This window comes from Bufo gargarizans, chromosome 6 (assembly GCF_014858855.1).
Source record: "Bufo gargarizans isolate SCDJY-AF-19 chromosome 6, ASM1485885v1, whole genome shotgun sequence".
NCBI lineage: Eukaryota > Metazoa > Chordata > Amphibia > Anura > Bufonidae > Bufo > Bufo gargarizans.
This window is the reverse complement of record NC_058085.1, coordinates 46,789,578-46,933,756: the sequence shown is the minus strand read 5'-3', so window position 1 is coordinate 46,933,756 and position 144,179 is coordinate 46,789,578. Positions and strand designations below refer to the sequence as shown.

The following is a 144,179-nucleotide window of genomic DNA, read 5'->3' as shown; positions in this document are numbered from 1 at the left end:
ATGACATAAAGTCCCACGTATCACTGAAATAAGATGTAAAAATTATTTGAATAACAAAATGGAAAAAAATGTAATGAGATCCATTCAGGGCTCTCAGAAGCGGTCCAGAACGGATCAGTTTTGCCCTAATGCATTCTGAATGGAAAAGGATCCGCTCAGAATGCATCAGTTTGCCTCCGTTCCGTCTTCATTCCACTTTGGAGGCGGACACCAAAACGCTGTCTGCAGTATTTTGGTGCTCGTGTGACGAAACTGAGCCAAACTGATCCGTCCTGACACACAATGTAAGTCAATGGGGACGGATCCGTTTTCTATTACACAAACTGGCACAATAGAAAATGGATCCACCCTCCATTGACTTTCAATGGTGTTCAAGACGATCCGTCTAATACAAACGGATCCGTTCTGAACAGATGCAGACGGTTGTATTATCTGAACGGATCCATCTGTGCAGATCCATAACGGATCCGCACCAAACGCGAGTGTGAAGGTAGCCTAACCCACATGTACTAAAAAAAAATTGTGTCTGGTCATTAACAGGGAAAAACGGTGCGATTGTGAACTGGTTAAAGGAATTCCTAAATCAAACATACCCCCATACACTTCAGTTTGTAAAAATGGTAGCACTTCATAAGTTGTATAGCATGATATATAAATTTCATATTTCCACCGTATAGCCGCCATGTTTCTGAGCCATATGTGTCATATGAGCCAAGATCCATATTTTATGGAATGCTCATGTCTTAGTTTTTTTAACCCCAATAATCACTAGCAGGTTCTTCTCCTTAAGGTGGAAACAAGCCTTCACTACATTTTGAGAGGGTCAATTTCCATCATCAGCTCTTTCGGAAAGACTGTAACCAATTCACGTTGGTCAAATATACAGAAGGACAGCGATAATTAACCGATACGAGAAGCACAGTCTGCAGACAGGAGAGTTCAGTTCGCTGCCCATAGTCCCAGTAGGAGTGTGTGCCTATATGACAAGGTGGGGAAATGGGCTTTCACACGTTCTCTCCGTGATATAAAGAAAGACAGACCTTCCAGCGCATGTTAAATTAACAAAATAAATCTCACGCTAGGTAAAGAAAAAAAAAGGTTAACCAGTGTTTTCCGAGGGTTATTTATTTTTGTTTTTAATTGGACAAAATGGTTCCCAGCTGTTCATAGGTATCATTATGTTCATTATTTTTAATTCACCTTAAAATTAGATGATTAATTCCTTGGAAAGTTTTCTGATTAGGCTCCTTAATATGGTAAGAGTTTGTTTTCACTGCGACCGGACAATGGGCTTGCTGAATTTTATGTGAATCGGGGAATATTATTTGGTGTCGTTTTAGACTGAGCCCCCTTTAATAAATTCCATGGTGGGTTTCATTGGAAAACTGTTTGGAAAATATGGAGAGCAGGGATGGTCATTAGTGTTTCTGTTACCTAAAGTCTAATGGTGGCTATTAGAACCCCAATTTTTCAAATGACTCCAACTTATGGGTCCAAAGTTAAGGGCTTGTGGATTGGGAGGGGGGCGTCAGAAGCACTTAGCATTGCATATACAGCTGGCCTTAGACATTTTATGGCTGCTGGTCAAACATTCGTTCAGCCTAAAGCTATGTCTTCTGACTTCTCAAAACACACTCACCTCGGCCAGAGGAGTCTTCCTGAGAAGGAAAAGATCCAACTGCCCTGTCGTCATCTAGGAGAGGAGACAGTCTGTCGAAGTCTGCAGATAGGCCCACATTTAGCTCATGAGCATGACGAGCTTAAGATATTCTTCCACTTTCTGGAACATCTAAGTACAGTATGGTATATAGCTGATCTTTTCTTTTACACCTACAGTTGCAAGAAAAAGTAAGTGAACCCAAATAGATGACCTCAATATCTGAATTGATAACTAATAAAATGTAGTCTGATTGTTATCAAAATAACAATTATATTCACACACTATGTAACTACACTGTTAACACATAAACAGTTGTATCTTTCAGAATTTCTATTGAACATCTTGCGGGAACATCCACGGTGCAGGGAGAAAGAGCAAGGTAACTGTTATAGAATAACCAGGAGATTGCCATTTATCAGCAATCACCTCCACTCATTTTTTCTGTAGCTGCAAATAAGATTTACACAATATTTAGGAGAAATTTTTGACCTTTCCTCCTTACAAATATGGTTCAGTTTATCAACATTTCTTTAATACCTTAGGCACACATCACTTTTCAGGTCATTCCTAAGCATCTCTATAGGGTTAAGGTTAGGACTGTGACTTGGCCTTTCTAAAAACACAAATCTTGATTTCCAACCATTCATTAGATTATTTACTTTTGTACTTTACCCAATGTATCTTCAGCATAAGGTCATGGGTGGCCAGTTTTCGCCACACTTAAATTTTCTTGTGGAATTCAGTGTTCCTTCAGTGACTTCAAGGAGTCCATGCCCTGAGGCAGCAAAGCAGGCCAAAGCAGGACATCTTCTCCACCAGGCACAAACCATAATGCTTCCTCTACCAGCCCATAACAATAATGTCCCCTCCACTAGATAGAAATTAATAGGCTGCTTCCACTAGCCCCAAATCATGTCACTCTTCCACCAACCTCAAACCATGAAACCCTCCCACCAGCCCCAAGCCATGATGTCAGCACCACCAGGCCTAAATCATTAGAATCTTCTACCAGCCCCAAACCATGATGCCCCATGCACAAGCCTCAAATCATGATGTCCCCTCCACCACCCTCAAACTATGACACCCTTCCACCAGCCTTAAACCATGATGCTCCCTCCACCAGCCCTAAACCATGATGTCTGCACCACCAGGCCTAAACCATATGACCCTTCTACCAGCCTCTAACCATAATCCCACCTTCACCAGCCCCAAACCATGATAGCCTCTCCACAGCCCCAAATCATGATGCTTCCTCCACAGCCCCAAACTCCACAGCCCCAAACCATGATGCTCACTCCACCAGCCTGACATCCACCCACCAGCCCAAAACCATGATGCCCCTCCACCAATCTTCACAATTGGAATGAACATTTGGTGTTTTTTCATCATAAATAGCATTTTGCATTTGTGCCAAAAAGTTCCACTTTTATCTCATCTCTTCATAGAACATTCTCAGAAGTATTGTGGAACATTCAGGTGATCTCAAGCAAACTTGAGATGGGCCACAATATTTCTTTTGGGCAACAATTCCATCCTTCGATAACGTCATGTTTGGACATAAATGAACACTGCACAACAAATCTATAATTTGTTCAGATAAAATATAATCATTCAGCAGTCCTGCATCTGTGACTACAACCTATGATTCCCCCTCGAACAGTTGACTCGCCATGTAGAGAAAGAAACTTGAATTTTCCCATCGTTCCCCTAGTTATTGCAGTGCCAACAAGAACACCCAGAATGTGTGTCCACAAACATGGCATACTTTAAAGAAATCAGCGGCGCTTTTTATATTTGTCCAGATAGAAAACAAATAGAGGACAGGAAAAAAACCTTTTTCAAACAAGAAGGGGCTGATGTTTGGTGAACCAAGCTTTTTAGTCCTTGGCTTTACTTAAAGCTGCGGGCAGCACATGGAACATTCCCACATTTTCTAGGCACATCCATTATTCATGGCATAGGTGCCAATGTTCCTGGAGATGAGGGCCAGTTACTCCTCCGTGTTGACTGTTTAGTCTATAAAGGTAGAGTTCAGTAGAAAGCTCACTCTGCTCCTTATATTTCTGGCAACCAGCTCGGCTTGTAATCTTATTCCTCCAGGTTTTCGGTAGCGCCTGCCCTCTGTACACAGACTCCCATCCTTTAATTGGCAGATTACAAGAGCCAGTGCTTCAGAGCTAATTAAATAAACAAAACCCTTAGAGTCTACGGCACGTTCTGTCATCTGCCACCAGTCACGAAGAGTGAGTCTAGCCATCGCTAGGAAATGGATGGGCTTTAGAGTCTCAATTTCATCTGAAAAATAGATGGTGACAGAAAAGAACACACAACATGTACTGGTGGCATCTGTAGTGTTCATACAATGATGTGTACCACGGAATATGGACTCATCAGAGTTATTGCATTATCTGTCTATCTATCCATCTATTATATAGCTGTCTTTCTATAATCAATGTATCTATCTTTCTATCATTTCATGTTGATCTCATATCCATCAATCTCCTTTGCGATTTCTTTCTTTCTTTTTCTCTCTTTCTTCCTTGTCCTCTTTTTTCTTTCCCTTTTCTCTTTTTTCTCTCTTTCTTTCTTTCTTTCTTTCTTTCTTCTATAGACATTATGATCATCAATATATCACAGCACAGAGAAGGGAGGATTAGAGAGGAAAATGCACAGCAGCCATGGAGTGTACCCAAAATCCTCTCTACTTTCAATATGGGCATAATCACAATGATTCTACTTATCAGTCTCACATATTCAGGTCTATACTGCGGTATTATATATGAACTGTAGGATCTATAATGGTGCTTTATTTTGATGCCACATATCATTTGGGCACTACATGACGGTATTACTGTAAATGGGTCTAAAAATGTCAAATAGGAGGCTGCATTTTCTACTAAAGCCAAAAAGTCAGCAAAAAGTGCTGAGACCAAAGTACTAGTGACTTTTTCGATCCAGCCGCTATAATGGGAATGGGACTCCAAAAGGGGCCAAGCCGTATCACATAAGACGAGGGATTGTTCAGGAAGCTGGAGAGACAAAGAGTGCTCCGCAGCTAGGTAAATGGAGCCTCCAATAACACTCCTACTTCCTATGTTAATTCCTAAAAATGTCATTGTCCTTCCCGGCATTTGTTTTTCTAAGGAAATTATTTGAAGTTTGATTGCATGCTGTGAAATATGGTGTTGACTTTGAAATCTCTATCCACATCACATCTTTCATTGTGAAAACCTCCAGCAGCACTCCTTCCTGACCTATGATTCCTGGTCCGTCCTCCATGTGACGCAACGTTTTCTACGCCTGCGAGATAAATAAATGCACACGTGCAGTGCAGGCCGATTGTGCAGTATTCACTGCCACATTGTAGGATTTTCTGGATCCAGATGTGGTCTCCTCGTCTATGAACCAAATTTCTTTGAAGGAATTTTCCCAGGAAGTCCTCAGTCCGGTTCATTGACCATGTATGGTCATTCTGAATTATGGTACTTTAACAGGGTTTCTGAGATTTTAATACTGATGAACTATTCTCTGGATAGGTCATTAGTATCTGATTGGTAGAGGTCCGAGACCTGGGATCCCCACCGATCAGCTGTTTTAGAAGGTACTGCTGCTTACAGTACCACCGCAGGCTTCTCCCTGCTCAACAAGCACAGCGCCATACACTATATAGTGACTGTATTTGGTATTGCAGCTCATCTCCATTCACTTCTATGGGGATGAGCTGTCCCTAGGCCATGTGACCGATGAAAGTACATCACTGGCCTAGGGAAAGCTGAGGGAAGACCACGGTGCTACTGCGAGCACCGGTGCCATCTCAAACAGCTTATCAGCGGGGTTCCCGAGTGTCAGACCCCCACTGATCAGATACTGATGACTTCACCAGAGGACAGGACATCAATATTAAAGTCTCGGAAAACCCCTTTAAGGGCCCATGTGGACTACAATGTGTAGTATGGCCACATCTGCAAGACGATTTTTCAATGGTTATTCAACCATCAATTTACTTTTATCTAATGTGTAAGACCACTTTAAAGGGGTTTTTGTCACGCCGGTGTCTCGATCTCGGTGTTGTTCGCTGTGCATGCTGGTTGCCAGGGGCAACGTGGTGTGTGACAGTATGTGTTCACTGCTCCATTTATCTTTGTTCCTTTCCAGTCTGGTGTGTGTGGGGTTAAGGTGTGGATCTAGGGGCGTCCTGGGTGTAGCCTCATGGCTTTACTTATTCTGGTGCGTGAGATCAGTGGTATTCCTGCCTTGGTTGGTGATGGAGCTTTGCTCCTGTCTGGATATTCCATCTGTCCAGTGTTAGGGCCACCTAGTTAGACATCAATGTCTCTCCCATTTCTCCACCTTGTTTCTATGTGCTTTACCCATACTCACTTGTTGTTATGTGTGGTGAGGGTTATTTTCAGGGTGTGTTGTTATGTCTAGTTTGGTGTTCCATGTCTGGTCTGTTTGGTGCTTGTAGTTCAGCATGGTTGCTAGACATTCCCCTGACTGTGTGTGCCTTCAGTGAGAGGGCTCCAGGGTTCCCCAGAGGGGAAACTACAAGTCAGTGAGCAGCCCCTGCCTGGTGCCGCCATGCATCCTGTCCGCATGGGGGTCCAGGTAGGTATTGGTGTTGGTGTTCCACCCTGTTGCTGTGGCAGGTAAGTGCTTGTTGTTCCGGTGTGTTGTTGTATCACTGGTTTCTTACCTGCCTATCCAGTTGCTTCTCACTGTCTTCCCCTAACTTTACTGCTGGGCCTGTGGAGACCCCTGTTCCTCCGTGTTGTGGAGGAACAGGTTTTCTCTAGTTCCTGACCTTAATTTCAGCGATCATCAGGGCTACTCAGGGTCCGAGGTTCCTGTGTATGAGCCCTCCCACCATCTGGGTTCCGCTTGACAAAGGCTATCACTAAGCCGAAACGTTGCATCTGGAATAAAGTTCCGCCTTTTGGACGTGCTGTCTCCATTTTTTTTATTTTTTGGACATCCATGAGTTGTTATTTTTGGGGGGCTTTTTACCACCTCCCCTGTAGCCGAGCACCCGCAGCATTATTACTTAGGACTGCTGTTCACCCGTGTTTTTGCATATGGATAAGAGTCAGGGTCCGGGTCAGAGTTGCAATTGGAGGTGACCTGCTCCCTTGTCCCGCAATCCAGGTCAACTTTCTATATGGTGTTCGGTGGGGAGTTTCCCCCACTCCCCACTGTGACAGTTGTTCCACCATTAAATTCACTTTTAATTGCATTTAGCATAAAAAACTGGTTATTTTTATAATTTACTTTCTATGTAAAAAATGCTCCAGCTGTGACATGATCTCTTCACTTCATTACAACAGCACCCACTGTTTTTTTTATCTGTATATTAATATGCACGTCCACATACTGAGATTGTTGCACATGCTCAGTTTTATCCTACAAAGGACAATAGCTATATCTGCTGTTAGAAGCAGACATTTACAGAGAGAGAATAGCTGCAGAAAGAGCACACCCATGAGAAAGGGCCCATCCCCTGAACTGCAGCAGAAAGTACGCCACTCCTGAGAAAAAAACACTTTACCTGAGCAGTAGCAGAAAGTATACAACTCATGGGAATAGGCACACTTCCTGAGCTGCAGCAGAAAGTATATGCCTCCTGAGAAAGAGCACACCTCCTGAGCTGCCGCAGAAAGCACATGCCTCCTTAGAAGGGGCACACAACCCTGAGCTGCAGCAGACAGTACACCCCTTCTGAGAAAATGCACACTCTCTAGGCTGCAGCAGAAAGGACACTCCCCTAATGTATCAGCTTGAAAATAATCTAGCAGAACAACTGGAGCAACACATGGGAGATCTCTGGTTCCATGTGGGTACAGGGCTGGTTCTAGCTTTGTTAAAAATGCACTGTGTTTGCATGGCACTGTGGAAAGGGTTAATGAATACTGAGAGACTTTTGGGACTTTCTAGCTAATAATGAGAAACTAGTAATTTTCCACAGTTACCATAAGGTTTAAAGAAGAGCATGTTTTGAAGGGTAAAGCAGACTTGTTTACCACCAAAATCAGACAGGCTGACCTTTTGGATGTCTGGTTTAGCTATGTTGTTATGTCTGTATAAACTGCTGTGTCGTGGCCATTGAGTATTACTGAAACTCTAAGGCTACTTTCACATTAGCGTTAATATTTTATGGTAATGAGATCCGTCATAGGTTCTCAATACCGAAAAAAAACAACTTCTGTTTTGTCCACATTCATTGTCAATGGGGACAAAACGTAACTGAACAGCATGGAATACTCCAAAATGTATTCCATTCTCATACCAGAGAGCAAACTGGAGCATTCTGCAGTTTGCTTTTCGTCCTGGTATGCGGAGCAAGACAAAATCTGATAAAATAGAAAACGGATCCGTCCCCCATTGACTTTCAATGGAGTTTATGACGAATCCGTCTTGGCTATGTTAAAGATAATACAACCGGATCCGTTCATAACGGAAGCAGATGGTTGTATTGTCAGTAACGGAAGTGTTTTTTCCTGAGCCCCGCCGAATCCAGCAAAAATGCTAGTGTGAAAGTAGCCTAATGCAAGTCTATGAGAGACAGGAGTTGTAAAATTGTATCTGTTTGAGCTGAGTTTCTCCACCCCTCCCACTAGAAGGTTCTAGTTTAGCTAGAAGCGGTATATAAGGAGAGAAGTCAGAGCCTCTGGTGTTCTACAGTTAGGGAACAATGCTTAGAAGAGGAGACTCTGCCAGACTACTGAGTGACCAAAAGAAGACGCTGAGACAGGGATACTCTGCCACAGACCCTGGGCCCCCAGCGTTTAGCCAGGGTACCAGCCTTCTGAGAGAGAGAGGGAGAGGAACAGCTAGCTCAGGCCTTTCGTCAGCATCAAACCCTTCTTCTGCCAAGGATTAGACTGAAGAAGCCAGCCCAATGCCTCGCCTGTACTCTCTGGACTTATTTCCCATTTTGGTGCACAATGAGAGCAGCAACATGTGGTGACATCTCAACAGTGTCCGTGGGACTCAGTGTATCGTTGAGGCCACCTCCAACCTGGCCACTGCGCAGCAAGGAGCACGGCCTCAGTGCACCACAGCTTTCTAGTGCTGACCACACTTCTCGGTAAGCTGAATCTCTCAGTTGTATGAAGAGTCAAAGTCTGTTTACTCTGAACACCTCAAGTGATTTTCACATGACAGGCATCATTTTCATCGGCAGGATCAACCCTACCAAGCAGAATGCCTGGTTTTGCAGGGTTGACCCCGATAAAAGGTGCCCTTTAACTCAGTTCGCACAGTAACATGTGATAATCCATGCTTGTATTTTTACATTTCCCCAAAAGAGGAAATCATTTTAATTCTTTTCTCCGCACCAAGACAAAACATTAGGCTAGACATAGGAAGGATTGCCTTACAGCCCAGCGGAGGACACATATTACAGAAGCATTTTGGCAAGGATGTGTATTGTACTGACGGGAGCAGGCTGCGCACAAACTCAGAGGTCGCAACCAACTCTGTCAAAACATATATAGATTAGTCTTGATCTATAGCCACCATGTGAAATAACAGTTTTCAACAGCAAATCCGACCCTACGTCTTCACAAGGCTTCGAGATTTACATTTTCACACACCCGGGAGCATTTCTGCCAAGCATCAAATCATATTTCTCCAATCAGAACCACTGTGTAAAATGTCATTGACTCCAATGACTTTTCCTGCTGCCGGCGAGCCCTGGTGTATATATTGGCCATGGTCTCCGATTCTAGGAGTGTTAAATGAAGCGTGACTTTATTGTCCGGCTAATTTATTCTTAAAATTATTCAGAAAAGAAAAACCATCCTTAAGAATTACGGGGAAAACGGCCTGAAAGCGGCGCATTGGACACGTTCGGACGGAGATTAAATTTCAGGGTTTTGTTCAATTTAGTTGCTTCCAGTTCTAGAGCAGTTTTGAAGATACCTTTATCTAGAGGCAATGCAGGCCTGTGTCTATGGGCACCTGAAGGGAAGGTTTACATGTTAATATATCGAGCAGAGTGTGCTCATATAGAAATGATGGATTTATAGGATAATTAGACATTCTCAGTGAGGTGGGGATGAGAGGAGGACATCTAGGAAAGAGCAAGGGGAAGGCTGCAGAAGGTTCTAGGAGTCATTGCTGCAAATATTTAGCCATTTATAACCTAAGGTGCAATTTAGGATCAGTACAGGATAAGTAATGTAATGTATGTACACAGTGACTGCACCAGCAGAATAGTGAGTGCAGCTCTGGAGTATAATACAGGATGTAACTCAGGATCAGTACAGGATAAGTAATGTAATGTATGTACACAGTGACTGCACCAGCAGAATAGTGAGTGCAGCTCTGGGGTATAATACAGGATGTAACTCAGGATCAGTACAGGATAAGTAATGTAATGTATGTACACAGTGACTGCACCAGCAGAATAGTGAGTGCAGCTCTGGAGTATAATACAGGATGTAACTCGGGATCAGTACAGGATAAGTAATGTAATGTATGTGCACAGTGACTCCACCAGCAGAATAGTGAGTGCAGCTCTGGGGTATAATACAGGATGTAACTCAGGATTAGTACAGAATAAGTAATGTATGCACACAGTGACTCCACCAGCAGAATAGTGAGTGCAGCTCTGGAGTATAATACAGGATGTAACTCAGGATTAGTACAGGATAAGTAATGTATGTACACAGTGACTGCACCAGCAGAATAGTGAGTGCAGCTCTGGAGTATAATACAGGATGTAACTCAGGATTAGTACAGGATAAGTAATGTATGTACACAGTGACTGCACCAGCAGAATAGTGAGTGCAGCTCTGGAGTATAATACAGGATGTAACTCAGGATCAGTACAGGATAAGTAATGTAGTGTATGTACACAGTGACTGCACCAGCAGAATAGTGAGTGCAGCTCTGGAGTATAATACAGGATGTAACTCAGGATCAGTACAGGATAAGTAATGTAATGTATGTGCACAGTGACTCCACCAGCAGAATAGTGAGTGCAGCTCTGGACTATGAGACAGGATGTAACTCAGGATCAGTACAGGATAAGTAATGTATGTACACAGTGACTCCACCAGCAGAATAGTGAGTGCAGCTCTGGAGTATAATACAGGATGTAACTCAGGATCAGTACAGGATAAGTAATGTAATGTATGTACACAGTGACTGCACCAGCAGAATAGTGAGTGCAGCTCTGGAGTATAATACAGGATGTAACTTAGGATCAGTACAGGATAAGTAATGTATGTACACAGTGACTGCACCAGCAGAATAGTGAGTGCAGCTCTGGAGTATAATACAGGATGTAACTCAGGATCAGTACAGGATAAGTAATGTAATGTATGTACACAGTGACTGTACCAGCAGAATAGTGAGTGCAGCTCTGGAGTATAATACAGGATGTAACTCAGGATCAGTACAGGATAAGTAATGTAATGTATATACACAGAGACTGCACCAGCAGAATAGTGAGTGCAGCTCTGGAGTATAATACACAGGGCCGGACTGGCCTGCCGGGATACCGGGAAATTTGCTGTTAGGCCTGAGTGCCGCAAGGCTGCAGCTCTGGTGACAAGTGGGGCGGCCGGCGGCAGGGCACAGCAGGAGATGAGCGCTTCCATTGTGGAAGCGCTCATCTCCATAGTCATCTGTATCGCCGGCAATACAGATGTCTATGCTGCAGCAGGGGAGGGAGAGGTGTGTCCCCTCCTGTTCCTCTGATAGGCTGCCAGCACTAGGCCAGCACTGAGTCCTATAGCGAGGGACACAGGCCGGAAGAGGCCTGCATCGCATCGCTGGAGATAAGTATAAGTGGTTTTTTTTTTTTTTTATATAGGTACAATACTGGATCATGATGGGGGGGCTACTGGAACATGATAAGGGGGGCTACTGGCACATAAGGACGACTACTGGCACATAATAGGGGCTACTGGCACATGATGTGGGGGCTACTGGCACATGATAAGGGGGGCTATTGGCACATGATAAGGGGGCTACTAGCACATAAGGGGGACTACTGGCACATGATGGGGGGCTACTGGCACATGATAAGGGGGGCTACTGGCACATAAGGGGGCTGCTGGCACATGGGGGGGCTATTGGCACATGATAAGGGGGCTACTGGCACATAATAAGGGGCGGCTACTGGCACATGATAAGGGGCGGCTACTGGCACATAAGGGGGCTACTGGAACATGATAAGGGGGGGCTACTGGCACAAAAGGATGACTACTGGCACAAAGGGGGGGCTACTGGCACATGATGGGGGCTGATGGCATATGGGGGGGCTATTGGCACATAAGGGGGCTGCTGGCACTTAAGGAGGCTATTGGCACATGATATGGGGGCTACTGGCACATAAGGGGGGCTACTAGCACATAATAAGAGGTGGCTACTGGCACATAAGGGGGCTACTGGCACATAAGGGGGGCTACTGGCACATGAGGGCGGCTACTGGCACATAAGGGGGACTACTGGCACATAAGGGGGACTACTGGCACATAATAAGGGGGGCACTCTGGCTACTGGCACATGATAAGGGGGGGCTCTGGCTGCTGGCACATGATGGTAGGGGGGCTCTTATTACTGGCACATGATTGGGGGGCATCTATGGGGGCACATCTTACTGGCACATGATTGGGGGGCATCTATTGGAGCACATCTTATTGGCACATGATTGGGGGCATCTATTGGGGCACTTATTACTGGCAGATTATTGGGTAGCACTATAGGGGCATCTACTGAGGCTAAAAGGAAGGGGTATTTTATATGGGGGGCTCTGTATAGGGGCATTTTATACTAAGACACATTATGGTGGGTACTATGGGGAAGGGCGGAGAGGACCACTATGGGGTCATCTACGGGGGAACTGAGAAGGGGTATTTTATATTGGCACATTATGGGAACATTAGCTCAACTGGGGGCATTACAAATGGGTTTGTTTTGCACATTATAAGGAGAATTATTTCTACTGGGGGGCATTATGGTGGGCTTTATTATTCCCCCATGGTATGACCCCCTAGTAGCAGCACCAGCCTCTCCCTGCTCTGCTATCCCTCCAAATCCTTATTATGAAATCTTTCTCATTAGGATAAATCACAACATCAGCTCCGCCGAGCCCCCGGCCAAAGTGTGGAAGTGGTGTCCGAGATCCCCAAGTGCCAAGCCAAGTAACTGTAAGTTTTCATGTGAAATATGTTTGTTTTTGCAGCATATGGGTGAGATTTTATAAATATTTTTATTATTTGGTCAAAAGGCTCATTGGGGGGAGGGGGGATTGTAACAGGACTGCCGTAGAATATCTAAAATAGCTGGTCAAGTAAAATTTTGCATGCAACAATCATTAAATAGGTGGTCACATGTGTTTTAAAATGAATGCTTTCTCTTATTATAAACAAGTAAATAATGACGCAATGCTGTGGGGCTGGTATGCAACTTTTTCCAGGGCTGGTTTTTATCCCCAGTCCGGCCCTGATAATACAGGATGTAACTCAGGATCAGTACAGGATAAGTAATGTAATGTATGTACATAGTGACTGCACCAGCAGAATAGTGAGTGCAGCTCTGGAGTATAATACAGGATGTAACTCAGGATCAGTACAGGATAAGTAATGTAATGTATGTACACAGTGACTGCACCAGCAGAATAGTGAGTGCAGCTCTGGAGTATAATACAGGATGTAACTCGGGATCAGTACAGGATAAGTAATGTAATGTATGTACACAGTGACTGCACCAGCAGAATAGTGAGCTCAGCTCTGGGGTATAATACAGGATGTAACTCAGGATCAGTACAGGATAAGTAATGTAATGTATGTACACAGTGACTGCACCAGCAGAATAGTGAGTGCAGCTCTGGGGTATAATACAGGATGTAACTCAGGATCAGTACAGGATAAGTACTGTAATGTATGTACACAGTGACTCCACCAGCAGAATAGTGAGTGCAGCTCTGGAGTATAATACAGGATGTAACTCAGGATCAGTACAGGATAAGTAATGTAATGTATGTACACAGTGACTCCACCAGCAGAATAGTGAGTGCAGCTCTTGAGTATAATACAGAATGTAACTCAGGATCAGTACAGGATAAGTAATGTAATGTATGTACTCAGTGACTTCACCAGCAGAATAGTGAGTGCAGCTCTGGAGTATAATACTGCATATAACTCAGGATCAATACAGGATAAGTAATGTAGCATATATACATAAGGACTCCACCAGTAGAATACTGAATGCAGCTCTGGAGTCTAATGCAGAATGTCTAATAAAGGCATTGCTGGGCCGAGTCCATCAGAGCAGGAGTTACCTAGTAGGTCTCTGCTTTTTTACAAGGTTTTCCAATCAGGACACACTGTATGGTTGGGGATTCCATTTGTTTTTGGTGTTTTATACTATAATTAACCATTCGGTGGCTTCCTCACATGCTGCTTCTACATACCCTATAATTTTATTCTACGTGGGAGCAGCCACTAGATGTTTATAACATTTTTATTGTCAACCACAAGTCAAACACCTCTGAATATATGTACAATGTACTTCTGCTCTGACTAAAACCATACTGACAGCGCCGTACTGGCCAAATCTACGATTTTGGGCCTGTTTAACACGAAACAAGTGAAATGTCGCTCATAAATACTGCAAAATCCAAAATAAATGGTTATTTGCTGGGAGAAAAAAACAACATAAATATAAAAACTAATCTCCCACCCTGGGTGTAAGGGGGGAGCGGAACGGGATTGAGGCATATACAAGTTTATTTTCAATGCTCGTAAACTGTAGGAACATATATAGGTCCCAGTAGGAAAATATATGCTGTCAGAATTGTAACCCGGTCTGGACAAAACGGAGATATATGACTGAAGTGCCTGGTGTGGCAAATACAATTGTTCCAAACTTGGTTTCTGAGACTAATTAATTTCCTGGAAATCCAGTTCACTCCTTCTCAGGCCATTAAAAGAGGCACAACTCGATGGAGTTAAGAGCACAGTGGCCCGGCAGAAACGTGTTAATGGCAATAGGCCGGTCTGCTGTGAGTTAGAGGCGTTGGTTTTCCAGCAGTGCAACCCGCGGGCCGGTAATCCTGTAAGCGTGATTGATAGAGAGAGGTCTTGAAGGAGCTGGGTTTATGGAGGAGGACTGTTGTGTAGCTTATGGGAGAAAACAGAGACATGTCTTCTGTGTGATGGCAGATATTGTGTAGGGGCAGACCAGTATATACTGGTGGTGCTGAGACCTAAAGACCAGTTCAGTAATGCATAATAGAAATTATTATAGTCATGTTGGGGTTTGTAGTGTTCTATGTATAGAGTATAATAGAGTTGTATTATGGTCGTGCTGTGGGTTGTAGTGTTCTAGGTATAGAGTATAATAGAACTGTATTATGGTCATGTTGTGAGTTGTAGTGTTCTATGTATAGAGTGTAACAGAATTGCATTATGTCATGTCCAGTGATTGATCATGTTGGGGTTGTAGTGTCCTATGTATAGAGTATAATAGAGTTGTATTATGATCATGTTGTGGGATGTAGTGTTCTATGTATAGAGTATAATAGAACTGTATTATGGTCATGTTGTGAGTTGTAGTGTTCTATGTATAGAGTGTAACAGAATTGCATTATGTCATGTCCAGTGACTGGTCATGTTGGTGGTTGTATTGCTCTATGTATAGAGTATAATATAATTGTATTATGGTCGCGTTGTGGGTTGTAATTTCTATGTATAGAGTATAATAGAATTGTATAATGATAATTTCCAGTGGTCAGTCATGTTGGGGTTTTTAGTGTTTTTATGTAAAGAGTATAATAGAGTTGTATTATGTTTGTGTCCAGTAGTCAGGTTATGTTGGGGGTTGTAGTGTTCTATGTATAGAGTATAATAGAATTGTATTATGGTCATGTTGTGGGTTGTAATGTTCTATGTATAGAGTATAATAGAATTGTATAATGATCATTTCCAGTGGTCAGTCATGTTGGGGGTTTTAGTGTTCTATGTATAGAGTATAATAGAATTGTATTATGTTTGTGTCCAGTGGTCAGGTTATGTTGGGGGTTGTAGTGTTCTATGTATAGAGTATAATAGAATTGTATTATGATGTTGGGGGTTGTAATGCTCGATGTTTGAAGGATAATAGAATTGTATTATGTCATATCTGTTGGTTGGTCGCATTACGGGTTGTAGTGTTCTAGGTATAGAGAATAATAGAATTGTATTATGCCATGTCCAGTGGTTGGTCATATTGAGGGTTGTAGTGCCCTATGTACAGAGAATAATAGAATTGTATCATATCCAGTGGTCAATCATGTTGGGAGGTAAATAATATTTCTGGTCTGTAACCGAATTGTTTTATGAGCATTTTTAATGGTGAGTTCATGTTTCCAAGCTGTTGGTCAAGTTTCCATGTTTGCAGTGCCAGAAGTTTGCAGGAGGATTACGATCAGCTAGTGTCCCAGCCAGCACTCCATGGAAACCCAAACTAACCCCAGAGATGGCCAAACGTAATAGAACTAAGTATTCTATAAGCCATGATGAAGTCAAGGAAGCAATCAGCAAAGTATTATTGACATAATGTACCATATGGCGCCACAACAGTGTCATATAGGACCTAAATAAAAACACAGACCAGTGCTGAAATATTAGTAAGTTCAGCTCTAATATTGCTTTATATAATAATGCCACCTAGTGCAAAAACAACAGAACTATAACGTTTCTAAATATTCCTGCTACAAAGTAGTTCCTCCTACTTGATACGTTGATATGACTGAGGACTGTAGTGGGAACATAGATGTCAGATGCTCCTCAGCTCAGGAACAGCCCCAAATAATCTAATCCAAGGATGCTCAACCTGCGACCCTCCAGCTGTTGCAAAACTACAATTCCCAGCATGCCCTAATAGCTGTAGGCTGTCCAGGCACGCTGGGAGTGGTAGTTTTGCAGAAGTTGGAGGGCCACTGGTTGAGCATCCCTGGATTAGATTATTTGGGGCTGTTCCTGAGCTCATAGTAGGGTACAGACAAAAAACGGAATGAAGTAGAAACATTTATGGGATAGAGAGGAGCGAATTTCCAAAAATTATTTTGGGGTACAAATCGTCCGAATCGACCTTTGCTATTTGATTCCGATATGAATCGATTCTACCCAAATTAAAAATACATGCAATGCTGGGGGGAAAAAAACTCTCTTTTTTTTTTCTCTCTCCTACTTTAGAAACAATATTTGCCAGAATTTTCTGATTCTAAAAATTCCACATTTTTGGAAACATTCCGGTCGATCTTTGATTCTCTAAAGATCCGATTCGCTCCTCTCTATTTCTGCAGTGCAATGTAGCTACAGTAATTTTCACTTTGGCAACCAACCCTTTATTTAGGGTTCTCATGAAGTTTTTCATATTAACATTTGATGCCATTCCTCTTCTACCTGTCATCCACAGTAAGCCGGCATAGCTTCAGGATTAGCTAAATACCTAACGTTATCACCACTGTTAACACTTGCACCTCTGGCAGACCAGGGTTAAACTCTTAGCTGCTGACTAGTCTTCCCTAAGGACCAGAACGTTACTGGAAATGAGAGGGAAAGGCAATGTGACTGGAAATATTTTCCAGCTGCAGGGATAATGCTGACTCTGTAGTTAGTGGGAGAGTTTATTTCTCTGTCGTTATTTACAAGGCTGCGGTCTGATATCTAGATGCACAGTGATGTATAGGGATAAAAACGGTGACGGCAGCTGCTAATGGGTACTAGCCGAATGAGCATGCCATGGAGATAAGAAGCATAATTGGCTGTATACATTTATTTATTTTATTTATTTATTTATTGTAAAAGTAACATAAAGCAAAAACAATGTAACAAACGGAAAGTAATAAAACCTGTAATAAAGAAGACATTTAATGGGACTTTGTGACTGATCTTGTGACATGGATCCTGAATATAGTGATTTGTTTTAGCTCAGAGCAATAAGAAGATAACATGTCAGGAACAGGAGGGCTTGAAAAAAGTGCTATACAGATTTGTCCAACTGTCTTGTCATGTTAAAGGGAGTCTGTCACCACTAGAAGAACTTAAAGGGGTATTCTGGTTGTTATAAGTTATCCCCTATCCATAGGATATAGGGGATAACTATTAGATTGGTGTGGGACCCCCACCAATCGCAAAAACAGGGGCCCCTTACTCCAAAACAAGTGGAGCAGCCAGTCACACATCAGCGTGGCCACTCCATTCATTTCCACAGTAAGCCGAGTATAGCGGCCACCCTCATGGAAATGAATGGAGCTGCCGCACAGATGCCAACCAGCCGCTCTATTCATTTCTAGGGGCTGCAGGGGGTACGGACCCCATTCTCATGATTGGTGGGGGGTCCCAGTGGTAGGACCCCCACAGATCTTATAGTTAACCTCTATCCTGTGGATAGGGGATAACTTCTAACAACCGGAATACACCTTTAATTATCTGATCAAAGGGAGGTCTGACCGCTGTGGGGTTGTTGAAAGGAAGCACAGAACAACCCTTCAATGCCCTAGAGTTGAATGGAGGGCCAGCATACAAGCTTAACCACTGCTCCATTTGCTGCAACCCGAAAGAGGGGAGGGGAAGATGTGAGGAGTCGTAGTAGTGGCTACGATGGTGGTAGTAGTACTCACAGTTCCCTGCACCTTGACTCTTCCTCTGGCTGTGCAGTGAATAGATGGCTTACCCTTTCTTGCTTTGGGGCATGCCTAGTTGGCAAGGTGCATGGCAAGAGGGCAGAGGCCGAGGGGGAGAGATGGTAGAGTCAATAACCAGGCCCGCAGGTTGCAGGAAACAAAGGGGGTCATTTACTATCCAGAAATTTGCCTATATTAGGCGTATTTCTTGCACAGATTGCAGTGCAAAAGTTATTACCCTGTTCATGCCAGGTCTAAAAAAGTGGGCATAGGGTAGGCGGGTAAGGGGACGGGCTTAGAAAATGGTCTAAATGTAAGCCAGCAAGGAAGCCGTCTTACATTTAGACTGGCACAGGATAGTTATGTAGAGGTTGGCACAGGGGCTTGTTAAGAGCAGCGTGTAAAACGTCGGTCTTAATAAATGACCCCCAAAGTCTTTCTTTACTCCAATGAAGAAGTAGCGCTACATACAGCAGTAAAAGGCACAGTTCCAAAGTTTATATATCACAGTGTAATCCTCTCCCAATTGCAGCATATAGGCAGCAACAATGATGGTAGTTGTAGTACTCCCTGGTTCTTTCTACAAAGACACTTTGCAGTCTTTCAACAGAAACACAGGCATGCAGCTAGGTTCTTGTTAACTTCTTATGAAAATCCTGGATGGAGGGGTGCAGACCTAAGACACGGATGACCAGTCCCAGTCCGTCTTAAAGTGTGGTAGGTGCCGGAGACAATAATCCTTTCCACATCAGCAAAGTCTCTTATACCATAAACGAGTGGATACCTTGCTGTCTGAAGCTTCTACGGCCTGATAAATTAGAAGGTCCAGATTCCTTCTAAGATGTCTGATCTCTAAGGCTCTGGACCTTCTAAGATGTCTGATCTCCTTCTCTGAGGGGTACTCTGGTAGTCAGAGTTGCTTCTTTGGCAGCTGAAGAGGTTCTCTGTGCTTGGGGACTAGACTCCTCACTAACTAAACAGGGGGCGGACCCTGGTCCATCACCATGGTAGCCTAAACAGTTTGGTTGCCTATACTTTACTATTACACAATATATCACAACATGTAGCATAATAACATTGAATTAACCCTTTTAACTCTATTTAACCCTTTGCAGTAGTCCTACTGGGGTACTGCAGGTTCACTCCAGGGACTTTTCCATCTCATTTTTGTAGTTGTTGGAGTCCCAGCAGTCGGACCCCCCCACTGAAAGTTTGTTGTGGTTGGGAGACACATCCTTCACATTCAAAGCATCAAAAAGCTCAGAAAATCTGCTCTGGTGGAACTAAAACTTACATTTGAGCTCCGTCCACCCTAGAGAATGTATATTGGTCACGCTTCCTAATCTCAATGAAGCATGTCCCCTTATCCTTCGGATATTATCTCCCAAAATATGAGTGCCATAGCGAAACTAGTGCAGGCTAATACCCATCCAGACTGCAGGGAAGGCAGAGGTGACTTGTGGTTGCAGTGAGCTATTTGCTTGTATATATCCATTGATGCCTAAAGTGCTCAAGCTGAGGCAGCGGTAACGCAATCAATCATGCAAATTTTTAATGTGGCTGCAAAAATGCATCATGTCGAAATCTGCCGCATTCTTCAGAGTGAATTATTTCCTGACAACTTTCTTTCCCATGCCAAAAATATTAAACCAGGTATATATAGGTATCTGCTATTAAATAAATGCTGTTGACAGGCGTAATTCATGGCCGTGCCTTTTTATTAATAGGCCAGGGGCTACCCTCTGCAATTAGCGAGGTGATGAGAATGCCTTTTTATTAAGCAGTGTCAAGCCTGACGCGCTGGCTTTGTCAAATTTCTTAATGCAGGTAATGATGTGATGGTTAACCCCTTATGGACAAGGATGCGAAGCCCAAATCTGGGGAGTGTGAGAATGAAATGAACAGAAATAAAAACCTCAGAAAACTGTACAGCACGTGCTGTAGCAATTTATCAAATATTGAAAAATAAAATCACCAGCAATTACAAATTCTTACAAGGAATGGATAGTCTCAACTGGTATTTTGTTTTGTCATCTAGAGAAGTTCCAAATTCTCCGCTGGTATAACACTGCATATATTGTGAGAGTGACTTAAACTTGCAGCCACCACTAGAGGGAGCATAGGAGCTACACTGAACTCATTAATAAGACAGTAGCAGTAAGCTCCCTCTAGTGGTGTTTGCAGGCAACCATCATGTTATATTTTAACCTGTGAGTGACCAGTGATGAGAGGCAGGGGTAATATTCAAATTCACGATATTTCGTAAGTATTTGGGCGAATATTCGTCATATATTCGCAAATTCGAGAATTCGTGATCTCCAGTCATTATTTTCTTGATTGCGAAAATCGGCAATTGGAAATTTCACGATCAAAAAAAAAAATCATCACTACTCCTTAAGTCAAAGATATTGCATCCTTCTCATTGGCCCACAATCAAGAAGCAGTGAGGGATCATGGGTACTGATGGGGAAAAAAAAAATCTATAATATTTGTGATTACGAAGATATAGATATTCGCGAATTCTCGAAGTGCCAATATTCGCGATAGAAATTTGCTATTAGAAGATTTGCAATCAACAATATTAGTGACTGCCAATACACCTCTTTATGACCAGTGCTATACAGCCTTATACCAGGCCGCTACCTCTTTACAGCGGCCTAGTCTAAGCTCTGTACAGGTCCACTGTGCAATTCAGAGCGATTGAGATCCGGGCTCCTGATCTAATGGCCCGGTCTAGCAGAGACGTCGATTTGGGCCATTTAACCTCTTAGATGCTACAGTCAATAGTGACCGCAACATCTAAGTGGTTTAGAGGAAGGGAGCTCCATCTGCCTTCCATCTTCACCTTGAAAAATAGATTGTGGGGCACCAATGACTTCGCATGCCAGCCTATTTAAGGCCCTAGGCCTGCCTGCAGTGTATGCCTAGGAGCAGTGGCGTGCCAGGGGGGGAGCGGTCCGCCCAGGGTACCGGCTCTCAGGGGGGTGCCAGAAGTAATGAGCGCTTCCATCAATACCGATGGAAGCACTCATTGCTGGAGCGCTGGGAGCTGCGGTCCTGTCACTAACCACTCAGCTCCCCACGCTCCTCCCCTCCTTCAGGCCGGCGGTGCTCACAGGGTACTTTATTACTATGGAGGGGGCACAGAGCCAGAGGGCATTACTACAATGAAGGGGGCACAGAGGGCATTATTACTGTGAAGGGGGCACAGTGGGCATTGTTACTGTGAAGGGGCACATTGGGCATTATTACTATGTAGGGGAACAGAGGGCATTACTAGCACAGTGGGCATTACTACTATTAGGGGGCACAATGGGCATTATTACTATGAACAGAGCACAGTGGGCATAATTACTATAAAGGGGGCACAATGGGGATTATTACTGTGAAGGGGGCACAAAGAGGGCATTACACCTGTGAAAGGGGCACAGAGAGGTCATAACTACTGTGAGGGGGAACAATGTGGGCATAACTACTGTGAGAGGACACAATGTGGGCATAACTACTGTGAGGGGGCACACATCTGTACAAAACTACTGTGAAGGTTGTACAATGAGAGCAATACTACTGTGAGGGGGTAAATTTTTTTTAAAGTATTGGGGGGGGGGGTGTGTGCCAGAGAATGGACCCGCCCTGGTTGCCAAACACCCTAGGCACGCCACTGCCTAGGAGGCTGCACTAGAGATCTTTAGCGCAGCTTGATGGTGTCTGTCAGTATAGCACTGACAGTATAATAACCTGTACAAAGGATTGCCTGTTAAAGTCCCCTTGTGGGACTAGCAAATGATTAAATAAAAAGTAAAAAAAAAAAAACTTTGATTAAATTAAAAAAAATTGAAGTAAAGAAAAAATACAACGCAAAAATTAAATCCCCTTCACATATTGATCCATATGCTTCCATAATGATCTACACTACACATTTATCATGTAATTTATCCCATAAGGTAAATGGTATAAAAAAAAAAGCACACAAAAAACGGCCACATTGCAGTTTTTTGTATATTCGCCACAAAAAAATAAATAAAAAGGTGATCAAAAAGTGTTATGTACCCCAAAATGATATAAAAAATCAAGCTCTTACTCAGCTCCATAGAAAGAGAAGTATAAACGTTATGGGTCTTGGGATGCGGCGATGCAAAAACATGAGTTTTTTATTAAAGGTTTTTTTGTGCTAAAGTAGTAAAACGTTAAACCACAGACAGTGACAGATTTTGTTAACACTCATTTCAGAAAAAGTGTGATGTTCTTAATTAGCGTTGAGTAAATCTTCAACCTGAATTTCAGGGCAAATTAATTTTGCCGCGAAGCTGAATGCTGCTGTGCTTCGTGGTAGCGAATTGATTTTACGTGAGCGCCGGTAAAAAAATAAATTAATCATACTAACCTCATCTTGATTGAAGATCTTGCATCGAAATCCCGTGTGTGGTGACGCATGCCGTCATCATGGTGACGTCATCACAGGGCGCGCAAGATTTCGTGCTAGATCCTCAATCAAGATGGCAGCCGTCGGCTCTTCGCTATCAAATGGAGGAAGTAAGTATCATTTTATTTTTTTATTTTACACTTTAATGTTAATGTCAGATGCCACGATCAGCTATGACTGCGGCATCTGAGGGGTATAATGACGGAGAGTGGCACAATCACCGCTCCCTGTCATTGCACCCACTACTTGCAAAGAAATGCGCTTCATGAACCACTTCATACAAAGTAATTAGTCACGAAGCGACTTTTTTAAATTCGGCAAAGCAGCCGAACCGAATTTTTCATTACTTCGCTCATCTCTATTTATAATAGATGTTATAATTTTCAATGTACTTTGTTGAAATGGGTTGGCCACTTTGGCCACTTTTTTGGTTACTGTTAATCAATGTGTATGTAAAACCATGGCCTTCGTTGACATTCTGCTCCATTTTCTACATTTCTTAAATTATGCCCCTTGTTGGCCAAGGTTTTTGTGCTGCCCACATGTTGCTGTCCATAAAATGGTTGCTGATTAGTGTTGAGCACGAATATTCGAATAGCTAATTTTTAATCGCGAATATCGCCACTTCGAGAATTCATGAATATTTAGTATATAGTGCTATATATTCATTATATCGAATATTCAGCATTTTTTTTCCATCTGAACACATGATTCCTTTCTGCTTCTTGCTTGTGGGCCAATGAGAAGGAAGCAATGTCAAGTTCACAACAATACTTAGTGCACCAATCAGTAATCTGTAGTCAGACCTGCTAAAATGTGAAGTTGCACGTAGTGCAAAAAAATATTCTAATCACTGCCGATTAGCGCAATTTCGAATATATTAGAGCACTTGACTCTATCTGCATATAAAGCTATTGTAATGTTCTGCCATGCCAACCATTTTCCATTCCAGTCTCAGGAGAAACTCATGAAACTTCTAGCAGCTTGAAAAATGTAGCCAAAGTGATCCACGCCTGTATTTCGCGTTACCAATACGCATTACGTGATTTTTACATTGCCGATTTTTCTGCATTCAATAAAATAATCTCGAATTCTCGAAATTCACAAATATATGACTAATATTATACAAAATATTTGTGAAATATTGCGAATTCGAATATAGCCCCTGCCGCTCATCACTATTGCTGATGGACGGTCATGTGACCGGACACATCACTAAGCCTCCTCCATTCAAATACACTGTATCTCATGTGATGTGTCTGGTCACATGATCGTCCATCAGCAGTCATCATATGGACAGGACTTCTGTGCCGACATCACAGACGATTTGCCCAACAAGGAGGCATGGCCAATGAAAAATAGCAAACAGCTCAGAATATCAACGAAGACTCTATTAGTAAGTGCCATATAGCGTCTTACCAACACCAGAAAGTAGCCAACCCCTTTAATGCTATAAAACTGCTGTAAAAACATGAATTATTCTCACCTAGTAAGCTCCATGTCTCATTGTAAATTTGTAATCTTTGCCTTCTTAGCACCCAGGAATCTATACAGCTAAGAGAGGCACTAAGAGTAGGCACTTCTATAACCATATATTCAGCACTGGGAACACTCCTGCATGTATTTTAGGAGCTATAGGAAATCATTAACTTAGAGCAGAAATGATACACAAAGTAAGAGATCCATGGGAGGCTTATCCCAAACAACATGGGGATGGAGAGGGAGACTATTATGCTACTCTGGGCTCCTGGGCAATATATATGCATGTCTGGAGGGTACCCTTTTCCATTACAGAGAGTGCCTACTATGTGTAGTCCTTGTGCAGAGTATTGTAGGCCAGGCAATGCTCCTCTGTGTTTCTGGAAAAGATATTCGAATTAGCTTTCCAAAGTCTATCTGATGCCAGCAGCTAATTTTCATATATTTTTCCCAGAAATCCAGAGGAGCATTGCCTGGCCTACAATACTCTGCAAACATACTAGTCCAGTCAATGTACTTTGTAACGTAAGGGCACTTGTCACATTGTTTTAAAACTACTGTGTCTGAGGGGGGGGGAAGGGGGTTATGACTCAAGAGGTCCAATAATGCCCCTGAAAGAATACCTGTGTCTTGCTTTGACCCTCTGACCCTACACTAGACAGAAATCTGAAGTTTTCATTTAAAAGGAATGTATCACCTACGTTTTTGAATAATTAATTCCAGATACTGATCTATATTGCATTTTCTGATTGTAGCTTCTTTATTCTTCGTTATGCTGTTAACAGCATTTAGAAATAAACGCAAAAACACTAATGCAATCGCACTCTGCAACCAGCACTCTGCCCTGCCTCTATGCTGGATGTTGAATAAGGCATTGGTGTACATTTTGGCCAAAGCGTAATAAGCCACTCACCACGTCAAGGTTGCCTTCATGAGTGGTCCCTAACACTAGTTCCTACCTGTTATGGGCCATGACAGCCACACAAAGTCCAGGGAGCGCAGGCACAGCATGCACGCCAAGCACACTCTGCTTTTAACCCCGTCCGGTGCCATTACAGCTTTCATCGGATCCAGGGATGCAAGTACCAACATGCATGCTGAGCCCACTATATACTTCTCCTGGAGCCAAATGGCTACTGGTAGGTGCTATATAAGCAGACTCGGTTTTATACTGACTTTAAAACCAGCCTCCAGGGCATACTACAAAGAAAAAGATGTGGGGGGTTCAGCCCGCACAACCCTATGCAGGTGCACATTGCTATGGCGAAATACAGATACAAACGCAAAAACACAAAATTTACAAGCAATAGGCTTTACAAGCAGCCACATGGACCAAAGGAACACAGATAGGATCTGACCTCTGTGACTTGTGCAGACATTATTGTGCAGAAAGGGGGAGTAGATAAGCTGTGACATCACCTATTGTGAATAGTGGATACATTACTATCTATATAGAGGTGGTATCTGTCATTGTAATCTGCCTGCAATGATAATGAGATGACTGCTGAGAATTGATCTCTACAGTACAGGAACTGTCAGATTAGTGGTTTGTAGAAAATGCTTGTTCACGCACAAAGGTGTTGCTTCGGTCATCGATTGATCCGGTCTTTCGGTCAACACCAAAAATCATCATTTCTGGGCAGCAGATTGCCCTGTAAAAAGAGAAATCAGATGCCCAGAAAAAAAGATTTTCTATGGGTCATTCTCCTACAATGAAAATGATTGCTGTATGTGAATGTAGTTCTCACCTCCCTAATGATCAGGCAGTTATCGGGAACGTATAGTTCGTAACACATTGACCTAGGCTTAACATACATGTCACTGCTTATGAAGGAGATAAGGGGGATGGGCAGCTCATTCATTCCACAAGTAAATACCCAAGGGTAACTTGTATCACCAGTGCTGGAATGAGGTTCCTTGGGACAACTGGAGGAACTTATTTTTGGGTCCTGACCCGTATATCATCAATAATGTCTAATAGACTTTAAACCCTATTAAAAATAGACCCTAGTGGCAAGTGATTACCTCCAAAGATAGCTCCAAATGAAAGTTTTCTCCAGTACTTTTGGTGCCCACTATTGCATCAGAGTCTGAGCTTACTGGAAGATCCCCTGGTATACTAGTGGGCAAGTCCAAACGTGGTCATGATGTCATGGTCTTACCTTCTTGTCGTCCTCCTTCGTTTGACATGTGCTGGCGGCCATCTTGGTTTCTGGGTTTCTTGTAGCCTCCCACCCTGCGGCTTCTCCTTCCCACTGGGAGGAGCTGGATGCCTAGCTCATATATATAGGAGGTCTGTGGCTTCAGTTCCTTGCTTGGTCCTCCTGTGTTCACATGCTTCTAAGACTGCTGCTGCTTCTGGTTCCTGATCCTGGCCTCGTCTGACTACCCCACTGGTTCCTGATCCTGGCTTCGTCTGACTACCCTGCTGGTTCCTGATCCAGGCTTCGTCTGACTACCCTTCTGGTTCCTGACCTCTGGCTACGCAAGACCCTGCTTCGGTTTAGCCATCCGTTTGGACTTTTGCTTACAGCTTGATTTCAATAAAGCCTTCTTATTTCCACTTATCTCTTGTTGTACGTCTGGTTCATGGTTCCATGACACATGACCCACAAAGATCTTTGGTAGATCCTTTCTAAAGCAGTGGGACTGAATAATATTAACCTAATATATATGGACTTTACAGCATGCAAGACTTGTACCCACCTGCACAGGACTTGGTGGGGGTTGTTCATAAGTAATATTTTGGTTTTGCAGGGGCATATTTTCTTTATAATAAAAGTTAATGAAATTCTTTCAAAGTCTTAAAAAATAATTTGGCAGAACCTATTAATTGCAATGTGAATTGAATGAAGGCTTAATGGCTGTAAATTAAATCCAGGCATCTAAAAATATTTGCCTTCCTCTTCAGATTTGTACCAAAAATGAAAAAAAATAAAAATAAATAAGAGGCAGCTTTTGGTTTATTTCAGTAAGTAAACACATCTCTTACAAGCTGACCCCACACCATTTATACTGCAGCCCCACCAAATATTTTTAGCACATGACTGAACCACTAATTTTTAGGAAAATATATAAATATGCATGAGTACATAGGAAAGCTATAAAAGGTGGATGGCATTTTTTTAAAGCCTCCTGTAAGCCAGACTGCCATACTAGAAAAAGCATTCTCTTAGTCTTCAGATGCCTGTGGTGGCTTTTTTTATTTCTTTTTTAGAGCTAATGCCTGGCGTTAAAAATAAACATTATAATTTTTGTTACCTTGTAGGTAATCTCCCAGGCATTGGCACGCCACATCATAAAAAGTGGCGCAAAATACACAGGAATGTGGCCGCCGCTCCACAGTTAAGGAGTTTATTGCAAAATGTGCACTGAGATATTTAGCAAAGTTCATTTTTTTATTGATTTATTTTTATTTTGTTTCCAGGACAAAAATACATTGATGTAAATATGTGATAAAAGGTGATGGGGCGGAAGGAGTATCTCAGATATCCTAGAAAGATGTCCATTACAGCTAAACATGAAGCCTGTAGCCACAGGTCTCAGCCTTGAGGGACCACAGGCATATATAGATCATTCTCATATCTATCTATCTATCTATCTATCTAACCATCTGTCTGCTATCTAGCTATCTATCTATCTATCCATCCCATATCTATCTATCTATCTAAAATCTATCTCATACCTAGCTATGTAAAATCTATCTATCTAATATCTATCTACTGTATCTATATCTATCTATCTATCCATCTATCATCATATACTTACTTGGCCGCTCTCCTGCAAAGAGTCCGGCCGCATTGTTACTGCACAGCTCTATCACTGTTGGAACCAGCCCTGCTAACAGTAAAGTTGGTCAGCCTATCAGGGACTAAAAGACACAGGGCCGATCAGGTTTGGCACCGCCATCATGTGCTTCTTGAAGGTGGGGTATTTAAACAGGCCAAAGTTGCCTGATTTGGTCTTCTTGCCTCACACGCCTAGCTTGTGCTTCATGTGAACTCTCGGACCTTCGCCTGTTAGTGACTTCTCCTCTGACTGATCATACTGGTTCTGACGTTACCTCCTGGTTTTGACCCTGCTTGATATTTTACTCTGCATTTGTTTCTTCCTTACTTCTGATGGTGTTCTCTGGTTTTGATTCTGTTTTTGTCTCCCCTATGTAGGTCTTGCACACTTAGTCAGATAAGGGACCGTCGCCCAGTTGAGGGTCGCTATTTAGGTCAGATCGTCCAAGTAGTTACAGACAATGGTGCAGGTGGAGGTCAGGTCTGTACTGTTCCCTACCTAACTTGACATTGTTTCATCTCTCTACGGTTTACTTATAAGTTTTTGTTATGGGGCCCGATGATTGTTTGTTACACCCCTGGCTCTCATGTTTCCAACATTATGGTGGATTAAGTGCACTGTACTATAAGCCCTGGAATTCTCAAAAAAAACTAAAGAAGCCCTGAGCCATCTTTGTAATGGCACACTGTGGTTAGCATGGCCTGCATCTACCATGGGGAGGTGTGAGCAGCCATGATTATAATCTACCACTATGACTATGAGCATCTCTAAATTTTACCTGAGCTAGTTTTTATACATTGCTAAGAGACTGGAATAATTGGCCATTGTGAGCATTATACCAAGAGACCAGCATACTGGTATGTTATCTAAATGCCTCACCGTCAGTGACATCAGCAGGAGCCTTCCTGCACCGCCACGCCTTACAATACATGCTCCTTCATTTATTTACTTAAGTATCTGCCAGAAGCCATCTGGTCCTTCTCTCCGGGAGCTGCTCTTATGTCACATATGGAGAAGCACTCACAGAACTTTATTTAAGAAACGCTTATGAAACATAAATAAGAAATGCGGCTCACTCAAGACGGACGCACTTCTGCACAATATAAGCCGCGCTGTCAATGCAGCTGGTGTATACCTATGGTTTGTGTTTCTCTTACATATAAACGACATGTCTCTTGGGCAATCAGATACTGTACATGATGCTTAAAACCTTGTAGCCCGGCTCATGATCCACTTATCTAATGCCAAATATAAGCTCTTGCATTGTGAAGTACATACACGACTGGCACTGTGAATTGTGACTGGCACTGCAGCTCACTACAGCTATGTATGGGACTGAGCAGCAGTACCAGGAACAGCCACAGCCAGATTCATGGCGCTGTGACTGTATATCGAGAGAAGAGTCATGGCACTCATTGGAGCATGATGATCTGTAAAGATACTCATCAATGTTAAAGTGCACCCATCAGCAGTGTCAACCCTACTAAACCAGGCATGCTGCCTGATAAAGTTGATCCTACCGTTTAAAATTATACCTGTCTTGTGAAAATCGGTTGCTGCATTCCTGAGAAAAATTACTTTTAGTCTTAGGACAAATTACGGCTTCAGTTCAGTAAGGGGCAGGGCCACGACTAAAAAGCTGGGGAGCTGAGGATAGGCCCCTCCCCTCCGTGTTGTGAAGCCATAATTTGGATCAAGAATAAAAAGTGTTTTTTCTCGGGAATGGAGCAACCAATTTTCACAAAACTTGTATCATTTTATTCAGCAGGATCTAGCCCAACGGGTAATGTCACTGGCTTACAGGCCTGCTTCAGCCATGACGTGGCAGTGATGTCATTGTGACCCCTTGCCCAGGAAGGCACAACTCAGGCCACAGGCAGGAAGTGACCTGTGGCCTTCCTTGCAAACAGTAGTGGAGTATGTGACACAGGTATTTTTTATTTTTTATTTATATGTATGGCACTACGCTGCGGGGGGACATTATACTACAGAGGGGAGAGCATTATATAAAAGGAGGCATTATACTACAGGGGGAGATCATTATATATACTATTGCTGCAGGAGGCATTATACTATGGAGGGAGAGCATTATATGTACAGGGACATTATTCTACAGGGGAGATTATTATATATACTACCACTGCAGTGGGGCATTATACTATGAGAGCACCATTGGGGGAGAGCATTATATATACTACCACTACAGTGGGCATTATACTTCTGGGGGATGATGAGAACATTATACAGCACTACAGGGGGCATTATACATACTGGAACTACAGGGAGGCAATAAACTGCAGGGGCATCATGTAGGCATTATAATACAGGCATTATAATACAGAATGTAAACAGGAGGCATTATTATACAGGAGGCATTACAGAAGGGCATTATTTATAATATAGGCCCGAGGAGTACAGGGGAAATATTTTAATATGGGATAGAGCACTACTGGGGCATTATAATACAGGGGGAATTATAATACAGGAGGCACTACGAGGAGCACATTATAACACAGGTCGGAGCACTACAGGGGACATTATGCAAATGGACACTACAGGAGAGTGCATTATATGTACTGGCATTATAATACAGAGAGTAATAGCCATAGGGCGCACTGCATTGAGGCTTTATAAATACTGGGGTACTACAGTGGACAATATAACTACTGGGGACAGTATGGGTGTTTTATTAGTGCTGGAGGCTCTGAAGGGGTGCCTTGTAGAGGGACTTTACTTACTGCTGGGGGCACTATAGTGGTCCTTAATGCCCTAGGGGGGAATATTAATATTAGGAGTACTGTGGGGCATCATTATTAGGCACAATATGGAGAACATTACTACTAATGGGGTTGCTATTGGGGGTACTTTAGAGGACACTATTGAGGGCAGTCTGTGAGCTATTGGGGGAGACTATCTGTATGGCACTGTTATTTCTGCAGTAAAAGTGTTGCCCATGGTAGGATTGAACCCAGGCTCCCTTACTATCACATAGTTTGGAGAGGAAGGTTTTGGGGTGACAGATAATATGTTAGACCTAATTAGGGTTGAGCAAATTAAAGTATCCGAAGTGGATTTCGATATGAATTTCAGGGAAAAAATTTGCTGAAATAGCGTAAAAAGAAAAAACACCACGCCGGCCAGATTTTGTGTAGTATCTTCAATCAAGATGACCGTGGTAGCCTCTTCGCGCTCAAAGGGATGTGGTATTATAGGCCTCCATTTTTCCATCAGATGCAGCGATCAGCGTGGCATCTGAGGGGGTTCAATGACGGAGGGTCAGCGCAATTGCCGCTCCCCGTCATTGCGCTCGCTACTTACACAGAAATGCATTTTGTGACAAAGATATTCGTCACAAAGCAAATTTCTTTGTGAAATTCGGCAAAGCAGCCGAATCGAAGTTTTCATAATTCCGCTCAACACTAGACATAATAGCAAGGTGGAGGTTTGCAGGTCGCTGCCTTGGGCATGAAGCCGGACCGGAGAGGGGCATTTTCCTCCACAGTGTACAGCACTTGGCACCATTGGCTATTAGCCGTCTCGTGCACATTCGGAAGCAACGCACAGTTTTGCAGATAATCCCTCCAGCTGCGTCTGTCAGACAGCACATGTTCTGAGCGGTCGGCACAAGCCAACGATGTTTCATTCATAAACGTGCCAGATTGTGACTGTAAGTCTTCTGCTCCTGTATCTCTGGCCTCCCTCACTATTATGTTCTGCATGTAATTTTCAGCTGGATAGGCTTGAAACCATTTAAGTTGTGGAAGTAAATTGCTTGAAGCGCTATAAAAATATCATTGAGGCCATGTGGTTTTTAAACTCTGTCCTGTGTGTGCTTTTTTAGAGGTCTGCGTGTGTGAATTACTCCCAGCTGCTCCCCTCCGCCGGTCGCACCTCCAATTTTACTGCTATTCCTTCTCTGACAGTAGCTGTTACGTCTGAAAGTCATATAAATGACTGATATTCACTATAATTTGGCTTTACTTAACCTTTTCTTAGCCAATAGCTGCAAGACAACACGGTGGCGTGGTGTTTAGCATTCAGTATCAGGCGTTTAGTAACGGGGGGCAGAGGGTGTCTTGGCACCAAGACTTTACTGTCTAATTGTGCCCAATGTCCCCTCTGCCACAAAAAATGACACATGCTAGTTGAGTATCATGGTACAAATTTTGTAAAAGAGTGTCAAATTACATCCCCCCTCCTGTTCTCGCTTTTAGGGAATGCTACAGTTGACCTATTTGTGGGGTTATTCACTCTGTGCCTGGCATCACAGTGTGAAATGGGGCAAAAAATCCTTTTAATTCTCATTTGGGATGCACAAGAACGTCTCAGTTGTGTCCAAGTGGAGATATCGTCGATGTACCATCACCGTCATCTTACCTGATGTGTTCTAATATCCTGAAACCCCCTTGGAAGGAGTCCTCTATATGGCTTACGCTGTTATATGTGAAGGCTGATGCGGACATAATTAGTAGTGTTGAGCGAAGCAAAGCATCCAAAGTGGAATTTGGTCCAAATTTTTTTTAAATTAGATTCTAAACAAAGCCGAATTTCCTTGTGCTTCATGGTAACGAATCATTTCTCCTAAAATGGCAGCTGGAATTGTCTTAGAAAGAACATTAAAAACAATTCCCCATTCCTCATCTATTCATCCAGAGGTAGTCCGCTCCTCTCTTAATTGAAAAAGACCTGCCGAAGGACCTGGGTTGAGCGTGATGACGTCACCACGTGATCATGCTGGGAGTGCATGGTGACGGACGGCATCCTGCTCAGCACAGGTCCTTTGGTTGGTCTTTTTCGATCAAGGGAGCAGCGGATTGCCCTAGCATGAGCAAATGGATGAGGTGAGCTATTTATTTTTAACCCAAAAGGCAGGGGTGTAACTACCATAGCGGCAGACCATGCGGCTGCTAAGGGGCCCAGGGCAAGAGGGGGCCCGGTCTTAGTTGGGATTATCTCCTCTTCTACTGGAGGTGAAAACTTGGTCAGGACTCTACCCTCTAAAGCAGGCATGCTCAACCTGCCCCACCCAGCTGTTATAAAACAACAACTCCCATCATGCCTTACTGTAGGCTGTCCATGCATGCTGGGAGTTGTAGTTTTGTTGGGCATCCCTGCTCTAAAGGAACAACTTTTAGCAAATGAGGCAGTGGAGGGGGGCCCCGGTTTTATCCTTGCTATGGGGCTTTTACTTCTCTATGTACGCCACTGCCAAAAGGCCATATTGCACTAGCATATTACCGGTTTTAACGGCCATTAGACGGGTGCACTTCTGTCTAAGCGGCTGTTAAAAATGGTCCTATTGATTGATAGGCTGAATGAGTTTTTAACAAAGCGATTTGTGGCGAATTAATTTGTCACAAATCATATTGCTTGTCAAACTTCAGCAAAGCTGGCGAATCGAGTTTTTTAAATCTTCGCTTATCTCTAATAATAAATACGAAAGCACATTTCAAGCTGCTATTATCACTGAACACTAGTGTTGGTCATTGATCGCCACATCAGAGTTCACAGGAGGGCTGGAGAACATCTACTGCCATTATGCATAGTGTGGAGACACACAAGACTAGCACCAGGTGTCATGGTGTGGGGCGCCATTAGCTGCCATGGCCATTCCATAGCTGCCATGGCAGCTTTTGGTATGTCCAGTACATCAAGGAACCAGTCCTACTGCCATTTTTGATTAAGGAGATGTTGAGTTCCAACAAGATAATATCCCACACACATAATGCCGCGCCACACAGAACTTTAGGGTATCCAGAAGCTCCCTTGAACAGCTCATTTGCCAGATCTCTCTTTTCTCAAGAATATCTGGGACTGGATGGGGCGACAGATCTCCAATGGACAGCAACCAACAATCACCTTGTCTAAACTATGGCTCCAAGAAGAAAGAGCTTGGAATGGCTACAGGTATCACGGACGTTCCCGTGACAGGTGGCAGGAGATCGGTAAGACTGGCAACACATGGTTTGATCTGACATGTTTTTCCATTTGGATCAATTGACGCCTGTGTTGTTTCTGGTGCTTGCCACACCTTCTTTCCCCAGTTGTGGCTATTGTGGTCATTTAACCGTCTCTATTTATTGTTGTTTCTCCCGCTGTGCTGTGCGGTTTATAGCTTCTGTTGGAGTTGTGGATAGCTAGTGTGTGGATCTCGGCTGAGTTCCTGGTCCTGAGTACACCTTGATTGTGTAAACATTGGTCGAGCACCACTAGCGGTTTATACTTTATCAATCGCATTCAGTTTTCCAGATGTTCTTGTGTTATTTTCAGGTAGTGTATGATGAATCAGAATGTTGTATCGAGCTTCTTGAACAGTAGGTGCACTAAAGGCTACAAGACCAGAGAGACCCCAATTGCTGATGGACTTTTTAGTAATTATTTTGGTTAATCTGATATTGGTCTAGTTTTGTTGCAAACTGGATTAATAAATTGCGCTTTCCATTTAGAGGGAATGGTTAAATTAGATTTTCCTATTTTCACTGGGTTCTTATTGAAAATACCCAATAGGTGTAAGGAGAATTCTTTCTAAGCAATGTACTATTGGAAAAGGTATGCAAATCAGCTCATGTCAGTCAAACTAGAGATTCCTCCCCAAAAAAGCACAACACATCTATAGAAAGCTGTTTCTGGGTTCTTGCTCCTCATCAGTACCGGGTAAGCTACCGGTTGACTGGATGAGATGCTGCCCATTTTTCAGAGCAAGACTTGTCCAAGTTAACTACAAATTCTCCCCATGCCACAGGATGCTTTAAAGTAAAAGAATCATTAAAGGGGTTATCCAACCCTTATAATGACCCCCCCTAATGCCCGGGGCCCTCACATAGGTTAAACTTACTCCGCTCCCTGGCACCTGCGTCCCACCTGATCTCTGCACGGCCGCCACTGCATCTCCCTGTCGCGCGGATCAAAACATCCACGGAAGGAGGGAGTAGCCAATAGCAGGCTGTGATGGGGACGAGCCTCCCTAGTCACAGGGAGATGCAGCGACGGCCATGCGGGGATCAGGAGTGATGTGGGTGCCAGGGAGCTAGGGTAAGTATAGCCTATATGAGGGGCCTGGGCATTAGGGGGGACATTATAGGGTTGGAATAACCCCTTTAAGTACTTACTTGTTCCTCCTGCGCTGTTCTCAGCACTGCCTAGGTCTAGTCCTCCTCCTGTACTCTGCAGCAGTCACATAGAGGGATACGGCACGTGACCGCTGAGGACAGTGATTGGCTGCAGTGGTCGTATGCCATATACCTGTACTTCACCGTTGCAGACAAACAGCAGAACGGCGACCGGACATGCAAGGGGCGAGAATGGCACAGGAGAAATATATGAGTATGTGGGGAAAATGTATAATTACCTTGGACAACCACTTTCATTGACAAGTAGCGCAACGATCAGGCCAGCAAGAGACCCAGTGGTCTCTTTAGAATTGCCTTCTAAATAAATTATCTTACGTCCATGGCCGTCTTCCATATCACCTTGACCCTGGAAAGCACTGTTGGACGTCTGCCATTCCGTACCAATTACCTGCAGAAATGTAAAAAGCCGTAACTAATTCACTAGTGGCTAATTTATTGCCCTCTGTTATCACAGCCGTCCTTTTTATCAATTCCAGGGATAGACTCACATAGCACTGACTGATTCAATCTGGACGCCTGGCCCCTGGGCTGTAAATTGCAATCAATGCCAATGACAGCCCTTCCTGATTTAGAGCCTCTCTTAATGTCGCACGCAGTCAGGCTGTGACTTCATTGAATTAGGTGTCACCAAATACAAATCAAATACAATGTACAAGAAATGATACATTTAGCTCAGCCGAAGCTGTATGTGTATTCTGCGGAGAGAGCAGGCAGAATATTCATTTAGGCAAATCCTTCATCAGTCAGGGCAGAGTCAGGAGCTCCCCATATGTATTAGGCCTAGTTCACACGAACGTATGGCTTTTATAGTTTTTTGCGGTCCGTTTTTCACGGATCTGTTGCTCCGTTTTTGAGTTCCGTTGTGTTTCCGTTTCCTTTCCGTTTTTCCGTTATGTTTTTCCGTATGCCATGTACAGTATACAGTAATTACATGGAAAAAATTGGGCTGGGCATAACATTTTCAATAGATAGTTCAGAAAAAACGGAACGGATACGGAAGACATACGGATGCATTTCCGTATGTGTTGCGTTTTTTTGCGGACCCATTGACTTGAATGGAGCCACAGAACGTGATTTGCGGGCAATAATAGGACATGTTCTATCTTTCAACGGAACGGAAAAACGGAAATACGGAAACGGAATGCATACGGAGTACATTCCGTTTTTTTTGCGGAACCATTGAAATGAATGGTTCCGTATACGGACCGTTTACGGAACACAAAAAAACGGCTCGTACACTCGCAAAAAAAACGTTCGTGTGAACTAGGCCTTAGGCCTCCTACACACGACCGTTTTTTTCCCCGTTTGCTGGCCGTTTTTTGCATTTTTTATATACGGTCCGTATACGGAACCATTCATTTCAATGGTTCCGCAAAAAAAACAGAATGTACTCCGTATGCATTCCGTTTCCGTATTTCCGTTTTTCTGTTCCGTTTAAAGATAGAACATGTCCTATTATTGCCCGCAAATCACGTTCCGTGGCTCCATTCAAGTCAATGGGTCTTCAAAAAACGGAACACATACGGAAATGCATCCGTATGTCTTCCGTTTCCATTCAGTTTTTTGCTGAGCCATCTATTGAAAATGTTATGCCCAGCCCAATTTTATCTATGTAATTACTGTATACTGTATATGCCATACGGAAAAATGGAACGGAAAAACGGAACAATGCATCTGTGAAAAACGGACCGCAAAACACTGAAAAAGCCATACGGTCGTGTGCAATAGGCCTTAGACTGTAGGCTGAACCAGCCTGAGAACAGCAGGCTATGGGGGTCTTAAAGGGGTTGTGTAATCTCAAGCATTGATTTGGGGGTACCATCTTTCCTTGATCGGCGTTTCCTTGAATCGGCGTGAGAAGGATTATAGGCCATACATGTTCCTCTGGAATTTTGAGCTTGTTAAGAGCTCATTTGCATCCCTTTATTCTCAAAAATTGAAGGCATATCGCTAGGATTTCCCCTGATATCTGATAGCTGCGGGCCCCACCTCTGATATCAGTAGCTATCTCTAAAAACAGAGCCTGAAAAGTGAAGGAGAGCGGATCGCTCATGTGTGGCAGCAGTCCATTTCTATGGGACTGCCGACAACAGCCGAGCACTAGTGTTGGGCGAGGATGCTCGGCCGAACACCATTTTCACTCGAGCAGCCAATAAACATGCGGGGAAGTACTGGCATTCACTGTAATGCCATAGCCATGTTGGTTACTGGCATTACAGTGATTGACTGGCCGTTACGCGTCATCAGGTGCTATATAGCCCCCGATGACACGTGGTTCGGCTCCGTCTTAGTCAGGGAGAGCTGCAGTAGAAGGGACAGATAGTGTAGGGACAGGAATTGTTTAGTGTTTCAAGGTGTTAGAGACCCAAAAGTCCTTTTAAAGGGAACCTGTCACCTCTACTATGCTACCCTCACTGAGCATTTCTAAATGTTCATGGTGTTACCCTAAACATATAAATTACACTTTTAATTTCATTTGCAGACGAATTCAATAAGTATTATGCATTTTTGTACTTCCCGCCTTTTATGCAAATTAACATAAAAGAGTCGTATCTTACTTGTGTGACCAGAGCAGAGTCATATTTTCAAGCTCTGACTCATCTCAGGTTAATTTGCATATGTATCAAATGGTTTTTTTTACACAATAAAAGCACACAGAGCTATGGGGGATGGGCATTGCGGATGTGCTAGCGGCCATCTAGCAACCCATGTCCTCAGCTCTATACACAAAATCCAGGTGACAGGTTCCCTTTAAGAACTTTTGTTTTATCTGGCTGCTATATATATTATGAGTGGACTGCTCATGGGTGGCAGCAGTCCATTTCTATGGGACTGCCGACAACAACCTAGCTTCATGTCCCAGTTTGCAGGACGGTGCAGGACACCACTCTTGAAGTCACACCAGTGCAACCAGGTGGTTGGTTGGATTGCAGCAGATAATGCTTCCAGGCAGTTAAGAACCACCCTGTCTCCCACAGTCCAGTCTCAGTACCCAAGAGTCTGGTCAACGGAATCCTCACCCTGATCCTCCTTCCTCCCACCATGGAGAGTCTTGGCAAACAAAGTGATCCTACACTCGGATATTCTGAGGAGCTCTTTTCATCGCCATTCCTTGATTTAGGCCTCTCGCCAAGCCCCCTTGAAGAGGGACATGTGGAGATCTTGTGCCCTGATTCCCAAACTCTTGAGCATCCACAGTCAGAAGAAGATGACGGTGGGGAAAGGCAATTAGTGTTTCATGAGGTGGATGATGATGATGAGACACAGTTGCCAACAAGTCAACTGCAATTAGTGTCTCAAGAGGTTGATGATGAGGATGAGACACAGTTGTCAATAAGTGAGGTTCTTGTTAGGTAAACAAGTCAGGAGGATGACCAGAGTGAGGAAGTGGAAGAGGAGGTAGTGGACATTGAAATCACTGACCTAACCTGGGAAGGTGGCAAGCCGAGCGAGGACAGCAGTACAGAGGGGGAGGGATCCGCAGCACTGCAACAGGCTGGAAGAGGCAGCAACCACCCTTGCCAAGGGGTAGGTGTTCCGCAGTCTAAAGCTTTTTTGAGGAAAGTGCGGATGATAAAGAATTGTAATTTGCAACCTGTTCCGTACCAAAATAAGGAGGGGTGTGAACACTAGCACCTCACCACCACCAGCATGATCCGCCACATGGCATCAAAGCACCCTAATAGGTGTGACGAACGCCTGGGTCCACAATCAGTGTCTGCGGGTCACTGGGGGAAGGAAAAGAGCAGAGAAGATACTGAACATGCTAGTCCACCAATCAATGTAGGAGAAGGTGGACCAGAATTACAGGGACAGGAGAAACAGCAGGGGCGCTGCCAGAGAGGAAAATGTAATGTGCATAAAACACTGAATGGTATGTTTATTACGTATATATTTCAATAATACTTCATTTAAAATGCCCTATTTATTTAATAGTAATACTTTTCATGGGATAACCCGTTTAAGGAGGAATTCGGAAGCTGGACCTATAGGAATAGACTGATCATTGGGCCACAGTCAAATTAAAAAGGAATGTATTGATAAGTCAACTCCATTATAGAGGATGTCATCTCCCCTGACTTGTCTTTTTTAGAGGTTACTTGTCTTCACCATGAAATAAATCAGTTACATCTTTTGTTTTCTAACTATAAATTGCAGGGAATATAAAATTGACGGTCCTCGGGGGTGGGGCTAGTACTAGCATTCTTTTTTATGCTGTTTAGTATTTTGTTTTATTTTATACATTGTGCCACCTAGTTAAAGAGCACCAGACAGCTGTGTAAATACTTCCAAACCAGCCAAACTGCATGGTAGGGTTGATCCTGCTGTTTAAAATTATACCTGTCTTGTGAAAATCAGTTTGGGCGTTTCAGAAAATAAAAAAAGATATTTATTCTTTGTTCAAGCAAAAGCTTCAATGCACCGAGGGGTGGGGTGTAGCCTCCTGGTCCATCTCAGTTCTGGTCATGCCCCTCAGTGCACTTAAGATTTCATTTCCATAAAAAATAAAGGTTTTAATTCATGGGAATTCCACAACAGATTTTCGCAACACAGGTATATTTTTAATCATCAGGATTGACCCTGTTTATGTTGCCATAATATGTATTGGAAATAAGGGAAAAAATAATTGTAAGGTAAAACTGGGAAAAAGTATTTTTGCTGGTTTTGATAGTACAATGTTGTGCCAACAATGATATGATGTCCTAATTCTGCATGGCGGTACGATTATGGAGATACCAAATTTGTACTAGTTTTATTTCGATTTACTACTTTAAAAAAATCAAAAACCTTTTAAAAAATAAAAATACTCTTTGCATCGCCATTTTCTGATGGCCATTACATTTTTATATTTCTGTCTACAGAGCTGTTTGCGGGCTTGTTTTTTTGCGGGGTGAATTGTAGTTTTTTTTAGGTACCAAAGACATTTTGATCACTTTTATAAAAATTTTTGGAGGGGGGGATAAAGTGACCAAAAAATGGCAAATTGCACATTTATTTTTTATTTTTTTCCCACTACTGCTTGCACCTTTTAATAGTTTGCAGCAATACCTATTATGTTTATTTTTTATTATTTATTTTTATATGTAAACTAGGGTAAGTGGGTTGATTTAAATTGTTCTATTCTCTAAAACTTGTTTACACTTTTTTTAAGTCCCCCCTAGTCTTCAATCGGTGATCTTCTAATCGCTTCTCCCATAGACTGTAGTGACTTATCATTGCAGTCTATGGGAGATTCGCTATGTTCTTATGGAGCCCTATTGCTGTGGTAGTCTTGAGCCTTTCTAATTCTCGAGACTACCACAGTCGACTAACAGCTTCCCTGATCTTGGTTCAGACCCAAAGCCACCTCAGATGCGTGGTCCCAGTCGACCATGGAATCTGAGGGGGTAAATGACTGAGATTGTCCCAGTCACTGAGGCCAGGTGACAGCTGTATTACACAACTAGCCCCGCCACCTATGTAGCGGGCTCAGGGCTCCATACGCCTTACAGCGCACCATGACATACGGGTTAAATTGCAATGGTATTAGATTCCGCTCAGCCAAGTTCATGAATATGAGAGAACCATTTTTGTTTTTTAGAGAAATAGGACAGGAGCAGAGGGTTGTGAGCAGCAGCAGAAAGGGAAATCAGAGGAAGCACAATTGCTGGGATGACCGCTTACATTTTACATAACTGAATAAATTCAGAGTTTTCTTTCCACACACACCGACAGTCGATCAATAGGGTCATGACTTGTAGAGTCTTTTCTTTCACCGTCGTAGGCCCGGCGCTGCCCTGAGAGGGGTTAAAGCAGAGGCACACGAAACGGGAGACAGGAAGGACTCTGCTGTCAAGTAACCGCTACATACTGTTTCCAATTACAAGATGTTTGTTGTAAGTATTTGAAGACTGATGGATTGTTTATGGAAAGATAGCTCTCCAGACAGGTCCCTGAGACAGTGCGGGGAAGAGAAATTCCTCGACTGTGAACTGAGGAAAAATAGGAAGCTGGAGGTGATAGACAGGTTATTCCCGAATCTTCCAGCCGTGATGTCATGCCATGCTCTCCTATCCTGGTGCAAAGGCACAAACTCCAAAAGAAAGTTCATTCCGGCTCCAGGAGCGCCTTATGGATCCACCAGCCAGAGGCAGCTGCACTCATCCCATAGGATTGTTTAGTGGTCGCACGCCACATTTCCAGGGGCCTTGGCCGGTGAAGAACTTACCACGGAGGAAGACTATGCAGCCTGCTCTACTCTTTCTCTTGCTCCCTGACATGAACCCACAGCAATTTTCTGCCTCCACCACTAGAGGGAGCTCAGTGCATAGAAATGTTTGGAAATTCCGTTGAGTTCCATGGTAACTGTATCAATTCCTAAGTACTGAGCTCCTAGTGGTGGTGGCAGGAAGACAGGTTTACCAAATGAGGAGAAGCAGGAGATTTAGCTTACCAAGCACAGTGCCGTCCATTAGATGGTGGCTGGGCTTGGTATTGCAGCTCAACTCCATTCACCTGAATGGGACTGAGCTGCGCCTAGGCTATGTATCTAATGAACATGACATCACTTGCCTAGGAAGAGGCCAATGATGTCAGCGCAGTACTGGGAGTTGAATGCCTGACGATCTCATATTGATGATCCATTTCAAGAAGACCCCTTTAACTGACCATAGGCTCCTTTATCTGTTATACATTTCTACTGAGAACATAGGTGTTGAATATTTGAAGCCATTGTCTACATTTTAAAGTGACCATAAGATGTAAATAGTATGATGTCATCACAGCATTATGTGATGTCACTGTTGCTGCGACTACATATACAGTTGGTCTAAGCCTGATTCGTCTCATCAACCTGAATGTTTTTTTTTTTTTCGTTTTTGCCAGTAACTTTAGTGCATAAAAATGTTTGCAAATTCGGTTGAGTTCCATGTAGCTGTATCAATTCCTAAGTACTGAGCTCCACCTAGTGGTGGTGGCAGGCAGACAGCTTTATCATCATCAGGGGAGGCAGGAGATTTAGATCAGTATGCGGAAAGATATATCAATGTAGTTATGCAGTTTTCTAGTGTAAATGATGGGCACCACTTGGCGTTACATGGGACCCGGGTAAAAGGCGGGTATAACTGTAGTTATGCAGTTTTCTAGTGTAAATGAATTAAGAAATATGGTGTTCAGGATGAGAGCCATGTTTAAAAAGCGCCTTTTTTTTCAAATTTGTTGACATAGAAGTTGGCTAAGGGGAGCACAATTTTTGTTTTCAAATTAAAAAAAAACCCTCAACTTTAAAAAATGTGGGGCTCAGCTTTGTTATGGGAAAGGATGATATTTTACACTCTGAGAATTCTGCCCCCTTGTGGTGGCTGCATGCAGCCAGAATTATAGCATTTATCGAGTCAGGTGAAACAGATTCTCTGTGTTGGCTTTATAGAAGCAGGTCAGGGCAAATGCCCCCTGATTGCTAAGACTGCACTTGTAACTGGGTCCTAATGCACTGCAATATAAAATGCACAATTAGGTAACATTTAGGTCAGTATGGGGGCATATATCATACAAATTGCACCATGATGCTAGTGGGCACTGTTTCACTGTACAGGCCACCACTGGTTGTTTACCTGGTTATCTATTGACAGGTGGAATGCATTGGATAGGGCATAGCGAAATTAAAGGGGTTTTCTTGAATTAGAAAAACATGATTGCTTTCTTCCAGAAACAGCCTCACACCTGTCCATGGGTTGTGTGTGGTATAGCAGCTCAGTCTCACCCACTTAAATGGGTATTCCCATCAGCGGTTTTCATACTTACCTGCGGCGAGCGCAACGTCCACTTCCTGGATTCGGCTGGGCTTGATTGACATCTTCTCCCGGCTGGGCAACGCTTGCGCAGAAGACTGAAGATTTTCTCCAGGCCGGGCCGCGCAATGTCCTGAACGCGCACGCCGCTGTGCGACTCTGTACTATACTGGCCAGGAAGAAGTCATTATGGCGCATGCGCGGCGGCGTGGCGTTCAGGACATTGTGCGGACCGGCCGGAAGAAAATCTTCAGTCTTCTGCGCAAGTGCGGCCACAGGATTCGACAGGGAGAGGTGGCCGTAACCAAGGTAGACGAAAGACAACAATCAGGTAACAGGGGACTTATTTTCTCAAAAATGGTGGGAATTGGGTAATGAAATGTATTTATAAAAATGATCACTGTCAAATCATTAACAGATTTAACAGTGATCATTGTGATGGGAATACCCCTTTAAGTGTGGAACTGAGCTGCAATACCATACACAATCCATGGACAGTTGTGCTGTGGTTTATTAAAGAAAGCACCATTTTTTTTTTTATAACGGACAACCCCTTTAAGAAAGCAGCTGCATAACGGTCTCAATGTCCAGGTGACATCCCTATGTTAATCTTAAAGAGATGTTACATTATAAATTTGGTCCTAGCATTAAAGGGATTTCCTGGATGTTTAATATTGATGGCCTGTTCTCAGGTGGCCTGTATCAGATCGGTGGAGGTCCAACTCTCGTCATACCCATTGATCAGGTATTTGAGGAGGCTGCAGTGATCTGGTGAACGCCGAGGCCTCCTTGTAGCTTACCAAGCACAGTGGATGGTGACTGGGCTCGGTATTGCATCTTAACTCCATTCACCTGAATAGGACCGAGCTGCGCCTAGGCCATGTGTGTAATGAACATGACATCACTAAGGCTACTTTCACATTAGCAGCAAGGAACTCCGGCAGGCTGTTCTGGCGGGTGAACAGCCTGTCGGATCTGTGCTGCCGCTAGTGCACGCGTGCACCCGGACTATAATGGGGGCAGGCCGGAGTTAAGGCGGCAGCACGGCAAAGATGCCGAGAGGCGGCTGGAATAAAACTACAACATGTCATAGCTTTATTCTGGCCGCATCTCGGCATGTTTGCTGTGCTGCCGCTGGAACTCCAGCCCGCCCCCATTATAGTCAAGGGGCCGGAGCGTTAGTCCAGGGGCACGAATCTACTAGCGGTAGCACTGATCCGACAGGCTGTTCATCCACCGGAACAGCCTGCCGGAGTTCCTTGCCGCTAGTGTGAAAGTAGCCTTAGACAAGAATAGGACATGTTCTATTTTTTTCGGAAACGCAATTCCGGATCCGGGCTGCACACAGTGCGGCCCCATAGAAATGAATGGGTCCGCAATTCCGTTCCGCAAAAAAACAGAACAGAATTGCGGACGTGTGAATGGAGAGGCCTGATGATCTCATATTAATGGTCCATTTCAGGAAAACCCACTGACCACAGTCTCTTTTATCCGTTATACATTTTTACTGAGGACATACCTTTTAAATATTTGGAGCCATAGCGCAATGTCTACATTTCATAAGCTGTAAATAGTGTGATGTCATCACAGCATTATGTGATGTCACTGTTGCTGCGACTACATAAACAGTTGGTCTAAGTCTGACTCTTCTCATCAACATGAATGTTTTTTTTTTTTTACTCTTTGCCAGTAACTTTAGTAAATCTAGGGTTAATCAGAGCGAGTACAATATTCTGAATATCAGCCCAGCTCTAGATTACGCTTTAAAATACCTCTGAGCCACTGATCCTTCCTGTATATATTCATCAGAGCCTGGAAGGGGAGGGAAAATTGCTTTTGCTTAAGGGCAGACACAAGCCCCCTCCAAACACTTTAAGGATCTCTCTACACATGGAACCTCATTTCGTAGGGGCTCTGTTTATTTTTACGGCCTCTTATCTCAGTGAGCAGTTCAATTAATGACCTCACTTTTCCCTGGAGGGGGCGATGACATCATGCGCTGGCTGTGGTGTTGCCTGATAACGTCTAGCTTTGTCACAGACAGTTAGTACAAGCCACACATGTGTTATTTTCATCTCTCCTACTAATAGCGTAGGCGACTGCTGTGCCACCTACATCTCCGCTAGATCTAGGTCCTGGAAGATGGAGATACATATTCCCTCTACCCCTCATGTCCTCTTTTTTTTAACCAAATCCATCTGTCCTACCTTTCTTCCAAATGTTCCTCACCTTTCCATTGTCAAATGTCCTCCTTCTGTCATCGACAGGTAAATTCCTATTTCAGCAGGCCAGGCCTTTACCGTAAATAACTTATTTTAAAGGAAGTCTGTCAGCAGTTTTGAGCCATAAAAACTGCTGATAGCACTCTATAGGTGATGAGGGGAAGAGTGTATGTATACCGAAAGTGATGGTCATGCATGACTGAGAAGTTAAGGCTTTTATCCCCCTGCTCCAGGGGCGTAGCTATAGGGGGTGCAGGACTGCTGGTACTAAAATAGGGATGGGGCAGGGAGAGGGACCCCACCGGCCCCCCTCACACTTAAACCAAATAAAAACTCAGACAACTTAGCTCTATAACCAATCCTTTACTGGGTGATGATCGGCCACAGCAAATTTTTCCTTTAACAAAACGGTATCAAAACACCACCTCCTCCACGGACCATTCCTCCTATGCGGTATGCCACCCAGGATCCCCAGGGTGTACATACGCCAATTACTCTTCACCACGACTTGCTTTTCAAATGCCGCCGCCAGCTGTGACTTCCACTTTCCACCGAACCTTAAAAGAGAGACATAATGAACCAAACCGTTCCTCAACCACATATCACCATCCTACTTTCCATTTTTTTTTTTTTTTTAAATGTATAAAAATAAACCTGCTATAAAAAGAAATCTGAAACCTAAGGGGCGGGAGGGCGGGCAACTCGGCTTACCCTGTCAAGAGGAAGTCCTACTAACTGACCTCCCCTATATAAGCCTACCCCTACTCCTCCTCCCACCGCCTCTCCCCTTCCTTCCTTACTCCACCTACCACTTCTTTAACCCCTTACTATCCTCCCTCATAACCACTACCCGGGGCCTATTCTCTACCCCTACCCCGGGAAACCCTGTCGGGTGCTCTCCAAGGTAGCAGTCGCTACCGGGCCCAGGAGCCTGAGGGGGCCCAAAGACCCTTGTGCTGCATAAGAAGACACACAAAGCACTGAGGGAAGGGGGGCCCAAGCCTAACTCTTGCACCAGGGCCCATGAGCTTTTAGCTATGCCCCTGCCCAGCTCCCTGATTACAAGTGTCCAGGACGCGGTCCCTTAATGTTCAGTGTCCTGAGCTTTTTGCACTGAATGCTTTCTAGCCTCTCCTCTCTTTTCTGAGTCTTCTGATTGGATGTTACAGTCGTCACTCAAGGCGGAGGGGCTCAAAAATGTTGAACATCAAGAGACCGCCACCTGGACACTTGTGGTTGCAGCATCGGGGGGGAGGAGATTTGATTAATCAGTATTATTCTATTCTATGCTTACAATGTTCTCCCTATTAGCTGCACAGTATTGTCAGCAGTTTTAAGAGAACTGCTAACATATCCCCTTTAAGAAGGCACCCTCTGTCCATATACCCTATTACAGGTAGCCTTCATTTTAAAGAGCCACATTGTCAAATTGTATCAGTGTATGGTGCAGAATGAAAACTGGGGCTGCTACTAACACCTGATAGTGGGGGTTCCAGGTATCGGACCCTCATTGATCTGATATTGATGACCTATACTATGGACAGATCATCAATATGTTGGTCCAGGAAAAAAATTCCTTTAAGGGTCCATTCATATGTCCGCAAAATGGGAATGTGACGGGTGCGGAGTCTGACCTATTCATTTTCAAGACACGAAAACAAGGAAAGGCCTTTCTATTATAGTGTCGGCCATGTGCGGTCCACAAAATGCGCAACGCACATGACTGGTGTCCGTGTTTTGCGCATCCGCAATTTGCACACCGCAAAACAGTTGTGGACGTGTGAATGGACCCTAAGTCTGAAAAACGCAAGTCTGACAGAAAATAAAACAATTTGGTACCCCCCATAATTGTAGCAACTTGTGGAATAAAGTTAACATATTAAATTATTCATACTATGAAATAAAAGGCAAAAAAATATACACATAATGAAAAAATGTGGGACTTTTTGTCACCCACAAAAATAAAGCAAAAAAATAAATAAATATTAAACACTACTATACATGTCCCTTACATTAGTGCCGAAATATAACTCACCATGCAAAGAACCAAAATACAGCTAATCGAAATATACATAATAATACATCGATGGAAAGCTAAAAAAGATATGGCCATTGGAAAGTAATGAAGGTGAAAACAAAAACATGGCTCCTAACAGGTTAAAGTAAAATAGCTCATGCTGTAGTGTAATATTGTATAACGTCTCGACAGTGCTTTGCATAATAAAGAACCAGGAGGTAGGGTTGATGAAAAAAATGATTGAAAGTATTCCAATCCAGACCTGAGCAGAGCTGTAAAGTTATGAAACCCAGCATTGGGCTGTAAATTAGTCAGACCAGACTAAGCTCAGGTTTATTGTAGGCAGAGGTGTAAGTGGGATTTTTATTGTGTATTTTATTTTTTTACAACCCTATTATGCCCCACTGCAGCACAATATTGTCTGTGCCCTGAGCTCCAGTGCCTGTTTCAGGGTTTTACCAGATTCTCTAGGTTAACAGTAAAATTCAGGTGCAGATGTTGTATGTGCTTGTAAACAGACTAAAATTATAATACTTCTTTCTGATTGATTTGGTTACAATTTCTCTATAATTCTGATCGATTTTAACTAAATTAAAGGGATCGGCCATTTTTTTGTTGGGGGAGGGGAGTTTGGCAAAGCCCCCTCCTGGCTAGACCTGAAAAAGTGAAGCATTCTTACAGTACCTGCTCCCTGCTGCTGGGTCCTGGCTCCTTCGCGCTCCATCCTCAGTTTCCTCACTCGGACCCCCCACTGTCAACATTCTCTTCTAAACCTCTGCAGTCAATGACCTGCCCCCTTGAGTCACGTGACCAACTGACTTAGCGTAAGGGCAGTAGGTCATCGCTGTGGCCAGTGATTGGCTGCAGCAGTGTCAAGTGAGGACTCAAGTAAGGCAACCGAGGACAGGCAACAAAGGAGCTGAACCCAGTGGTGGGGAACAGGTAAGTATGCTTCCCTTTTGCAGGTCTGGCCAGGATCCTACACCCCACCCAAAAAAAAAAGTGACCAACCTCAAGCTTTTAAACTTACATCACAGAGCTTAACATTTTTTAATGTTCTTTTCACTGCCACAAATTTCTTTCTTCCCCTCTATATATCTAGTCCACAGTAAGATTCCTTGTCAGTCTCCTTCTTCCTCTGGCATCTGTAAATTTAGTCCACAGTGAGTTCCCAGTCAGTCCCCTCTGGTAGCTGTAAGTATATTCCCCAGTCAGTCTCTTTCCCTCTCAGACAGTTGAGAATATAGCCCTCGGTCAGTCTCCATCCCTTCTAGCACTTATAAATATAGTCCCCAGTCAGTCTCCTTCCCTCTCAGACAGCTGTAATTTTAGTCTCCAGTCAGTCTTCTTCCCTCACTGGGAGCTGTAAATATAGTCCCTAACAAGTACACCTGCAGATGCATAGTAATTGTATCATGGTGTCTGTAGAAGGGAGAAATAGTACTTGCTTGCTCATAAATCAGTCTTCTTCCCTCACTGGCAGCTGTAAATATAATCCCTAGTAAGTACACCTGCAGATAGATAGTAATTGCATTATGGAGTCTGTGAAAGTGAAAAGTAATTATACTTGTTTACTCATAAGTCAGTTCTCAACTTTGCTGTATACAGTGGTGCTACTGCACAGGCTCCGCGCCTTCCCTGACAAGTATTTTGTATAGGTTAATGTGAGCAGAGGATAACTCCATGGAGAATAGAAATTAGGATGCTGCAGTGGGGAGAGTAACAGCGCATGCTGTGGACCAGATATGCACCTTGAACAGCAGGTGGCGCCATAACATACACGTAAATTTAGTAATACTTCATCAGATTATTTTTAAGAGCAATTTGTCCTGATCTATACAATAAATCTAATATTTTTGGTGCGACAACCCCTTTAAAATCAAATAAGAAAACTCTGACTGTCTGCACCTCCAGGGCGCTTAGGGAATAGGGAATTCGGGAATCTGTCTCCAAAGAACTCCCCCTAGTGGTGGCTCGGGCAAGGCAGAATTTTAGCATTTAATTTGATGCCTCTGAGAAGGTAAGCAGAGGATTTGGAGCTCCGTAAGGGAAAAATTTAGTTTTGACTTCTATGTACTTGTATAAAAAAAATTAACTTTTGTGAACTTACATTCAGGTATTATACAGCAGCTCCTTTTCATGAATCTCTCTTGTACCACCAGCTGTATAGAGGGTTCATTATAACGGAGCTGATAACGGACATTTGCACTGTGTATGTTCTGTGTATACTGCTCTCAGGCAGCTGCCAAGGGGTCGAAAAGTTATAAACTAAGCAGATTTGCTAATCAGAAGTCTGGGAAAGCTGGGTCCCTGCACTGGCCGTCATATTTGTTGCCTCCCAGTTTTACTATAATATTAAAATGGTTAAAATCAGCATTAACCCATCACTTCCCCCTTCAGTCTGGTCTTACTGTTCACGTTCCTCGTTGGCTATATGGTCTGATGGTCTGAGATTGAGGGTTACACTAATGGAGGGGGGTCCCCGATTGTAGCTAGAAGTAGACCTGTACAAGCCTGCAGTCTTTCGATCATTAATAATACGATGGAGTCAGGGCTGGAGCACATATGGTGTCAATACACTTTAATTAAGTGTAGTAATTCCCTTTTTCCTGAGTCAGACTGGCAAGGGCATGCTTTTTTTTTTTTTTTCTGGGTAAGATTTATATGCTGTGTGCACGCTGAGAAAATTCTCTTTATGGACTGTGACTGCCCTCTATTGACAAGAATATGCATTGCAACAATTTGGCAAAAATTCTGCTTAATTTGAATCCTTGGAGGGGAATAATAATAACTTCAATATTTTCCTCAGTGTTATTCTGATCTCTTTTATACTACTATTTGTTCTCACTAGAGATAAGCGGATTTATTAAAATTTCTATTTGGGTCTCATTCAGCTGAATCTGCTGTCCATTTTGATTCAGGTCTGAATAAATTCGAAAATCGAAAGTAAACCAATTGCCTCGAAAAGTCTTCAGGTGACTGGGGCACCGTTGATTCTCCTGAATCACACAAAATTCAGATTTGTTAAAATTTTCAAAATATTTCTAATTTTAGCATTGATTAGCTCATCTCTAGTTACGATATGTACCATAGAGGCACTCGTGTGGCTTAAAGGGGTTTTCTCACTAAATGTATTACTATGTAATATGTAGGATATTTTTAGATAAGCTATTATTTCAATATACACGTTGCATATTACATTTTCCTCTATGGTAGCGCCTCTGCTGTTTTTCCTTCCGTCCACCTTATCCTGCAGTCAGAGGTGGACGCACATGCTCAGTAGATTTCCTGCTCCCTTCCTCCTCTCAATACTGCCCACACACCTTTCATTCATTCGTCTTTACTTCTAAATTCATAGACATATAAAAAGCTATATCTTTCTCTAGAAAATGGGAAAGGAAGATTGTGGGGACATTACATTCCCTAAGTAGCTCTGGGGCTATATGTGAGGGACTATGTTCTATTCAAGAAAGGAAGGGGTTAACAAAAGGTAATTGCAATGGATCCTGGGAGATTCAGTTTCTTGATTGTGTTATGTGAAAAGAGCTGAAAGCTGACCATATACACGAGATAACTATTGGCTTGGCCAAGCATGCATACGTAGGTAATGGGAGAGGGGATAAAGCTACTCCGGCAGAGAATTAGCACCCCAAAACCAAAAAGAATCAGGCCTAAACTTATCTTCCCTGACATCTGCTTTCAAGGGAGAGTCGGCAGGCCCCATACACATTAGATGATTTTCCAATCCTGTTGAAATCGATGGATTAGGCCGACATGGATCAAATGTGTATGCAGATTATGTTATTGCATTTTCCATATATTGCCGGGGCTCAGTTGCATAGCATCATTTTACCATCTCCCTCCTGCTGTTTCTTTCCTGCTGCCATTGTAAGTAACCTACAACTATGGCCATTCAACAGGGCTGGATGAGATTACAAAGGAGCTATGGCACACAAACTCCACCTGCCGACATATCATATCGTGTAAAAATAGTGGTGCACAAGGAATGCAGCAGCGAATTTTGATTTTTACTTAGTCATGCCCTTATGTAAACCTTCAATGCAAAAAAGAAAATAAAAGTGCAGGACAGAACTACCTAATCAGATGGTCATAAGAAATATGTTTACCTCCCCAACAGCAATACATTTCATGACAAAACTCTAAATACTGTACCTCCCTGCACCATTGCCCTTTGATAGCCCCTCTCCCACTGTCAGCAGCATTGACCCCATTTAACCCCTTCCTGGTGCAGCGATTTTCCAATATTTTGTTTTTTCCTCCCTGCCTTCTTGGATCCATAACTTTTTTTTATATCTGTTCACATAGCCATATGAGAGCTTGTTTTCTGTGGGACAAGTTGTACTTTCTTAATGGCACTAATTATTATTGCATACAATGTAGTAGAAAGCTGGAAAAAAATGTAAATGGGTAGAACTGGAAAAAAAAACTGTTTCGCAATAGTTTTATTGGTATGTTTTTATAGCATTTCCTATTTGATAAAAATGAAGTTACCTTCATTCTGCAGATGAGTATGATTACAGCGATACAATTATTATTATTTTTTTCTTGTTTTTAATACAAATATAAAAATAAAAAACTTTGAAAAACAATATTTTTTTTCCCTTGAATGGCTATATCCTGACCCTCATAAGTTTTCATATTTTTATCTATGGAGCTGCGTGAGGGTTAATTTTTTACAGAGGGATCTGTAGTTTTTATTTAGAACATTTTGGAGTATGTATGACTTTTTAATCACTTTTTATTCATTTTATTGGGAGGTTAAGTGACCAAAAAACTGTGAATCAGCCATTTTTTTGTTGTTGACACAATAATGCTAATTATCTTTATAGTTTTAATAGTTTATTTATTTGTAAAATGGGGAAAGTGGGTGATTAAAATTTTTAGATGTTTTTGGCTATTTATATATATTTAAAACCTTTTTTTTACTTAATTTTTTTTATTGCTATTTATTTTCAGTCCCCCTAAGGGACTTTAGCATGCGATTGTCTGGTTGCTTCTCTGATAGATGTAGTGTCCCACTAGGTAAGGGGTGGGCACTACACAAGGGTCAATTGGTGTGCGCGTTACTCCTACTCACAAGGAACAGAAATGTCATATTTAATTGTGCATTTAATGTATGTTCTAATGTGTTTTTCTATGCAATGTTCCCCTGTATGATGCAATAGCAGGCCTAGTTGGGTGTAGTTAGACATCCCAGACACTAGAGGGAGATAGGGAGCCCCTAGTATAAATGTCCAGGCCCAGACAGGGAGAGGGAGTGCAGAGTCAGGAGTCTGAGAAGACAGAGGTTAGAAAGCACCAGCCCAGGATATGCAGCTTGATAGCCCTGGCTGCTAGCTATGACCAGGAGGCTAGTGAGGAGACCTAGCCTGCCTGAAGCCAAGAGAGCCTTAGTTAGCTCTGAAGTCACCCCAGTTGCAGGACAGAACCTCCTGGGAGAAAACCCACAGTCATCCACCAAACAAGTAAGAAAATCTCAGGGAAAGATAAGTAACCCTGATGGGCAGATGCCTTAGAAAATAAAGCAAGAATCTAATACCTGAGGAAGATATAATTACCAAGGATTTAAGCCACCCTTTAGGCATCCGGGCCTTAGGATAGAAAGCCAGACAGGAGTTCTAGAAAGAACAGTGTACACTATTTCTGAGGAAAGGTACAACCTGCTTCTGAGTGCATTGTGAATTTACCCTCTGCGTATCTTGCATAATTATTACCTGCCATTTTGTGGAGAAAGCCTACTTGTGAAACTGTGATTTGAAGACTGTGTTACCACCTGCTGTACAAAGTTGAACTGTTCAGTAAAGTAACGTTTGGTTCACTATTCTACTTGTGTACCTCCATCATTCCAACTACCAACCGGTGTTCCACCGTCAAAGGCACTGGCGTCACGAATCCAAAAGGGACCTTGCCCCAGGCACTCAAAATACCCGTAACATCCAGGGCACCTCATCCACCATCAGGCCTGGTCCCTACATACAGAGTGTGCCCCAGAGGAACTGTGCCTACCTCTCCTTCACTGCCACGCGCCTGCCCAGGGTTCTCCAATACAGTGAGTAACCCTCGATTGCCCATAACCGTGACCTCACTTCGCTATACCCTGCAGGTCTGGCGTGTTGCATAAACAGCAATGATTAAACATTGCAGTCTATGGGAGAATCACTATGTTGCTATCAAGACCTGACACAGGCAGGACATAATAAGAACTTAGCTATGACAGGCCTCAGAGCCTTAGGAAGGCCGTCATAGCAACAAAACAGCTCTTGTGATCTTATAGCGGGAGATCTGTTGGTTACCGGAAGCACAGTGCTCCTGGAAAATAACTGCTCAGGTGCCGTGGTCGCAATTGATCACTACATCTGAGGGATTAAAAGTCTCTGATCAGTTTATCGCTGACCACGGACTCTGTCACTGAGCGTCTGCTGTGCAAAACAGCAGGCCTCCAGCAGATATGGCTCCCACTTAGCTTCTGAGTGTGTGCCATCTTTAAAGATCTGGCATCCTCTATGCATGTATGGCAGATGTCAGGAAGGGATTACATTTCTCACTTCTCTTTCAGAGTAATAGTATAGGAGCACTGATGTTGGTTGCGTCTAGAATGTATAGGCTTGCCTCTAAACTGTTCTAAGAACTAATGTTGTCCGCCAAAACAACCCTTACTCTAAAACCAAGACGCACAAGAAACCAAAGAACATATAGAAAAACATCCAACAGAAAACATAAAAACATACTTAAATGCTACTTTTCACTTATTCAGTGCTGTTACTGTACTGTTAGCTGCCTAAGGACCTGTGATGATGTCATCACACGTCCTTGAGCACTCCAAACCTTGAAACTGTACCGTTATCAGGGGTTAAGGAATGGTAGGACCTGCAGTGATGATGTCATCACACGTCCTAGAGATGTCATACTCAGAACTGCACTCCCCCTGCATCATAAGTGCATGTTTATTCCTGACAGACTAGCCCACTAGGAGCTCTGCACACCCAAAGTGGTCTCTAGGTGATGATGCTGCCCCTCTGCATATCTCTCAACCATCCCGAATCCATCAGGACAATCCCAGATTTCAGTGGCTGTCCTGCGGTCCTGAAACGGCTGAGGTATGTCCGCTCCCTGCTTCACCATTCAGCAAAGCTGCCCTGCTCTACAGCGACACAAAATTTCCTCACACATCGTGCTGCTGGTCCGTGGAGGAGGCATGGTGCAGGCCGGGAATCAGCCTCTGCTCCTCCTACACTGACTAGCAGCACGATATGTGATGGCATAATATGCTGCTTTGGAGCTCTGGCAGCTGAGCTGTGATCATCAGAGAAACAAGGTGAGTATTTACAGGTTTTTTTTTACTTCCTGTGAAGGGAGAACATATCTGGCATAACTACAGTGAGGGGGCAGATGTCTGGTCATAACTACTGTGAGGAGACACATATAGTTAAGGCTGCTTGCAGCCTGCAATTGTGGGAGGAGCGCACTTACCTTATTTAAACCCCCTCCTACAAGCAGGAGGGCGCCCGTTTCTTGCATGGTTCTCACCTCGGCAGATCCGTGGCGTCACTTCCGGTTCCCGTGACTTCCGTTTGTACCTGCAGAGCGGCGCCAGCGGTAAGTGCTTCGGCACATCCATGCGGCCGCGGCCTCCCGCCAGCACCTGGCGCTTCTCCCCCTGCCCCGTCTGCCTTCCGCCCGAACACGCCCTGCAACCGGAATGGGCCCTCAGGCATCGCTCGGGGTTCCGGTCGGAGTCCACGGACGTCGCAGCCAGACGGCTTCCCCTAAAGGTACCCTGGCACTCAGCCAGCACAGACGTCGCGGCCGGGTCTGTCCATCACGGGGGCGGAGTTCAGTAGCCGCGCCCACTATCCAAGACTGGCTGGGCTCAGGAAGCAAACGGGACTCCATGCAGTCATGACCTGGGTCCAACGGGGTCTCGGGCACCGCCTGGGCTTCCAGTAGGAGGGAGAGGCTTCACAGCCGGACGTTCCTGGGGCGGTCACTCTCTCCCTCTGGGGTTCGTGCGGGGGTCATGATGGTCCAGGGATCCCGAGGGAGGCGGGGCTGGCGGCTGCAGACAGCCAATACCTCTGTTCCAGCAGGCTCATGCAGCATGTGCCGCGTTCTCCAGCCACCGCGGGTCATCAGCTGGTGTTGTCTGTCTGTCAGTTGCTGCCCTTAACCCCTGCGCTGCCAAAAAAAAAAAAAAAAAAAAAAAAAAAAAAGCAAATGGCAGTCATCTGATGGCATCTTGTTCAATACCAGGCTGAGCACCTGCCAACCACGCCAAGACATTGGCCAATCAACCTCTGGGGGACTGAGGGCAGTCGTTCCTCGAGGTCAGGGGTCTGTTGCCTGGGCCTCGCGCCGGTGCGGCTGTCCTTAGGTCACCCAGGGGTCCCGCTCCCCAAATCACTCAGGGTGGCGTCATTCCTGGTACCGCCCAGGCATCACGTTTCCCGATCCGCACGGTTGTCTATCTTCTGCAACCACCAGGTGTCATTGTCCCCTGAATCGCTCAGGTCCAATGTCATCCCCGATTCACTCAGCTATATACTCCCTGATTCACTCAATGGGATGAGGTCCCCAAATCGCTCTGTTACAATGTTCCCTGTACCACTCGGGTGTCATGTCTTCCCTGAATCGCTCAGGCGCAATGTCTTCCCTGGATCACTCAGGTGCAATTTCTTACCTGAACTCGCTTGGGTGAAATGTCTCGGGGTACCGCCCAAGCATCACGTGTTTCCCGATCCGCACAGTTGTCATATCGTCCCTGCAACCACCAGGTGTCATTGGTCCCCTGAATCGCTCAGGTGTAATGTCCCCAATTCGCACAGGTATAATGTACTCCCTGAATCGCTCAGGTGCTAGTAATCCCTGATTCACCCAATAAATGGGGTCCCCAAACCGCTCTATTGCAATGTTTCCCTGTACAACCCAGGTGTCGTGTCGTCCCTGAAACCGCTCAGGTACAATGTCTTCCCGACGCACTCAGGTGTGAGGGTCTTCCCTGAATCGCTCAGGTGTAAGGTCTTCCCTGAATCGGTCAGGTGTAATGTCTTCCCTGAATCGGTCAGGTGTAATGTCTTCCCTGAATCGGTCAGGTGTAATGTCTTCCCTGAATCGGTCAGGTGTAATGTCTTCCCTGAATCGGTCAGGTGTAATGTCTTCCCTGAATCGGTCAGGTGTAATGTCTTCCCTGAATCGGTCAGGTGTAATGTCTTCCCTGAATCGGTCAGGTGTAATGTCTCCCCTGAATCGCTCAGGTGTAATGTCTCCCCTGAATCGCTCAGGTGTAATGTCTCCCCTGAATCGCTCAGGTGTAATGTCTCCCCTGAATCGCTCAGGTGTAATGTCTCCCCTGAATCGCTCAGGTGTAATGTCTCCCCTGAATCGCTCAGGTGTAATGTCTCCCCTGAATCGCCCAGGTGCAATGTCGTCCCTGAATCGCCCAGGTGCAATGTCTTCCCTGAATCACTCAGGTATTATGTCTTCCCGGTTCCCTGAATCGATCAAGGGTCATGTGTTTCCTCTAATCGCAGGTGTCATGTTCCCGGGATCGCAGGTGTCATGTTTTCCTGGATCAGTCAGGTTTGTCTTCCCTGATTCGCTCAGGCGTGGTGTTTTTCTCCAAATTGCAGGTGTCATTTACCCAAGAATCGCATGTGTCATGTCTTCCCTGAATCGCTCATGGTCATGTTTTTTCCAATTCACACATGTCAGGTTCCCAAAAATCGCTTGTGTACTGTCTTCCCTAAGTGACTCAGGGGTCAGGTCCCCTGAATCGCTCTGGTGTTATGCCTCCCCTTAGTCACTTAGGGGTAATGTTCCCTGAATCGCTCAGGTCTTGTGTGTTCCCTGAATCGCTCAGGTGTCATGTATTTCCCTGAATCGCTCAGGTGCCATGTTCTTCCTTATTCAGGTTTTGTTTTTCCTTCCTCTTCCAGGTCGGTTGTTCCCAGGTTGCATATTTTCCTGAACAGTCTGGTCATGTATTCCCCTGATTCACTCAGGTCAGGTTGGCCTGATCCGCTCAGGCTTCTGTTTTCCCTAGTCTCCCAGTGGGTGGGTAGTGGCCAGGTCCAACCAGGTTCAAGGTACCGCCCGACCCACTCAGGTGTCCGTCATCTTCATGAAGGTGTATGTAATTGCCTGCTTTGCTTAGGTTTCCATGTTGCCCGAACCGCTCAGGATTCAGTGCATCGCCCGAATTACGCAGGTTCCATGCATCAGCCTGTAACGCTCGGGGGTTTGTTCAGCGGCGTCCGACTGGTTCCTGGTTACCCGATTCGTGTCCGGTGTGTCTGGATTCCTGTTTCCGCAGGTTTGTTGCATGCGGCGCGACTTCAGGCTCTGATTCTGGCTGTCCAGGGTCACCCAGCAGTTGGCCATGGCGCCCAGGCTGCATCCCGATTCTCCGTCGCCTCTTTCCAGTGCTACCAGATCGCACCTCTCTCCGGGTCTCGTACCAACGCAAGCTTATTTTTCACGTAAGCAGGAGCTCAGGCCACCGGAATTTCGATCCATCCTCAATTGTGTCGCAGGGCTCCTCCATGCCCGGTCACTCCACGGTGCCGGGTTTCAGGTAAGTTCCAGCCGAGTGGCGGCATGACGCTTCTCCGCAGCTCAGAGCTTTCCTTCATTCATCACGAGCCTCCATTCCTAGGTCTTCAGTATCGCCGGAGAGTTGGCAGCACTGTCCGTTGATTCGGTTAGGTGGCGATCCTTTCTATACCATGTTCATTCCTGTTTCCTTCTGATTCTCAGGTTTCATGTATTTCCCGGATTAGCTCAAGAATTCACGTATTTAGTCATTTACCCAGGTCTAATTCCCCAGAGTCGCGCGGGTTCCACGTGTTCCTGAATCACTCGGGTTTATGTTTCCAGAATCGCCCGGGTTCATGTTGTCTGGATCGCTCAGGTTTATGTATGTGCCCAAGTCACTCAGGTTTTACGTTTTCCCTGAATCACTCAGGTCAGGTGTTTCCCGGAATCGCTCAGGTCAGGTTTTTCCCTGAATCGCTAAGGTTTGTTTTTCCTGTCTCTTCAGGTTGCCGGTATTTTCCAGGTTGTATGTTTTTCCTGATTCACCCAGATTACGTATTTCCCTGAATCACTCAGGTTTTGTCTGTCTCTTTCAGGTTGGCGGTATTTCCAGGTTGTGTGTTTAAATCACTCAGGTTACGTATTCCCTGAATCGCTCAGGTCTTTTCCCACAGGTTGTTCGGATTTGCCTGAATCGCTCAGGTCTTGTGTCCCACAGGTTGTACGCAGTTGCCTGAATCGCTCAGGTCTTTTCCCACTGGTGGTACACATTTGCCTGAATCACTCAGGATCCAATATATTTGCCTGAAACGCTCAGGGTTTTTTCCAGCAGTATCCAGTGGTTCCTGTTATCCGGTTTGAGTTCCGCATGTTTGAATCCCTGATTGCATTGGATCCGGGTTCATCACAGGGGTTTGGACATGGTCATCCATTATCTCGACAACTGTTGTTACATCAGGTATTGTACTCTGCTCCCACTCAAGCGGCATTCTCCTGTTCATTGCTACGTCATGGTTTTGCTCAATTTCACTTGGGCAGTCTGCACCCTGATTCCTGAACATCTAGGGACCTCAGGGCGTCCCCTCGGGCTGGGTTGGTTGCTCCAGCTTTTCGCCAGGCTTGAGGCCCCGTGGCGGCCGCCAAGCTGGCTGAGATCCAGGCCGCTGTTTCATCCGAGGCTTCTTCCAGGGTCCTGTCCAAGTTCCTCACGTTTTCATGGCATCATAGCCCATTGCCACACGCACCACCACCTATCATTTAACACCATCAAGCTGTATTTGGCCAGCATTCAACACCATCGGATGCTCGACGACCCCTCTGACAAATCCATTTTTGTATCAGGCCATCAAAGCCACCCTCAGGGTTAGCGCGGCGGTCCAGGTGCGTAGGCAACTAGTGTCAGGCGAGCTTGTCCGCAGATTGTCCGCAGACCTAGACGGTTTCCTTTTTTGGGCACTCAGCAAGCATCATCACCAAGCAGCCATGTACCCAGGGTTCTATGGGTTCTTAGACCCGGGGAGTTCACCTGCGGCACGGTCAACCGAGCGACCCTGCTCAGGTGATTTCTTGCCTGGCATGCGGTCCACTTCATTCTGTCCATCCCAGCCACCAAGTCCAACCAGGCTGGTCCTCCCACCGAGGTAGAGTTCTTCCCTGCGGCCTACTGTTGGTGTCCCGTCAAGGCGCTCCAAGGGCTCCTGGCCTCACTCCAGTCTCCCGCATTAGACGACCCGTTGCTCCCAATCAACGGTAGGCCCCCCTTCTTCGGCCCAGGTTGTCTCCAATATCCGCCCCCTGGCGGCATGGTTGGGGTTCAACCCTAGCACGGTACCCGTGCACTCCCCTCGCGTAGGGGCCGCTTCCGCAGCATCCAGTCACCAGGTACCGGCACACGTCATCCACAAGGTGGGTCGTTAGCGGTCGTCCTGCTACGCAAGGTACATTCCCAATCCGCAAGTTGAAATTGTCAGAGCCTTCCGTTCTTTGGGCTCATGGATCCCATGATGCTCCAATAAATTACATTACGCCCTACTCCGGGCCGGTTCTCTTTGCCCACTTATCTAGGCCTTACCTCGTCACTGGCACCGGGCACACTCCAGCCAGTTGGTTCAGGGCAGTACCTAGGCATGCCTACTCTGTTCCTCGATTAGCTCCTACCACAAATAGTTAAGGCTGCTTGCAGCCTGCAATTGTGGGAGGAGCGCACTTACCTTATTTAAACCCCCTCCTACAAGCAGGAGGGCGCCCGTTTCTTGCCCCTCCCTCCCATCCCCTTCTCATGCTCTCCTCCTGGGTGGCCCACTTATCTAGGCCTTACCTCGTCACTGGCACCGGGCACACTCCAGCCAGTTGGTTCAGGGCAGTACCTAGGCATGCCTACTCTGTTCCTCGATTAGCTCCTACCACAAATCTGGCCATTAATACCATGAGGGGGGCAGATATCTGTCATAACTATTGTCAGGGGGCACACATCTGGGCATAACTACTGTGAGAAAGCACATATCTGGGCATAACTACTGTGAGGGGGCACATATCTGGCCATAACTACTGTGAGGAGGCACACATCTGGCCATTACTACTGTGAGGGGGCACATATCTGGTGTAATAGCATCCTCTGTGCGACGCTGTTCCCCTGCTTACTGCCATGGTTCCGGCACTGTACTCATCTGTGATCATGGTCTGTGCTTCTCTGTCTGTGCTGCAGCTTTGGGTTCTGCCGGTGTGCTTAGTATTAACTTGAAGATTTCGCTCCACAACTTCCATTTAACCTGAACACTGCTTGAACTCAGCTTCTGTTGTGTAGTACGCATAACTCCCTGGGCGGCGCTGACTTGTGTCAGGTGATCTCGTTAACCCATCCTGGCTCTCCTGCAGATAGTTTAGTAGCTCAGCCCTCTACCCAGATGCCTTAGAGGCAAGGTCCTTATCTTGTGCTAGAGAGCTTGCTTACCACTCGTGTTCCTGACTTCGTGCTTCCTTCCTGGACTTCACTTATCTCCTATCTCAGCATGCCTGCATCGCCTCTCCTGTTACCGACCCGGATTGTCTGACCTTTCTCCTGTGCCGCCTGCCTTGACCCTTTGCTCGTCATGACTACGTCCCTGCATCATCCTCCAGTTCCTGTCTTGTTGCTCCCGTTAACGACCCTGTCTGGCTTACTACGTCTGTACTGTCGGTACCTTTGCAGGTACCTCCTGGTCTGCCTGGACCAGCTGTCACTGACTGGTTTACACTCCAGAATAGCCCCTGGCAACTACCGACGATCAAGTCTATCCTTACCATCAGAGGCACTAGTGAAACCCAGGTAGTTGCTTAGTCACGCCCCTCTGGAGTATTGCTAGCAAGTGGCACAGTGGGTCCACATCCGCTGTTCTGTGATAGTACTCTAAGGCCATGGACCCCGCTGGTCATCCCAAGACTTTTGCTCAAGACCTGTTATAGGAATTAAAGCGCCAGAGTGAATGACAAGATGTAATGATGCAGTTTATGCAGAATGTTGCTGCTTGCCTGGATGCAGTCTCTCCTCTGGCCACTGCAGGGTTGCCAGTCGCTCCTCCCTCTGCTATGGCTTCACCGGTAATTTTGTAACAGGGTGCCGTTGGTGTGCAACTCTCACTGCCAACTCACTACGGTGGTGATCCTAAAACGTGTAGTGTATTCCTTAATCAGTGCCTGATCCACTTTGAGTTACATGGGCAGAGGATCCCCACGGAGCGGTCCAAGGTTGCCTTCATTGTCTCCCAGTTCTCGGATAGGGCCCTTGCCTGGGCAAACCCTATTTTGGAACGTGGAGGTCCTGAAATGACTAATCTGCAGTCTTTCCTAACTACCTTCCAAATGGTCTTTGAGGAGCCGGCCGCACGTCCTCCGCTGCCTCGGCACTGTTGCATCTTAGACAAGGGTCCGCGTCTTTGGATCAGTATGCCATCCAGTTTTGTACTTTAGAGGCCGAACTCACATGGAATGATGAGGCTCAACTGGCGGTGTTCTGGGAAGGCCTTTTTGACGGCATTAAGGACGAGTTAACTGGTCGCGAACGCCCGTCCACTCTGAATGAGCTGATCCCATTGGCTACTAGGATTGATGTGCGTTTCAGGGAACGCTCTAAGCAGGTCGCATACGCGAGAAGACCACCTCATCTGGCTCCATCCTTCCAGAGACCGGTCCTTCCTCTGGTGTCCACCCCACCTGAGGAGCCCATGCAAATTGAGCGCCTTCATCTGACTAACCAAGAACGTCTACATCGCAAGGCGGAGAATCTATGTCTATATTGTGAAAGCAAGGGCCATTTTGTGCATAACTGCTCCCAGAGGCAAGGAAACTCTACTGTCTAGGATCAGTTGGAGAGGTGGTCCTAGATTGGGAGAAGTACTCTCGTTTACAAAGGAGCTAAGTTATCTGTGCCGGCATTATTGGACTCTGGGTCAGCCGGTAACTTCATTCAACAAGCGCTGGTTCATCAGTATCAGCTTCCCATCACCCGACTGGAGAAGCCTTTGTCTGTGGCCTCTGTAAATGGACTACCGCTCCCTGAACCAGTACTCACTGTTACTGTGCCCCTAAATTTACAAATTGGGGTTCTGCACTCAGAGCTTATCTCTTTCTATGTGCCAGTCTCTGTGAATCCGATTATTCTGTGGCTACCCTGGCTATGTCGTCATTCGCCAATTGTGGATTGGCACTCTGGTCAGATCCTGCGATGGGGATCATACTGTCACTCCACCGGCTTAGTGAAGGTCTGACCGGCTTCCTCGCCTACGGTTCCTGTAAACCTGCCTGGACTTCCGCAGCAATATGCAAATTACGCGGACATCTTTAGTAAAAAAGATGCAGAGACTCTGCCTCCTCATCGTCCCTATGACTGTCCGATCGACCTTCTGCCTGGTGCCACGCCTCCTCGTGGTCGAGTCTATCCACTCTCACTTCCAGAGACTCAGGCCATGACTGACTACATCAAAGAGAATCTTGAGAAAGGGTTTATTCGGAAATTCACTTCACCAGCCGTGGCCGGGTTCTTCTTCGTGCAGAAGAAAGATGGATCCTTGAGACCCTGTATCGATTATCGAGGGCTGAATAAGATCACAGTTAAAAATCGATACCCTCTTCCGCTGATCTCCGAACTCTTTGACAGGATTCGGGGGGCTTCACCAAACTCGACCTGCGTGGTGCATATAATCTTGTCCGCATTCGTAAAGGTGATGAGTGGAAGACCGCTTTCAACACTCGTGATGGACACTACAAGTATCTCGTCATGCCCTTTGGTCTATGCAATGCTCCTGTGGTATTCCAAGAGTTAGTTAATGATGTCTTTCGGGGCCTGCTCTATACCTGCGTGATTGTGTATCTGGATAATATACTGGTCTTCTCTCCAGACTTTACCACTCACCGAAGACATGTACAACTAGTCTTACAGCGCATAAGGGAGAATAGACTCTATGCCAAACTTGAGAAATGCACCTTTGAAAAAATGACGGTACCATTTCTCGGATACGTCATCTTAGATGCTGGATTACAGATGGATCCTGAAAAACAGAATGCGATAAATAACTGGCCTCGCCCACAGGGTCTGCGCTATACAGCGCTTCCTGGGATTCGCCCATTTCTATCGGCAGTTTATTCTGAACTTTTCCTCCCTACCGTCTCCGATATCCGTTCTTACTAAAAAAGGGGCGAACGCCAATAACTGGCCTCCTGAGGCAGAGGCTGCTTTCGTCCAATTAAAAAACATCCCGATGTCTCCTGACAATTCTTGTTAGAAGTGGACACATCCTCCATAGGAGCCAGTGCGGTCTTACTACCAAAGAGTTCCAAGGGCAAGACATTCACCTGTGGATTCTTCTCCAAGCTATTCTCTCGCACCGAGAGGAATTACTGTATGGGGACAGGGAGCTTCTGGCCATAAAACTCACCTTGGAGGAGTGGTTATCTATTGGAGGGAGCCCAGCATCCGGTAATTTTTTTTTACTGACCACAAGAATCTCACAAACCTGCAGACAGCTCAGCGTCCCAACCCCCGCCAAGCGAGGTGGGCACTTTTATTTTCCTGTTGTAACTTTGAGTTACACTTCCGCCCGGCTGAGAAAAATATCAAGGCGGATGCTCTGTCCCGATCTTTTGATTTTTCTGACCAACAGGAGGAGCCTCAATACATGATAGATCCTGCTCGCTTCATCACAATGGCTCCCGTCCTGGTAAGAGACATTCCTTCCGGGAGAACATTCGTACCCGCTGCCAAAATGAAACGTATCCTGTCGTGGGGGCACAACTCCAAAGCCGGGATCCGCAAGACCACAGAACTAGTGTCTTGCCACTACTGGTGGCCCACATTGTCCAAAGACATACGTGACTGTGTTCTGCTTGTACCGTCTGTGCTCAAAATAAATTTCCAGGAGCAAACCACCAGGCCTGTTGCTACCCCTACCTGTTCCTGATGTACCATGGCAACACATTGCCATGGACTTTATTACAGATCTGCCTTCGTCAGCTGAATGTACCGTGATTTGGGTAGGTGGTGGACCGCTTCTTCCAAGATGGCACACTTCGTTCAATTGCCCTCAGCTGCGGAACTTGCCAAGCTGTTCTAAAACATAATTTCGACTACATGGTTTGCCTGGGCATATTGTTTCCGAGGAGTCCAGTTTACATCCAAGCTCTGAAGAGACCTCTTGTCGTCTGCTAGAAATTGACCTGGACTTCTCTTCCAGTTATCACCCCCAAACCAATGGGCAAGTAGAGCAGGTCAATCGAATTCTGGAGAACTATCTTCGACATTTGTTTCTACGCAACATGACAACTGGGTATCACTGCTACCTGGGCAGAATTCGCTTACAACCACAATAGTGAGTCTACTAGATCCTCGACATTCCTTGTCGTCTATGGTCAACACCCTTGTAATCCTGTTCCTGTTCCGGGGTACCAGCTGCAGATTCTTCCTTTACAGATTTTTTAGAAGATTTGGAGTGATTCCAAGGTCTGCATCAACAAAGCGGTGGTACACAGAAAGACCAATGCGGACAAGAGAAGGAGACCACCCCAGTTCTCGTCTGGGGAGAAGATATGGTTTTCCTCCAAAAACATCCACTCAAGAGTCCCCAGTTTTAAGTTTGCTCCTAGATTACTTGGACACTTTGAAGTGTTTGAAGAGGATCAACAAGGTGACGTACAAGTTACGTCTGCCTCCATCTCTGCGCATTCCCAATGCCTTCCACGTATCGTTGCTTAAAACCAGTGGTCCTTAATTGTTTCTCAAAGGCTTCTTTTACTCCTACTCCAGTTTCTAAAAATACTGAAGAGGTCTTTGAGGTCAAGGAGATCCTGGATGTCAAGAAGTGGGGCAGAAAGATCTATTATCTTGTGGACTGGAAAGGATTTGGTCCGGAAGAGAGGTCCTGGGAGCCGCAGGAGAACATTCATGCTCCGGATCTTATCAAACGCTTTCTGTCTCATCATGGACTCAAGAAGAGGGGGAGTAAGGGGGAGGAGTACTGTAACAGTGCAATGCTGTTCCCCTGCTTACCGCTGCAGTTCCGGGCACCGTGCTCATCTGTGATTGTGGTCTGTGCTTCCCTGTCTGTGTTGCAGCTTTGGTAAAGGCAGTCTCAGTCGACTGGTGGGGTCGGAAGCCAGATTGTAGCCGGTCAAAGAGGGAGCAGGAGGAGAGGTGAGAGAACAGTTCAGAATGGACATGTTGTTCAAGTAGCTTTGAGGCATATGGAAGAAGTGATATGGGGCGATAAATGGACAAAGAAGAAGGGTCAAGTAAAGGCTTTTTAAGGATGGGTGTAATGGTAGCATGTTTAAAACCAGAGGGGAAGACACCAGAGGTTAGTGATACAGTAGGTTGAAGAGATGAGTTAGGGTTGTGGTGAGGTTAGGGATGAGGTGAGATGGGATTGGGTCGAGTGCACAGGTGATGAGATATTATCTGGAGTGTAGAATGGAGAGTTTTTCTTCTGTAATGGTGGAGAAGCAGGATTTGGGAGAAGAGAACTGAGCAGTTGTGTAGCGGGTCTGCGGGGACTATGTACTGAAGCTTTCTCTGATGTTGACTATCTTTTGTTTGAAGTATGTGGCAGAGTCCTCAGCTGAGATGAGAGGAGAGGGTGGGGGCGCTGGTGGACGGAGAAGGGAGTTAAAAGTGTTAAAAAGTTGTTTAGGGCTGTGGGCCAGGGAAGATATGAGAGATGAGAAGTAGGCCTGTTTTGCATCAGAATGACGAAAGGTCATTAATATCTAAAGTAAATGCTGAAGAAGTCCTCTAAATTAGGCATTGTGGGGTAGTGTGCAAGTGTACCGGTCGAAGGTCGGGAATGATAGGTGGTGGCAAGTCCCGGGACATGACAAATTGCAAAAAAAACATGAATTCCACCAACTCCCAATGTAAGCTCACGTGACAGGGCAGTATTTACAACAAGTAGAATTTCCCTTTAAATATGGACACTGTAGTGCACCACAATATATTCTGCGCTATAGTGTAAGTGTGGGGGGGGGGGCAGGGGGTGACTTCAATAGCTCATTTATCCAGTAGATTACCAGGGACCGCTCTGTTATAGTCATCAGGAGGCCACTGAATCTTAGAGTAAACACAGTAGGACCTGGAGCAGAGAGAAAGGAAGGAGATAAGACAGAGGAGATAACAGAAGGTCATTACCAGCCCTCCTCCAATACAACTGAGAAATAAGCTACAGTAGGAAATACATCCCCACATGCTTTCATTCACACAGTTATAGTGGTTATATTCTTATATAGTTATTTTATTGTACATAGGAGGTAGTATTTTAGTAGTTATATTCTTGTATATAGGAGCAGTATTATAGTAGTTATATTCTTGTACATAGGAGGCAGTATTATAGTAGTTATATTCTTGTACATAGGAGGCAGTATTGTAGTAGTGATATTCTTGTACATAGAAGCAGTATTATAGTAGTTATATTCTTGTAAATAGGACCAGTATTATAGTAGTTATATTCTTGTACATAGGAGCAGTATTTTAGTAGTTATATTCTTGTACATTAAAGCAGTATTATAGTAGTTATATTCTTGAACATAGGAGGCGGTATTATAATATAGTTATATTCTTGTACATAGGGGGCAGTATTAAATTGTTATATTCTTATACATAGAAGCAGTATTATAGTAGTTATATTCCTGTACATAGGAGGCAGAATTATAGCAGTTATTCTTGTACATAGGAGACAGTATTATACTATTTATATTTATATACATAGGAGCAGTATTATAGTAGTTATATTCTTGTACATAGGAGCAGTATTATAGTAGTTATATTCTTGTACATAGGAGCAGTATTATAGTAGTTATAGTCTTGTACATAGGAGCAGTATTATAGTAGTTATAGTCTTGTACATAGGAGCAGTATTATAGTAGTTATATTCTTGTACATAGGAGCAGTATTATAGTAGTTATAGTCTTGTACATAGGAGCAGTATTATAGAAGTTATATTCTTGTACATAGGAGCAGTATTATAGTAGTTATATTCTTGTATATAGGAGCAGTATTATAGTAGTTATAGTCTTGTACATAGGAGCAGTATTATAGTAGTTATAGTCTTGTACATAGGGGCAGTATTATAGTAGTTTTTTTCTTGTACATAGGACCAGTATTATAGTAGTTATATTCTTGTACATAGAAGCAGTATTATAGTAGTTATATTCTTGTACATAGGACCAGTATTATAGTAGTTATATTTTTGTACATAGAGGCAGTATTATAGTAGTTATATTCTTGTATATAGGAGCAGTATTATAGTAGTTATATTCTTGTACATAGAGGCAGTATTATAGTAGTTATATTCTTGTATATAGGAGCAGTATTATAGTAGTTATATTCTTGTACATAGGAGGCAGTATTATAGTAGTTACAGCCAGGTCCATAAATATTGGGACATCAACACAATTCTAACATTTTTGGCTCTATATACCACCACAATGGATTTGAAATAAAACAAACAAGATGTGTTTTACCTGCAGACTGTCAGCTTTAATTTGAGGGTATTTACATCCAAATCAGGTGAACGGTGTAGGAATTACAGCAGTTTGCATATGTGCCTCCCACTTGTTAAGGGACCAAAAGTAATGGGACAGAATAATAATCATAAATCAAACTTTCGCTTTTTAATACTTGGTTGCAAATCCTTTGCAGTCAATTACAGCCTGAAGTCTGGAACGCATAGACATCTCCAGATGCTGGGTTTTATCCCTGGTGATGCTCTGCCAGGCCTCTACTGCAACTGTTTTCAGTTCCTGCTTGTTCTTGGGGCATTTTCCCTTCATTTTTGTCTTCAGCAAGTGAAATGCATGCTCAATCGGATTCAGGTCAGGTGATTGACTTGGCCATTGCATAACATTCCACTTACTGCTTTTCCCTTAAAAAACTCTTGGGTTGCTTTTGCAGTATGCTTTGGGTCATTGTCCATCTGCACTGTGAAGCGCCGTCCAATGAGTTCTGAAGCATTTGGCTGAATATGAGCAGATAATATTGCCCGAAACACTTCAGAATTCATCCTGCTGCTTTTGTCAGCAGTCACATCATCAATGAATACAAGAGAACCAGTTCCATTGGCAGCCATACATGCCCACACCATGACACTACCACCACCATGCTTCACTGATGAGGTGGTATGCTTAGGATCATAAGCAGTTCCTTTCCTTCTCCATACTCTTCTCTTTCCATCACTCTGGTACAAGTTGATCTTGGTCTCATCTGTCCATAGGATGTTGTTCCAGAACTGTGAAGGCTTTTTAGATGTCGTTTGGCAAACTCTAATCTGGCCTTCCTGTTTTTGAGGCTCACCAATGGTTTACATCTTGTGGTGAACCCTCTGTATTCACTCTGGTGAAGTCTTCTCTTGATTGTTGACTTTAAAACACATACATCTACCTCCTGGAGAGTGTTCTTGATCTGGTCAACTGTTGTGAAGGGTGTTTTCTTCACCAGGGAAAGAATTCTTCGGTCATCCACCACAGTTGTTTTCCCTGGTCTTCTGGGTCTTTTGGTGTTGCTGAGCTCACCGGTGCGTTCCTTCTTTTTAAGAGTGTTCCAAACAGTTGTTTTGGCCAGGCCTGATGTTTTTGCTATCTCTCTGATGGGTTTGTTGTGTTTTTTCAGCCTAATGATGGCTTGCTTCACTGATAGTGACAGCTCTTTGGATCTCATCTTGATAGTTGACAGCAACAGATTCCAAATACAAATAGCAGACATGAAATGAACTCTGGACCTTTTATCTGCTCATTGTAATTGTGATAATGAGGGAATAACACACACCTGGCCATGGAATGGCTGAGAAGCCAATTGTCCCATTACTTCTGGTCCCTTAACAAGTGGGAGGCACATATGCAAACTGTTGTAATTCCTACACCGTTCACCTGATTTGGATGTAAATACCCTCAAATTAAAGCCGATAGTCTGCAGATAAAGCACATCTTGCTTGTTTCATTTCAAATCCATTGTGGTGGTTATAGAGCCAAAAATGTTAGAATTGTGTCGATGTCCCAATAATTATGGACCTGACTTTATATTCTTGTACATAGGAGCAGTATTATAGTACTTATTTTCTTGTACATAGAAGTATTATAGTAGTTATATTCTTGTACATAGGAGTAGTATTATATTAGTTATACCTCCAAGGGTTACAACCACTATCCAATCCAGCAACGTTGGTCGTGCTTGCGCACTATAGGAAAAGCACTGGAATATGGGCGCTCCTGCAGTCCTGGCCACCAGAGAAGTCAGTGCCTTTTCCTATGGTGTGCAAGCAAGGCCACCACTGCTGAACTGCAGGGTGGTCATAATCCCTGGAATCTAGCAGTGATAATGTGATGGAAAAATGAATCAAGCCAGCAAAGGATCATAAAACGCTGAAGTGAGACAACCTCTTTAATGCCTCATTCACACGTCAATGTTCGGTCAGTGATTTCTATAAGTGATTGTGAGTAGGGATGAGCAAACTCGAACTGTATAGTTCGGGTTCGTACCGAATTTTGGGGTGTCCGTGACACGGACCCGAACCCGGACATTTTCGTAAAAGTCCGGGTTCGGGTTCGGTGTTCGTCGCTTTCTTGGCGCTTTTGTGACGCTTTCTTGGCGCTTTTTGAAAGGCTGCAAAGCAGCCAATCAACAAGCGTCATACTACTTGCCCCAAGAGGCCATCACAGCCATGCCTACTATTGGCATGGCTGTGATTGGCCAGAGCACCATGTGACCCAGCCTCTATTTAAGCTGGAGTCACATAGCGCCGCCCGTCACTCTGCTCTGATTAGCGTAGGGAGAGGTTGCGGCTGCGACGTTAGGGCGAGATTAGGCAGATTAACTTCTCCAAAGGACTTGATTAACTGATCGATCTGCAGCTGTGCATCATTGAGCTGCTGATACTCAATTGCTCACTGTTTTTAGGCTGCCCAGACCGTTTGTCAGTCACATTTTTCTGGGGTGATCGGCAGCCATTTTGTGTCTTGTGGTGCGCCAGCACAAGCTGCGACCAAGTGCATTTAACCCTCAATGGTGTGGTTGTTTTTTGGCTAAAGCCTACATCAGGGTGAAGCTGTCACACCAAGTGCATTTAACTAGCAATAGTCTGTTTATTTTTTGGCCATATACTACATCAGGGGCAAGCTGCGCCCGTCACCAAGTGCATTTAACCAGCAATAGTCTGTTCATTTTTTGGCCATATACTACATCAGGGGCAAGCTGCGCCCGTCACCAAGTGCATTTAACCCTCAGTAGTGTGGTTGGTCAAGCTGTGACACCAAGTGCATTTAACCAGCAATAGTCTGTTCATTTTTTGGCCATATACTACATCAGGGGCAAGCTGCGCCTGTCACCAAGTGCATTTAACCCTCAGTAGTGTGGTTGGTCAAGCTATCACACCAAGTGCATTTAACCAGCAATAGTCTGTTCATTTTTTGGCCATATACTAAATCAAGGGCAAGCTGCGCCCGTCACCAAGTGCATTTAACCAGCAATAGTCTGTTCATTTTTTGGCCATATACTACATCAGGGGCAAGCTGCGCCTGTCACCAAGTGCATTTAACCCTCAGTAGTGTGGTTGGTCAAGCTGTGACACCAAGTGCATTTAACCAGCAATAGTCTGTTCATTTTTTGGCCATATAGTACATCAGGGGCAAGCTGCGCCCGTCACCAAGTGCATTTAACCCTCAGTAGTGTGGTTGGTCAAGCTGTCACACCAAGTGCATTTAACCAGCAATAGTCTGTTCATTTTTTGGCCATATACTACATCAGGGGCAAGCTGCGCCTGTCACCAAGTGCATTTAACCCTCAATGGTGTGGTTGTTTTTTGGCTAAAGCCTACATCAGGGTGAAGCTGTCACACCAAGTGCATTTAACCAGCAATAGTCTGTTCATTTTTTGGCCATATACTACATCAGGGGCAAGCTGCGCCTGTCACCAAGTGCATTTAACCCTCAATGGTGTGGTTGTTTTTTGGCTAAAGCCTACATCAGGGTGAAGCTGTCACACCAAGTGCATTTAACCAGCAATAGTCTGTTCATTTTTTGGCCATATACTAAATCAGGGGCAAGCTGCGCCCGTCACCAAGTGCATTTAACCCTCAGTAGTGTGGTTGGTCAAGCTATCACACCAAGTGCATTTAACCAGCAATAGTCTGTTCATTTTTTGGCCATATACTAAATCAGGGGCAAGCTGCGCCCGTCACCAAGTGCATTTAACCAGCAATAGTCTGTTCATTTTTTGGCCATATACTACATCAGGGGCAAGCTGCGCCCGTCACCAAGTGCATTTAACCCTCAGTAGTGTGGTTGGTCAAGCTATCACACCAAGTGCATTTAACCAGCAATAGTCTGTTCATTTTTTGGCCATATACTACATCAGGGGCAAGCTGCGCCTGTCACCAAGTGCATTTAACCCTCAGTAGTGTGGTTGGTCAAGCTATCACACCAAGTGCATTTAACCAGCAATAGTCTGTTCATTTTTTGGCCATATACTACATCAGGGGCAAGCTGCGCCCGTCACCAAGTGCATTTAACCCTCAGTAGTGTGGTTGGTCAAGCTGTGACACCAAGTGCATTTAACCAGCAATAGTCTGTTCATTTTTTGGCCATATACTACATCAGGGGCAAGCTGCGCCCGTCACCAAGTGCATTTAACCAGCGATAGTGTGGTTATTTTTTGGCCATATCCCTGTCTAATTCTGTCATTAAATCCATACCAGTCACCCAGCGCCTAAATACTAGGCCTCAAATTTATATCCCGCTAAATCTGTCGTTACCGCTGTACTGTTGTGGCTGGGCAAGTTATTTAGTGTCCGTCAAAGCACATTTTTTGTTCAGGGTTGAAATACAATTCCCAATTTAGCAATTTCATAATTTAGTGGTTTCTGCTATATCAGAGCTATTTGAAATCTATCCCTAAAAGGGTATATAATATTCAAGGTGCACATAGGGTCATTCAGAATAACTTCACACACACGCTACTGTGCATTTCCAAGTCCAATTCTGTTAGTAAATCCATACCGGTCACCCAGCGCCCAAATACTAGGCCTCAAATTTATATCCCGCTAAATCTCTCGTTACCGCTGTCCTGTTGTGGCTGGGAAAGTTATTTAGTGTCTGTCAAAGCACATTTTTTGTTCTGGGTTGAAATACAATTCCCAATTTAGCAATTTCATAATTTAGTGGTTTCTGCTATATCAGAGCTATTTGAAATCTATCCCTAAAAGGGTATATAATATTCAAGGTGCACATAGGGTCATTCAGAATAACTTCACACACACGCTACTGTGCATTTCCAAGTCCAATTCTGTTAGTAAATCCATACCTGTCACCCAGCGCCTAAATACTAGGCCTCAAATTTATATCCCGCTAAATCTCTCGTTACCGCTGTCCTGTTGTGGCTGGGAAAGTTATTTAGTGTCCGTCAAAGCACATTTTTTGTTCTGGGTTGAAATACAATTCCCAATTTAGCAATTTCATAATTTAGTGGTTTCTGCTATATCAGAGCTATTTGAAATCTATCCCTAAAAGGGTATATAATATTCAAGGTGCACATAGGGTCATTCAGAATAACTTCACACACACGCTACTGTGCATTTCCAAGTCCAATTCTGTTAGTAAATCCATACCGGTCACCCAGCGCCTAAATACTAGGCCTCAAATTTATATCCCGCTGAATTTGAATACAATACATTGGGCCAAATAATATTTTTGTTGTTGTGGTGAACCATAACAATGAGGAAAACATCTAGTAAGGGACGCGGACGTGGACATGGTCGTGGTGATGTTAGTGGACCCTCTGGTGCTGGGAGAGGACGTGGACGTTCTGCCACATCCACACGTCCTAGTGTACCAACTACCTCAGGTCCCAGTAGCCGCCAGAATTTACAGCGATATATGGTGGGGCCCAATGCCGTTCTAAGGGTGGTAAGGCCTGAGCAGGTACAGGCATTAGTCAATTGGGTGGCCGACAGTGGATCCAGCACGTTCACATTATCTCCCACCCAGTCTTCTGCAGAAAGCGCACAGATGGCGCCTGAAAACCAACCCCATCAGTCTGTCACATCACCCCCATGCATACCAGGGAAACTGTCTCAGCCTCAAGTTATGCAGCTGTCTCTTATGCTGTTTGAAGACTCCGCTGGCAGGGTTTCCCAAGGGCATCCACCTAGCCCTTCCCCAGCGGTGGAAGACATAGAATGCACTGACGCACAACCACTTATGTTTCCTGATGATGAGGACATGGGAATACCACCTCAGCATGTCTCTGATGATGACGAAACACAGGTGCCAACTGCTGCGTCTTTCTGCAGTGTGCAGACTGAACAGGAGGTCAGGGATCAAGACTGGGTGGAAGACGATGCAGGGGACGATGAGGTCCTAGACCCCACATGGAATGAAGGTCGTGCCACTGACTTTCACAGTTCGGAGGAAGAGGCAGTGGTGAGACCGAGCCAACAGCGTAGCAAAAGAGGGAGCAGTGGGCAAAAGCAGAACACCCGCCGCCAAGAGACTCCGCCTGCTACTGACCGCCGCCATCTGGGACCGAGCACCCCAAAGGCAGCTTCAAGGAGTTCCCTGGCATGGCACTTCTTCAAACAATGTGCTGACGACAAGACCCGAGTGGTTTGCACGCTGTGCCATCAGAGCCTGAAGCGAGGCATTAACGTTCTGAACCTGAGCACAACCTGCATGACCAGGCACCTGCATGCAAAGCATGAACTGCAGTGGAGTAAACACCTTAAAACCAAGGAAGTCACTCAGGCTCCCCCTGCTACCTCTTCTGCTGCTGCCGCCTCGGCCTCTTCCTCCGCCTCTGGAGGAACGTTGGCACCTGCCGCCCAGCAAACAGGGGATGTACCACCAACACCACCACCACCACCTCCGTCACCAAGCGTCTCAACCATGTCACACGGCAGCGTTCAGCTCTCCATCTCACAAACATTTGAGAGAAAGCGTAAATTCCCACCTAGCCACCCTCGATCCCTGGCCCTGAATGCCAGCATTTCTAAACTACTGGCCTATGAAATGCTGTCATTTAGGCTGGTGGACACAGACAGCTTCAAACAGCTCATGTCGCTTGCTGTCCCACAGTATGTTGTTCCCAGCCGCCACTACTTCTCCAAGAGAGCCGTGCCTTCCCTGCACAACCAAGTATCCGATAAAATCAAGTGTGCACTGCGCAACGCCATCTGTAGCAAGGTCCACCTAACCACAGATACGTGGACCAGTAAGCACGACCAGGGACGCTATATCTCCCTAACTGCACACTGGGTAAATGTAGTGGCAGCTGGGCCCCAGGCGGAGAGCTGTTTGGCGCACGTCCTTCCGCCGCCAAGGATCGCAGGGCAACATTCTTTGCCTCCTGTTGCCACCTCCTCCTTCTCGGCTTCCTCCTCCTCTTCTTCCACCTGCTCATCCAGTCAGCCACACACCTTCACCACCAACTTCAGCACAGCCCGGGGTAAACGTCAGCAGGCCATTCTGAAACTCATATGTTTGGGGGACAGGCCCCACACCGCACAGGAGTTGTGGCGGGGTATAGAACAACAGACCGACGAGTGGTTGCTGCCGGTGAGCCTCAAGCCCGGCCTGGTGGTGTGTGATAATGGGCGAAATCTCGTTGCAGCTCTGGGACTAGCCAATTTGACGCACATCCCTTGCTTGGCGCATGTGCTGAATTTGGTGGTGCAGAAGTTCATACACAACTACCCCGACATGTCAGAGCTGCTGCATAAAGTGCGGGCCGTCTGTTCGCGCTTCCGGCGTTCACATCCTGCTGCTGCTCGCCTGTCTGCGCTACAGCGTAACTTCGGCCTTCCCGCTCACCGCCTCATATGCGACGTGCCCACCAGGTGGAACTCCACCTTGCACATGCTGGACAGACTGTGCGAGCAGCAGCAGGCCATAGTGGAGTTTCAGCTGCAGCACGCACGGGTCAGTCGCACTACAGAACAGCACCACTTCACCACCAATGACTGGGCCTCCATGCGAGACCTGTGTGCCCTGTTGCGCTGTTTCGAGTACTCCACCAACATGGCCAGTGGCGATGACGCCGTTATCAGCGTTACAATACCACTTCTATGTCTCCTTGAGAAAACACTTAGGGCGATGATGGAAGAGGAGGTGGCCCAGGAGGAGGAGGAGGAGGAAGAGGGGTCATTTTTAGCACTTTCAGGCCAGTCTCTTCGAAGTGACTCAGAGGGAGGTTTTTGGCAACAGCAGAGGCCAGGTACAAATGTGGCCAGCCAGGGCCCACTACTGGAGGACGAGGAGGACGAGGATGAGGAGGAGGTGGAGGAGGATGAGGATGAAGCATGGTCACAGCGGGGTGGCACCCAACGCAGCTCGGGTCCATCACTGGTGCGTGGCTGGGGGGAAAGGCAGGACGATGACGATACGCTTCCCACAGAGGACAGCTTGTCCTTACCCCTGGGCAGCCTGGCACACATGAGCGACTACATGCTGCAGTGCCTGCGCAACGACAGCAGAGTTGCCCACATTTTAACCTGTGCGGACTACTGGGTTGCCACCCTGCTGGATCCACGCTACAAAGATAATGTGCCCACCTTACTTCCTGCACTGGAGCGTGATAGGAAGATGCGCGAGTACAAGCGCACGTTGGTAGACGCGCTACTGAGAGCATTCCTAAATGTCACAGGGGAACAAGTGGAAGCCCAAGGCCAAGGCAGAGGAGGAGCAAGAGGTCGCCAAGGCAGCTGTGTCAATGCCAGCTCCTTTGAGGGCAGGGTTAGCATGGCAGAGATGTGGAAAACTTTTGTCAACACGCCACAGCTAACTGCACCACCACCTGATGCGCAACGTGTTAGCAGGAGGCAACATTTCACTAACATGGTGGAACAGTACATGTGCACACCCCTCCACGTACTGACTGATGGTTCGGCCCCATTCAACTTCTGGGTCTCTAAATTGTCCACGTGGCCAGAGCTAGCCTTTTATGCCTTGGAGGTGCTGGCCTGCCCGGCGGCCAGCGTTTTGTCTGAACGTGTATTCAGCACGGCAGGGGGCGTCATTACAGACAAACGCAGCCGCCTGTCTACAGCCAATGTGGACAAGCTGACGTTCATAAAAATGAACCAGGCATGGATCCCACAGGATCTGTCCGTCCCTTGTCCAGATTAGACATTAACTACCTCCCCTTAACCATATATTATTGGACTCCAGGGCACTTCCTCATTCAATCCTATTTTTATTTTCATTTTACCATTATATTGCGAGGCTACCCAAAGTTGAATGAACCTCTCCTCTGTCTGGGTGCCGGGGCCTAAATATATGCCAATGGACTGTTGCAGTGGTGGCTGACGTGAAGCCTGATTCTCTGCTATGATATGAAGACTGATTCTCTGCTGACATGAAGCCAGATTGTCTGTTACAGGACCTCTCTCCTCTGCCTGGGTGCTGGGCCTAAATATATGCCAATGGACTGTTGCAGTGGTGGCTGACGTGAAGCCTCATTCTCTGCTATGACATGCAGACTAATTCTCTGCTGACATGAAGTCAGATCCTCTGTTACGGGACCTCTCTCCTCTGCCTGGGTGCTGGGCCTAAACTTATGAAAATGGACTCTTACAGTGGTGGGTGACGTGAAGCCTCATTCTCTGCTATGACATGCAGACTAATTCTCTGCTGACATGAAGCCAGATTGACTGTTACGGGACCTCTCTCCTCTGCCTGGGTGCTGGGCCTAAATTTATGACAATGGACTGTTGCAGTGGTGGGTGACGTGAAGCCTGATTCTCTGCTATGACATGCAGACTGATTCTCTACTGACATGAAGCCAGATTGTCTGTTACGGGACCTCTCTCCTCTGCCTGTGTGCTGGGCCTAAATATATGCCAATGGACTGTTGCAGTGGTGGCTGACGTGAAGCCTCATTCTCTGCTATGACATGAAGACTGATTCTCTGCTGACATGAAGCCAGATCCTCTGTTACAGGACCTCTCTCCTCTGCCTGTGTGCTGGGCCTAAATATATGCCAATGGACTGTTGCAGTGGTGGCTGACGTGAAGCCTCATTCTCTGCTATGACATGCAGACTGATTCTCTGCTGACATGAAGCCAGATTGTCTGTTACGGGACCTCTCTCCTCTGCCTGGGTGCTGGGCCTAAATATATGCCAATGGACTGTTGCAGTGGTGGGTGACGTGAAGCCTCATTCTCTGCTATGACATGCAGACTAATTCTCTGCTGACATGAAGCCAGATTGTCTGTTACGGGACCTCTCTCCTCTGCCTGGGTGCTGGGCCTAAATTTATGACAATGGACTGTTGCAGTGGTGGCTGACGTGAAGCCTGATTCTCTGCTATGACATGCAGACTGATTCTCTACTGACATGAAGCCAGATTGTCTGTTACGGGACCTCTCTCCTCTGCCTGGGTGCTGGGCCTAAATTTATGACAATGGACTGTTGCAGTGGTGGGTGACGTGAAGCCTGATTCTCTGCTATGACATGCAGACTGATTCTCTGCTGACATGAAGCCAGATTGTCTGTTACGGGACCTCTCTCCTCTGCCTGTGTGCTGGGCCTAAATATATGCCAATGGACTGTTGCAGTGGTGGCTGACGTGAAGCCTCATTCTCTGCTATGACATGCAGACTGATTCTCTGCTGACATGAAGCCAGATTGTCTGTTACGGGACCTCTCTCCTCTGCCTGGGTGCTGGGCCTAAACTTATGAAAATTGACTCTTACAGTGGTGGCTGACGTGAAGCCTGATTCTCTGCTATGACATGAAGACTGATTCTCTGCTGACATGAAGCCAGATCCTCTGTTACGGGACCTCTCTCCTCTGCCTGGGTGCTGGGCCTAAACTTATGAAAATGGACTCTTACAGTGGTGGGTGACGTGAAGCCTCATTCTCTGCTATGACATGCAGACTAATTCTCTGCTGACATGAAGCCAGATTGTCTGTTACGGGACCTCTCTCCTCTGCCTGGGTGCTGGGCCTAAATTTATGACAATGGACTGTTGCAGTGGTGGGTGACGTGAAGCCTGATTCTCTGCTATGACATGCAGACTGATTCTCTGCTGACATGAAGCCAGATTGTCTGTTACGGGACCTCTCTCCTCTGCCTGTGTGCTGGGCCTAAATATATGCCAATGGACTGTTGCAGTGGTGGCTGACGTGAAGCCTCATTCTCTGCTATGACATGCAGACTAATTCTCTGCTGACATGAAGCCAGATCCTCTGTTACGGGACCTCTCTCCTCTGCCTGGGTGCTGGGCCTAAACTTATGAAAATGGACTCTTACAGTGGTGGGTGACGTGAAGCCTCATTCTCTGCTATGACATGCAGACTAATTCTCTGCTGACATGAAGCCAGATTCTCTGTTACGGGACCTCTCTCCTCTGCCTGGGTTCCGGGGCCTAAATATCTGAGAATGGACTGTTCCAGTGGTGGGTGACGGGAAGCCAGATTATCTGCTATGGGACCTCTCTCCAATTGATTTTGGTTAATTTTTATTTATTTAATTTTTATTTTAATTAATTTCCCTATCCACATTTGTTTGCAGGGGATTTACCTACATGTTGCTGCCTTTTGCAGCCCTCTACCCCTTTCCTGGGCTGTTTTACAGCCTTTTTAGTGCCGAAAAGTTCGGGTCCCCATTGAATTCAATGGGGTTCGGGACGAAGTTCGGATCGGGTTCGGATCCCGAACCCGAACATTTTCAGGAAGTTCGGCCGAACTTCTCGAACCCGAACATCCAGGTGTTCGCTCAACTCTAATTGTGAGCCAAAACCAGGTGCGGCTCTAAACACAGAACAAGTGCAGATATTTCCCTTATACCTGATGTCTGGGGAGGCTCCAGTCCTGGTTTTGGCTCACAATTAGGGCTCATGCACACAAACATATTTTCTTTCCGTGTCCGTTCAGTTTTTTTTGCGGTCCGCAAAATAAAACGGAAGTTACTCCGTGTGCATACCGGTTCCGTATGTCCGTATTCTCGTTCTGCTAAAAAATAGAACATGTCCTATTATTGTCCGCATTAAGGACAAGGATAGTACTGTTCTATTGGAGGCCAACTGTTCCGTTCCGCAAAAAGCGGAATGCACACGGATGTCATCCATATTTTTTGCAGATCCGTTTTTTGCGGACTACAAAATACATACGGTTGTGTGCATGAGCCCTTACTGATGGAAATCACTGACCAAAACACTGACGTGTGAATGAAGCATAAAACTGACATTTCTAAATAGAGATGTTACTGCGGTTTCTGTACGCCACCCCTCTACTGGAGTGAGATGACCCCTTTTTTTAGACTGTTAATAAATCTGGAGTGAAGCTAATTAACAGAGCTAACCAACCAATTTTCCCACCCATTTTTCCAAAGACGAGAGCAATACAAAAATGCAAAAACTAACAAACTCTTTCTCAAAAATGGCATGTGCCATAGTTTTTAAAGTTTTTTACTGAAAACGTCTGGTTTCAAATGGCATTATAAGTTACCTTGAAGGAACATTATAGAGTTGCAGAAGTTTTATTATACAATTATTGTTTGTTTCCATAAAATCCCCATTTAAACTGAGTTATCCTCTATAAAAGCCCTCTGTGCCTGCGATGTGTCTGTGCGTGTGCTCTGATGTTAAATGCGCATGCGCGTCAGCCAATAGAATCACAGCGCACCACACAGCCGCCTGAACCTTCCACATCAGCATGCCACTGGCCAATACAAACATGGCGCACCTCAGGCCTCCTGCACCGCCCACAGCAACAGCGCTGTAACATCAAAACCGCCCCACACTCTGCAGGTACCGCCCACAATTGCACCAGCGGCTCGGACCGCACACATCAGCGCGCCAGCGGGCAATAAAAACACATCGCACCTTAGACCCTCCTGGACCTCTCACAGCAACAGCGCTGTCCTACAATTTATTGGCCGCCCACAATTGCGGCGGCCAATAAACACAGGGCGCACCACACGCCGCTCGGACCGCCCACAGCAGCACAACGTTATTATGGTGTGCTGTGTCAGTTTAAGCACCACCATTAAATGAAACAGAAGCGCCGCCATTACAGTCCTGTCAGACACAGATACAGCAGCTGCTGCTGCCAGCAGTATTAGCCACCAATTGCTGCCAGTGGTCTCAGCACCACCAGTCAGTGCCAGCCATCTCAGCCTTCAGTGAGTGCCACCAGTGACAGTGCCAGCAGTCTCAGCACCACCAGTCAGTCCCAGCTGTCTCAACCACCAGTCACAGTGCCCGCTGCCTCAGCAATCAGTCAGTGCCACCGGTCACAGCCACCAGTCGCAGTGCCAGCAGTCTCAGCACCACCAGTCAGTGCCAGCCATCTCAGCAATTAGCCGCAGTCAACAGTCTCAGGCAAAGCCGCAGTCTCAGCACCACCAGTCAGTGCCAGCTTTGTCAGCCACCAGTCACAGTGCCCGCAGTCTTAGCCACCTGTCAGTGCCAGTCGTCTCAGCCACCAGTCAGTGCTAGCCGTCTCAGCCACCAGTCACAGTGCCTGCAGTATCAGGCACCAGTCAGTGCCAGTCGTCTAGCCATCAGTCAGTGCCAGCAGTCTTAGCAATTAGCCGCAGTAAACAGTCTCAGCTACAGCTGCAGTCTCAGCACCACCAGTCAGTGCCAGCCATCTCAGACACCAGTCACAGTGCCCGCAGTCTCAGCCACCAGTAGGGTGCCAGCCATCTCAGCCACAGTGCCAGCAGTCTCTGCACCACCAGTCAGTGCCTGCAGTCTCAGCCACCAGTCAGTGCCAGTTTTATCAGCCATCAGTCAATCAAAAATAAAAATAAAACAAGAAATACAATGTGGTCAAATTGGTGGCTAATACTGCTGGCAGCAGCAGCTGCTGTATCTGTGTTTGACAGGACTGTAATGGCGGCACTTCTGTTTCGGCTCTAAAACTGACACAGCACACCATAATAACGGCACGCCGCTGTGGGCGGTCCGAGCGGCATGTGGTGCGCCCTATGTTTACTGCCCGCCGCAAATATGGCGGCGTGTAGGACAGTGCTGTTGCTGTGGGAGGTCCAGGAGTCCTGAGGTGCGCCGTGTTTTTATTGGCCGCCGGCGCGCTGATGTGGGTGGTCCGGGCGGCCGATGCAATTGTGGGTGGTACCAGCGGCATTTAGGGCGGCTTTAATGTTACAGCGCTGTTGTTGTGGGTGGGGTGCTATGATTCTATTGGCCGGCGCGTCGCGCATTCGCATTTAACATCGGCACACATGCACGGACACATCACAGGCACAGAGGGATTTTATTATAGAGGATAGACTGTTCCTTCGTTATTGTAACAGGCTTAATGTCTAGTACATACATAAAAAGCGACTGTATTTGTTTGCCACCTTAGTGTAAATTAATAAAGCTTACTAATATATAGGGATGAGCGAACACAGAACTCGATGTTCTGGTTCGTATCGAACATTACGGTGTCTGGGTTACACGGATATTGGCGCAAAAGCCAGTGTTCGTGTTCGTTGTTTGAAGTTAAAATAAATCTTGTTGAAAGGCTGCAGTGCAGCCAAATCAACAAGCGGTAGAGCTGTGAGCACTTAGAAGCCATAACGGTCATGCCTAGTATTGGCATGGCTGTGATTGGCCAGCGCACCACGTGACCCTGCATACATAAATGCCGGATCACGTGGTGCGTCGCCATTCTGCTTTGACTAGTTGTAGGGACAGGATGCTGCTGCAGTGATGAGCAGTGTTAGGCTTTTGTTTATTTTTTATCTGAGGGTGACCTGTAGGAATTTTTGGTCAGTGCAATACAACTCCTTTGCACAGATGACAAAGAAATACAGTACTTAATCGGGTTATTTATTCTGTGGTTAACTTAAAGTCATTATTGGGGTTCAAAACTTTGCATTTTCATCCGGCTAACTGTGTCGGTGACGTAAAGCAATTTTTGGGGTTCATACCACCCCCTTTGCATCTGTCTTACTGTAATAGGAGAGTTAATCAGTCTGTTAATTGTGTTGGTGACATAAAGTGATTTTTTTTTGTGGTTCATAACACTGCCTTTGCATATGTCTTACTATAATAGGAGAGTAAACCAGTCTGTTAATTGTGTCTGTGACATAAAGCCATTTTTTGGGGTCCATAACACCGCCTTTGCATCTGTCCTCCTAAAATAGATGAGTTAATTAGTCTGTTAATTGTGTTGGTGACATAAATAAATTTTTGGGTTTAATTACACAGCCTTTTCATTCTTCTTACTGTAATAGGAGGGTTAATCAGTCTGCTAATTGTGTTGGTGACATAGCGCCTTTTTTGGGAGGGAGATACACCTCATCTGCATCCGTGACATGGAAATACAATAGATAATCAGTCTGTTAACTGTGACTGTGACATAAAGCCATTTTGGGGGTTCAGAACACAGCATTTTTCTCCGTCTGACTGTTATAGGAGTTTTAATCAGCCTGTTAATTGAGTTGGAGACAATAAAGCAATTTTTTGGTTGTCATAACATTTTCACTGCATTTTCATCCGTCTAAGGGCTCATGCACACGACCGTGGTTTGGGTCCGTATCCGAGCCGCCATTCACTACAATGGGGCCGCAAAAGATGCAGACAGCACTCCTGTACCAAGGATTGCTGGACGTTTCTTGGTGCCTCCTGTTGCCTCCTGCTCCGCTTTCTCCTCCTGTTCCTCCTCTACCGCCTCATCATCATGCAAGCGCAACACCTGCATTACCAACTTCAGCACAGCCAGGGGGAAACGACAGCAGGCTGTTCTGAAACTAATATGTTTGGGGGGGGGGGGGAACACACCACGCAGGAGCTTTGGGCAGGCATGGAAGAACAGAGCAATGAGTGGTTGGTGCCGCTGAGCCTCAAGCCTGGCCTGGTGGTGTGCAACAATGGGCGAAATGTCGTAGCAGCTCTGAGCCTAGCCAGGTTGACGCACATCCCTTGCAGCAGCAGCAGGCAATAGTTGAGTTTCAGCTGCAGCACGCATGGTGAGTTGCTCTGCGGAACAGCACCTCCATTCAGGATGTGTGTGCTGTGTTTTGCGCTGTTTAGAGTACTTCACCAACATGGCCAGCGCTGTTTTCAGTGTTACTATCCAACTTCTATGTCCAAGATGGATACGCTTTCTTTTGTGTCCTAGAAAACGGATCTAGCACCGTTGACTTACATTGTGTTTCATGCCGGATCCGTCTTGCCCCGCATCCAATGCCGGACAGAAAAACGCTGCTTGCTGCATTCTGGTGCATTTCGTTCAGTTTTCCTCCGGTATTGAGATCCTATGATGGAAAGGAAAAATGCTGATATAAAAGTAGCCCTAGCTGCAATCCTTCCTATTGATGCAAAGCACCATCCTTAAATAAGCCCCATCCTGGTGTAAATGCATCATCTCTGCTACCTGTCTTCTCTGCCCCTGCCCATTCCCAGCTTGTTTCATGTCACAGGCACAAAGTTTGTCTCGATTTCAAATCTTGCATTGTTGGCGGGTTTATAAGCCAGACTGGGCCTAGGCGTCCTCGGTCATTTATACATGTATTAAGTGTACACCGCTCATATGTACAGTGTGATCCATAGGAATGTTTCCCTGTGGTAGATGATCCCTTTCTCTCACAGTACAGTACATACTATCATTGTATTTTCTACGGGAAATTGCTATTCAGTATTTATGGCGTGACAAGTGTTCGCTCTGCCAAGCTGCGCGGTGACTTATTCAGTGAGAGAAGGAGGTCTGACCTCCTGGGTTTGCATGGAAGGGGCAATGCACTATTAATATGAAGATTCTTGGATTTGCTCAGTGTATTTTTCAGCAATATGGCGTTCTATGATACCCACCTCTTGATATCATTTCATATAAGGAGTGCTAAAATAACAGAGAAAATGCAGTGTGCTAAAAAGCTAATAAATCCCTTGATATACTGTGTATCAGGCCCCAAGCATTGATCTATATCAGTGTACCCATCTAGACACAGATCATATCCGTATGAACGAGCAAAGCTGAATTCCATTGTTGTCCAGGTTTATTAAAGCATGCCTGCAGCGGTACACCTCTGGACAGTTTAAATGTGTTATTGCAGTTCAGTCCTATTCACTTCAGTGGCTGCAATACCTAACATAAACCATGATAGGTTTGCAACTGGTAGAAATTTGCTTTTCTAAGCATGTAAAAACCTTTTGGCCACTTTCCAACCGCACGTTGACTATAAACGCCTGGGCAGTCGACACATATCTCTGCTCAGACGTTTGAAAATGATGCTCCCTGGGGGTCGGGTGCAGTGGGAAGGTGGTTTGAAGAATCGGGCCAGAATTAAAAGTATAAAAGTCTTAGGTGGAAATAAAATGGTTCTTGCAGGCACGTGTTGGGATAGTGATACAGGCTTGGGTTAGCCTCTCCTAAGACGTGTGTACCACGAGAAACAACACCGAAGTGCCGACTTACTATTCTGTACAGGCTTGGGGTTTGACTGGCCTGGAAGGGATGTGGGTGATGGGTGTCTGAGCCGTGTTCCCTCACATGCAGCAGGGTCTGTTAAGCTATGGTTTTGCTGATCACTCTGCTGACTAAGCATACTGAAGCTTTTTGGAAAACAGTGTTCTTGATTCTGGAAATTTCCTTGGAGTAATGGTCTCACAGGAGAACTGGTTAAAGTCCCTTGGAGTAGGAGCTCTCGTATGTGTGTTCTATGTCCTTTCTGTCTGGACTCAAACTCTCCCAGGTGGCAGGAAGTAGAACCCTGTTCCTGACAAACATTTACAACCATACCTCCTTTACTGGAGTACATGACAGAACATAATACTACATATAACATAATACAATTGCAGATACCCTCCAGCAGTGGGCCTGTTGGGAAGTAGTGGCCCGCAGTGGCCCAAAGACCCAGCCTTCTAATTACCCAAAGGACCTGTGATGATGTAACCATCATAATCACAGGTCCTGCCCCATCTAGTAAAGGAACTGCACAGAAAATGGTGTAGTTCACAGAATAGATAGTTGCATCTGCATTTACCCCTTATTCCCTGTTTTTACTCATATTTCACTCTTATATAGTACTGCAGATGCAGCGTGCCAGACCGCAGGGGAAACACGTGAGCCTCACGGTGGGCCGAATAGGTGTATTAGTTAATTTGTACTCACGGTTAGCAGAGCCTCCCTGGGTCGGCAGTGCAGTGGATGGGAAGACAGCACGAAATCCTCCAGGGCACTCTCTGTTGCAGGGAACACCAGACAGATGGAAGCTGAGGTGCCCTTGATGGTGGTGATGTTTAGGGTGCTAGTGGTGGCTAGGCCCCTGGTTCGTGACTCCAGCGCCATAAGGTGCAAGGAAGAGATGAAGCAGAAGAATGCGGAATGAGGCAGTAGTTAAACTAAACAGGAACTTTACTTGTCAGATGTATTAAGGCATCCAATATCATCACTTTGTATTGCATACAGATGGCAAAAAGGGTAAAGCTGCAAATCCAAATTAGCAGGCTCCTTATAGTGAATTGTAGAGGTTAACTCCAGTTCACTTTAGTAAAGGTAAAGTTCTTACTTGTACTTAGTTCCTGATCTTGCTTTTATCTATCAACCTTTCAGTAGTAGTTCAGATCCTCTCAGTATTCTGACAGATGGCCTTTCTGTCTTTAGTTATGGTGGGCAGCCAGTAGCTTAGAATCTCTCCACCAAATGCAAAGGTGACTAAAACCTGATAAACAGCAATTTTCTTCCTTCACCTATATTCTTTAGTTCAATGATCCAACAACCCCAGGGCAATCTCCCTCACGGCAGGCAAACACTCTGCTTCATTATTTGAACAGGTTGTGGTCTTCAGATTAATAATTCACTTGATACTCCGGAAGGGTAAGCTACAGTGTAGGATCATGCAGTCCCAATCTTGGACTCAATGGTTGAGGCAAATTAGTTTCCCTGGGCTACGGCCAGGAGGACGGAGACGAGCCTGTCCCCTCTGCTTCCTTCTAACTCCCCCACTCAGTTCTTAACTCTAAACTCCCTCTAGCTTCATGTGGCTGCACTATATAAGTGGTGTGTTAGAGACCTCTAGTGGTGAAAGTATGTAGTGCATGTTACCAGCCTGTAATATGGATTCAGCAGCATAGACAAAGAAATACTGCAAAATAATATTATAATACATGACAATTTGGAGTGGACCATACACACATATGTGGGACACTACACAGACAGTTAAAACCACCACTACGTCATGTACCTCACACAAAACCCATAATGTATAACTGACCACATATATCTTTACACACTGCACCTATTATATCTTGTACACCTCACATATATATATATATATATGTATATACAGTGTGTGTATATATATATATTATACAGTTTATATACAGTATATTATACAGTATAATAGATGCAGTGGGTACACATATGCAATATATGCAGCAGTGTACTGATATGTGAGGTATAATAGAGGCAGTGTGTACAGATACATAGTACATACTGCAGTGTAATTTATGCCTCATACCTCATATATCAGTACACTGATGTATATAGTATACATCTGTACACACTGCATCTATTATACCTCTTATTATCTGACCGTTGGCAACATGTGATCTGTGAGGTCACACCTCCATTTACCCACTCAATTGTACCTTCTACCAAAAGGCTGTCTCCCTCCAACTCTAGCCTCACTGCTTCTGTCCAGCAAGTCCCAAGTAGCGGTGAGACATTTAAATGGGGACAATGCTGCTGACAGTGGGTGAGGGTTTGTCAGAGGACAATAATGCTTGATACTTTGTACTTTATGGTGGTATTTATTTGGTGCTTCAATGTTGTATTTATATGATAAAGTTGGGGAGGTAATTTGGGATATACGCTGCCATAAGATGCTGCTAAGAGGTATTTTGAGCTTTATCATGGTATGTGTTGCTGTTGGGGTGGATAACGTGTGTCTCTGACCATGTAATTAGGCACTCTTGTGCCCCACTTTTATTTCCTTTCTTGTATTGATGGTTTACATAGGGCCATGACCAAGAAAAACTAACTTCGCCTCTGCAGTGTGCATTACACACCGGTATTTTTATACAATATCGGCAGCAAACACAGTTTAAAGAGCAAGGGGAGGGGCCAAGAATAGGTAGTGGAAGGGGCTATGAATTCAGCATGGGGGACCAATTTAAATTCTTGCTGAGGCCCAGTAATTTATATGTACGCCTTTGCCCCCAGGTTTGGGTTACCGCAGGTCTATGAAGAAAATATACCAGAAGGGACAAACCGACTTTTTTGTCACGTTTTTACACCAAGTGATGTTTAGGTGCTCATCCTGCAGGAAGGAGGTTACTTTAATACAGTCCATACGCAAAGCCCAAATGTGTAGCATGCCCACAGCTTGAAATTTCCTCAGCTGTTATTCTGTGGGTTAGACCTCCATATATTTAATATACAGTTCTAAATCTCCAGTTTTCCATCACTGAAAACTTTCTTTGCCTGCATATGCAGTTAGGGGGAGCATGCATGTGGATTTATTTTTGCACTGGAAGCTGTGAAGATCTGTATGCAGGGAGCTCCCCCTTTTGGTGGTCACAAGAAGTGATAATTTTATAATTTAACATTACTTCCTTTAACAACAGTAGCTGTAATTATCTGACTGTAACCGCCGAATCCAGTTCTGTTTTCTTTCCTTGGCCCTCACCCAGGTATGGGTAATTTCAAATTATCTTATGCTGTCAAATCAGCATTTGGGAAAGCAACACTATCAGCATGAGTTGCCTGAGAACAGGATGAAGGTGGTTAGGAGTTAGGTAAAGATGGCCACCACTATTGGAGTATGTGAGCATTCCCAATTAACCATACATGTATGGAAGAGGTAGCTCAAAAGTGGAGTAGGCGCGGAGAGGAAATATGTCTGTTGTTTTACAAGCAGACATCAGACAGCTTAGTGGGTGAATAGAGACAACTCTGATCACAGACATTTAGCCTCTCGCATGCCGTGGTCAGTTGTGACCATGCCATCTGAGTAGCAATTTTCCCAGGAGAAGACATTTTCCGTTGACCAAACACCACACTCCCCCCTTTCAGCACTGCCTGAATCCTTCTGGGCATGCTCTCGATCAGATTCAAGCATATCTCAACCAAAATCTGTCCCCAGGTCTCTTCTACACGTTCCCAATGTTGGTGCATACTGGTCGACTCACTTGGGTACGAATACAGCTTTTTCTTCAACTCTACTGTGGGGGCAAATCCAGCACCTCTACTTCATTGTCTTTGAACCATTTCTTCGCCAAACCCGATGTATATTTAAGGTAATTTTCCTGCTGGAACAATATTTGTCCTTTTCATACCCATAGTACTCGAGTGTACGATTTAACTCATTTTGTAGGATACTTGCAAATAGCTCAGCATTGAGACCACCATTGATCCTGGTCAAGTATCCAATGGCTTTGGCTGTGAAATCATCATCAGGCTTCCTCCACCAAACTTGACTTTAATTTCTTGATCACCTGTTTCCAATCTTCTACTGTCCACTGTCTCCTTTTTTGCAAACTTCTACTGTCCACTGTCTACTTTTGGTTGGCATGGCAGAACATTACAATAGCTTTATCTGCAGATAGAGTGCTCCAATATATTTGTGATTGCGAAATCGGCACTAATGATGCGAATATTTGGCGCAATACGTGCAGCTTCACATTTTAACAGGTCTGACTACTTATTAGTGATTGGTGCACTAAGCATTGTTGTGAAATTGTGACATCACAGCACTATGTATGTATGTATGTATGTATGTAGCATACATACAGCATTATGTATGTAGCATGTATGTATGGACAGCAGTACCTATCACCTACACTATATCACTATCATTAGCCAATTCTGATGCAAAATATAGACCATGTCATTCAGGCCTTACATCTGTTACATAGACAGGATCCGTTGTGCGTCTCATTTTTCCTTCCTTCTGACAGATCAGAAGAAGGGTCAAATAAATGATGATGTCAGCCAGGACGAAAGGCAAAATAGTGGCCCAGTCATGAAGTGGGGAGGGTAGAAATAGCAGGAGAAGTCCACAGAGTGGCACTATGACATAGTGGTGAGGTGGAAACAGCATGAGGAGACCACAGAGTGGCCCAATGACAGTCTGGAGGTGGCAGCAGCACCAGAAGGAGGCCACAGGGTGGCACAATCAATGACAGTGTGGAGGTGGCAGCAGAGAATCAGTCTGCATGTCATAGCAGAGAATCAGGCTTCACGTCAGCCACCACTGTAACAGTCCATTGTCATATATTTAGGCCCAGGCACCCAGGCAGAGGAGAGAGGTCCCATAACAGAGAATCTGGCTTCATGTCAGCAGAGAATCAGTCTGCATGTCATAGCAAAAAATCAGGCTTCACGTCAGCCACCACTGCAACAGTCCATTGTCATATATTTAGGCCCAGGCACCCAGGCAGAGGAGAGAGGTCCCGTAACAGAGAATCTGGCTTTATGTCGGCAGAGAATCAGTCTGCATGTCATAGCAGAGAATCAGGCTTCATGTCAGCCACCACTGTAACAGTCCATTGTCATATATTTAGGCCCAGGCACCCAGGCAGAGGAGAGAGGTCCCGTAACAGAGAATCTGGCTTCATGTCAGCAGAGAATCAGTCTGCATGTCATAGCAGAGAATCAGGCTTCACGTCAGCCACCAGTGCAACAGTCCATTGTCATATATTTAGGCCCAGGCACCCAGGCAGAGGAGAGAGGTCCCGTAACAGAGAATCTGGCTTCATGTCGGCAGAGAATCAGTCTGCATGTCATAGCAGAGAATCAGGCTTCACGTCAGCCACCACTGCAACAGTCCATTGTCATATATTTAGGCCCAGGCACCCAGGCAGAGGAGAGAGGTCCCATAACAGAGAATCTGGCTTCATGTCAGCAGAGAATCAGTCTGCATGTCATAGCAGAGAATCAGGCTTCACGTCACCCAACACCCAACATCTTCCTATCACGCTCCAGTGCAGGAAGTAAGGTGGGCACATTGTCTTTGTACCGTGGATCCAGCAGGGTGGCAACCCAGTAGTCCACACACGTTAAAATGTGGGCAACTCTGCTGTCGTTGCGCAGGCACTGCAGCATGTAGTCGCTTATGTGTGCCAGGCTGCTAAGGGGTAAGGACAAGCTGTCCTCTGTGGGAGGCATATCGTCATCGTCCTGCGTTTCCCCCCAGCCACGCACCAGTGATGGGCCCGAGCTGCGTTGGGTGCCACCCCGCTGTGACCATGCTTCATCCTCATCCTCCTCCACCTCATCCTCGTCCTCCTCGTCCTCCAGTAGTGGGCCCTGGCTGGCCACATTTGTACCTGGCCTCTGCTGTTGCAAAAAAACTCCCTCTGAGTCACTTCGAAGAGACTGGCCTGAAAGTGCTAAAAATGACCCCTCTTCCTCCTCCTCCTCCTCCTGGGCCACCTCCTCTTCCATCATCGCCCTAAGTGTTTTCTCAAGGAGACATAGAAGTGGTATTGTAACGCTGATAACGGCGTCATCGCCACTGGCCATGTTGGTGGAGTACCCGAAACAGCGCAACAGGGCACACAGGTCTCGCATGGAGGCCCAGTCATTGGTGGTGAAGTGGTGCTGTTCCGCAGTGCGACTGACCCGTGCGTGCTGCAGCTGAAACTCCACTATGGCCTGCTGCTGCTCGCACAGTCTGACCAGCATGTGCAAGGTGGAGTTCCACCTGGTGGGCACGTCGCATATGAGGCGGTGAGCGGGAAGGCCGAAGTTACGCTGTAGCGCAGACAGGCGAGCAGCGGCAGGATGTGAACGCCGGAAGCGCGAACAGACGGCCCGCACTTTATGCAGCAGCTCTGACATGTCGGGGTAGTTGTGAATGAACTTCTGCACCACCAAATTCAGCACATGCGCCAAGCAAGGAATGTGCGTCAAACCGGCTAGTCCCAGAGCTGCAACAAGATTTCGCCCATTATCGCACACCACCAGGCCGGACTTGAGGCTCACCGGCAGCAACCACTCGTCGGTCTGTTGTTCTATACCCCGCCACAACTCCTGTGCGGTGTGGGGCCTGTCCCCCAAACATATGAGTTTCAAAATGGCCTGCTGACGTTTACCCCGGGCTGTGCTGAAGTTGGTGGTTAAGGTGTGTGGCTGACTGGATGAGCAGGTGGAAGAAGAGGAGGAGGAGGAAGCTGAGTAGGAGGAGGTGGCAACAGGAGGCAAAGAATGTTGCCCTGCGATCCTTGGCGGCGGAAGGACGTGCGCCAAACAGCTCTCCGCCTGGGGCCCAGCCGCTACTACATTTACCCAGTGTGCAGTTAGGGAGATATAGCGTCCCTGGCCGTGCTTACTGGTCCACGTATCTGTGGTTAGGTGGACCTTGCCACAGATGGCGTTGCGCAATGCACACTTGATTTTATCAGATACTTGGTTGTGCAGGGAAGGCACGGCTCTCTTGGAGAAGTAGTGCCGGCTGGGAACAACATACTGTGGGACATCAAGCGACATGAGCTGTTTGAAGCTGTCTGTGTCCACCAGCCTAAATAACAGCATTTCATAGGCCAGTAGTTTAGAAATGCTGGCATTCAGGGCCAGGGATCGAGGGGGGCTAGGTGGGAATTTACGCTTTCTCTCAAATGTTTGTGAGATGGAGAGCTGAACGCTGCCGTGTGACATGGTTGAGATGCTTGGTGACGGAGGTGGTGGTGTTGGTGGTACATCCCCTGTTTGCTGGGCGGCAGGTGCCAACGTTCCTCCAGAGGCGGAGGAAGAGGCCGAGGCGGCAGCAGCAGAAGAGGCCGAGGCGGCAGCAGCAGAAGAGGTAGCAGGGGGAGCCTGAGTGACTTCCTTGTTTTTAAGGTGTTTACTCCACTGCAGTTCATGCTTTGCATGCAGGTGCCTGGTCATGCAGGTTGTGCTAAGGTTCAGAACGTTAATGCCTCGCTTCAGGCTCTGATGGCACAGCATGCAAACCACTCGGGTCTTGTCGTCAGCACATTGTTTGAAGAAGTGCCATGCCAGGGAACTCCTTGAAGCTGCCTTTGGGGTGCTCGGTCCCAGATGGCGGCGGTCAGTAGCAGGCGGAGTCTCTTGGCGGCGGGTGTTCTGCTTTTGCCCACTGCTCCCTCTTTTGCTACGCTGTTGGCTCGGTCTCACCACTGCCTCTTCCTCCGAACTGTGAAAGTCAGTGGCACGACCTTCATTCCATGTGGGGTCTAGGACCTCATCGTCCCCTGCATCGTCTTCCACCCAGTCTTGATCCCTGACCTCCTGTTCAGTCTGCACACTGCAGAAAGACGCAGCAGTTGGCACCTGTGTTTCGTCATCATCAGAGACGTGCTGAGGTGGTATTCTCATGTCCTCATCATCAGGAAACATAAGTGGTTGTACGTCAGTGCATTCTATGTCTTCCACCGCTGGGGAAGGGCTGGGTGGATGCCCTTGGGAAACCCTGCCAGCGGAGTCTTCAAACAGCATAAGAGACTGCTGCATAACTTGAGGCTCAGACAGTTTCCCTGGTATGCATGGGGGTGATGTGACAGACTGATGGGCTTGGTTTTCAGGCGCAATCTGTGCGCTTTCTGCAGAAGACTAGGTGGGAGATAATGTGAACGTGCTGGATCCACTGTCGGCCACCCAATTGACTAATGCCTGTACCTGCTCAGGCCTTAGCAACCTTAGAACGGCATTGGGCCCCACCAAATATCGCTGTAAATTATGGCGGCTACTGGGACCTGAGGTAGTTGGTACACTAGGACGTGTGGCTGTGGCAGAACGGCCACGTCCTCTCCCAGCACCAGAGGGTCCACTAACACCACCACGACCATGTCCGCGTCCCTTACTAGATGTTTTCCTCATTGTTACCGTTCACCACAATAAGAAAAATATTATTTGGCCCAATGTATTGAATTCAAATTCAGGCCTTTTTTTTACAGACTTCTAACACTATCTGGCTATCTATTTAGGTACCGTATTACACTAATACAGGCACAGCAGTAACGACAGATTTAGCTGAATATAAATTTGAGGCCTAGTATTTAGGCGCTGGGTGACAGGTATAGGTTTACTGACAGAATTAGACTTGGAAATGCACAGTAGCGTGTGTGTGAAGTTATTCAGAATGACCCTATGTGCACCTTGAATCTTATACAGGGAGTGCAGAATTATTAGGCAAGTTGTATTTTTGAGGATTAATTTTATTATTGAACAACAACCATGTTCTCAATGAACCCAAAAAACTCATTAATATCAAAGCTGAATATTTTTGGAAGTAGTTTTTAGTTTGTTTTTAGTTTTAGCTATTTTAGGGGGATATTTGTGTGTGCAGGTGACTATTACTGTACATAATTATTAGGCAACTTAACAAAAAACAAATATATACCCATTTCAATTATTTATTTTTACCAGTGAAACCAATATAACATCTCAACATTGACAAATATACATTTCTGACATTCAAAAACAAAACAAAAACAAATCAGTGACCAATATAGCCACCTTTCTTTGCAAGGACACTCAAAAGCCTGCCATCCATGGATTCTGTCAGTGTTTTGATCTGTTCACCATCAACATTGCGTGCAGCAGCAACCATAGCCTCCCAGACACTGTTCAGAGAGGTGTACTGTTTTCCCTCCTTGTAAATCTCACATTTGATGATGGACCACAGGTTCTCAATGGGGTTCAGATCAGGTGAACAAGGAGGCCATGTCATTAGATTTTCTTCTTTTATACCCTTTCTTGCCAGCCACGTTGTGGAGTACTTGGACGCGTGTGATGGAGCATTGTCCTGCATGAAAATCATGTTTTTCTTACCTTGCAGACTTCTTCCTGTACCACTGCTTGAAGAAGGTGTCTTCCAGAAACTGGCAGTAGGACTGGGAGTTGAGCTTGACTCCATCCTCAACCCAAAAAGGCCCCACAAGCTCATCTTTGATGATACCAGCCCAAACCAGTACTCCACCTCCACCTTGCTGGCGTCTGAGTTGGACTGGAGCTCTCTGCCCTTTACCAATCCAGCCATCTGGCCCATCAAGACTCACTCTCATTTCATCAGTCCATAAAACCTTAGAAAAATCAGTCTTGAGATATTTCTTGGCCCAGTATTGACTTTTTAGCTTGTGTGTCTTGTTCAGTGGTGGTCGTCTTTCAGCCTTTCTTACCTTGGCCATGTCTCTGAGTTTTGCACACCTTGTGCTTTTGGGCACTCCAGTGATGTTGCAGCTGTGAAATATGGCCAAACTGGTGGCAAGTGGCATCTTGGCAGCTGCACGCTTGACTTTTCTCAGTTCATGGGCAGTTATTTTGCGCCTTGGTTTTTCCACACGCTTCTTGCGACCCTGTTGACTATTTTGAATGAAACGCTTGATTGTTCGATGATCACGCTTCAGAAGCTTTGCAATTTTAAGAGTGCTGCATCCCTCTGCAAGATATCTCACTATTTTTGACTTTTCTGAGCCTGTCAAGTCCTTCTTTTGACCCATTTTGCCAAAGGAAAGGAAGTTGCCTAATAATTATGCACACCTGATATAGGGTGTTGATGTCATTAGACCACACCCCTTCTCATTACAGAGATGCACATCACCTAATATGCTTAATTGGTAGTAGGCTTTCGAGCCTATACAGCTTGGAGTAAGACAACATGCATAAAGAGGATGATGTGGTCAAAATACTCATTTGCCTAATAATTCTGCACGTAGTGTATACCCTTTTAGGGATAGATTTAAAGTAGCTCTGATACAGCAGAAACCACTAAATTAGGAAATTGCTAAATTGGGAATTGTATTTCAACCCAGAACAAAAACTGTGCTTTGACGGACACTAAATAACTTGACCAGCCACAGCAATAACCGCAGATTTAGATGGATGTAAATTTGAGGCCTAGTATTTAGGCGCTGGGTGACAGGTATAGGTTTACTGACAGAATTAGACTTGGAAATGCACAGTAGCGTGTGTGTGAAGTTATTCAGAATGACCCTATGTGCACCTTGAATCTTATATACCCTTTTAGGGATAGATTTAAAGTAGCTCTGATTCAGCAGAAACCACTAAATTAGGAAATTGCTAAATTGGGAATTGTATTTCAACCCAGAACAAAAACTGTGCTTTGACGGACACTAAATAACTTGACCAGCCACAGCAATAACCGCAGATTTAGATGGATGTAAATTTGAGGCCTATTATTTAGGCGCTGGGTGACAGGTATAGGTTTACTGACAGAATTAGACTTGGAAATGCACAGTAGCGTGTGTGTGAAGTTATTCAGAATGACCCTATGTGCACCTTGAATATTATATACCCTTTTAGGGATAGATTTAAAGTAGCTCTGATACAGCAGAAACCACTAAATTAGGAAATTGCTAAATTGGGAATTGTATTTCAACCCAGAACAAAAACTGTGCTTTGACGGACACTAAATAACTTGACCAGCCACAGCAATAACCGCAGATTTAGAGGTATGTAAATTTGAGGCCTAGTATTTAGGCGCTGGGTGACAGGTATAGGTTTACTGACAGAATTAGACTTGGAAATGCATAGTAGCGTGTGTGTGAAGTTATTCAGAATGACCCTATGTGCACCTTGAATCTTATATACCCTTTTAGGGATAGATTTAAAGTAGCTCTGATACAGCAGAAACCACTAAATTAGGAAATTGCTAAATTGGGAATTGTATATCAACCCAGAACAAAAACTGTGCTTTGACGGACACCAAATAACTTGCCCAGCCACAGCAATAACCACAGATTTAGCTGACTATAAATTTGAGGCCTATTATTTAGGCGCTGGGTGACAGGTATACGTTTACAGACAGAATTAGACTGGGATATGGCCAAAAAATAACCACACTATTGATGGTTAAATGCACTTGGTGTGACAGCTTGACCAACCACACTATTGAGGGTTAAATGCACTTGGTGACAGGCTCAGCTTGCCCCTGATGTAGTATATGGCCAAAAAATAACCACACTATTGATGGTTAAATGCACTTGGTGTGACAGTTTGAACCTGATGTAGGATTTAGCCCAAAAAAACCCCACACCATTGAGGGTTAAATGCACTTGGTGACAGCTTGCCCCTGATGTAGTATATGGCCAAAAAATAACCACACTATTAATGGTTAAATGCACTTTGTGTGACAGATTGACCCTGATGTAGGATTTAGCCAAAAAACAACCACACCATTGAGGGTTAAATGCACTTGGTGACAGCTTGCCCCTGATGTAGTATATGGCCAAAAAATAACCACACTATTGATGGTTAAATGCACTTGGTGTGACAGCTTGACCCTGATGTAGGATTTAGCCAAAAAACAACCACACCATTGAGGGTTAAATGCACTTGGTGACAGCTTGCCCCTGATGTAGTATATGGCCAAAAAATAACCAGACTATTGATGGTTAAATGCACTTGGTGTGACAGCTTGACCCTGATGTAGGATTTAGCCAAAAAAACAACCACACTATTGAGGGTTAAATGCACTTGGTGGCAGCTTGTGCTGGCGCACCACAAGACACAAAATGGCCGCCGATCACCCCAGAAAAAAGTGACTGAAAAACGCTCTGGGCAGCCTAAAAACAGTGAGCAATTCAATAGCAGCAGTTCAATCATCCACAGCTGCAGATCGATCTCTGAATGAAGTCTTTTGGAGGAGTTAATCACTGCCTAATCTCGCCCTAACGTCGCAGCTGCAACCTCCCCCTATACTGATAAGAGCAGAGTGACGGGCAGCGCTATGTGACTCCAGCTTAAATAGAGGCTGGGTCACATGCTGCACTGGCCAATCACAGCCATGCCAATAGTAGGCATGGCTGTGACGGCCTCTTGGGGCAAGTAGTATGACGCTTGTTGATTGGCTGCTTTGCAGCCTTTCAAAAAGCGCCAAGAAAGCAACGAACACCGAAACCGAACCCGGACTTTTACGAAAATGTCCGGGTCCGTGTCACGGACACCCCAAAATTCGGTACGAACCCAAACTATACAGTTCGGGTTCGCTCATCCCTACTAATAAGCCCTTTTTTTTCCCCCATAATACACGCCAAAAAGGGCTTTAGAACATATAAGTGCACCGCTGAACGATAAATAATATATATTTTTGTGCCACTAATACACACCAAAAAGGGCTTTAGAACATATAAGTGCACTGCTAAGCGGCAAATAATATATATTACATATATACATGTAGAATACAATATACATGCCAAAAAGGGCTGTAATTTTCTCACTTCACCACGCAACGGCTAACAAGCCCTTTTTTCTTACTAATTCAAGCCACAAAAATGCTTTAGAACATATAACTGCACCGCACAAGGGCAAATAAGACATATAAATATTTCCTTGTAAAAAAAACCCTGTTAATGGCTGTATCACACAGCACTTGCACCCCAATAACAAGAACGGTTTGCTGGAATTACAGAGCTGTATAATGGCAATTTGGATCCGCAGTCAGTGCAGCAAGGTGTAATAGGATTGTTCCTATTACTCAGGCTGTAAACTCCCCTACTGAACTATGTTCTACATAAATGTTGTGGAATGATTCCTCCATATCCTTTCCCTGAACTTCTATACAGCAAAATAAAAGTTTTAAAGTCTTTCCTACCACTGTCTTTAGTGCCTGCTGACGTCTCTCTCTGCACTAAGTACACTGGAATATGACTGAATCCAAGATGGCTGAGGCTATTTATAGGGCTGTGACATCACAGGGCTGGCTGGCTGCTGATTGGCTGCATACATGGCATTGCGGGTGATCCCTCGTTCCCACAGTTCCTTGCTCCATGTCCTAACACGTGCAGCAGCCGAAGCGTGAGGAAATTCGGATTCATCAACTTCGATTTGCTCATCTCTAGGGGCCTGAAAGTCAAAAGTTCAAAACATTGTAACTCTTTTGCTCATCAGTGTATACATAGTTGGTATTGCCACATCCGAAAATGCCTAAACAACTAAAAGTATTAATCCTGTACTGTGACTGCTATACTGTAAAAAGAAAAAAAAATGCTGAAACGAAGTTTCTGGACACCTCACCTCCACAAACATAGAATAAAGAGTGATGGAAAAGTCAAACATATTACAAAATAGAACAATTAAAAACTAAAGATCATGCCGCAAAAAGAATCATTATGCAGAATATAACTACAAGAATGTACCTACTATATTCATGTCCCCTATAACTGTTATAATACTGCTTTTATGTACAATAATATAACTACTATAATGCTGCCTCCTATGTGCAAGAATATAACTACTATGATACTGCCTTTTATGTACAAAAATAGAAATACTATAATACTGCTCCTATGTACAAGTATATAATTGCTGTAATATGGTTTCCTATGTACAAGAATAAAACTACTATAATATCATATCCTATGTACAGAAATATAACTACTATAATACTGTCCTTATATACAAGAATATAACTACAATAATACTGCTCCTATGTTTAAGAATATAACTACTATGATACTGCCTCCTATGTACAAGAATATAACTACTATAATACTGCTCCTATGTAGAAGACTATAACTGCTATAATACTGCTCATATGTACAAGAATATAACTACTATAATACTGCTCCTATGTACAAGTATATAACTACTATAATACTGCCTCCTATGTACAGGAATATAACTACTATAATACTGCTCCTATGTACAAGAATATAACTACTATAATACTGCTCCTATGTACAGGAATATAACTACTATAATACTGCCTCCTATGTACAAGAATATAACTACTATAATACTGCCTCCTTTGTACAAGAATATAACTACTATAATACTGCTCCTATGTTAAAGAATATAATTACTATAATACTGCCTCCTATGTACAAGAATATAACTACTATAATACTGCCTCCTATGTACAAGAATATAACTATTATAATACTGCCTCCTATGTACAAGAATATAACTACTATAATACTGCCTCCTATGTACAAGAATATACCTACTATAATACTGCCTCCTATGTACAAGAATATAACTACTATAATACTGCTCCTATGTACAAGAATATAACTACTATAATACTGCTCCTATGTACAAGAATATAACTACTATAATACTGCCTCCTTTGTACAAGAATATAACTACTATAATACTGCTCCTATGTTAAAGAATATAACTACTATAATACTGCTCATATGTACAAGAATATAACTACTATAATACTGCTCATATGTACAAGAATATATCTACTATAATACTGCCTCCTATGTACAGGAATATAACTACTATAATACTGCCTCCTATGTACAAGAATATAACTACTATAATACTGCCTCCTTTGTACAAGAATATAACTACTATAATACTGCTCCTATGTTAAAGAATATAACTACTATAATAATGCTCCTATGTACAAGTATATAACTACTATAATACTGCCTCTATGTACAAGAATATAACTACTATAATACTGCTCATATGTACAAGAATATAACTACTATAATACTGCTCATATGTACAAGAATATATCTACTATAATACTGCCTCCTATGTACAAGAATATAACTACTATAATACTGCCCCTATGTACAAGAATATAACTACTATAATACTGCCTCCTAGGTACAAGAATATAATTACTATAATACTGCTCCTATGATCAAGAATATAACTACTATAATACTGCTCCTATGTACAAGAATATAACTACTATAATACTGCTCCTATGTACAAGAATATAACTACTATAATACTGCCTCATATGTGCAAGAATATAACTACTATAATACTGCCTCCTATGTACAAGAATATAACTAATATAATATTGCACCATATGTACATTAAAATATTATAATTCTACAGGAATAATATATTCTGTACAGGAATATATTATAACTATTAAAATAATATTGCACTATGCCTATTAAACAGGAATTAGTGTATTTGGTCTGATAGTAAAAATATGGACCAGCCATACTATTATATTTCTTTATAGGATGATGGTCTGTGGAGTAGACCAGTCATGGACAAGCATGTGTCACCACAGAAAAATTTGTAGTATTAATTTTTTCCCCCGGACACTAAATATATATTTGACAGCATATTTACAGGACAACTCTCTGCCCTTCCTACACAGTATATTTATCTTTTGAGAACTGCAGACTTGCAAAAATAATAGCTCCTGCCTTGAGCTCCAGGTAGCATGTGTTTGCATAAACGCCTGTTTGCTGAGATAATTGAGGAAGACACCTATTACCGTGAGGCACTGGTAGATGTGGTCAAATTTTTTGCAGTGATTCTGTGTGTTGATGCAAAGTATTACATTTGAGTCAAACCTCATCTGGTTGAGCAGTTAAAGTGAAAGGCAATCCGTCTCTGCATCATGGCTGAACTAGCTGTTCAATATGTCAAGTGATTAGCCTATTTCCAGTCTTCTGGAACGGTCAATGCATAGAAAGATAGGCTGGTCCACATCAATATAGTATTGCTGTCACCACCAAGCAAACCTAGGTAGATGCCAGGACCTTCTGTCCATGTGTGGCCAGTAGCGATTTGGGTAGATGCTTTAGTCTTGTGAGGTAGTCAGGGGGCCAACTATGACACTGTTACCCAAGGGGCTTTGAGCCAAAACTGACTCATACTCCTTGTTACCCAGTTTTCCTAGAATGAGACATTCTGATTTCAATTATCTAATCTCTATGGGATCGGTAGACATTTTATTGTTATGGAATAAATTTGCTGGATGTTTCCTGTCCAGTACTTTCGTTTCTCTTGAACATAATGCCGTATTAAAATAGTATACACATTCAGCTCATATCATATCAATGCATACCTACTAACATTTCAGTTGCCAAATTCAGGACCTTTATGCCCAGTCCCCTGGGCGTGGCTTGCATACGTTTTCCAGAATTTCTCCATGGGAGGATTTATAGCAAGATCAACCCTATAAAACTAACCAATAAAAATGCCCAGTGATGAATAACATACTGTACCTTTTTACCTCTGGTCAGTTTCTGCAAATTAGGGCTTAGGTATACCAAGGGTGGGCCCTAGGAACTCTGTGCACCCCAGGTGTGCTGCTTCTCTGGACACTCTGCCATCCACCTGATGTCTGGCCCCGTCAGTCAAGTGGGAGGAGTGTCTAAGGAAGAAAGAAGAGAAACAACAGGGCATCGGCTGTTTCAGGCCCACCCTCAGTGTACTTAAACTCTAGTTTGCATATTTCTAAAAACACTTATTTCTCCTAAATGTATCAATAGATTAGGGGGGAGGGGGGGGGGGAGATATTATATTTATCAGGTCATTCCTACCAGGCCTTATGGCAGGTTTAATAAAGTTTATCTTCCCGACAGATGCCCTTAATATTACAGTTTCAACCAGTCCAAAAAAACTGCTTCACAAGAATGTCTGTGGTGGTATCTGACAGTACTTAGGTGGCCTCTTCTGAGTCTTAAGCCTTTGACATTATTGTGTGAAGGGATCTATATAACAGCTTCTCTGATCTTCCTGTCTGATTTCAGCAGTCTGTATCTTGCCCTCCTCTCTGACGGTAACACAGCTTCCTTACATACGATTTTTCAGGTCCCATGTGGGAGATATGGTGCTCTCACATTTGAGAACCTCACATTTGACTGGGCCCATCAAAGTGTATCTACCTCTGTAACTATGGCATCTGGGGTCAAATCTCCCTAGTTCCAAATAAATGGACCATCACAAGTAACAGAGAACCGTCATATCCAAAAAAGCGGTCACACAATACAACAACATAATATCCAGTAATAACAGTAGTCTCAACTATTACCGGAGGAGAAACTCAAATCTGGTGCTAACTGGTGGTAGTAACTTCTACTATTGGGCAGGGGTACCCGAGTAATAGGTTCCCAGTTCTTTAGTGTCCTCATAAGGTGTGCTGATACACCTTTGTCCGCCTGTTTTACAGATTTGACTCTTCGCTGCCTGTCCTGACCCTTGCCTGATCTTCGTATTGACCCTGAATTGCTTGTCCTGACCTCTGACTGTTTCTGGAATTTCACATGCTCTGCCTGCTCTGAGCTCAACTAGTTCTTGACTATGGTTTCGTCTGATCCCTCAGTGCTCTACACCAGCATCACATGACCCCGTGAGTCAGCTGTCAACCAGAGACTATTTTTTGGAGATAGAGGCCTGGTGGTTCCCCATGCAGCGAAGGCCAGATCCCTGTACAGGGGACTGAAGAGATAATGCCCTAAGGATTAGACCCAACTCAAATCTGTTCAGCCACTGCTGTAACACCCTAAGCCTGCATATCGATATTCCCTGATCTGAATTTCTACAATCTATTGTCATCATGGGTGTCAAACTAGAAGAATTTCCAGACTATCAAGTTCCAGCCTTCTAGAATTCTCCTATACACAGTATATGAAAATCTGTGTTCGCAACTTGCGCTGAAAACATAAATGCACACTAGACAGTTTAGCTCCGGTAAATTAGCTTCAACTTTATGCGTCTAGGGACTTTATGTAACTTGCGAAGAGGATTCATCATCCGTTTGGACGATGATGCAGACGATACATTGGATTTGTTTCTTAGAAACAAAATAAAACCCCTTGTGCCGTCTCGAGCCTTTCTGGCTTGTACGGAGGATGGAGTCATATCTCAGAGAAAAAGAGAAAGCAGCCGCACTAAATCCTAGTGACGGCATGAAATCTAAATTAAACCCAGAAGCTGCTAGACAGTAAGGAGGGGAGATTACTACACCGCCGGAATTAAGGATGTGAATAGAATCCTTCTGCTGCCAAAGAGGATGCATTTGAATTGGAGCGCTCTTACCAAGTGACCAAGCCTTAAATCTCCGAGCTGAACAAATCCTCAATAAAGAGGCCATAAAAGAAAATTGTCAATGCTCCTCAAGTCCCATCATGTTAACAACTTTCCATATGGATTGGCCTCTGTGCTCAGATCAATGAAAAAAAGAAAATCTGTCTGGCTTGATCCAGTCTTATAATTCATTATCTAACCAAACTAGATGCAAGTAGGGATGAGCGAACTCGAACTGTATAGTTCGGGTTCGTACCGAATTTTGGGGTGTCCGTGACACGGACCCGAACCCGGACATTTTCGTAAAAGTCCGGGTTCGGGTTCGGTGTTCGTCGCTTTCTTCGCGCTTTTGTGACGCTTTCTTGGCGCTTTTTGAAAGGCTGCAAAGCAGCCAATCAACAAGCGTCATACTACTTGCCCCAAGAGGCCATCACAGCCATGCCTACTATTGGCATGGCTGTGATTGGCCAGAGCACCATGTGACCCAGCCTCTATTTAAGCTGGAGTCACATAGCGCCGCCCGTCACTCTGCTCTGATTAGCGTAGGGAGAGGTTGCGGCTGCGACAGTAGGGCGAGATTAGGCAGATTAACTCCTCCAAAGGACTTGATTAACTGATCGATCTGCAGCTGTGGATCATTGAGCTGCTGATCCTCAATTGCTCACTGTTTTTAGGCTGCCCAGACCGTTTGTCAGTCACATTTTTCTGGGGTGATCGGCGGCCATTTTGTGTCTTGTGGTGCGCCAGCACAAGCTGCGACCAAGTGCATTTAACCCTCAATGGTGTGGTTGTTTTTTGGCTAAAGCCTACATCAGGGTGAAGCTGTCACACCAAGTGCATTTAACCAGCAATAGTCTGTTCATTTTTTGGCCATATACAAAATCAGGGGCAAGCTGCGCCTGTCACCAAGTGCATTTAACCCTCAATGGTGTGGTTGTTTTTTGGCTAAAGCCTACATCAGGGTGAAGCTGTCACACCAAGTGCATTTAACCAGCAATAGTCTGTTCATTTTTTGGCCATATACAAAATCAGGGGCAAGCTGCGCCTGTCACCAAGTGCATTTAACCCTCAATGGTGTGGTTGTTTTTTGGCTAAAGCCTACATCAGGGTGAAGCTGTCACACCAAGTGCATTTAACCAGCAATAGTCTGTTCATTTTTTGGCCATATACAAAATCAGGGGCAAGCTGCGCCTGTCACCAAGTGCATTTAACCCTCAATGGTGTGGTTGTTTTTTGGCTAAAGCCTACATCAGGGTGAAGCTGTCACACCAAGTGCATTTAACCAGCAATAGTCTGTTCATTTTTTGGCCATATACAAAATCAGGGGCAAGCTGCGCCTGTCACCAAGTGCATTTAACCCTCAATGGTGTGGTTGTTTTCTGGCTAAAGCCTACATCAGGGTGAAGCTGTCACACCAAGTGCATTTAACCAGCAATAGTCTGTTTATTTTTTGGCCATATACTACATCAGGGGCAAGCTGCGCCCGTCACCAAGTGCATTTAACCCTCAGTAGTGTGGTTGGTCAAGCTGTGACACCAAGTGCATTTAACCAGCAATAGTCTGTTCATTTTTTGGCCATATACTACATCAGGGGCAAGCTGCGCCCGTCACCAAGTGCATTTAACCAGCAATAGTGTGGTTATTTTTTGGCCATATCCCAGTCTAATTCTGTCACTAAATCCATACCGGTCACCCAGCGCCTAAATACTAGGCCTCAAATTTATATCCCGCTAAATCTCTCGTTACCGCTGTCCTGTTGTAGCTGGGAAAGTTATTTAGTGTCCGTCAAAGCACATTTTTTGTTCTGGGTTGAAGTACAATTCCCAATTTAGCAATTTCATAATTTAGTGGTTTCTGCTATATCAGAGCTATTTGAAATCTATCCCTAAAAGGGTATATAATATTCAAGGTGCACATTGGGTCATTCAGAATAACTTCACACACACCCGCTACTGTGTATTTTCAAGTCTAATTCTGTCACTAAACCCATACCTGTCACCCAGCGCCTAAATACTAGGCCTCAAATTTATATCCTGCTAAATCTCTCGTTACCGCTGTCCTGTTGTAGCTGGGAAAGTTATTTAGTGTCCGTCAAAGCACATTTTTTGTTCTGGGTTGAAGTACAATTCCCAATTTAGCAATTTCATAATTTAGTGGTTTCTGCTATATCAGAGCTATTTGAAATCTATCCCTAAAAGGGTATATAATATTCAAGGTGCACATTGGGTCATTCAGAATAACTTCACACACACCCGCTACTGTGTATTTCCAAGTCTAATTCTGTCACTAAACCCATACCTGTCACCCAGCGCCTAAATACTAGGCCTCAAATTTATATCCTGCTAAATCTCTCGTTACCGCTGTACTGTTGTTGCTTGGAAAGATATTTAGTGTCCGTCAAAGCACATTTTTTGTTCTGGGTTGAAGTACAATTCCCAATTTAGCAATTTCATAATTTAGTGGTTTCTGCTATATCAGAGCTATTTGAAATCTATCCCTAAAAGGGTATATAATATTCAAGGTGCACATTGGGTCATTCAGAATAACTTCACACACACCCGCTACTGTGTATTTTCAAGTCTAATTCTGTCACTAAACCCATACCTGTCACCCAGCGCCTAAATACTAGGCCTCAAATTTATATCCTGCTAAATCTCTCGTTACCGCTGTACTGTTGTTGCTGGGCAACATATTTAGTGTCCGTCAAAGCACATTTTTTGTTCTGGGTTGAAATACAATTCCCAATTTAGCAATTTCATAATTTAGTGGTTTCTGCTATATCAGAGCTATTTGAAATCTATCCCTAAAAGGGTATATAATATTCAAGGTGCACATTGGGTCATTCAGAATAACTTCACACACACCCGCTACTGTGTATTTCCAAGTCTAATTCTGTCACTAAACCCATACCTGTCACCCAGCGCCTAAATACTAGGCCTCAAATTTATATCCTGCTAAATCTCTCGTTACCGCTGTACTGTTGTTGCTTGGAAAGATATTTAGTGTCCGTCAAAGCACATTTTTTGTTCTGGGTTGAAGTACAATTCCCAATTTAGCAATTTCATAATTTAGTGGTTTCTGCTATATCAGAGCTATTTGAAATCTATCCCTAAAAGGGTATATAATATTCAAGGTGCACATTGGGTCATTCAGAATAACTTCACACACACCCGCTACTGTGTATTTCCAAGTCTAATTCTGTCACTAAACCCATACCTGTCACCCAGCGCCTAAATACTAGGCCTCAAATTTATATCCTGCTAAATCTCTCGTTACCGCTGTACTGTTGTTGCTGGGCAAGATATTTAGTGTCCGTCAAAGCACATTTTTTGTTCTGGGTTGAAATACAATTCCCAATTTAGCAATTTCATAATTTAGTGGTTCCTGCTATATCAGAGCTATTTGAAATCTATCCCAAAAAGGGTATATAATATTCAAGGTGCACATAGGGTCATTCAGAATAACTTCACACACACGCTTCTGTGCATTTCCAAGTCTAATTCTGTCACTAAATCCATACCGGTCACCCAGCGCCTAAATACTAGGCCTCAAATTTATATCCCGCTGAATTTGAATACAATACATTGGGCCAAATAATATATTTGTTGTTGTGGTGAACCATAACAATGAGAAAAACATCTAGTAAGGGACGCGGACGTGGACATGGTCGTGGTGGTGTTAGTGGACCCTCTGGTGCTGGGAGAGGACGTGGCCGTTCTGCCACATCCACACGTCCTAGTGTACCAACTACCTCAGGTCCCAGTAGCCGCCAGAATTTACAGCGATATATGGTGGGGCCCAATGCCGTTCTAAGGATGGTAAGGCCTGAGCAGGTACAGGCATTAGTCAATTGGGTGGCCGACAGTGGATCCAGCACGTTCACATTATCTCCCACCCAGTCTTCTGCAGAAAGCGCACAGATGGCGCCTGAAAACCAACCCCATCAGTCTGTCACATCACCCCCATGCATACCAGGGAAACTGTCTCAGCCTCAAGTTATGCAGCAGTCTCTTATGCTGTTTGAAGACTCCGCTGGCAGGGTTTCCCAAGGGCATCCACCTAGCCCTTCCCCAGCGGTGAAAGACATAGAATGCACTGACGCACAACCACTTATGTTTCCTGATGATGAGGACATGGGAATACCACCTCAGCATGTCTCTGATGATGACGAAACACAGGTGCCAACTGCTGCGTCTTTCTGCAGTGTGCAGACTGAACAGGAGGTCAGGGATCAAGACTGGGTGGAAGACGATGCAGGGGACGATGAGGTCCTAGACCCCACATGGAATGAAGGTCGTGCCACTGACTTTCACAGTTCGGAGGAAGAGGCAGTGGTGAGACCGAGCCAACAGCGTAGCAAAAGAGGGAGCAGTGGGCAAAAGCAGAACACCCGCCGCCAAGAGACTCCGCCTGCTACTGACCGCCGCCATCTGGGACCGAGCACCCCAAAGGCAGCTTCAAGGAGTTCCCTGGCATGGCACTTCTTCAAACAATGTGCTGACGACAAGACCCGAGTGGTTTGCACGCTGTGCCATCAGAGCCTGAAGCGAGGCATTAACGTTCTGAACCTGAGCACAACCTGCATGACCAGGCACCTGCATGCAAAGCATGAACTGCAGTGGAGTAAACACCTTAAAACCAAGGAAGTCACTCAGGCTCCCCCTGCTACCTCTTCTGCTGCTGCCGCCTCGGCCTATTCTGCTGCTGCCGCCTCGGCCTCTTCCTCCGCCTCTGGAGGAACGTTGGCACCTGCCGCCCAGCAAACAGGGGATGTACCACCAACACCACCACCACCACCTCCGTCACCAAGCGTCTCAACCATGTCACACGCCAGCGTTCAGCTCTCCATCTCACAAACATTTGATAGAAAGCGTAAATTCCCACCTAGCCACCCTCGATCCCTGGCCCTGAATGCCAGCATTTCTAAACTACTGGCCTATGAAATGCTGTCATTTAGGCTGGTGGACACAGACAGCTTCAAACAGCTCATGTCGCTTGCTGTCCCACAGTATGTTGTTCCCAGCCGGCACTACTTCTCCAAGAGAGCCGTGCCTTCCCTGCACAACCAAGTATCCGATAAAATCAAGTGTGCACTGCGCAACGCCATCTGTAGCAAGGTCCACCTAACCACAGATACGTGGACCAGTAAGCACGGCCAGGGACGCTATATCTCCCTAACTGCACACTGGGTAAATGTAGTGGCAGCTGGGCCCCAGGCGGAGAGCTGTTTGGCGCACGTCCTTCCGCCGCCAAGGATCGCAGGGCAACATTCTTTGCCTCCTGTTGCCACCTCCTCCTTCTCGGCTTCCTCCTCCTCTTCTTCCACCTGCTCATCCAGTCAGCCACACACCTTCACCACCAACTTCAGCACAGCCCGGGGTAAACGTCAGCAGGCCATTCTGAAACTCATATGTTTGGGGGACAGGCCCCACACCGCACAGGAGTTGTGGCGGGGTATTGAACAACAGACCGACGAGTGGTTGCTGCCGGTGAGCCTCAAGCCCGGCCTGGTGGTGTGTGATAATGGGCGAAATCTCGTTGCAGCTCTGGGACTAGCCAATTTGACGCACATCCCTTGCTTGGCGCATGTGCTGAATTTGGTGGTGCAGAAGTTCATTCACAACTACCCCGACATGTCAGAGCTGCTGCATAAAGTGCGGGCCGTCTGTTCGCGCTTCCGGCGTTCACATCCTGCCGCTGCTCGCCTGTCTGCGCTACAGCGTAACTTCGGCCTTCCCGCTCACCGCCTCATATGCGACGTGCCCACCAGGTGGAACTCCACCTTGCACATGCTGGACAGACTGTGCGAGCAGCAGCAGGCCATAGTGGAGTTTCAGCTGCAGCACGCACGGGTCAGTCGCACTACAGAACAGCACCACTTCACCACCAATGACTGGGCCTCCATGCGAGACCTGTGTGCCCTGTTGCGCTGTTTCGAGTACTCCACCAACATGGCCAGTGGCGATGACACCGTTATCAGCGTTACAATACCACTTCTATGTCTCCTTGAGAAAACACTTAGGGCGATGATGGAAGAGGAGGTGGCCCAGGAGGAGGAGGAGGAGGAGGAGGAAGAGGGGTCATTTTTAGCACTTTCAGGCCAGTCTCTTCGAAGTGACTCAGAGGGAGGTTTTTGGCAACAGCAGAGGCCAGGTACAAATGTGGCCAGCCAGGGCCCACTACTGGAGGACGAGGAGGACGAGGATGAGGAGGAGGTGGAGGAGGATGAGGATGAAGCATGGTCACAGCGGGGTGGCACCCAACGTAGCTCGGGTCCATCACTGGTGCGTGGCTGGGGGGAAAGGCAGGACGATGACGATACGCCTCCCACAGAGGACAGCTTGTCCTTACCCCTGGGCAGCCTGGCACACATGAGCGACTACATGCTGCAGTGCCTGCGCAACGACAGCAGAGTTGCCCACATTTTAACCTGTGCGGACTACTGGGTTGCCACCCTGCTGGATCCACGCTACAAAGACAATGTGCCCACCTTACTTCCTGCACTGGAGCGTGATAGGAAGATGCGCGAGTACAAGCGCACGTTGGTAGACGCGCTACTGAGAGCATTCCCAAATGTCACAGGGGAACAAGTGGAAGCCCAAGGCCAAGGCAGAGGAGGAGCAAGAGGTCGCCAAGGCAGCTGTGTCACGGCCAGCTCCTCTGAGGGCAGGGTTAGCATGGCAGAGATGTGGAAAACTTTTGTCAACACGCCACAGCTAACTGCACCACCACCTGATACGCAACGTGTTAGCAGGAGGCAACATTTCACTAACATGGTGGAACAGTACGTGTGCACACCCCTCCACGTACTGACTGATGGTTCGGCCCCATTCAACTTCTGGGTCTCTAAATTGTCCACGTGGCCAGAGCTAGCCTTTTATGCCTTGGAGGTGCTGGCCTGCCCGGCAGCCAGCGTTTTGTCTGAACGTGTATTCAGCACGGCAGGGGGCGTCATTACAGACAAACGCAGCCGCCTGTCTACAGCCAATGTGGACAAGCTGACGTTCATAAAAATGAACCAGGCATGGATCCCACAGGACCTGTCCGTCCCTTGTCCAGATTAGACATTAACTACCTCCCCATAACCATATATTATTGGACTCCAGGGCACTTCCTCATTCAATCCTATTTTTATTTTCATTTTACCATTATATTGCAAGGCTACCCAAAGTTGAATGAACCTCTCCTCTGCCTGTGTGCTAGGCCTAAATATATGCCAATGGATTGTTGCAGTGGTGGCTGACGTGAAGCCTCATTCTCTGCTATGACATGCAGACTGATTCTCTGGTGACATGAAGCCAGATTGTCTGTTACGGGACCTCTCTCCTCTGCCTGGGTGCTGGGCCTGAATTTATGACAATGGACTGTTGCAGTGGTGGCTGACGTGAAGCCTGATTCTCTGCTATGACATGCAGACTGATTCTCTGCTGACATGAAGCCAGATCCTCTGTTGCGGGACCTCTCTCCTCTGCCTGGGTGCTGGGCCTAAATTTATGAAAATGGACTGTTGCAGTGGTGGGTGACGTGAAGCCTCATTCTCTGCTATGACATGCAGACTGATTCTCTGCTGACATGAAGCCAGATTGTCTGTTACGGGACCTCTCTCCTCTGCCTGGGTGCTGGGCCTAAATATCTGACAATGGACTGTTGCATTGGTGGCTGACGTGAAGCCTGATTCTCTGCTATGATATGAAGACTGATTCTCTGCTGACATGAAGCCAGATTGTCTGTTACGGGACCTCTCTCCTCTGCCTGTGTGCTAGGCCTAAATATATGCCAATGGATTGTTGCAGTGGTGGCTGACGTGAAGCCTGATTCTCTGCTATGACATGCAGACTAATTCTCTGCTGACATGAAGCCAGATTGTCTGTTACGGGACCTCTCTCCTCTGCCTGGGTGCTGGGCCTAAATTTATGACAATGGACTGTTGCAGTGGTGGCTGACGTGAAGCCTGATTCTCTGCTATGACATGCAGACTGATTCTCTGCTGACATGAAGCCAGATCCTCTGTTACGGGACCTCTCTCCTCTGCCTGGGTGCTGGGCCTAAATTTATGAAAATGGACTGTTGCAGTGGTGGGTGACGTGAAGCCTCATTCTCTGCTATGACATGCAGACTGATTCTCTGCTGACATGAAGCCAGATTGTCTGTTACGGGACCTCTCTCCTCTGCCTGTGTGCTAGGCCTAAATATATGCCAATGGATTGTTGCAGTGGTGGCTGACGTGAAGCCTGATTCTCTGCTATGACATGCAGACTGATTCTCTGGTGACATGAAGCCAGATCCTCTGTTACGGGACCTCTCTCCTCTGCCTGGGTGCTGGGCCTAAATTTATGAAAATGGACTGTTGCAGTGGTGGGTGACGTGAAGCCTGATTCTCTGCTATGACATGCAGACTGATTCTCTGGTGACATGAAGCCAGATCCTCTGTTACGGGACCTCTCTCCTCTGCCTGGGTGCTGGGCCTAAATTTATGAAAATGGACTGTTGCAGTGGTGGGTGACGTGAAGCCTCATTCTCTGCTATGACATGCAGACTGATTCTCTGCTGACATGAAGCCAGATTGTCTGTTACGGGACCTCTCTCCTCTGCCTGGGTGCTGGGCCTGAATTTATGACAATGGACTGTTGCAATGGTGGCTGACGTGAAGCCTGATTCTCTGCTATGATATGAAGACTGATTCTCTGCTGACATGAAGCCAGATTGTCTGTTACGGGACCTCTCTCCTCTGCCTGGGTGCCGGGGCCTAAATATCTGAGAATGGACTGTTCCAGTGGTGGGTAACGGGAAGCCAGATTCTCTGCTATGATATGAAGACTGATTCTCTGCTGACATGAAGCCAGATTGTCTGTTACGGGACCTCTCTCCTCTGCCTGGGTGCTGGGCCTAAATTTATGAAAATGGACTCTTACAGTGGTGGGTGACGTGAAGCCTGATTCTCTGCTATGACATGAAGACTGATTCTCTGCTGACATGAAGCCAGATTGTCTGTTACGGGACCTCTCTCCTCTGCCTGGGTGCCGGGGCCTAAATATCTGAGAATGGACTGTTCCAGTGGTGGGTGACGGGAAGCCAGATTCTCTGCTATGGAACCTCTCTCCAATTGATTTTGGTTAATTTTTATTTATTTAATTTTTATTTTAATTAATTTCCCTATCCACATTTGTTTGCAGGGGATTTACCTACATGTTGCTGCCTTTTGCAGCCCTCTAGCCCTTTCCTGGGCTGTTTTACAGCCGTTTTAGTGCCGAAAAGTTCGGGTCCCCATTGACTTCAATGGGGTTCGGGTTCGGGACGAAGTTCGGATCGGGTTCGGATCCCGAACCCGAACATTTCCGGGATGTTCGGCCGAACTTCTCGAACCCGAACATCCAGGTGTTCGCTCAACTCTAGATGCAAGTCATCATGGCGAATGTGGTCAAAATAAAAATTGTAGGGCTCTTAATTTACCTTTTCTGAGGACACAACCTTCCTTCTGTTCAGAACAGTGAGGCAGATTGCTCACTTGTTTTTAGGGTTTTTCTTTGACGGCGTTCAACAAAAATGACAAGATGTCCATATTCTTTGGGTCAGTATGGTGATCATAAGTGTCTGTAGTTTTTGTCTGTTTTACAACTTTTTAAAAATGTAAAAAAAAAAAGTTAAAATTAATTTGCTATGTTTTTTTTAATTTTGTAATTCTAGCACTAGGATTTTTTTTCTACAGAATTTATCATGAGATAAATGACATGATATTTGAATGTTTTGGATGCAGAAACACCAATTATGTTTATTTTTTTAAACATTTTTTATGATAAATGGACAAAGATGCGGTTGACTTTGTAAGAGTTATTTTTTATTCATTTATTTTTTTCAAATTATTTCAACTTTTTTCAAATTATTTCAACTTTTTTCTATTTTTTTTTTTCTATTTTAAATCCTCTTAGAAGACTTGAACTTGCGATCACAATAAACAGCAGTACTGCAATTTTACCAGCAATCCATAGAGGCAGAGTATAGTCTGGAGGCCTTCACTCCATGTTTGCCCCTCCCTCTGTCTAAAAGTTTAGATGCTGTGGTCGCCATTGATTGCAGCATCTGAGAGGTAATACTAATAAGATCTTGATTTGAATGAGGCTGAGCTGCAACTAGACCATGTAACCGATGTACACTGATGTCACTGGTCTAGGAAGAGCCTTCAAAGTTCATCGAAGGTTCCGGGTGTTGCACCCCCCCCAGACCTGATACTGATGACCTATCCTGAGGATGTCATAAATATATTTTCCTGGATAACCCCTTTAAATATGATTTTCAGCCAACACTACCAGAAGGAGCATACTGCATATGGACTTATAAAGCTCCCATACTTATGGCAGGCCACTGAATTTTTATAGCCATCAAACCACATTTTTACATCGCTCCAAACTCCATATATAGTATACTTTGATGGACAACGTTCTGCCTACCTGAAGCCACCACTAGTGGGAGCTAAGGAGCTTATTGCAGTTGATATGGAGAAGCTAAGGAGCTTACTGCAGTTGATATGGAGGAGCTAAGGAGCTTACTGTGGTTGTTATGGGGGAGCTAAGGAGCTTACTACGGTTGGTATGGGGATGCTTAGAAGCACAGTTCTAAGTTATTAGGTTATTTGGAGCCTCTTGTCCCATTCTGCTAGATCTTTGACCACCCCTTTAATAAAACTTACTTTAAAATATCCCTCATTACTGAGAAATCCATGCTTGAAAATGGAAAACCACATTTGTGCCTTCCACAGCCTTGTTTCCTCTTTGTCATTCTTTGGCATTCTGTGTTTTCAGGATATACATATCAAGGAACAGATGCCTAATAATTTGCTTACCTCAAAAAACAAATATTATTCTAATTAAAAATGCATAGAATGATGTTAACTGGGAAATGAACATCAGTTCCAAGAACTGTACATACAGTATGCTGTCGAAATTCAAGAGGAAGGTAATTCGATGCGTGCTCTTATTGGCAAGTACAGCCCATTAGCATTAAAGGAAGGCTCCAGTGAAAAGGGAAACATGCTTATCACATCTTGCTGGCACGGGTTCCCCTTCTGTACACTGCAAAGGTTGAATTCACTGTTTTCATAAAGTTTCCACATTGTAGCATCTAGTGGCTTTTATTTCTTCTGGGGGTGGTGGCTGTTTCCACCTCAGGGCAAATAATGTATTATATAGTTCACATCCCAAATCATCTGCTCTTTTTTTGTGGTTAATGTAGGGAAGCCTCCAGCAGCCCAAATAATATCCATGTGCACCAATAGGGGCAAAAGGAGACGGCTGTTTAGTTGAAAATGAAACAAGCCCTTTAAAGGGAATATATCACCAGAAAATTCACTGATAAACCAGACACAACACCTTGCAGGTCCAGCTTAGCTGAATGTAATTATACCTTTTCCTTAGTTATCTGGTACTTCATTATGGAGAAATTTTAATCCATATGCAAATTAGCAGATAAGTGCAACATGGGTGGACATTCTGTGCACCTTTTCTACTCCTGCTCCCTCTGCCACCCCCTCCCATTCCTTGACTGACAGGGACTGGCAAGATGATAATGCAAGAACCTAACCCTGTCAATCAAGAAGAAGAAGCAGGAGGTGCTCTGAGATCATATCCTGTCATGCTTTCATATGTCAGCATGTATCTGCAGTTTCTCCTTTGTCCACTTGAATCTTGATTTTCTGATCAGCCTATATTTGCAATAACCGGTGAAACCTATAATTGACACTCACCAAACCCATCCCTCCATGCTGATAACCCATGGTGAAACCAACACCGACCAACATAAAACATTAAAGGGGTTCTCCTAGACTGGTAACTCTTTTTCAAGCTCCATTCTCTCCTCCACTTTGAGTCCCTGTTGGATTAGAAGTGTCACTTGCCATCTATATACATATGGCTGCTGCTAGCCAATCAATACCCTCAGCAGTGACATTGGTTATGTGCCTGCAAACATCATCGCTGAGGCCACTGACTGACCAACAGTGGTGACATACTTGTAGACAGTATGCTACACTTCCAGTCCGGTGGAGAATGGAGGACAGGTCTGAAACCATAGCGGAGGTGAGACTGCAGCGAGCACCTGAGGAACTGGTGGAGAGGATGGGAGTGGTAGTGGCCCTGATGAAGTGCTGTGTAGTGTTGTATCATGGTGTACTCAGGCCATCTCTCCCTGGGGTTCAGTGCAGTGAATAAGTAATGTAAAGCACACAAGAAGAGATTGTAAAACAAAAAATGTCTTTCTTTTTTGTGTGCAATAAACACATAGCTGCACATCTAGCAGCAGTTCGTACAAAGTGCAACTCTCTCCTGTCAGATAATGGGAGCTGGTGGTGGCTGGCAAGATGACACTCAGAACTTTGCTAGCTGACAATGTCTCTCTCCTGATTCCCTATGGCTGTACACTGACACCCGTGGCTGTAGGTGTTCACTTGCATGATGCAGTCTTCTAGCTATGCCTGTCCTGAACTGCGGTGGTGGTGTCTTAACATGTTTCCCCATCACCTTGCAGCGCAGTCTTGATAGCTTGATCACTCTGCTGACACAAATACGCCATAGTTTACAGATGTAGCTGTAACCTGTAGGCTCTCTGGGGGAGTGTTCCTCCCAGATGAGCTGCTTCTGTGGTCCTGGTGGCCTGGAGGAACTTGATTGCATGCGCCCTCACTTCTCACTTTGTTCTCTACAACTGACTCTAACTAGCTCTGCCTCTCCCTTGGCAGACATTTTGGAAAAATAGTAGATTTGTTGTTGGTATATAAACTAGCCCTAAGGCTTCTCACCTGTGTGACTGTATGGTGCCTCTGTAAGGTTCTTCCCTAGTAGCCATGTTTTTAATGGACTATACTCGCATTTATGGGAACAAGCTATGTGTGTGCCTCTATATTGGAGGCAAAAGGAGGTACAGTATGGGCTCAAAGTAGGCAATGACACCATATTGCAGACAGTACAACATGGATCCATAATATGGCAGCATGCATTAGCCTTTAGACTCAGAGGAGCCCATACTTATGGCTAGTATTATGTGGAGGGTCATCATTTTAGATATAAAAGAATGAAAATCAATGCAACAACCTGGTTTACTATGGTGCTGGATTCAGTCCAAGAACCCACACCATGTCAGCTATCTACACAATACAGAAAGTTCTCCCTTGCTTATTGTTACATGGATCTTCTCTTAAGGATTTCTATAATACAGAGCACAGAACATGTGAGATTTCCCCGCGTGATCTATGGTTCTGGTAAATAAACCAATGGCTCTGTATATTTATGCACAGTTCTGTGTCATTCATATCTAGACGTTTATAGGACACAAGTGGAGAAGATGTTCCAGATTTATTTTAGCATTCTTTGAAAGACAGTGATTCATAACCTAAATATGGCACATTGTCTGAATATGTTAGGTATGTACTCCTTTAGACTAGTGTTGAGCGCGAATATTCAAATATCGAATTTTTTTAGAGAATATCGGCACTTCGCTAATTCGCGAATATTTCAAATATAGTGCTATAAATTCGATATTTAGAATATTCTTTTTTTTATTTTTTATTGTTATATTTTTTCTTTCCCACTTCCCTAAAGTAGTTATTACCTGTCCTTAGGATTCCTGGTTTCCTGGCTGCTCCAGTCAGTACCCGTTGCTGCTTCTGCCGACTTCCGTGCTCATGGAGCGTCCCCATCACCATGAGAACGTCTCCATATACTAGAATGTACTGTCGGATTTGAGAATTACGTTGAAATCACAATTCGATTAATTCAAGTTATAATAATCGAATTGCGATTTCAACTTGGACCTGGTTTACTATGGTTGGCTTGGTACAATTAGCGAATATGACGAATGTATTCGTCATATTCCTCAAAACGAAAATAACGAAGCATTCTCCATCTTCGTTTTAGCTACCTATTCGTGAACTTCGCTAATTCTAGCAATCATATAGGAAAGTTGACTATAGAGACAGCTAAGTTTAATTCGCTATGCGATTATATTACTTTGCTTTTTTTTTTTAAATAAATAGAATAATTATAATACTTGATAATTATTATAATTATTCTATTTATTAAAAAAAGCAAAGTAATATAATCGCATAGCGAATTAAACTTAGCTGTCTCTATAGTCAACTTTCCTATATGATTGCTAGAATTAGCGAAGTTGACGAATATGGAGCTAAAACGAAGATGGAGAATACTTTGTTTTCTTCGTTTTGAGGAATATGACGAATACATTTGTCTTATTCGTCATCTTTGCTAATTCTAGATATCAAACCAATAGGAAAGTAGCCTTAAGTTACAATCGCAATACGCAATTATTTAAATCGCATAATAATCGCGATAACTAGAAAAATGACGAATATTCGATTTCGACGAATATGAAACGAATATTCTAGCAAATATATTCGCGAATTTCGTCGAAATCGAATATGGCACCTCCCGCTCATCACTACTTTTGACTAGTGTAATTCGATCCAAAGTTTAGGAATTATTTGATTCGCCACGAATCCAAATTTCCTTGCGTGTCATGGTAACGAATCAATTTTTCCTAAAATGGCGGCTGAAAATTAAACTCACCTCATCCACTTGATTGCGGAGAGGACAAAAACCCGCCAAAGGACCTTCCTTGAGTGTGAAGCCTTCACCACGTGATCACACTATCCTTAGTGGGCTAGAACCTACAATTTTCTGATTGCTTGTCCCATAGACCATAATATAGTACTGTGGCCTATAGTATTCTGACACTCTGCCTGCTGAGCCATGTGTCATGCACAACATCACAGGTAGTTAACCATGACAGCCCTGAGAACCTTCAGAAGGCACAGGGCTGTCATGGTAACCGATCGGAACTCCGCAATTTCACTGCAGGGGCTCCCATCGGAAGGCAGAGAAGCCCCGTCCCTTTGCCTAACCCCACAGATGCCTTGATTGCTATTGAATGCAGCATCTGAGGGGTTAAATTATCAAGTTCGGCGTCATCGCCGATCCTGGTCAATTCGGCTGGGTGCGCAGCTGTCCGCTCCATACAACTCCTAATGCACTATGACGTACATGTATGTGATTATATATGATTTTTCTTTCCAGAACTTAGATATTGATGACCTATCCTCAGGATAAGTCACTAATATCCGATGGGTGGGAAGGAATCCGATACCTGCTTTGTGCAGCTGCTGGAAACTCTAGAAGGGATGGAGCCAGGACCGAAAGACTCCATCCACTGTGTTGTGGCCATGCCAGGGAACTGCCAGAAACTACACAGTGGATAAAGCTTTCCACTCACTATACAGTTTCTGGTGCTGTCGGCTGCCCGAAACAGCTGATCAGTAGGGGTGTTAGACCCCCTACCGATCTGATATTGATAACCTATCCTGAGAACAGGCGGTTAATGTGATATACAAGTCCCAGAAAACCCTTTTAAAATCCTATATAAAAAATGAACACAAAAATACCCGTGCTATGATGTAGAACTTCTCAGGATCACAAATGTACTGACTATACGGCTTTGTAATGCTGTGTTAGAAAGCAGTGTAGAACTTCCAGCACCACATGAAATATAAGCTGGCTCTAGGAATATTTTTTTACCTTTTTATTTTTACATTGGTCTGTCTCTTTGTACGATTTGAGTTTTTCTTTCCATACAGGGAAAAACTAACACGGTTTTTCGAATCCCCCACCCGATTCCCCTTTCCAAGTGATACAATCCTAAGGAAATCCTAATCATTCCCTCGCTACTTAATTATTCAGTTGCCTCCCCTTTGGTAAATAATTAAGGCGGTTAATGTGATAGGTGACTTTCCCTGCTTTTAGGTTTTCCATTCTGAGGTTTGGCTGTCGAATGACGAAAAGCTCTGACAATTTTATTAATTTTCTTTTTCTTCAGGAACGGCAAACCCAGATCGGGTGGAAAAAGAGTGAGTAAGACGCTTCCTACTGAGCAAATAAACAAATATTTAACGTAAAAATATTCCAGGCCCAAGTCATAATGAAATTACCTTGATGGATATTGTCTATTTTTAGGCTCTACCGGGAGCTTATGTCACTGGTACCAGGCCCTTCATGCAAGTCATCAGCTAGGTGTATCACATTTCCCCCATTACACACAGAGCTACTGTGTGCTCTCCTCCCAGGTGAGGCTTCTACAAAAAAAATATAATTTTAGGATGTGAACTAAAAATATAGTTTTTATTAGGCTTTATTATCTTATTTCATGGTGCTATATTGGGGGTTCATCATTAATGAAGAGAGTATAGACTAGGGATCAGCAACCTCCAGCACTCCAGCTGTTCTGAAACTACAACTCCCAGAATCCTCCTTTCACTTCTGAGGGAGTCACACGAACAGCCAAGTATGTGTGCATGCTGAGAGTTGTAGTTTCAGAGCAGCTGGAGTGCCGAAGGTTGCTGATCCCTGTTATAGACGATGCAGCAGGATGTGCGTGCTCAGGATAGGTCATCAGTATGTAATCGGTCGGGATCCAACTCCTGGCACTCAGCTGTTTTAAAGAGGCTACAGCGTTCCGGTGGTTCCTGCAGCCTCTTCCTAGGTCAGTGACGACACATTCATTGGTCACATGACCTAGGTGCAACTCAGTCCCATTCAAGTAAATAGGCCTGAGCCACAATACCAAGCATAGCCACTATACACTGGACGGCGCTGTTCTTGGTAAGCTGCATAAAGACCGCGGTGGTCACTGGAATGCTGTGGCCTCTTCAAACAGTTGATCGGCAGGGGTGCCAGGACTCAGACTGAGGATAGCCCATCAATATCAAAATCCCAGAGAATTCCTTGTCAGCATAACTTACAGATTTTGGTGGCACTGGCAGACCATCTAATACATACACTGTATGGGGTTTTCCAGACATCTGCTGTATCTACTTTCACCAAGACATTGGATGAAATTAGAATTAGGCTGTCGGATTTGAACATGCATGTTACTTTTGTTTTTAAGGGAGCAAGGACTAGGGAACCACTTCCAAAGGGTGGCGCTAGTGAGTAGGTTCTCTTTCCTTGGGAGATATCACTTTACGTATTATTTTTCCATGGAGCAATGCTAATAAGTCTCCATACAAGGCCCCTTTATGCAAGCCAACTGAGCAGCAATTACCATCCTAATTTCCAGTGAATAAAACACACATGTTATTAAAGAAAATTCAACCAATGCCACCCAAACAGGCCATCCATTATCCACATTGAGCGTGCTGGCTCACCGGAGAGAAGCACTGGTGGAGGAGAAAGTGGACAGGAGTGGTGACTGCGGCAGTGATGGTGGTTGTGGTCCTCATGGTGGCTAATCCGTGCTCCAGCGCTCCTTGGGCTGTGCGTGCAGAGAATGGAGGAGTGCAAAGGCACACCCTGGACTCTGGGATCTCCTGCTTTGTGGATGGGGTGCCTTTGATGGTAAATGGGTAGCAGGGTGCAAGACAGGTGCAGGGCCTAGTGGATGGTGAGAAGTAATGGCCAGGCTGGCTTGATTATCTCCAGAGAAGGTATAAATAACAGTCTCTTCTCTGGAGATGATTGACCAAAGGTGTAAAAACTGTCAATATTTCTCTGCAATTCCCAAGAGTGGGGTGCAGTCCGAGAATGCAGTCGGATGGTCAGTCTGTCTCAATAGTATGGTGGCCACCTGAATCAATTAACCCTTACCATGTGTAGTAAAGTCTACAGCCCTAAGCTTGTTTTACCTTTAATGTCTCTGTCCAAGCACTGTACCTTATGATCCTCAGCCTTCTGCAAATATCCAATGCTTCTTTCCCTCAGAAGTTGTTTCTTAGTAAAGTTCACACTTAGTAGAATTCACACACTATACGCGACCTCTCTCTTTCTTGTCCACCAGAAGACCAACTAACCAGGGAAAATGGAACCAGCCTACGACCCAGCAACTAACTTCAAGAACTGCCAGCTAACTGTTTCCTACCCATACATAGCCTTTTTGTATTACATAGTGCAAAGATCATAGCATCACTGTAAACATTTTAACAGCTTTAGTAATGAACCATAATATTAACCCTTTAGCAGTGAACCACACAGTGCAGTTACCAAACTAAGAAATCCCCAGACAATCTCAACAGGTTCTGCTTGGGATAATGCCGTCCTTTACATCGCCTGTATATAATAATGTTAAATTTACACAAAGCACACCATTGTTTTTCAGGTGAGATTCTCTACCAGTCTGATGTGCCACATGCCTATCTTCCTATTTGAAAAACATAATTTAAATCCAAAATGGAGGCATTCAAGTTGGCCACCACGTTGGTAACATCGTCTAACAAGTTTCCCCTTCGCCCACAGCTTATTTCTAACATTGGATCACAGTGTGCCAAACTGTTTTAATTTTACATAGGTGTTTCCTTACTTTAGAGACACTCTACAATCTGTGGGGAACTTGTCAGCAAGTTTCCTACTACCCTGCAGCACCACCACTGGTGAAATGAAACATTACACAGTTTGCATTGAAATCAATTGACTGTCCATGTAAAGCACATATGTTCCAGTCCTCCAGAGCAGGGGACACTCTTTGTAACCCCTCTCTGATGTCAACCCCCTCAACATTTTCTAATAAGTTAATTTCTAAAACAGCTGACCACTTTAGCTCCTGCAAAGTAAACAACCATGCACACTAAAAGGGTTAAGAGTAAATCACCTAAAACCATTGGAAGTAAGAATTGTAATCATAAGGCTCTTTGACTAATTAGGTTTCTAAGCAAGAAAAACTACTGCAACCAATGGATCTGCATTCTGATGACATTATGTCATTAACTTCCCATAGGCTTAAGATTTTATTAAGGTGACCCATGAGCTGTTTTTACATAAAAGTAACTTTGATCCCCCCTAATGCAAAGTAAATTGGGTGAGAAGTCACTTACTGGAAGGATCAAATCCATATCAGATGGGAAATTGTGGAAGAATCCAAGATCTGGAAACAGAAGCCATACATCAGGTCCTCAAGGTCAATATCCTGTGTGCGCGCCAATAGTGTTTGAGACATGATGCAAAGTGTGGAGATATACTGAGGTGGATGGTGTAATCACACTCTTAGCCTATGGAATAAAGAGTTTGAAATAATGTATTAGAAAATTCTGATTTAATAGGAGATAGTGGTCAGCTTATTGTCAGCTAATCCTTCTAACAAAAAGGGATAGTGCAAATCAGACAAACAATGGGTTTTCCTGGGCTATTGCAACTTTAAACCAATACTGCAGACAGTCCGAATGTGTGGCTAATGTAATTAACTGGAAGATAGAGCACAGGCATGTCACTGGCAAAACACCTGCAAGTTGGGTCTCTCTGTGCTATGGTGTGATACTACGTGTGCTGCTCTTACCTGTATCAAGATGAGCACCTCCTTTGGATACCAAGTGAGAGCTGATGCTTTAGATATTAGGTGAGAGCTGCTCCTTTGGACACTGTAACACCCCAGAGTGGTGTTACCACTCCTGTACCTTGCTACTATCTCTAATGGTCTAACCTCCTGTCATCTTATGTATTTATTTCCAGTTCCTATACACTGTGCATTCCTAATCTGTATGCAACTGTTATGTTCATGTAATATGCCTGGTTCACCAGCAGGTGGCAGCAAAAACGGCAGAGCTGTACTTAGGTAGAATGGGACTCTCCATTGCATTCTAACCACCCCCCTCCCCCCCCTCTGGAGAGAAGTGAGCTAGCACTACTTCCTGCAGGAAAGGTGGGGACCAGTTAGTTCCAGTTTAGGTCTCCCCTAGAAAGTTGAAGGATGTGCAGGGGCACGTCTCTGCTGGACATACCCATGCCAGCCAGAGCACCTTAAGCTCTGTTGGCCATGGAGGCGAAAGCTTGAAGCCTCAGGAGCCAGAAGGAAAGTTCCCTGGCATAACCTAGAGTCAGACTACAGAGAAGAAGTGCAGAATACAGAAGGAACTGAGTTATACAGCCAGCCTGTCAGTACAGCTGTATAAGTACAAGACAAAGTTTAGAACTGTTTGGAGAAACGTTTATTCAAGTAAAGCTGCCATTGAACTTCATCTCAAGGTCTGGACTCAAGTTATTATTTTATCCCTCAATTATTCCCCCTATTTATTGCTTCAGAGCCAAAGCCTGGGGTCCAGCGGTATCCAGGTAAGAGCACTGTGACACCACATGTGACATTTTAGGCCGCACTATACCACTTGGCATTCCTGGGACACCTAGGACGCATTATAGAGAGGGCCCTGGTGGGAGCCGCCAGTTGCAGACACCAGGTGAGAACAGCTCCTTTGGACAACTGGTGAAAGCTGCTTCTTTGGACGCGTGGTAAAGTATCTCTTTTGGAGACCAGGTGAAAGCATCTTCTTTGGACACCAGATGAGAGCTTCTCCTTTGGACATCAGGTGAGAGCAGCTCCACTGGTGAACTTGTGAGAGATTCTCCTTTGAATACCAGGAGAGCTGCTTCTTTGGACACCAGGTGAAAGTGCAGTGGACTTGGAAGAGGAGATATAGAGGACAGTGGTGGTCAGGATTGGAGTAGCTGTATTGGTGTGATAAGAGGTGCTCACTGCCCACCCTTTATTTCTTTTGGATGGAACACTCTGGATTTGGGGCTCCTGCCTAATCTTAGGTGGGGTTCACTTGGTGGTAGCAAATCTTGGGGTAGAAGGCAGGTCTCCCTTGATGCAACGGTACAACAGCGCAAGTTCACAATGCAAGTCAATGAGGAGGCTGTTTTTGGAGGTAACAAGTTCGCTGTATTTTACTGAGGCAATTTGGCCATATGACACACACAGACACTTGCACAATTAAGTGCAGTCTCTCCAGGCTACATAGACAGATTCTCATAACTGTATATGGAGATACATATAGGCCGTACAATGAGTCCCTCTCTGAGTCTCTTTCCAGAGTCAAACTTCCCAAATCGGCTAAAAGGGCAAAAAGTCTCTTAATATCTCAGCAATTTCCAAAATCAGGCTGCAGTCCTTCAACTGATGGCCAGTCTGTCTCAAAAGTGAAGCAGTATAACTCACAGTACCAGCAGTGAAGTCTATTGCCGTAAACAAGTGTTAGCTCTCCCTAGCTGTCTTATCCATGCTATATCCCTTTGTAACGCCCCTCAACCTTCTGTAAAATTCAATGCTTCTTTATCTCAGAGGTTGCCACAGGTTTCCAGTCATTTTTCTGGTCACTCTCAGTTTGCAAGTGTGGTGTAACACTGTCTGCTGATTCTCTCTGGCACCAGAGTTAGTCACTTTTGCTGCTCACACTTCAGCTGCTGGGTGCATACTCCCTACACTTAAGCTCCTAGCTCAGAGGGGTGGGGCCAGCCCACTCCTAGCAACTGAGTCCAGAGCAGAAAAATTTATATTTCTCCCATACACAAACTGTGAGACACAATATATACAGTAAAGTCACATTAACCCTTTTAGCTGTAAACCATATTACTGTATGGCATTGACTTTTTAGCAGTGAATTACGGTGCATTATAGCAGCCATTAACCATTTTAGTATAGAACCACTGGGTCACTACAAAAGCTACTCCTTTGTACACCAGATGAAAGCTCTAGTTTATACTACTGGTAACAGTGGACCCTCTAAGCTGCAGTCTGCAATGGCTAAACCGGGGTGCAGAGTCCCTGGTCAGTGGTACTCTTAGCTATGGCAGAATGAGCGGCTGTTTTGAACGCCAGATGAAAATGGCTCCTTTGGACTCCAGGTTTGAGCAACCCTAGTTTATTGTACTGGTAATGGTGGACCCCTGTGTCCCCAGAAGACTAAGATGGTTGATCCAGCTATGCCGGAATGGTGTACATAGACACATGAATCTTACGTAACGTGTTTTCCCTATTCTTTGTATAATATAGCATACTTTGCAACATAGCAATTTGTTTGTAGTCCTGTGATCCCTACCCTGGGAATGTTTCAAACCTACACAGGACTGCTAGGGCTTCTATAAGCCCTACCCATTTTTTGGGCTTGGGACAGTCCACATTTTTTGGGACTGTCTCTGTAAATTACAGTAAGAACAGTCCCTTGCAAAGGTCAGAACTATGGATGTAATACTACTAAGTAATGAACTCACCAATCCCCTGCCATTTACTTGGTCCCTGTTGATCTCCATTCTTGGTTCCCAGTAGTGATGAGCGTCAGGGGCTATATTCGAATTTGCGATATTTCACGAATATTTGGGCGAATATTCGTCATATATTCGCGGATTATTTTCTTGATCACTAAAAATCGGAAATGTAATATTCGCTTAATGCGCGCAAAATAAAGGCGTGGGTTACTTTTGCTACATTTTCCAAGCTGAAAGAGTTTCCTGAGACTGAAGAAGAAGGTTGGCATGGCAGAACATTAAAAATGGCTTTATATGCAGTTAGAGTGCTCCAATAAATTCTGAATATATAGCACTATATTCTAAATATTTGCAAATTCTCGAAGTGCCGATATTCGCGAATCATATTCGTGATTCGAATATTCGTGATCAACACTAGTTCCCAGCACAACACACAGAAAATACTTGGAGATGTCTTCTCAACTAATGACTAGCTGAGATGGCCACCGCTGTAGCCAGTGATTGGGTGAGCATGTATCTCCTGCCGTTTCCCAGTAACCATTGAAACAGCAGCCTCAGTGAGGTCCAATAACTATTGAAACGGCAGCCTCAGTTAGGTGAGTAATGGCTTTTTATAGAGATGAGCGAATTTCTTAAAAGTTAGATTCAGCTGATTTGACGAATTTCACCCAAAAATTTGCTTTGTGATAAATTACTTTGTCATGAAGCGCATTTTTTTGTAAGTAGCGGGTGCAATGACAGGGAGCGGCGATAGCGCCGCCCCCATCATTGTACCCCCAGATGCCGCAACCATACATGATCGCGGCATCTGAGTGTAAAATCAACAATAAAATGTATTTTTTATCAAACTTACCGCCCCCATTTGTTCGCGACGGGCCGGCCGCCACCATATTGCTTGAAGATCTCGGCTGAAATCCTGTGCAGCGCCAGATTACGTCATCGCGCCGGCTGGCGTGGTGACATATGTCGTCATCACGCCGGCCGGCTTGATGATGTAGTCTCGCGCCACACTGGATTTCAGCCAAGATCTTTAAGCAAGATAGAGGCCGGCGGCCCGTCGCGAGCAAATGGAGGAGGTAAGTTAGAATTTTTTATTTTTTTATACTATTTCAGGTTAAATCGATTCGCTAAAGCACGAGGAAATTCGAACTTATCCTGAAATTCGGTTCAAATTCCACTTTGTGGGATTTGATTCGCTCATCTCTAGTTTTTTTAACCCATTTTGCCCAAACTTTAGTGGCTGGAGATGGTAACAGCAGTAATGATCCCATTCATATGGACGGAGACGTTTACTTCCAGTGCCTAAGCTCCTGCAGAAGAGCTGATCACCAGGGCTTTCGGGTGTCGAACCCCCAATCTAATATTGATGACCTATAAAAAATGCTTTAGCTCGGTCAAATCCGAATCTTAACTGTCTGCTTGCAAAGCACTGGAGAACGGAGTGCTACAAACACAAGACTCAATCCATTGATTGACAGCATTTCTGTAGAATTGTTACCCTGGACTTTTTAACACACAGATCAGTTCCTTACAAAACCCTTAAGTAAGCCCCTCACCTATTATAAAGAAATAAAGTGACATGTCTATAGAAGGGCATCAGAGGTCAGGGGCCTAGAGAGGCCAATTTAAGGCTCGGTAAATACAGTCTGTCTGTTGGCTTCGTGGAGTCATTTCCATAAACCCGCATGCGATTAGCCTCTGCCCAATCCATTAGTGTCAGTGAAATTAGAAATTATCAAGCAGAGTTTCATTCGCCGAGCAGGAATGTCCCAAAGGTGACGGGAGAATGTAGAAAAATCCAGCAGGGCTGGATATGCCAACACATCGAGCATGATTGTTATTCAGGAAGTTCATGCAGCCCGTAAGACAACTTGCTAATGTACACAAGAGAACAGACAGGGCGTCTGTGCCTGCTAATGCTGCACGCTGCGGGCTGCCGCTGCCGCGTCCGCGCTCCACTGTGTGGACTTCCAGTGCGTCATACTGAAAGGAAGGATGCTATTAACGCAATTATTTTTCTTAATTTGTTATTACGTTTTGCAGTCATTATTTTTTGTGCAAATGAAGCAAGGCGGTAATTTGCAGGGTTCTGTTACATACCAAATCAATGGTACGAGAAAGGTGGGGATTGCGAACCGAAGGCAAAATGACAGGTTACGCTCCAGATAAAGGGAGGGGAAACGACAAGAATAAATTCATTATGGGCTATTGATTACGTACTGGAAGGTGATGCATTGGACAATATCCAGATATGTTTTATATATATGAGAGTCAATGGTGAGGTCCACTATATAATGGATGAGAAATACACCCCTATCGTAAATTATAAGGGCATTGGAATTCCTCTAGGAGCCCCCGCGCCATGAAAAACACAGGCTACAGCTACGCTAATGAGTGCATTATACCAGGTCATGCTTAAAGGGGTTATCTGGATTTAGTTTTTTAATCGTGCACCCCGTTGATATGGATTATAATGCTAGTATACTGTAGACGATGATGAGATTCTCCTTCACCAGATCAGTGCGGCGCTCTCCGGTGTACACATGTAGGTTGCGGGCACTTCCAGTATCACATGCCTTACGTTTGGCACTTGATCTTAGTCCGGTTACAATCCTCATTGTATGCGGGTTGCGCATGTGCACTAACTGCTCACAGCGCCGGAGACCACGCATGAGCGACCTGCGCAGATTACAGGTATAGCTGAGCCGTACAACCCATTTAGACCGGAGAACGTAGCGCTAACCTGGTAAAGAAGATCTCATCATCATCTATACTAGCGTTTAGAGATGAGCCGCTCCGCTGAATTCTACAAAGAAATTCGATTCGAAGCACATTTCTTTGTCTGTAGTGGGTGCGATGACGCGGTATCTGATGCTACCATTTAGGCCTTTCAGGGGTTAAACAGGGTAAAAAAATAATAATAATTGCACACCATCTTTAATAAAGATGCAGGAATGGATGAGGTATGTATGTATTTGTTTTGTTTTTACCACCATGTTAGGGGAAATTCATTCGTTACCACGAAGCACGAGGAAATTCGGCTTCGCCACAAATCAAATTTTTCCTGAAATTCGGATCGAAGCCAATTAATTTGACTTCGATTCGCTCAACACTACCAGCGTTATAATCCACATGAACGGGGGGGCATGAACAAAAAAAAAATATGGATAACCTCTTTAATCTTGTTGATGCAGCTCATCTTTTTTAGGCCTCATGCACACGACCGTTCCGTTTTTTGCGGTCCGCAAATTGCGGATCCGCAAAAACACAGAAGTCGCCCGTGTGCCTTCTGCAATTTGTGGACCGGAACAGGTGGCCCATTGTAGAAATGCACATTCTTGTCCGCAAAACGGACAAGAATAGGACAGGTTATATATTTCTTTTGAGGGGCCACGTAACGGAGCAACGGATGCGGACAGCACACGGAGTGCTGTCCACATCTTTTGCAGCCCCATTGAAGTGAATGGGTCCGCACCTGAGCTGCAAAAACTGCGGCTCGGATGCGGACCAGAACAACGGTCGTGTGAATGAGGCCTTAAAGGAATACTCTCTTTCCCTTTTGGGGATCCGTTCTGGAGATAGGTGCTGGTCTCTGAGGTGGAACCTGCACTTATCCAGCGAGATGGCATATACTTGTGATAAACGATCAAAGCCTGAGGTGACACAACCTCTTTAGGACCTTCCCCCCTGAACATTGACACTTCCCCAGCTATGTCATAGCTGAAAATGGAAGAAAGTATCAGCAGACTTGTAGAAAATCCTGCAGACTGGCAAAGTGGGACTAAATGTATCTCAGGTTTATTTGCATCATTAGTGTTTAACAGGAAGAGTATTGACAAGGGCCATAGCTTTCACTTCTCAAAGAGGTTCTGCAGCAGCTGGGGTGTGTATTATGAGATTCTGCTGCAGGTTAGTCTGCTCCTTCGCTCCTCTAGTCATGCAGGGTTGCAGCAAGGTGCTGTAGATGCAAAATACACCAATTTTTCGAATTCACATACACACAGACGCAGCCGAGCTAAACTTGATGGTTAACGCATTAAGTAAACAGTGGCACAGAAAATATTCATTGACGATTTCAATTGGTTTCAATGGCTTTTGTCACCAGATAACACTGTGACGTGTTATCAGAGCTCAGCTACATCTGCACCTGTACATACAAATACAATTGAGCAGATTTACTGATCCGAATAAAAGGATTAGGGCGGATTCGCATCACCGTTATGGATTCCGTTTTGGTTTTCAGTAATAACATGGTTATAACGAAAAATAAAGGAATTCATAAGACGGAAGTCAAAATGGAAGCCTTTAAGAGGCATTCCATTTTGATCCGTCATATTAGAAGTCTATGGGCAGCATAACGGATCCGTCTGGTTCCTGTTATACAAGACGGAAAATAAAGGATTTTTCTTTCCGTTCTGCATAATGGAAACCAGACGGATCCGTTCTGCTGCCCATAGACTTGTATAATGAAGGATCAAAACGAAATGCCTCTTAATGGCTTCCATTTTTACTTCCGTCATGGATTTAGACTAGCACTAGAAAATTTAGACTAGCACATTCATGGTCACAGGTGCATATCCATAAAGCAAGCATACAGAGAACTAATAAAAGCATGGCTGCACAATATTTCACATGCAAACAATACAACTGAGAAATGGGGATTATTCTAAATTAAAGTAGTATTCAGTGGCATGCCCAGGGTGTTTGGCACCCGGGCCGGGTCATATCTCTGGCACCCCCCCAGCCCCCACAATACTTGACCACATACCTCTTACATCCAGGGACATCTCCTGCCATGTAGACCTTCTCTTTCCTCTTCTCTTCCGTTAGACCGCCATGACAAATTCTTTCAGCCGCATCTCGTCTCTACCCGATCCTGGTGTCCCCACAGTGTCATTCTGCTGTCACCCCCAATACTGTGCCCGTTGTGCCGACCAAAGCCCCAGGTACTATACTGGTGAAAAAATAGTGACCCTAATAGACATAATTGGAGTCATTTATCAAACTGGTGTAAAGTAGAACTGGATTTCCAAAAGATCTGTCAAATATGAAAGGTGGAATCTGATTGGTTGATATGGGCAACTAAGCCAGTTCTACATTACACCAGTTTGATAAATTACCCCAAATGTCCCTATAGTGTCTACAGCAGCTATAATGTCCCCTAGAGTGCCCCCAGTAATAATAACATCTTATATTGTGCTCCAGGTAATAATCCCTGTATAGGGTCCCTAGAAATAATAGAATGACCCCTACAGTGCCTCCTTAATAGCAAGGCCCCCACACGCTGCCCCCACACAGTAGTGTCCCCAGACTGCCCCCCACACAGTAGTGTCCCCCATGCTGCCCCCACACAGTAGTGTCCCCATGCGGCCCCCACACAGTAGTGTCCCCCACGCTGCCCTCCACACAGTAGTGTCCCCCACACAGTAATTTCCCCCACACATTAGTGCCCCCCACACAGTAGTGTCCCCACACAGTAGTGTCCCCATACAGTAGTCCCCCCACGCTGCCCCCCACACAGTAGTCCCCCCACACAGTAGTGTCCCCCACGCTGCCCTCCACACAGTAGTGTCCACCACACAGTAATTTCCCCCACACATTAGTGCCCCCCACACAGTAGTGTCCCCACACAGTAGTGTCCCCCACACAGTAATTTCCCCCACACAGTAGTCCCCCCACGCTGCACCCCACACAGTAGTCCCCCCACACAGTAGTGTCCGCCCACGCTGCCCCCACACAGTAGTGTCCCCCACATTGCCATCCCTCCCATAATAAATTGCCCCCCCACTGTGTCACACAGTATACCACCATATTCCCCCCACGTCCTCCTGTGTGCACCCCGCTCATGTCCCCCAAAGTTGCCACATTATAAAATAAAAGTTTGCCCCCACACGTCCTCTGTCCTCTGTCCACCCCGGCCCCCTCATGTCCCCCAAAGTTGCCACATAAAAGAAAAAAGAAAGAAAGAAACCCTAAAAGCTAAATACTTACCTGCACTTGCTTGCAGAGTCCCGGCACTGTGCTGCTGAGTCCCGGCACAGGGGCGCGCGATGACGTCATCAGGCGCGCCTGCGCCCGAATTTCACTACTGCATAGGTTTCAGGCCTACTAATTGATCGGCGGCGGGGCAGGGAACTATGCGCTCCGCTCCCTGCCCTGACGCAGTATGTGAGACTGGGTCACGGGTGTCAGCGCTTCAGCAATGAGCGCTTCCATCTGTATTGATGGAAGTGCTCATTTCTTCTGGGCCTGCTGGCACCCCCGTCAGAGCCGGCATCCGGTTGCAAATCCTTTGCAGTCAATTACAGCCTGAAGTCTGGAACACATAGACATCACCAGATGCTGGGTTTTATCCCTGGTGATGCTCTGCCAGGCCTCTACTGCAACTGTCTTCAGTTCCTGCTTGTTCTTTGGGCATTTTCTCTTCAGTTTTGTCTTCAGCAAGTGAAATGCAGCTCAATCGGATTCAGGTCAGGAGATTGACTTGGCCATTGCATAACATTCCACTTCTTTCCCTTATAAAACTCTTTGGTTGCTTTTGCAGTATGCTTTGGGTCATTGTCCATCTGCACTGTGAAGTGCCGTCCAATGAGTTCTGAATCATTTGGCTGAATATGAGCAGATAATATTGCCCGAAACACTTCAGAATTCATCCTGCTGCTTTTGTCAGCAGTCACATCATCAATAAATACAAGAGAACCAGTTCCATTGGCAGCCATACATGCCCACACCATGACACTACCACCACCATGCTTCACTGATGAGGTGGTAGGCTTAGGTTCATGAGCAGTTCCTTTCCTTCTCCATACTCTTCTCTTCCCATCACTCTGGTACAAATTGATCTTGGTCTCATCTGTCCATAGGATGTTGTTCCAGAACTGTGAAGGCTTTTTTAGATGTTGTTTGGCAAACTCGAATCTGGCCTTCCTGTTTTTGAGGCTCACCAATGGTTTACATCTTGTGGTGAACCCTCTATATTCACTCTGGTGAAGTCTTATCTTTAATGTTGACTTTGACACACATACACCTACCTCCTGGAAAGTGTTCTTGATCTGGCCAACTGTTGTGAAGAGTGTTTTCTTCACCAGGGAAAGAATTCTTCGGTCATCCACCACAGTTGTTTTCCGTGGTCTTCCAGGTCTTTTGGTGTTGCTGAGATCACCGGTGCGTTCCTTCTTTTTAAGAATGTTCCAAGCAGTTGTTTTGGCTACGCCTAATGTTTTTGCCATCTCTCTGATGGGTTTGTTTTGTTTTTTCAGCCTATTGATGGCTTGCTTCACTGATAGTGACAGCTCTTTGGATCTCATCTTGAGAGTTGACAGCAACAGATTCCAAATGCAAATAGCACACTTGAAATGAACTCTGGACCTTTTATCTGCTCATTGTAATTGGGATAATGAGGGAATAACACACACCTGGCCATGGAACAGTTGAGAAGCCAATTGTCCCATTAATTTTGGTCCCTAAATAAGTGGGAGGCACATATGCAAACTGTTGTAATTCCTACACCGTTCACCTGATTTGGATGTAAATACCCTCAAATTAAAGCTGACAGTCTGCAGTTAAAGCACATCTTGTCCGTTTAATTTCAAATCCATTGTGGTGGTGTATAGAGCCAAAAATGTTAGAATTGTGTCAATGTCCCAATAGTGTTAGTGTTAGGTACCCATCTGCGGAAGTCACCTTGATGCCTGGTAGATGGGCCCGACACATGTTTGATCAAAAATGTGCTCAAAGAGCTTCTACTTTTTCATTTATAGTAGGTATAATACCACTTTAATTTAGAATGATCCCTGTTTCTCAGTTCTATTGTTTGCATGTGAAATGTTGTGCAGCCATGCTTTTATTAGTCTTATGGATTCTGTTATTTTCCATTAAGTTGTTATATTAAATAGAAAAAAAAAAATAGCTGTTCTGAAATATATTTAGGCGTTATTATAATTTTTGTTACAGCATTTAACCATTTATATTACATCTCCCTGCATGTGTTGGGATTGGATTATTTCAGGTGAACTGGAGCAGAGATGAGTAATTGGCCATGTACTGGCTGGGTGCAGTTTTTTTTGGCTTTCCTAAACCTTGGGTTCCATCAAACTCAAATAAATGAGGCATAAAAATTATAACCTTTAAAACCTACATGTGGGCGATTTACCTGCAAATTGTTGATGTTTATGTATTCAGAAGTAACCATCTCCTGTAGACCTGTCATTACCCACTAATGACAGGCGTCGATGTGTGTACACATGCAGATCCCAAAAAGGTTTTTGGCCGTAGATTAGCAAAGTGTAGGCTGAGTTAAGAAGTGTTAAGGTGCTTCCCCGCACACCTCTGCTGTTGCCGTTTTCTGTGCCCTGTTTCTTACATCCTCATTTGACCTACTGTCTTTTAACGCCAGTGCTAGCTGATATTACTGTTAAAGTTTTTTCAAGTAGAATTTAGACTGCATATTTCATATTCTTTCTACTCTAGGGGGAGCTTTCTTCTGTGCTCACTGCTACCACCTGCTGAGTAATTTTCTGTGTGAGCTGGCAAGATGACTTTGAAGCGACAAGTTTGAAGCTCATTGAGCCATTGTTACTGTTGCCCTACTCCAAATAAGTAATGATATGGACTAGGGATGATCCGAATTTCAGGATAAATTCAGGAATTTCCTTGTGCTTCACGGTAGCAAATCGATTTAACCTGAAATAGTGTAAAAAAAAAAAAACAACCCAAAAATTCTTACCTCATCCATTTGCTTACAACCGGCTGCCCACCGCCATCTTGCTTGAAGATCTCCGCCTTAATCCCGGCTGGTGTGATGATGTCATCTCGGGCTGCACAGGGTACAATGATGGGGAGCGGCGCAATCAGCACTCCCTGTCATTGCACCCACTGCTTACAAATAAATGCACTTAATGAGGAAGTAATTTGTCACAAAGCTGATTTTCTTTTTGTAAAATAAGGCAAAGCAGCTAAATCTAATTTTACAAAACTTTGCTCATCTCCAATATGGACCCAAGACAATATCCAGTGACGAACTTTACCAAAGTGCAAGTTAAGTGAATGCTTGGGCCCCCAAGCCCTGCTCAGTGGGTATCTGCAAAGTGTTTTTTTCATATTGTAATGTACTGTTATGTACTGTTATCTGATGTTATATACACTCAGCATGAACTGGTATGGTTGGCAGGGACAGGGTTATCCACCCTGTTCCTCCCCTCTTGGCAGGAGTGGGCTGGTCTGACTTCCTGTCTAGAGAGAGATTGAGTCTGTGAAGAGGGAGGACGCAAGTGCTCCTACTCCTTATGCCTTAAGATCCAGAGATTAACAGATCTGTGTGAAAGTTACTTCTTCTGCTACATCAAGAAAGAGAGAAAGAAAAAAGAACTTAGCAGGTCATTTATTAAACAGAAATACACCTATATTGAAACTTCTCCCCGCTCACGCCAGGTATAAATAAGTGGACAGGAAAGGAGACGGGCTGGCAGACTCATCTCGTTTACGATTTTCTACACCTGTTTTAGGCATAGAAAATGGTCTAAATGTAAGACAGCAAGGAAGCTGTCTTATATTTAGAAGCGGTGGTGGCTATACCCAAGGTTTATAGAGGCCTGCGGCTCTACATAACTTCAGTGGATCCACCGCCAGCGCAGGGGCTTAATACCGGCATCTAAAATGCCGGTCTTATTAAATGTAACCCTTGGAATCTGCATGGCCAAGCATAAGAGTCAGCAAGGTAAGGTGCAACTACAGCTAACCAGACTTTGCTGCTTGTGTGGGATTAGAATTAAGACACCCATCACACTTAAGCAGTGGACACTACAGCCATAATTGCCAGATTAAAGCTACTAGCCAGAGATTAGAGAGAGAGAGAGAGACTTTAGCAAGATAGCATAACAAGAGTGCCATCACTTTGCCACCCTCCATACCTCGCCAATTGGGAAAAGGATTTGCATTGTGTCCAGATTATTGTTAGCTGTACTACAACTCCTTTTTTGCAAATAAGCAAAAAGAGACATTTATTCTTCTAACTCTAGCCTGGTTTCCTGACTCCTACCACACTACATTCGGTCTACTATGCTCTATACCTCCTGCCTTGCATCCATACAGCCACTAATATCAAGGACATTCCAAACTACAAACAGGCAAGAGCCCCAACTACAGGGAGTACCCCAAGGGAAGAAAGGGTTCAGCCTCCTCTCACTACATCATCCCTAGGGAGCAATGGCCTGATAGAAACCTCTGTGACACTGTCACGGTTCCTCCCGTGTCAGAGGTTAGAAAACTTGGGAGACTGGCAGCACGTGGGGTTAACTGACAGTATCTTGATATTCAGTGTTGTTGTTTGGTAATGACTACACCTCTTGTCAGGTGCAACTTGTGGTCATTACTGCATTCCCTATTTAGTTTGGTCTCACACTTTATTCCATGCGGGTGATATTCTCTTCCTGGATTTGGAAGAGTTGGTGTATGGTCTTTTTCTGTGTTCCTGCTCATCCATTTTCCATTAGATAAGCTGTACTGCTCTTTGTATTTGGTTGTTCCCTTGTTCTTGTTGTTTACTAGGCCTCAGGGAGACGCTGGTTCATTCACCAGGGAAGGAACCAGTTGTCTCATTCCCTGTCACTATCTTTAGGGAATTTAAGGGCTCCTAGGGTTTAGGTTCTGGAGTATGTATTTTCCCAACTTCAGGGTCTATACATACTGACAGAAGTCAGGGCCAGGTTTAGGGGTTTCCTAGGAGGTGACCGTTCCCCTCTCCCTAGCCTTGAGGCTTCGTTCTTTGTGATTCCCCTTCTGTTGTTATTCTGGTGTCCCTCCCCTTCCTATTATTCATGACAAACACATCCTATAATCATGGCAACTACCCTCCTCTTCGGCTCCACATGCGCTAGCTGCACTAGCCACAATCATTTGGGATTTAAAAAAACGATTAAAGGGTCAGATATACCATCTTGACAGCTGATTCAGCTGAACAGCGGGTCATTCTCAGCTGTCTAGTACTAGCAGGAGTGCCCAGGCTGCACTGGTAAGCTGAAAGAGGGGCTTAGCGGGTCATGAGTTTAGTCATGTCATGTCCTGAGGTGGAGCTTAATGGTACAACTGGAAGAGTATAGCATTTGATAGGTTCTCCATGGAGACACAAAAATGGCAAATTCACAATAGCAAGTGACCACACAGAACCAATTTCATGGGCCATAGAAGTAGTTAGATAATGAAATCTCCAAAATATAAACTAAACAAATTCGGTAATTACAGGTTTTAGCAATTTTATCCTTATATAGCACGAAGTGCATCTTTTAGAGTAGGGAAAACTAGGGAAAACTACTAGGGAAAACTCCCAACTTATATTATACTGAAGCTAGGAGCAGCCGATTATTCTTATGCATTGGAATACAGTATCATACATTTCCCATAGGGTCTCTGGGGTCTACTAGGTTATTCCCTTACGTCCTACCAGCAGCACAGATGGGGTTAACTGCCCCCGTGGACTGGTAGGACCGGCGGAATTTTAATGAGCCCAAGAACCAATAAACGATCTTCAGCTCCCTGAAAGGGAGGAGATCACCCCCCAGCCCACCGTGTTTTTTTCTGTCCTTTGGACAGGTTGGACTGGCGTATCGCTCCCTTTCAGGGAGCTGAGAGTGTCAGGGGCTCCTTTCGTCTATATAGGATCGCCCCGTTTTTTGGCTCTCTTTTTTTGCCTTTATTTTAGGCTGATTGCGGCGATTTTTTGTACCTGGGACCGTCGGGGAGTGGGGTGTCCCCCTCCCCTCTCCTTTCAGTTTTTTCTGGTGTCCGTTCCTTCCCATCGCCACATGCATGCGGCTCTATGGGCGCCGCCATCTTCCGGAAGTGACGCGCACTTGGTGCGCTACGTCACTTCCGGTTTCTTCGCAGCGCGATCTGAGGTTTTATCCTCACCTCCCTGATTAAAGTTGCTCCCCTATATACATCCTGGGATCCAGGATGAACCAGGGGAGCTATCTACAGCAGGCTGAGCCAGTATTGGCTCTCTTATATATCTGGGCTATTCACGATCTGGGACCCGCCCAGGGGGCGGGGCTTTCTCCTTTTAAGCGCCCAGAGCCTGTCATTCAGTGCTCTGGTTGCATCGCTTTGACAAGCTAGCTCCAGAGTTCCCTGCGCCTTGTGATATCCTTAGTAGTATTGCTTGACGTGGGTTTGTGTGTTCCTCTGCTGCAGCTCTATTTTTCTTCTAGTGCTGGTGGGCCCCCTTAAGGTCTTGTTTCTCCACCTCTAATTTTTTTAGGTGTTATGACCTGTCTTTTCTTTCCAATTACAGACTATGGCTTCCCCCAGGGATCCGGATCAGCGAAAGTCTGGGGCCAAGAGGAAGCATTTGGCGTGTTTTGATTGCAACACGCCCTTAGACGACGGCTGTCCCTATTCTAGGTGTGAGAGTTGTTGCACGACATCCACGGAACCCACGATGCAGGAAATGTTTCAGTGGACGAAGACATACGTGGATGATTCCATTAAGGGAGTGGTGCATTTACTCAATGAGAGGTTACCAGCACCCTCTCAGACTCCCATGGATGTGGTCGCTCCAGTCGCACCAGTCGAAAGACCTACCCCCTGGTCGGTGGGGTCTTCTTCTGAGGAAGAAGAAAATACTTCTTGCTTTTTCCCTCCAGAAAAGACGCAGAAGTTACTTAAGTCCATCAGGTCGGGGGACCAGGATGTTGACATTGGGGAGTCCTCCGATCCCGCCGTACGGACACAGCGTGTCTTCAGAGCGGATGAGACCCTTCTCTCTGTGATGCGCACAGAATGGCGCAAACCTGAGAAAGGCCCAGTTCTCACCAGAAAGTTTAAACTCATGTACCCGATGGCTAAACCCTTGGTGGAATCGTGGGGTTCCGTTCCCAAGGTGGACATGGCTATAGCCAAGTTGTCCCGGCGCACTCTAGTCCCCGCAGACGATGGGTCTAGTCTGCAGGACCCTCTTGATCGGAGGGCAGAGTGCACCCTTAGGAGGAGTTATGCGGCGGCCGCTGCCTCCGCATCAACTTCAATCGCGGCCACTGAAGTAGCCACCTATTTACGCTCTAGGCTCAACCAGATCCAAACAGACGTGGACCAGAGCGTATCCAGGGATGATATCCTGGCAGCCTTCAAATCAGCCAACCTGGCTATGGACTTCCTAGTTGACTCCACCCAGATGCAGCTGAAGCTGGCCGCCAAAACTATGGCCTTAGTTTCGGCTGCCCGCAGACCACTTTGGCTGAAACCCTGGATCGCGGACAACGCGTCCAAATTCAACCTCTGTGGGCTCCCCTTCGAACCAAACAGGCTGTTCGGGTCCGAATTGGACAAGATAATGGAGGGGCTCTCCGACAAAAAGGGGAAGAGCCTCCCCCAGCAGCCCTTTCGGGGACGCCCCAGGCAGGGAAAGAGGCGCGAAGGACGCCCGGGGCAGCAATCTAGGCGCAGAGATTGGGGGGGACCGTCTCGTAAGTATTCGAGGCGCTCCCGTAAACCCGCCAAGGAGGCAAAACCCTCCTGACTATGGGCCTCGTCGAGGCTCTTGGATAAGCCCTGCTGCCCCTGCAGTGTCTCCTCTAGACTTTCCCATACCACTCCCCCAAACACCCGTGGGGGGCCGTCTCTCCTTTTTCAAAGACTCCTGGAGTCAGTTGATCGCAGACCCTTGGGTTCTGAACTTAGTCTCCGTCGGGTACCGGGTAGACTTTCCCTCTCTCCCCCCAGAGAGATTCGTCGCTACACGAAACTTCGGGCCGGCCAAACAAGTGGTCCTGGAATCTTACATCCAGGACTATATCTCCAAGGGAGCCCTAGAGGAGGTGCCGGCAGGGGAGAGAGGCCTAGGCATTTATTCACCAGTGTTCCTGGTTCCCAAGAAGACGGGAGACCTCCGGATTATCATCGATTTGAGATTTCTCAATCGATTTATAAGGAAAACAAGGTTTCGTATGGAAACCATAAGGTCAGTCACCCATATCCTCAACCTCGGGGATGTCATGGCTACCCTGGACCTCAAAGATGCTTACCTTCACATCCTGATCCATTCCGCCTTCCGGAAATTTCTCAGGATCGCGGTCCAGATTTCAGGGGTTCGCAGGCACTTTCAGTTCACCGCGCTCCCCTTCGGAATCTCTTCTGCCCCCCTTATCTTCACCAAGGTGGTGGTATCGGTGGTGGCAGCATTGAGACTCCAAGGGCTGACTATCATTCCTTATCTGGACGATTGGCTTTTCATAGCCTCTTCAGTTCCGATCCTTACCCACCATCTTCAGATCGCAATCTCCTTTCTTCTCCGCCTAGGCTGGATCATCAACTGGCAGAAGTCGAATGTGAGCCCATCATCTTCAATCCAATATTTAGGATTCGTGGTCGACTCTGTGGAGATGTCCCTCCGGTTGACTCAAGAAAGGAAAGCGTGGATTCAGGACCTGGCAAAGGTCCTCCATGTCCCTCGTTGAGTCTCTATTCGGACTCTCATGAAGATGGTGGGGCTCATGTCAGCGGCTGCGGACGCAGTCCCTTGGGCGCTATGGCACCTCCGTCCTCTTCAGTCGGAGGTCTTACACTTATGGAACGGCAGCCCTGCGGGGCTAGATTCCCTGTGCTCCCTGTCCGGTCAAACCCGGAATTCCCTCAGATGGTGGTTTCGACTGCCAGCAGGGAAGTCTATGACCCAACCAGTTTGGGTCATATTGACTACAGACGCGTCCCTTGTAGGCTGGGGCGCTCACCTGGACGGATCCCAAGTGCAGGGATCTTGGTCCCCCCTGGAGCGGCATCTTTCTTCCAATCTTCGCGAGATGCAAGCTATCCGGCTAGCCCTCCTTCACTTCGGCCCTCAGATTCGGGGCAAAGCGGTGAAAGTCCAGTCAGACAATATGACTGCGGTTCTCTATATAAACAAGCAGGGAGGCACAAGGTCATTACCCCTTCTATCAGAGATCGGGGTGATTCTTCGGTGGGCAGAGCTGAACCTTTCCCATCTATCTGCCGTTCATATCCGAGGTTCCCTCAATATGATAGCAGACCGCTTAAGTCGAGGATTACCGACCATGGAGTGGTCTCTGCATCCGGAGGTCTTCAGGCAGCTAGTTCACAGTTGGGGTATGCCAGAGGTGGACCTCATGGCAACCAGGTTCAACGCCAAGGTGCTGAGGTTCTGTTCCCTGTACCGGGAAGACAACCCCCTGGCGATAGATGCTCTGTCGATACCGTGGAGGTTCAGGCTGGCTTACATCTTCCCTCCTTTTTCCATGATACCGAGGGTATTGATGAAAATCCGTCAGGATCAGGCCTCGGTAATAGCCATCATACCGTTTTGGCCCAAAAGATCCTGGTTTACCCAGCTCATTCAGATGAGTCGGGGACAATACTGGAGACTCCCCCCGGAGCAGACCCTGGTGTCGTGGGACACTCACCTCTGCCCAGATCTGCACAGGTTCAACCTGACAGCCTGGAGGTTGATCAGCCCCTTCCCAACATAGAAGGGCTTTCCGAGTCGGTCCTGAGAACTTTGTCGCATTCCCGAGCAGAGTCTACAAACAAGGCCTACTCCAGGATCATGAGAATCTTCGTGGCATGGTGTGATTCCAAACAGGTGGCGTCTGCAGATCCGCCCCTTCCTGCGATACTACATTTCCTTCAGGACGGATTAGATAGAGGCCTATCTCCAGCTACCTTGAAGGTACAAATGTGTGCCATCTCGGCCTGTCTCAACAGGCCATACTCTCGGGATCCACTCATCAAACGCTTCCTGAAGGGAGCGGAAAGACTAAAGCCTACTATACTGAAACCCATTCCCCAGTGGGATCTTTCAGTAGTGCTCAGGGGTCTAGCATCTCCCCCCTTCGAGCCTTTGGAGGAGGTTGATTTCAAATATTTAACTTTAAAGATGGTTTTTCTTCTGGCTATAGCCTCAGCCAAAAGAGTTTCTGAATTGCAGGCTTTCTCTGCAATTCATCCATATATTATTTTCTTACAGGACAGTGTACTCCTGAAGTTTCTACCATACTTCAGACCTAAGGTGCCTACTTTTCAAAATATCAACCAGGTAATCTCCTTACCAGTTTTGTTTACAGCCTCCTCCTCTGATACTCCAGCTAGAGATCCGCTGGATATTTCTAGATGCCTCCAGATCTATGTGGATAGATCCAGAGAGTTCAGGATAGATGAGAATCTCCTTATCCTGTTTGCCGGTAAGTCTAAAGGCCGTAAAGCGTCTAAAGCCACCATTAGTCGCTGGATCAAGGAGGCCATTAAGGAAGCTTTTGTCTCCCAAACCTTAGATCCTCCCGAGTTTGTGAGAGCCCATTCTACTAGGGCGGTCTCCACCTCGGTTGCGGAAAGAAGTCTTCTCCCCTTAGAGTTGATCTGTAAGGCGGCCTCCTGGAGCTCTGAGTCAACCTTCATCTCCCATTATAGGATAGATGCTAGGATGGCAGAGTTTTCGGCTTTCGGGCAGACAGTTCTTACTTCTGCCAGGCATGAGGACCCTCCCTAGGGGTTTTATCTTGCTATCTCCCCATCTGTGCTGCTGGTAGGACGTAAGGGAATCGTTAATTTCTAACGATAATTTGTTTTCCCTTAGTCCTAACAGCAGCACACAAATATCCCTCCCTAATTTACATCATACTTGTTAAAGACACGGGGGGCTGGGGGGTGATCTCCTCCCTTTCAGGGAGCTGAAGATCGTTTATTGGTTTTTGGGCTCATTAAAATTCCGCCGGTCCTACCAGTCCACGGGGGCAGTTAACCCCATCTGTGCTGCTGTTAGGACTAAGGGAAAACAAATTATCGTTAGAAATTAACGATTCCATACCTTTTTTATGTGGTATATCAGCCTGACGAAGGACCCGTTGAGCAGGGCACCATGTATATGGTCAGGATGTCCATTGGGAGTCCGTGAGGGCATTTCTTAAACAGAGATATGCCACAATACCAAACACAACCCAAAGAAAAGAGTGTCAATATTCCTGGAAGACTTTTTCTTCTAATTCAGAACACTCACTTTACAGAAATATATGATCGGAGTGTTATTATCCAGTTGCAGGCTCTATTTGCACTAGACTTGCCATAAAATTAACTGTAAAAACAAGTATCTAGAATTATACATTATGGATGCAAAAGGCTTCTATAGCGTGTCACATTAGTATACATCTGGCAGATTTACAGGACATCAGGATAACTTTCTTTTTATCTTATCGAAAAGATTAAGCTGCTCAAAATGACAGGAAACCACAAATGTGTGCATGTAAAAATAATTTTTCTTGTAACTGAGATTAATGACAGACAGGTCTTAAAATATTGGTATAGATTTGAAAATGTATTAACAGTGTATGAACAGGTATCTACCTTTTAATGTTTTTTATAGATCCATTCACTAAAAAGGTATACAGTTGTGTTAAACCCTATTTTGGCAGTAAATATATGAAAAAGAGACAGACAGGGATGAGCAAATCAAACACCAAAGATGTAATTATAACAACAAATACATAACTGATGTTTGTTATCTTTGATTTATCTTGTTATTTTTTATTTTGCTGGATTTTACGCTTCATTTGCAATCATCTTATTCCCTAAACCATTCAATAGACCTATTTCACTGATTTTACGATATTATTTCTGGCATTTTATGCTTCAAAGTTTCCAAGATTCATTATTTCTTTCCTGTTTAAGCTCAATGCAGTAGATTTTTTTTGTTCTATATTCGTGAAAACATTTAATATAGTATCCTACACATATTGTGCAGTCTAGGCAGAGGATTAGATATGTCTGTTTGGAACGGGGTAAATTATTTGTACTGTACCAATTTAGAAATTTTCCTGTTATTCCATTATTCATTTAGCAATTTTTTTTATTTTTTGCTAAGAAAAACAACCATGGTCAATGATATAACCACCAACTTCAAGGACCTCCCACCACCAAAGAACGCACAGGCTTGAGCCCTTAAGCATGTGGGTCCCTTCAAACTCCTAAAGCAGTTTCAATGCCCCCTTGCAAGCCGAGACACCAGAGATCAATACCAATCGCATTGAGATGTACCCCGTCACTTCGACAAAACGCCTCTGAGCCTTGCTCCAAATCTGCATGTCTTACAGCTACAGCCCCATTCCGCACCATAAACCTTCCCACCACCCGATTCACCTTTATCTGTGCTTTGTTAAAACGGTCTGCTGACCGAGCCCCCCGTCACACATGCCTGTATATCACATCAGACCACACAGTTACTAATCCCGGAAATAATGCCCAAATCTGCAATAGATAGTAGAATTTTATATCCCTAATCAACTTGCGGAAAGGTCGTGCCCCTAAATCATTCCCACCTACATGTAATACTAACACATCCGGGGGTCTATCCAAGCGCACAAACCTGTGTACCTCTGGTAAAACACTACTCCACACCATACCTCTCTTTCCTAGCCAATGGATCAACGCCACGTCCCTTGAAAAACCCAACTGTCGCCCGTCCTGCCACTCGCAAGGCTCCCCGAAAAACAAAGTAATGGCCCATGATCCAAACTAAAGCCTGCCGCCGTTTTGCAAAGAGAGGAAAAGAAAGACAGAGCACCCACCAACATTAGCCCGATCTTTTTAAATAACTACCTTTTGCCATCACATCACACTATTAGGAACACAACACAACCTCATAGACCCTAAAGGCGAGCCGGGCGTATATAAGATTCCCACCGACCAATACACTTGACAACCTCATCCCCTGCCCAGCGCCTTGCTGACTCAGTAGTCGCCCCTATGCGAAAGGAATGACCCATGTTACCCACCCCATTCAAACCCATGCGCGTTAAAAATTTACAGAAAACCGCAAGGAACTGGAAACGGGACATGAAAGATCCGTCGTCATGAACCAAAAATGAACCAAATGTCCCCTTTCTAACTGCCCAGTAATCCACCAAACATTGCACTGGGCATCCTGGAACTGCATAAAGGACAACTCTATAGCCCCTCCCGCTCACATCAGTCTTTGACCATCTAATTATAAACTCCAACCTATCAGAATAGAGATCGACGTCCTCCTGCAACAAACCACCTGGTCTCCGAACACTGCTGCTAACTAGAGGAAAAATATAGGGGATTCAGCCCGCACAACCCCTATCAGGTGCAGATTGCTATGGCGAAATACAGATACAAACGCAAAAACACAAAATTCAATCGCACTCTGCAACCAGCACTCTGCCCTGCCTTTATGCTGGATGTTGAATAAGGCATTGGTGTACATTTTGGCCAAAGCGTAATAAGCCACTCACCACGTCAAGGTCGCCTTAATGAGTGGTCCCTAACACTAGTTCCTACCTTTTATGGGCCATGACAGCCACACAAAGTCCAGAGAGCGCAGGTACAGCATGCACGCCAAGCACACTCTGCTTTTAACCCCG

At 45.0% G+C, this 144,179-nt stretch overlaps 1 long non-coding RNA gene across 1 annotated transcript; it reads left to right on the top strand.

The window, feature by feature from the left end:
• The first annotated feature begins 65,204 nt into the window (after positions 1 to 65,204).
• LOC122942465 lies at positions 65,205 to 121,770 on the top strand. Its single transcript, XR_006390558.1, has 4 exons — positions 65,205 to 65,321; positions 118,655 to 118,685; positions 118,792 to 118,901; positions 120,611 to 121,770. It is a non-coding gene; the product is annotated as an uncharacterized LOC122942465 (long non-coding RNA).
• Positions 121,771 to 144,179: the final 22,409 nt, after the last annotated feature.